We start from the raw sequence: 117,262 nt of genomic DNA, 5'->3' as shown, positions 1-117,262 counted from the left end.
TGCATTAGGGGCGCAGTTCACGCTTCAGCCCCTCGCAAACATCACAGCTTCACACCGAGCCCGCAGAGCGGCTGGAGAGCCCTGCTCCATTCATGTGCTCTGGAAAAAGGCAGGGCTGTTCCCTGGGGTGCTGCGTGCGCTGGCAGCTCTGCTCATTCCTGGAAAAAGGCTCACGAAAGCCCCATTAAAACGAGCACAGAGCCTTCGTGCCAAGAAGACCAGGACAGTTCAGAGGAGCTCAAAATGAGATGTCAGCATGAGCACCACCTGGCAGATTTTTCATACTGACTTTACAATGCCCAGAATTGATGGGGACCGTCCTGTTTGAGGCTTGCATGACTCGATGATGGGAAGAACTTTCAGCAGGTGAGATGATTCATGCCTGCCTGCTGCCAAATACCTTCAGCTGGCACCGCAGTGGCATCACAGTGGGATTGTTGGGAGGAGGGTGCCTGTGTGTGCAGGGGGTCAGAAGCATCCAGGGATGGTCTAACTCTGTTACTGCATCTCATTGCTTCTTGCAAATCAGGCTGGTGTATCATCTGTGTCATCCACTGGAGATGGGGATTTCTGGGTAGCACAGAGCAGGTTTTCCAAAATCCTTGTCCTGGTGCACAGAGCTGCATGTGGTCCCTGCAAACTGGAAAGGGATTTTTGTTAGTTTTTTTGTATCTCTTAGAGTTCTCTCATGTATGAAGCCGATTGCACTAATTTTTCAGCATGACTTATTTTTCTTCCCCTGTCTTGGTGCTGCACTGGCTGAACAGATGAATCAGATCATGCTGTTAAACCAGTCAAGAGCCAGCACTATTTCAAGGTATTATCTTATAGCCTGGACTTGAGCTGATTCTCCATCCAGCTGGCCCCTTGCCTTCCACAGAGCTGCATATGATACTAGGCAATATTTCTCTGATCAGGAGAATCAGTCTATAACTGACTTGTTTATAGCTGCCTGGTGCCCAGTTTGGGTTAGGAGGGCTGTGATCCATGTTCATACCTCAAATGAGCTGCTTTCACAGAAGGGTCCATAAAGCTCCATCATCCCAGGGGTTTCCTTGTGCTGCCTAGGTTGGGATCCTGCCATGCACAGCAAGATCCACACCAACAGCTTTGGGTTAATTGCAGGAGGCAGCAGAAATTTCTAAAAACCCTCGAGGCTCTGTTGGGTGCATCCAGCTTGGGAGCTCTGCAACAGCACAAATAGAGCAGTGTTTCTGCCCCTGGGATTTCCTGTCCCAGCTTCAATCAAAACCTTCCTGTCTTCCCAGACCCAGAAAGGTCATTTTTGGAGCTTCTCCACCAGGCTGGACAGGCTCTCCCTCTGGCTCATGCAGCTGCTACTGCAGCAGAAATATCTGTGATCCCCACTGCTGCCTGGATGAAGATGCTATGGACTGTGACAGGATCCAGAGCTGTTTGGAGCTGGTTTTACATCTATCCCTGTTGGTGTTGCAGGTCTGTGCTCTGTTCTCATGGTCACTTGTTCTGTAGGGCTGTCACACATGTTTAGCTGGTGCCCCCTGCACATGCCAAGGGGGTCTGGCTGCAGTTCTGTGCTCCCCACAGCCCCAGAGCTGCCCCAGGACTGTCAGTGACACTCAAAGTCTAAACACACTGCCTGTGTGACAACATTCCTCACAGGAATTTCACTTCAGGGTTAGTATCAACAACAAATTTGATTTGCAAAATGACCAACTTTTCCTCTTTAGAGCATCTCTTAGTTTGTCCCTAGAAGTTTCACAGTTTCTCCCCATGTCTCCTCCCTAACACAGTGTCAGCATCCACTGGCTCCCAAACCAGAGGTTTGTAACTCTCATTACCTCCCACAGATCCCCATGTTAGCAATGACCAGTGGGTAACTCTCAGTTTGCTCTCTAAACCCAAGCCTGCACCAGTGCAAGCTTGATGGAATCTACAGCCAGGTAGGAGCTGCCAGGGGCTTCTTCAGCATCTGGAACTGCTGGATTTGGAGTCACATCCAAGCAGACCCACCCTCCCCACAGCCCTTGGGTGAAGCACATGCCAGCTACTTCCATTTTAGTGCCAATTCTTCGTTGACAAAGGACACAGTTAGGATCCTGAAGCAATTTCCCAGGTATTGATTTCCTCTCAGCTTTACCTCCTCTGTCTCCATGCCATGCTTTAAAAAAATCACCCCTGTCTATTCCAGGTGCACAGCATGACAGCTTCAGGTGAGCTGAGCAGTGGATGAAATGGGGTTCAACCTTGTGGGGCTGAAACTAATGACAGCCAGAAGTAGCTCATCAAATGGCAAAAAAACATCCTGTGTTTCTCAGCTGTCAAAAGCTTTTCTGCACTTCTCCAAAATGTCACAGAGGGTGGCTTCTCCACCCTCTGCTACTTCCAGGAGAGCCCTGGGGACAGAGCTGTTCCCTGGTTTGCTTTTACTTGTGTGAGAGGTGAGGTGGTGACTAACTTGTGGCAAATGCCCTAATTGTATAATCATTTAATTGCAGCATTCATTACTGCTGTGTTCACAGTAACTTTCATTTCTAAGTTCTTTGTAAAAATCCAGTTATTTCTGTGTAAGGCAAGCAGACTGAAACGAGATGAGAAAGACAAGATTTAGCCTGTGCTACCAGCTCCTTCTAAGGAAGAAGCAAAAAAGCCAAAGCTCCAACCCAGTGGGTGTGGTGAGACTTGCCATTAAAAAATCATACAAGACTTGGTTTCTTCTTCTTGGAAGGATAAAATGTTGAAACTTGGATCTTCAGATCCTCCAGACTCAACCCTTTGAACATCAATAGGTTTCCTGAGGAGAATTTTCCCTGGAGGAATTCAAATTGGTGGGAAGCCTAATACAAACATTTATCAAAATAATCTCAAGGAAGGAGACACTCTGGATGAGAGCACTGATTGCACTCTGAGAATGAGTCTGAAGCACGGGATCAGATTAAAAACAGACAAAATAAATCAGAAATTCAAAATGTGCAAGATGTGTCGGAAAGAACTGTCTCATGGTGTTAAAAGCCTGCATGAAAAGCCTACTTAATCTTCAAACATTAACTATCCTGAGCCTGTACAACAGAGCAAATGGCAGCAGCCTGTGAGATGTGCATCTGTCAGGAGGCCTGATGGCTCTGCAGGTGGGATCCATTTATAGAGCCTGTACCTGGCTGGCTCTGTTTATTCCCTAGCAGAGCTCTGGAGCATTTCAGCATCGCCCAAGTGAACTGCCAAGAGTTTCAGCCAGCCATCAGCACGTTACACTCAGCTGCAGGCTCCAGAGTTACTGATTCCTGAATTTCTGGCTCTCAAAATACCCTCTCCTTCCACCTCCAGCCCTGGCAGACAGAGATGAGATGCCAGCAGTGAATGTCAGGAATTAAGGAGCTCATCTTTGGTCTTACCACTCTCATTTCAGTTTGGAAAGGAGCCTTGGCTAGAAGGTTACACAGCAGGTTTCAGCCAGAATCAGTGAACAGGGAGAGACAGCTTCAATCCTTTGAAAAGCCTCTGATAAAAACCAGAATAAGAGTGAGATGTTACTGTGTTTCCAGTAAGGGATGAGAAATAACAGCAGTTGTTTGTAATTTTTTTCCTGGCTAAATATGAATGTGCAACCTGAGGATGACAAGACCTTGGAGCACCAGGCTCACATGTACAGTGAGTGGAAATAAAGAGGCCTCACTGCAAAGACAAGCAGGAAATACCACAAAGAAGAAATGTAGAAAGGACTGAAAAAAGGTCAAGGATTATTTGGATTTGGAGAAAGACTTCTTGCCTGAGCATTGTCCCTACTTAGAACAGCATCCTGACAAAATTGCCATGTCCACTTGTATCAATTTTAGCTTTGAAACACACTTGCATACGGTATGCTTTGGGAAAATCTTCCCTTTTTTAATAAATAGCTTCCCTTTTTTTGTCATTTCCCAGATGCAAGGAGTGGGGCAGTGTGGTGCTGGTGGAAGGTGGGCAGCCACAGTGGGCTGATGGCACCACCTGCTTGTGGCTCCCAGACTGGGGCACTCCTGACCTGGCCTCGAGGGTTTGGTGCCTTGGGGTGAAATAAAGAGAGAAGGGGCAGGAGCTGCCTAAAACTGCACATTTCACCTGCCTAAGTGTACTTGGAGTGAGTAGTGCCCTTTCTGCTGGGGAGAGAAGAAAAAGAATAAAATTTACAGTAACAAGTGACATTTCCCCTTTGCCTGCAAACCCCATCAGCGAGGACTGGAGCCTGTGAGGTGTGTGGGCAGCAGCACCAGCACATTCACTGTACTGGTAATACTGGGAAGAATTTAATCTGTCTGTTAATCCTTTCTGATAAGATTCCTCCTGACATTTTCAAGAATTATTTCTTCCTACTCAGTGGGGTTTTTTCGTCCTGAACGTTCAGAGTTTGGGAGGTAAGAAGGTGAAAGGGCAGAATTTACTGCTTTCCTGAGCTCTGGCATTATCCCTTAGTCACTCACCAGGGGCAGGGAAGCTCCATTTAAGAGTCATTTTCTCTTAAGATTATTATTCCAGAATTTCTGTGTATATGCATCTCTGGCTTCTGCCACTCATTCAGCACTGTTCTACAGTTGTCTGTAATGTCTTCTGCACTAAAAACCATGAAAGATTTCTAATCCAATTGCTAAAAATCTTTGAGATTGTTATCATTAATATCCACTTAATTCAAATACTTAATAACAGCCTAGGAAATCCTTTTATTACAAATGTCATACTTTACTTCCTCAGTAGATAAGTAACATATAAGGTTTTCCCCAAAGTATTTAGGCTCTCTGGTAATAAAGGTCTGCAGAAAAACCAACCTGGCACTTCTGATAGTTCAGGGTTAGGAAAAGGGCAAAACAAATTAGATTCTTTAAATACCACAAATGAGCAAAACAGAGCCCAAGCCGTTTCCCTTTTTTATGTCATCTTATCGAGACATCTCCAGTTCAGAGCTGGAAACTGGACAGGATGTTAAAAATAAAATCCCTGTCAAGAGCAAAGCCAGAAGCACCTCTTAATAGTTGCTGCCAGAGTATGTCAAGGGAGCAGATGAAAACCTTGTGGATAAATAGAAACCCACCAGGACTGAAAGGCCACATAATTGGTGGTGGAATTAAAACACTCACAGGGACTTAGGGGGTGAGTACGTTAAGCCTGAGGTGTAAAGGTCTGCCATGGGCACCCAGCCAGGATGAGAAGACACAGCCTTAAGCTGCACCAGAGAAGGTTTAGGTTGCCATTAGGAGGAATTTCTCCACAGAAGGGGTGATTAGACATTGGAAAGGGCTGCCCAGGGATGTGGTGGGGACACCATCCCTGGAGGTGTTTCAGTAAAGACACTTGGTGCTCTGGTTTGGTTGACAAGGTGGTGTTGGGACACAGGCTGGACTCAGTGACCTCAGGGATCTTTTCCAAAGTTATTGATTCAGGGATTTCTGACCAGAGGTTCCCACAGCCGGGGTGGGGCACAGCACGTGAGGCCGACTGGCTCAAGGGGGGTTTTGGAGGAACACGGCACTGGAGCCCCCACTGCCCCTGGTCCCCCAGGCCCTGGACTGCCCTTAGGCTGCCCTGGGGAACGCAGGGACATGGGGGGTGGGGGGGGGGGGGGCAGGGACAGTTGGGATGGTTGCTATGGATGGTTGCCAGGGGTCGTTATTAGGAACAGTTGCCAGGGATGGTTGCTAGGGATGGTTGACAGGGATGGTTGTCAGGACAGTTGCCGGTATGGTTGCCATGGATGTTCCCAGGGATGGCTGCGGGAGCGGGCGGTGGCTTTGATGGTTACTGGGAATGGTCCCCAGGGATGGTGCGGAGCGGTGTGTGTCCAGCATGGTTCCATACATGGTGCTATGGATGTTCCCGGTGCCGGTGCGGAGCGGGCGGGGCTCGGGCCGGGATGGTTCCATAGCCGGTTCCCATGGCTGTTCCCGGGCCGGGATGGTTCCATAGCCGGTTCCCATGGCTGTTCCCGGGCCGGGATGGTTCCATAGCCGGTTCCCATGGCTGTTCCCGGTGCCGGCCCGGAGCGGGCGGGGCTCGTCCCGGCAGGAAGCGCTCGGCCGGGCGGGAAGCGGTTCCGGGGCGGCGCGGCCGGGAGCGGAGAGCGGGCGGTGAGCGGGGCCGGGCCGGGCTCTGCGGGCAAGGGGCGCTCCCGGGAGCAGCGCTGGCTCCGGCACCGCCCGGGAGAGCCGGGGGGGCTCGCTGGTCCTGCCGGGGCCGGGCGGCACCGCGGGGCTGGCCCGGGAGGGAGGGATGGAGGGATGGATGGAGGGATGGATGGAGGGATGGATGGAGGACGGCGGTGCCCCCACCCTGGGGCTGCACGGCTGCTGCTGCCACAGCCCCGCACGGCTGGCCGGTCCCTTGTCCCAGCGCTGGGCTCCTGGGCCGTGCATTCAGCGCTGCGGATGGGAATAGCCTGTAGGAATTGCCCAAGCTCCATCCCGACACCTGCTAAGCCATTTCAAAATTCCAACTTGAGCTTTTTTTTGCTTGCTCCTTGCACGGAATCTTTAATTGTACTTTATTTCCACGCTAAGGAGAAGCTAATATATATTACTTGAGGCATTCCCATGGCTTTGTTCTAAGCTAATTATTTAGTGCCAGGTGTTGAAGATGTCAGCTGGGAAACACAGTGTAGCAAGAAGAAAGGTTTGAGTCTCTCCTGGCTGATGCATGGCCCTGATCCTGGAAATAGGTCGATTATTTATTATTATTTACCTCATTCACTGGGTATCAGACCTCATGAATAAGCTGGAGGGTTCAAAGGCAGCTGCTATCAGGGTCTGACATAGGATTATTGATCTGCAAATGCAGTTTGAGAAGAACTGCTTTAAGTGTGGCCATGGTGAGGTAGTCTGAGGAGAAAAGCAGCTGACAACCTGTGGTGAAGAAGAGATATTATCCAAGGAATAAGAGGTGAAACTGAGCTCCTTGGGAGCAGGGAGGAAGGCTCCATCACCCAGGGACCTGTTGGCTTAGGTGCAAGGCAGAGGCTGTGGCCATTGTGTGAACTACTGGAGTTTTTTAAAACTTGCTCAGAGTTTGGCTCCACTGATGGCAGGAAAACCAATGGTCCAAGTGTGGGTTGCCTGAGCAAGCAAGGACAGTGCTGTAATTAGTTAGAGCACAGTGCCAGTTCTTCTCTGAGCTTATTTCATGGGATACTGCTTCAAATGGTGCTGGAGCTGCTGCCAGGCTGCAGGAGGGCTCTTGGTGCTGGTCATGTCACCTGGATTTGTTAGAGATGTACTAATGCCCTCAGGGGAGGTGAGCTAGAAAAGGGGAAAGGAGGGGAGAGTTGTAGAACATGAGGACAGAGGTTTTTTGGGTTCATTGCATCTGTTGGCTTTTCTTGTTCATCTCTGTGTTGTGTTTCAGGTGTGTGAATCGGGATTATCAGTAGGAGTTTGTCCTGAGAAAACTCCAGGTGAGAAATGAAGGAACATCCTTTCCTGCTGTGTTTGAGGACAGGGCAGGCAACAATAATGTTTTCAAAAGATATCCAAGTGAGATAAATGCAACTCAGAGGTGATTCTGTTTCTAGTGTGTTGGGAGAGGGGGTGATTTAAAAGGCAAAAGCCATTGGGATGAGCCACGTGCATGCAGGCTTTGCTCACAGCATTGGGCAGCCTTTGGGACTGGCTGAGCCTGGGTGGGTCACTGTCCTTACTTCATGTGCATATCCCACACAGCCCTTGCTGGCTGAGTTTGAATCAGAATTTGAAACATTTTCTTTCACTGAAGTACAGAGCTGGACAGGACCTCAAGAGGTCATCTATTCTTATCTCCTGGTTCAAAGGCAGAATTATATATACTCACACCCCATCCTGGGCCAGTGCTTATCTGATCTGCTCTTCTGAATCACCAGTAGCAGGGAATCCACAGTCTCTCTATTCTAGTGGCTGGCAGTCTGTGCAGTTGGAAATGTTTTCCTGTCTTAAAATTCAGAATAACATTGTGTACTTCAGCTGAAAGAAAACTAAATAATTATTTGTTGTAATTTATATACCTCTCCTTCTAGTATGCCACCAAGTGATGGTTGCCTCTTGCGCAATGGCATCGAGTTGATTCTCAGATTTATCAACTATAGCTTTGCTGGAATTATACACCACAGTTACCATCCTTCTAGGCTGGGTCACAATCTGCAGATTGTAACAATCTCCTCCCAGCCTGAGAAATGCAGAACCTTCTTCAGAGATAATTTCAGCGTACAAACTCATTGACACCCAAGCTTTAGTGGTGCAGAGAGTTGTGACTATCAGTGAGCAGTGCTGATCCAGGGAATGCACTCTGGGATCATCCAGGTCAGGAAAACCGAGTGGGGCAGTAATCACAGCTGAGTGTGATGGCATCTCACACTAATTGGATTTCCCTTTGGGGACTTCCTGAGGCATACTCTAGCAGTTCTGGCAGTAGAGTTCTCCCTCGTTGTAAAAAGCCATTACTCATTCATACAACAAATTGACAATTCCATTAGCAGAAGATAAAGGGAGGAAGGAAGGATGGCCTCATGGCTGAGAGGCTTTGGACCCAGGAGGTCAATATTTAATTCTGCCACAAACTACCTGTATGACTGTTTTAAGTTATATGGGGCTTAGTGTAACTAGCCACTAAAGCCACACTTAAATTTATCCACATAACTTGTTCTCTGCCTCTGTATGGTTTAAATAGCTGGGTTTGTACAGCATCTAAAACAAGGCTGTGACCACATAGACAATATAAGTAAAAATAAATAGTAATCATCTTGCATGTGCTCAACTTCAGGAAGAAATGTATTCTTGTTAAACTTTTCCCTTATTGTTTCATGAACATATTTTTTTTGTCTGCTCCTCACCCACAAATGGCCTAATACCAAGAGTTGAGGGCTGTTTTTGTAGGCAAGTAGACAAAAGACAAACACCCAAATTAAACACAGCTTTCCTTTTCCTTTTTGTTATTGCTCCAGTAGATCAAGAGTATCTTGGGAGTCTGTCATTTTTGGATAACACAGAGTAAATGCCAGAAAGCATGATGCAAAAAATTGCTCTGTATTCTCCCTCTTGCAGTAACCAGTCTTCTTGAGAGCAGCAGAGGAGAAGGGTGCACTGACAATGGCTGCAGAGTTGGATTTCTCCCCACCTGAAATCCCTGAGCCCACGTTCCTGGAGAATGTGCTGCGCTACGGGCTCTTCTTTGGAGCCATTTTCCAGCTCATCTGTGTGCTTGCCATAATCCTGCCCGTGTCCAAGTCCCACAAGGCAGTAAGTAGAGCTTTCTAATGTTGATATAAATGGGCAGAGTCACAGAAAACAGGATGGGAGGGAATGTTGAGTAGCTAATGGAGACACAGCTGCCCCTGGGATTGATGATAGTTTCATTGTTCATTCTCCTTCCTTCCCTCTGGCTTTCCTACCTCCAGCTTCTGTCTTGTGATTTACCACCAGATAGGAAAATCAGGAATAAATATCTGAGCCAGAGTCTCTCTTAATATCAGTGAAAAAAGTGACCTGAAGCATTGAGAAGGTGCTAAATGCATGTGCAGTTCCTGGCTGCAAAGGAAGGCTTTGTCCCTACACAAATTGTCATCCTGCTGCTGATTTCCTTCTTTAATTTCCAGGCAGGGCATCCCCTTTGCAGGATTTGCCTTTCAGGAAATTACTCTGGGCTTGAGTTTGTGTGTGATTTTTGGAAGCAAGATGCAGGTGAAATTCCTGGTATATCCTAAAGGTGAGGAAAGCAGTTTTCAGGACTGACATCCCATCCAGAGCAAGGGTGCTTTGATGCAATTGGCACAGGAGGTGAAAGGGAGAGGTTGAGGTGAGCTGTTCCTGTAGACTGAGGGATGTTCTCCACCTTGCCTGGCTTTTTTCATTAAAGAGAAAAATGTCTTTGGTGCTGGGGAAGGTATTTCACTGCTGCAAGGTGATCAGGCTGCAAGTTTGGTGCTTTGATACAGATGTTGTCTGAAGGCATATGGTATATTTTTAGTAACAACTCAGCATGGGGAGTTTTGTTTTCAGATTCCTTATTTCCATGTTTGCTCCCTCCTGTGCAGAGGAAGCATGGAAATTTTCAACCTGTTGGGGGAAGGGAATGCCTCAGGATGAGGTACAGAGTGAAGGATAAAGTTCATGAGCCAATTTTTCCACCTGTAACTGCTGGGGTGATGTGATGCTGTCCTGCCATGGGCCATGCTCCCTCCTGCTTGTCCTGCCACAGGAGCTGCAGCTCCCAGCAGGGAGATGAGCAGGCAGTTGCTGGCTGCCATGCAGTGGCATTGCAAGTCTTAGAATCATTCAGGTTGGAAAAGACCTCCAAGATCATTGATCCAACTGTTACTCTGCAGCCACCAGTGCCCGTTTGTCAGAGTCCATCATTTCCCCAGAAAAATTTGGAGAAATACCAAGTAACCCCATTCTTGAAAGTTCAAAAGAGTGAGAGCTTTGATCTGGAGTGGGAAACTGGAGAGCAGACCCCTGTTAAAATGATAAGGCTCAAGAAACTTTTACTACTTACATTTGTAGTTTGCCTTGATGTTTGCATACTCTATTTTTTATTTTCTCCATGTGTAAACTGTCCTCTTGATGTGCTGTCCATATGACTTGTTTACAAGTCCATGAACACCATAGATTACCCTTCCAGATCTTGATAATGATGCTTGAATCTGGGTAGGATATTGGGGAACTTTTCTGTCTTGGAGCCTCAAACTTTGAAGTGTACCTTAGTTTGGACATTAGAAGGCAGCAGTGTTCACGTTATGGCAGCAGCATTCTGCATCCCTGAGTAATAATCATCTCCCTGGAGCCTGCCAGCTCCCTGTGCACTGATCACAGCCTTTGGAAAGCCAGCCAAGTCTCCTTCCTTGGAAAGCCACACAGATGTGAGATGAAATAGCCCAGTAACTTGAGAGACGTTTGAAGCAAGCTCTTTGATTAAAAGGACACTCAGATGCTGCCTCCCCCTCCATTATCTGGAGTTCTGCCTTGGAAGCTTGGAACTCACACGTCTTGCTCAGCCATTTTTTGTGTGTCCTTTTCCAGTTGGCACACTCAGGCTGAGAGAACCCAAGATGCTAAAGCAATATTTATACTCAAATGCATTTAATGAAAGGAGGCAATCTGCATGTGTGTGCTTTCTCAGAGGAGACTGGCGCTGTTCCCTTGTGTTTTCACAAGATAACTAGATTTTATTTCCCATGGCTGCAATATTACCGCTCATCTTCTCTGAAGGAAACAAGCATCACATCTCAGTATTTTGTTAGTCCAGGTGGAGAAAGCTTTGCCTGCAATTCCCTCCTTGGATTTTGGGCTTGGTTTAGAGGCTCTGAGCTTTATAATCTTACTGCTGCTTTGGGGAATATTTTTTGTCTTGCACATGATAGTGATTAATGTTTGGCAGAAATGCCTGCTGACTGTTTCCATGCACCCTGGTGATTATATGTTATCTTTTCCTAATTCAAATAGTTTTCATTTAGTGTTGATTTTCTTCTTGCCTTCAAAGCTTTTCTTCTCCAAAGCCTGTTTTAGATACTTCAGCTTTTAATGGCATCTCTGGTAACAAGCTGTTTCTGTGCAGAAACTCACACTCGTCAAAAGGCACATGCAGAAGGAGCAGAGGTGCTGCTGCTCAAGTCTCATTAAATGTGGCCTCAGTTTGACATCAGTGTGTTCCAACAGAGATGCCCAGCACTTGTTTCCTCTAGCTTGTACTCAAATCCCTAAAGCAACCTGTTAGCAAATGGTAAAAAGAAGTTGCTGACTGTTTCTTGCTTGATTCTTGTAGGACTCGGACAGTTTTGAGCCTAAGAATTCAGAGACAGTGAAGAAGCCAAAGGCAACTGCTCCACAGATAAGCAAGAAACCTAAGAAGGAAACCAAAAAGAAACGATAGAGGTGTGACTGATGAGCCTCCAAAGACCAAATAACCACCTATAATTGTGCTTCCTCAGAGACAACATCAAAGGCAACTAACTCTGTTAATGGTTTTCTGGCATTGCCATCTTTTACTTTTCAGGGGCAAGGGAGAAGAAACTTAGAAGAGTGGAAGGGTTGGGGTTCTGCCATAGATTTCTTACAAGCAAAGAGAACTTCACATATCCAGGACTTCATTTGACTTGATTAATGTGTCAGTCACCATTAAAGTGACTTCTTCCAGTTCTGGTGGGTAGAGAAGGCTGTTGTCCTGGCTCCTCCATCCTGGCTGGCATTTGAAGTAAAGTCCCTGTGGAAAGTGGAGCATGGGTTTGCTGCTTTGGATACCGGTTTGTGTTGTGTTTTTTGAAGGCAGAGGGATCAAATGGATCAAGAATCCCACACTACACAGCTTTGTATTCATCTCTGTTGTCATCTAGTCTGAAATACATGGCTGCATTTTATGGCTTAATCATAATGCCTTTGTCATATTCTTTAATTCTTTAGGTAATAACTCACCAGATTCCAGACTACTGGAGATGAAAGCTTTCATGTCCCCAGCGTCGCTGCCTCTTGTTCCCCACCCATGCACTCTTCCTTTCCTTTCCCACCTTTGAAAGCAGCTGCATTTCAGGGAACTGAGGCTGTGGTGGGGATTGCAATGACTACAAGAATCAGGAAACAATTTGACTCTGAAAGGTGCAGAATTTAAAGCCTGTGCTGGTGGAGTTGTTTTTGGGAACTTGGGAAGAGCAGGCACTGTGTGCTGGAGAAGAGCTGCTGAGGTGGGAGTGTGGGGCTGGTGCTCTGGGGGTGTATCAGCCAGCACAGCCTCGCTGTGCCATGGATAAACCCTGCTGCCAGCTGGCTGATCCCTGACCATGGGCCCTCTTTCAACACAGCTGGGGATCATTGCACTTGCAAATTCCCTCCCAGCCTTCCCTGCCACAGTCTGCTCCATCTCCTCTGGCTGAGTTCCTCCTGAGGGCGAATCGTTCTCAGCCTGAGGAGATGTGGGATTTAAGATGCAAGGGGTGGCTGTGTAGCATGCCTGTATGGCAGGAGACACAGACACTGTGTTCCTCCAGGCTCTGGCTCTCCAAGCCCAGGGACAATCCAGGACTGGATTTAAATATGGCTAGACAGGACTGGAAGGAGATAGGTGGTGACGTAGCCACAGAGTCTCTGGAGCAGCTCGAGCTTCCTGCTGCCAGCTCACATCTTGGTTTGTTTGATCAGGAGTGAGTCAATGGGAGGAGAACCTGCTCTCTGAGGCGCACCCAGGGTTCAGAGCAGCTTTGAAGGAAGGGTTCTCCCTGGCAGGGCTGCAAGTCTGTGATCCTCTTTGCATACCCAGACTCCCATCCTCGAGTCACCAGTGCCTGGTGAGCCCAGGTGTGTGTTCTGTAGCAGCAGGTGAACAGCACGTTTACAGAAACCATCAGTGCTGACAACTGCCACGTCCTCTGCTCATCTTGCTTTTGGTGGGGGTGACAGATGGAGTCCAGTACCAGTGTGACCCTGACTTCCCTGCTCCAGGCTCTCTGGTGCTCTTAGCCAGAATGCTGGCACCAAGTTGCACTTAAAATCCAGCTCAGAGTTCTGCTTTAAATTCTTCTTTTTAAATTTTCTTTTTTTTTTGAGCTACATGAAGGCAATATCAGAAGGACAGAACAAAGCATAGGAGACACAAGCACTCTAAAGTTGCTCTAAGTTCTCAGTACAAAGGAGTATTACAAGAAGTTCCCACATAAATAACAAAGAACAGTATTGTGCCATCAGTTTCCATGATGGACCTATGCTCTGTCTCTGATCTGCAGGGCAAAGAAAAGCCCTGAGTAGGTACTACAGATCACTGTTTCCATTTCAATACATGAGAATGGTTTTATGTAAATTCCAGCTTTCTGCAGGTTACCTAAAGCAGGGGGTTAATGCTTTAATGAAATCACAGGACACACGTTATCCAAAATGCAGAGTCACTTCTGCAGCTCAGAACCAGTTAGCAGTGTGTGGCTGTTACCTGAAATAGCAGCTACTACATCAGTGTCCACATCCAGCTATTTGCAGGCTGGCTCACTCATTGCTCAGTAGAAATTATGGATGTTGGGGTTTGGTTTTGTTGGGGGGAAGAGGGATGAAGATAAATTCCCCAGTCTGTTCCTGAGAGCTTTATATCTGTTTGAATGCTCTTGTTTGCTGAACTTAGAGTATGTAGAGATTACCAATAACCATGTATTTTAGTTTATCTTGAAATGTGTAATAAATGCCATCAGAACCTTTGTTTAAAAGAAATCTGTGTGTAAAGTTGTGCTGCCTGTTCCCTCACATTCACTGTGAAAGCTGCCAAAACTCCCAGACTATAGGAACACAGGGACATAAATAACCTATTCATTAAAATGATCCATTAAGGGAAATCCTTTCAGATCCTTTAATCTGTGAGAAATTGGTTAGCTAATACTGTCAGGCATGTGTGCATCTGTATTTGTGTTTGACTTGGAAGTAGCAAACGATCTCCCAACCCTGCCTCACCTTCCTGGAAGGAAGGAGAAAACAAGCCAATGATTAAATCAATTTGCCCCCCATGAGAGGTTTTTGGCTCTAAGAGCCCCCAGGAAGGCAGCCCTAATAAAGGCATCATTTGTTAATAATGCAAGCAAGGGATTAGATGAGGATTCAGTAGGCTGGTAAAAGGGATTTCCAGGAGCCCAGGTTTGTAAGGCTGGAGCATGGGTCTATCTGGTTGCACTTGTAGGCCAATGTGGTAGCCAAGCTCTGGCAAGTGTCTGCTGGTTCTCTCACCAGAAAACCAAAACAGAAAAGGACTAGTGTGGCGACTCCTTTAATTCCCAAGCACTTTTCTCCAGGCTGTTTTGTAATTAACATCCCAAAGGGAGCTGAAGACCTCATTAAGTCAATTTTATTGAAGGGGAGATTTTCAAAGGTCTGTCTCCAGGTACCTGCCAGTAGGCAGCACCTCTGCAGCCACACCTTGCTCTGCCACCCAAAGCCAGGAGCTGGCAGAGGGCTGGATGTCACAGAGTTCCTGTCCCTCAGCAGGACGTGCCTCAGCTCTGAAAAAATGGAGTTGGGAGTTCTTTACCCTGTTTTTGATGACATCCAAGCAGCTCTGCCTCTCTGGCCGCGCTCCCCTCAAGAGCTGTGGCCATGGCTGTCCCCTGGAGCTGTCCCAGGCTCACAATGCATCCTTGTGCTCCCCCAGTGCCAGCAGCACAATCCCTTGAGACGGGCTGATCAGTAGCTCGTGACTGGAGTTCCAGTTCACACAGTTCAATTAAATCCCTGTTAATCTTGTTCAGACCTAATTTACTTTCATTCTCATACACATGCCTCTCTCTGCTTCAGAGAGATTCTGCTGAGGTTCCCTGCCCACAGGACTGGAGAGCCCGAGGCCCATCAGGCACTGATGTTTGCAGAGCAGCCCCTTGTCGAGTCAATAAGCTCAGATTATTTCCCAGCCTGTCATGAAGAGTGAAAATACTCCTTCAGTCCTGGGTTTGGGGAGGTTCAGGCTATCTGGCAATGCTTGAGGAGATGATAAGGAAGCTGTAGGGAGGGAGGACCTGCTCAGTGTCTGCCAGGGCACTGCTCAGCCATTCCCCTGTGTGTGAGTGTGGATGTGTGTGTGTGTTAATTTTTGGACAGCTAGGAGCTGGGGTGCTGGACTTCTCTCCTGGGAGCATCTCTTCCACACTGATACTTCTTTCAGGCAGAAGTTGTGTTGTTCACAGCCTGTGGCCTGCAGGGATTGAGATGACTATTGATTTAGCTGTTTGTTTATTAATCTCATGAGGCACCAGAGACTGACTGCAGTGAGAAAATGGGATGATGAATGGAGAGTGTTGCAGTACAGAGCACTGCTGTGTGTTTGATGATCAGCTTGATTGCTGGCCTTGGCACTGGGAAGGGACCTGACCCTCCTCTTCCTCATGCAGCCAGAGGGGTGATTTGTTTGGGAAGCATTCCCTTTCTCCCTGGCCACAGAGGTGGGCTGCAATCAGTGTTTGCATTCCTCCACCAGCTGTCAGTCACTGCAGGTCCAAGGCCCAGCTCTTCTCTGGCAGTTTTGAGCAGTGGCTTGTGGGGGTGTTTTCTGGCTTTTGGTACCCAGGCCACTGTGCAGTAGCTGCTCCAAATGTCTCTTGCTGGGACTGGTAATTGCAGGGCAATGAAATCGGCTTCCTGCCTCTCCCTTGAAATTCAACTGATTTTCCCATTTCATGATGCTTCTTCCCAATTTGTGGCTTTTCTGTCCCCATAAATCACTCCCACGACCCCTCTTGGTGCTTCCAGCCTGTAGATTCACGTCCACTGCAGTTGTTCTGTCCCTGCAGACACATCTTACCTGCCAGTGACAGTGGGCATTACCTGTTGTTATCAAGGACTGATGCAAAGGAGGAACAGGTGCAGGAGAATCGAGGATGGAAAAAGGTGTCCCTTTGTGATTTTTGGTGATGATTTTTTCAGCCAGCAGCTCTAACAGCTGGGGAAGGGATTTTCCCTGCCTTGGGAGCCCTGGGTACACCTGGAGAGCTGTGCCAAGCACATCAGCCCTCAAAGCCATGAGGAGCCAAACTCATCACACCCCACACTTCTGAGCTCGTGGTGAGTGAGTGCTGCACTGCTGCCTGTGCTGCACACCACCTGCTCAGATCCTGCTCCTCACCAGCACACACAGGATTTGTCTTGTGCAATCCCAAACCTCTTGCAGTGCCCACTTCCCTCCTCACAGCTTCCCTGGGTTCATTAACTGCCTGGAGGCCCCAGTGTGGCTTTGATGCTCCTTGTACTCTGCTTGCCATCCCTGGGAAACCACAGTCCAGGTGAGGACTCAGTGATGCAGAGCAGGGGGTTGGAGCACTGAGGCTGATGAGCTCCTCCATGGTTTCAGTCCAGATAAACCTGCTTTGGGTCACATCTGCTCTGCTTTTTAAAAAAATCTGTGGCTTGGTTAATGTTTCTCATTGTGAGAGGAGCTCAGCTCCCAAATGGGGGAGCTGTGGGTGGAAGGGTTGAAGGGCTCTCACTTCTCTCTCCAGTTCCAGAAAAGGAGCTGTGTCTTTAGCACCATGCTCTACTGGAAGTCCTATTTGCACAGCATTCCTTTTGTGTGAAGCCTGCACTCGGGACATCTCCATGTTTCTGCCAGAGGCTGTCCCAGCCTCTGAGCTGCCATCCCTGGGTCAAGTTCAGCCAGTCCCAGTGCATGGACTGGGGCCATGGAAGGCATCAGCAATGGCCTGAGACATCTCATGTCTTACCCAGGTGTTCTTGGCTTCAAGGCTTGTTCCTGCTGCCTTCCCTTTGGCTGCTGCTTCTGCAAAAGCCATCCCAAGCTTATAAATTCACCTTGCCATGAGCCAAAGTCCAGAGTACAACAGAGACCGTCAAGCTCTCGCAGGCAAAGCCGCTCCCACAGCTCCAGGAGTCAGCTCCAGACGATTCCTGCTGTTATTTGTGCTTCAGCTCTGGCTGCACAGGCAGGATCCATGCTGGAGCTGTGCTGCTGGAGTGGAGTTTGTGGGGTCACATCCCTCTGGCTCCCTGAGGAGCTTTGCCCACGGCTGGGTGAGCCCAAGGGCCGGACTGCAGCTGATGGGGAGTGTGCAGGACACACAGGGTCCTCATGGCTCTGCTTCCACAGAGCAGCTGCTGGTGATGCTGGGGTGGCTCCTTTGGTGAAGCAGGTATCCCCCAGTGTCAGGCCTGGGCAGGAGGAGCAGATTTTGAGAAAAGCTGCAAGCAGTTCTCATCCCAACCTCCCCCCTCACTGAACTCATTTTAAACTGAGCTCAGATCCAAACATCATATGGTTTAAGTTTTTCAGATTCAGACTTTGGCCTCCTTTGCCCATCCCTCGCTCGAAGGACCAAGACTGGATGATTAAGGGGAACCACCCTTGTGTCTGCTTGCTCAGGCTGCAGGCGGGCCAGCGAGCAGCTGGGAGCTGGCAGGGAGGGAACGTCCCAGCCCTGGGGCAGGGTCCCCTGCATGTGGCTACCAGAGCCCTGCACCAGCCAGCCATGCTCTGCTGCTCTGCTACCAAATCAAGCAGGGCTATAAATCTCATCTGGATGAGCTTCCCTGAGTTTTTCTGAATCGCTCTTTTCTATGGATACTAAAACTAGCCAAAAAGCAGAATTTCCATGCTGGGAGATGCCAACATCTTGTGTGTGACTTCAATGCTGAGTTGAAGCAAGAAGCAAAATGTGTCAGATTTTTGTCCAAATGAGCTACTCCAAGACACTTAATTCAGATTGTATCAAAGCATATTTTATCAGTCAGAAACCTGACAGGAAATGTTGTGCCTTTATTGACCATGCAGATAATTTCAGCCCACAGCTGTTGAACTCAGTGCCTCCTTATTAAATATTTGCATGTCACAGAGTTTCCCTGCAGCCCTTTCCCCCAGGGAATTTTGCAATGACACTTCCTGGCTGGGGCTCAGGGCCCCTTTTGCATAGCAGATTGTCACCACACTGAGGGACAGGTCCTGAGCCCTCCTGGTAATTTCTTCTCAGCTGCCCCTTTTTATCCTATAACCTGCAGGATGCTGGCAATCGCTGCTTGGCTCCTGCAGCCCTAATGCTCAGTGTGGGAGAGAATGGCCAGAATGAGCATTTCTAGCATGAAATATTGCCAAATGGCTCGTGCTGCAGGGTTATTCTGGTCAATCCCCCATAGTAAATCAGCTCCTGAGCTTGAAGCTGCAGCTCCCCTAACGTGGCTGATGGTGCTGATCATTTCCCATCTCACACTTGCTATATGCAGGGCTGTAAAGCTCAATGATTGTAAAATCTCAGGGCAAGGGCCATGGCTGCCTGTCTCTTGGTCCAGCATCTCATACACAACCATTATATTATTAATAGTAATAATTCCTGCAACTGTATTTGGAATTTTCAGTGAACAAAGTGCAGCCTCAGGAACAGAATCCAATAGACAAAACTTATTCACACGTGCCAAGGGGATGCTTAAAAATAAAGCTGGCTGGAGATGAATAGTTGTTTTGTTGTAAATCCACAGTTACTTTGGGGAGGTCAGGGCTCAGATGAAATCCTGGACCTAGCAAGCACCCTCTTACCTCACAGGAGGATTTCAGGAGCCCTGTGGAGCAGTTTGGTCTGCACACCTGGAGGGGAAGGAGCCACGTACTTACTTACTTACTCATGAGCATGACAGCATCTGCCCACAGTAACTCTCTTGTTCCTGATGAAACTTGTGTAAAGGTCAGCAAGAAAACACAGAAATACCTGAGCATGTCTTCATTTCTTTTTAAAGTATCATTTCAAGACGTCCTGTAATAACTGAGCCACTGGAAATACTCAGTGCTACTTTTGTTCAAATTGAAAGTACCTGATTTCAGTTTCTGTAACCCTCTTCCTCTCTCTGGGGTGGGTTTTATCAGTGCTATTTAAAAGTGAAGAATCATATCAAGAAAATAAGTTTCAGGTGAGAGACTGAAATACTTGGTTGGATGAAAAAAGTAGCAATTTGCATTAGACTGCTTAAAGATAAATATTTGGAGTGAGGCAGGAGGCAAAGGGAATTGGGTGGCCAGGGGCTGTCAGGCTCTGGACTTCATGTCTGAGCCAGGAGTGTCCTGAGGTGTGCTGGGTTGGTTAAATGGTCCTCAAATCACAGTCTCACCAGCACTGCATGTTTAATGTCAGCCTTGTGAGGGCACATTCCAGCATCTGAGCCCAAAAGATAAGAGTCTGGGCTTAGAGAGTGTCTGTTTGTAATTTTAGATTTGCACATTGGCATCACCTTAGAAGAAGAAGAGGTTGTGTCGTGGACTTGGTCTGGCGTGTTGAAAGGCACAGTGCTGTGGGTGTTTGCCTTCCAGCCATGGGCCGGCACCGCCAGAGATGGGAACTCCGATTGGGAGGACAGCCTGGAGAAAAGAAGTTGATTGCAAAAGAGAAAAACAAAACACAAATATTTATAAGTCATAATTGCATCTTAGATTTGGGTCTGGATCCAGTAGAGGCTGAGTCATCCTCACCAGCTCACCCCGGGCTGGAGCCAGGTCCCCACTCCCCCGGGGTGTTCTCCCCTCCGGCAGCGCTCCAGGTCTGTGGAGTGGGTGCTCCTGTGATGGGGGACAGGGCAGTGTCCCTGTGTCCTGTGTCCTGTGTCCCTGTGCAGCACAGCAGGGAGAAGGTGTGGCACTCCCCAAGCATTGGTGAGACCCCTCTTACTCCTTCATTACATCCTCATGGGTGAGCAGAGCAGCAGCCAGGACTGCCCCACATCACCGGTTTAATTCCTTTATCCCACATCGGATGAAGAACCCTTCCCTGCACATCCCCAGGCCAGCTGCACAGCAGAGAGGGTGGGCTGAGAACGAACACCCCCCAAACAAAGCAGGCTGTGGCTGGACGCTCCAGCACGGAGCAGGCAGGGCTGGCCCCTCCAGACCACACACGCCACGGGTGTCCGGGGAGCCCGGCCGGCCTCGCCCAGCCCGGGGAGGGAACCGAGAGGGAAAGCGAGTCCTGCCCGGCTGGAGGCACCTTATCAGCGTCAGCTCCTCCCAGGGAAGGGCCCCTCACAATGTGCTGGCCACGGCTGTGGATCGGCGCGTGCATGACTCCTTGTTCCTGGTGACTCATGGATTCGCTGGCCTTCGCCAGTGTCATGGGAAATATTTTTTTAATAACTCAAAAGGCGGGGGGGGGGGAGTGGGAAACAGAAAGAAAAACTCCACCATATAGTTCTTTAAAATTTGTTAACTTCCCGGATTGTTTCTGAAGTGTCAGATGTTGCTCAAAGTAAGGAGGGTTTTCGGAAAACCCCCGCGGAGTGGCCGCAGGGTTGGTGGGAGGGGTGGGCAGGGATGGCGGAGGTGGTGCTGGCTGTGGAAATACGAGGGTCACTGGAGCTGGCCAGCGGCCGATAAAAGACCTAAATGGGGGATTAAGGAGTGGACTGCTTCACCCCCTGTATTCCTGGAGGATAACGTGTCAGGGTACACTTGAATGGATCGCCAGTGGGGGAGGTGGGAGGGCTGCCAGCGCCGCTGAGCTGGTCGGGCAGCCCCGACGGGCTGGGTGCAGGCATCGGGGCAGCCGGCTGAGCGCTGAGCCCGTGTGTGCACCCCGGCACTGCTCTGTGCTGGGCATTTCCCACCTGCTGCTGCTGCTGCTGAAACGGGAGGGTGCTGAGGAGCAAGGGGAGGGACGGGTGGAACCGTTCCCGTGTGCCCACCTGGCTGAGTGGCACTCAGGGACACACACACCTGAGACACACACTCGGGGACACACACACACCCCCAGCTGCCAGCTGGGGACTGGGCGCCCCAGGAACAGCCGCAGCTCCACTCTGCCTGGTTTTGGAGGCCGACACCGGCTTCAGGGGCGGCCGGGGTCGGGGGTGTTGAGCCCTGAACGGGAGAGATGCCCCAGCGGAGCACAGATTGCGTGCCTGCGCTGGGTCCAAAGGGCTCCACAAAGCTCCCCGGGTTCCCAGGGAGGCCCAGGACGTGGTTTATCTTTGCCTGCTTTTCCATCTGAAGTTTTGCCTCCTTCTGACTTCAGGGAAGGGAGAACGCGGGTTGCAGCCCTCTGGGAAGGCGAGGTGTCCCTCCTGAGGATGGGGAGGAACAGAACCTGACAAAACAGCATTTCCCCTGCAATTCGCAGTGTGTTAGAGCTGTTGAATAAAGCGAACCGCAACCCAGCCGGCTTTCAGCCTCCCGAAAAATCACTTCTGTGGTACCAGCTCCAGCTTCCAGGTAACACACCACGCCAGCCCGCCGGGGCGAGCAGCGCTGGGCTCGGGTGGGAGAACCCCCAGCCCCTCACCCGAGGAGCGCGGCCGCCGCTCCCACGCGTGTCCCCGGTGCAAGCAGGCGGTGTCCCCGGTGCAGGCAGGCGGTGTCCCCGGTGCAGGCAGGCGGTGTCCCCGGTGCAGGCAGGCGGTTCCCCCGCCGCGGGCCGGGACGCGCCGGCAGCGCCGGCGGCGGGGGCGGCCCCTGGCCCGTGCGCGCCCCGCGGAGCCCGGCTGCCCGGAGCCTTCTCCCTGGAAAAAAAAAAAAGCCACGGAGGGAGGGGAGGGGCTGCTGCTGCCTTTTCCCCCATCCTCCGTTTCCGGTTTGCTGCCATATTACTCTCTTCTTTTTTTTTTTTTTTTTTTTTAAATTTTCCCCTCCCCGCGGTGCCCCCCCCGCCCCGCAGAAGGGGTGAGCGGGGGCGGGCGAGGCACCAGCGCGCCGGGGCCGCGGCGCTGCGCGATGCTGCTGCCGGCGGCGCAGCCCTGAGCCCGGCCCGCTGCGGGCACCGAGCGCGGCGGCGGCGGCGGGGGGCGGCGGCCGCGCCCCCGGCGCGGAGACAAAGCCGGGGCCGAGCGCTGGAGGCGAGCGGAGGGGCGGCCCCGCTGCGCGGACAGGCGGGAGGTGAGTGGCGGCGGGTGCCCCGATGGGGGGAAGGAGGGGGTCCCACGGTCTGGCTGTGGTCCGGCGGGGAGTGTCCGGAGTCCGGCCGTGGGGTCCGGCGGGGGATGCCCGCAGTGGGGATCAGCGGGGGGATGCCCGCAGTGGGATGCCCGCAGAGGAGTCCGGCGGGGGAATGCCCGCGGTGGCGCGAGCTGGTTGTGGGTCCGATCGGGGATGCTGGCAGCTCGGCAAGGACGCGATGGGTCCAGCTGGGGATGCCCAGGCTGCCGTGGGGCAGCTGTGGGTCCGGCAGCGTGGGATACCCGCAGCCTGGAGAGCTGGCTGCGGGTCCCCACAGGGATGCTGGCGGTCTGGCGCCGGGTGTCGGTGGGGCAGCTGTGGGTCCAGCGGGATGCACATGGTCTGGTGGGTCAGCCGTGGGTCCAGCTGGGGGTGTCACTGCCGGGAGGGGCAGAGCTGGGGACGCGGGGGGCCCGGCGGGGCGGCCCCGCCTGCCCGCAACTCCCCTTTGTTGTGCTCAGGGTCTGTGGGGGACCCCCGGGAGCGCAGGGCGGGGACAGCCGGGCTGTATGTAGGCCAGGACATGAAATATTCATCGCCCCCCTGCTTTGATGTCTCGTGATCCGCTTCCCGTGTCGTGTTTGTTCACCGGTGATCCTGGGGCCAGTGTCCAGCCCTGGTAGACCTGGCATGTCGTGCCCCTCGCTGTGCCCCTCGCTGTGCCCCTCGCTGTGCCCCTTGCCGTGCCCGGCTGGCTCAGCTGCTGGGTCTGCAGAGTCCCGGTTTCTCCGATTTAAGACTTCATCCAGTTGTGAAGTTCCCCATTGCAGCCTGGGCGATCCAAGCCCCATGTGTGGCTGCAAGTGGTGGCAGTGGCGTGTCCCCGCTGTCACAGCTCCCAGTGCCATAGAAGAGCGTCGTGGTTTTTGCCCTGAACCACACTGGGGTCAGGATGAGGTTTTATCTTGCTCACTGCCCAGACAGGCTGTGCTGCATCCTGGGGCCACTTGGGATGGACACAGGAGGCAGCCTGCAGGGATGAGGCCGCTGCACAGGGCTGTGTGCATGGGGACAGGTGTGCTAGGGGGCTGGCGTCTTGTGGCGTGGTCCTCTCTGGTGTCAGGCATCGTGTCAGGGAGTTGTGCAGCCTCGTGTGAGACCTGCTGGACTGAGTGGGGGTCTCCTCCATCTCCCTGTGTTTTGCTGGTCCTGCACAGTGCGCTCTTCCCTGGCCCTTCCTCACTCCAGTGGCTGCTGTGGTGTGCCAGGGCTCACCCTGAATCTGCTGCCAGGAAGTGACTGTGGTCCTGGTCTTGGTCCCAGAGATGTTGAGCAGCAGTAAATGTTGTAGGTGGCAGGGAGCAGGTTGTGCTGCCCTGTGTGTGCCATGGCCCATCCTCCTGGCTCCCCAGAAGTGATGCAATGGAAAGGATGTGATGTGACATGCAGCCAGGGGGTCCCTCAAGACAGGTTCCACTGCACTGTGGCATTGGGAGCTGGGGGCAGTGGAGGGTGCAGAACACAGGGTTCCCTGAGATGAGCTCCTGCCTGTGCAGCAGGGACAGGGACAGCACAGCACGTATCCAGCAGGACTCTATGAAACTGCATGAAGGTGGCAACAAAAGACTTGATTTTTCTTTCTCCTGCCTGGCTGGTGCTCCCAGAGGAGGAGGTGCTGGGGGTCTTTGTCACTCTCAGCCGAGGAGATACCCAGTGCCAGCATGACCAGTTCAAGAACCAAGTCATGACAAGCCTTCCCAAGACCCAGCCATTAGTGATGGGAACCCTTTTGTCCCTGCCAGGCTTGGGGACGCCCCCTCAGAACGCAGTGGCTCGACATGTGCACGGCAGGTATTGGTCAGACAGTCACAGGGCTGCCCAGGAAAGCGTGAGGAAGGGCATGTGGAGCAAGACATCAGCAATCTTGCACTTTAAAGCAGTATCTTTTCTGTCCTTTTCACTGTTGGTCTGCTCCTGACACCTTTGCCATAGGGTTTGATCCTGGCTTACCTGTGCTAAGCCATCAGCTTCAGCTGGCTCCAGATCCAGCCAGAGCAAAACCGTGGCACTCAGTGTCTGAGCCGAGGCTCGTGTGCTGGCTCCCCAGAGGAGCTGTGTCTCTGTAATCATTAGCCAGTTAATGCTTATATGTCAGGGAGGAACACCTTTGCTTAGGAGATCGAGGGTCAGTTCTCACTTCCAAGCTTTGACCTGGGAGCAGCAGGGCAGGGGCTCCTCTAAACACCTCCTGGCTTTGCCAAAACAGCCCAAGACAGGGTTATTTATGGGCTGCACAGCAGCAGGGAAGTCCAATGTTCCCTGTCTCGATCGTTAGTGGCCTTGCAGTGCTCCCTGTGTGATGGAGATGCCCTAATGATAGCTCTGCCCTTTAATGACTTTGTGCCAGAGTGATGGAAAATCGTGGAGGTTCCACGGGGAGGCAGAAAGGGCCATCCCAGCCCCTGGCTGGGGAGCAGGGGGACAAGACAGGGAGAGCGCTGTGGTGACCAACCAGTCTGGAGGCTCTGCTGCAGAGACAAGAGGGTTCTTTTCTGCCTTGGTGGCATGGAGAGGACATCAGTGATCCTGAGACAGGGATGGCCTTTAGCAGCACGGGCAGCTCCTGTGAAGTGGCATCATTTCATTGGACTAACTGAGGCAGGCAGGGGATGGACCATGGGGCTCCCACGCCTTCGAAATCCCATCTGCCTCTCCCTGTTACTGGTGTGGGATCCTGCCTGGCCTTTGAAGTCATCACAGAGCTAAACTCTTATCTAATGAGACCTGAAGGACTTGGTCCCCAGCCTCTCATTTAAACAACCAGCAAATGCCTGTAAGATCTTGAAAGAGAAGAGGTAGGAGCGAGCAAGCAGCCTGCACCTCCTCCCAGCATGTCTAAGCAGGGGGGAACCCGTGAGCATCCCTGGGACAAAGCACTGGACTCCTGGCATGGCTGTGGGAAATTAGAAAGCCTATCTGAAGTGCTATTGTTTCCTGTGCTGTCTGTTTTGCAGCTCGGTTTCCAACTTGTTTCTTTATCTCTTGGAACAATTTCCCATCTGAGCTCACTTCCGCAGCGCTCCACATCTCGCTCAAAGCCTGCCTGGAGATGTGTCCAGCGTGCACCCCATCAGAAACAGCCTTGTCAGACAGCAGCACATCCCTGCACTTCCTTCAGAAGGGAGCCCTTGAATCCCCTGCCCAGAGAGCGGCTCGGACCTCTGGGTGGAAATAACCATCCATGCATAGCTGTTCCTGGGACAGGAGCACGGGTTGTCACTGTTTCCAGTCCAAGCTCCTCTGCCTGTAGCTGTGGGTGGTGCAGTCCAGCTCCCCAGGGCTCGTGTCTTGCTGAAGTTTCCACCCATCAGCAAAAAACACACCATGTGTCACGGGGCTGTTTAAAGCCTTTGGTTCCTCATCGCTTAAATGGGCAGCAAACTGGGAGATAGTCCAGTGTATCACAGAATCGTGGGATGGTTTGGGTTGTAAGCGACCTTAAAACTCTTCTAGTTCCAGTTCCCCGTATCACCTAGTTCCAGACTTGCCCAGAGTGCGCTCAGGAGGGGCAGCCAGCCCCCAGCTCGGTCCCAGGCTGGCACAGTGACCTTGGCACTGGCTGTGTTGGGAAGCAGTGCCGCTGTGCACATGGCTCTGCACACGCATGCTTTGCAAAGAAAGCCCTGAAACAGATTTCAGGAACAAATGTGGTTTGAACCTGGGCCAGGAACCAGGACCTGCAAATCTGCGTGTTGCGCTGACTTCCCTTCAGGCTATGGATCTGCTGGCTGCTCTCACTGGGGAGCAGGGAGGGGTTTTCGAGGGCTGGGGGCTGGCTGGGCTGCTGGGGGTATCAGCCACTGGGCAGGGCAGGACTGGTCATTGATTTTAACTCAACCTTTAAAAAATTTTGCCCGAGCCCCTTTACTCTGCATGGTCTCAGTGGAGATGCAGCATCTGAAATATCCATAGGCTGGCATATGGGATTGGTGGACTTGTCTGGAGAAACGTAGAGAACAGAACTCCCTGGGCATTTCAGGCAAAAAATAAGAAATGAGGCCCATGCATGGCAAGCCTGCCCTCACCTCACAGCTGTGGGCCCCGTGCCAGGAGGGCACTGGGATGGCTTTGGGGTCTGCAGCCAAGGGGGACACATGATGCAGGGACATGTGTGACTTGGTTCTTTCCCTGCACTGCAAGACTCAGAGGCTGGCCCTGAGTTTCCCAGCCCATACATGACTTGTTGTGGTCTCACTCCTGTGTCCATGAGGTTTTGGCTGGCCCTGAGCCCCCTGAGCTGAGGATGGATGGATGGATGGATGGATGGATGGATGGATGGAAACCTGAGTGCATGCTGTGCAAATAGCTTCTACCCAGTTCATCTGCTCCCATCCTTCCTGACTGTGCTTGGCAACCTTGGCCACCAAAAACCTGGGCATTGAGGGTAAAAGCCCATTTCTCATTGCCCCCTCCACCATGGGAGAGGTTAACAAGTCCAGCCTGTCCTGAGCAATGTGTCTCCCTCCCGTGCCACGCACCAGGTTGGGAGCAGCATGAGAGGGTCAGGTCAGTGCTAAGCTGATCCCAAAAGTACGTCACCTTGGGGCACCCTTTTGCAGTAATTTGGGGTTGGAGGTGTAGCACTGTGTCAGGATTTCACTTCTCCATCTTGCTTTCCCACTGCCTTCCTCAGTTTCCCCCAGGAGCACCTGCAAAGCTGTCATTGGAGTTGGTGAGGTTTTACACACAGTGTGTGCCTCAGTTTCCCCAGCTGTACTGCCCTACCCCATGCACACACCACGGGTAAAGCCTCCCCTCAGGCAGGGCAAATAGAACCTGATCTCCACGAAGCACAACCACCCTCCTCATCCTCAGCTGCAGCTGCAGCCCGTGCCAGCAGCACTGGGGTCGGGCAGTGCTGTCCCTGGGCTTCCCATGTTCCCAGATTGAAACATGTGCTTGCTGACTTATGCAAAAAAAACCTGCACAGAAGGGCTGTGGGAGTCACTCCCTGCTCAGACAGGCCTTTCCTTCCCCTGCCCATCGGGCAAGTGCTGGTGGGGCCCTGCTGTGCTGGGAAAGGGATTGGGAATCCTTGGAACAGTGGTGGGGAGCACCCTGCTGCATCAGGCAGGGAGGGTGACGTGGGATCAGGAAGGGTGCAAAAATCACTGTGACCAGGATGAGCTCCATGCTCCAGTGCCCTGAACAGCTGAGCTTGGAAGTGTGTGGGGTGGGAAGGCTCAGGCTGCTGGGACCAGTGTGTGGCTGGGGCTGGGCAAGGTGGGCAGCTGCCTGCTCACCTGGCTGCTGCACGGGTGCAGGTGTGTGGGGGGTGTGCAGGTGTGTATCACACTCACCTGAGCCCTCTGGGTGGTTTGGGGGTGGGCACAGCTCTCGTGCTCCCATGCTGTGGTCCAGGGGGGCTGTGCTGAAGGCACTGTGAGCCACAGGTGATGGGAAGCAGAGGAGACGCCCTTCATCCCTTTGTCCCTGCATCCCTTCATCCTGTCTCTGTAGGATGAGCAGCACAAGCGAGGGCTGGAGAGATGCCATGGGCGGGTGCAAGGTCCTCGTGTCACTGGTCACTCCACCTTGCCCATAGTCCATCTCTGTTCCCCTCCATGACTGCAGTGAGCAGTGCCAGAGGTGTGCAGAGCTCTCTGCTCCAGAGCGACAGGGATAAAAGACACCAGCTCAGCATTTTTCTTTGTTTTTCATCTGCTCAGGTTGTTGATAGTGAGCACAGTTGGGGGCTGCACCTCCCAGCTGGATCCTCTCTGGCATGAGCATCCTACTCACTCCGGGAGCAGCTGGCAATCCAATGCAGCATTTTGGGCTTGGAAAAGCTTTGTGGGGCTGGCTGATCTCCGTTTGCCCCTCAAGACCCTCCCTGGTTGCTTCCTCTGTCGCATTCTGAGCGATGCTTTGTTTTGGTGGTGCAGATGGGAGTGGCTGTGGGGACCAGCATCTCTCAGGGCTCTGTTGCCAGTGATGTTCTCAGTGTTCCAAGCCCAGGGAACACTGTGATCACTGGTGTGGGACCTGCTTCCAGTGCCATCCATGCCCACGGAGGTGAAGGAAGGAGTCGAGTGTGCAGTGCTGGAGGCTGACCTTGATCATCCAGCCCTGACCTGCAGCCACGTGTAGCATGTGTACATTAGGGCTGGTGGCCCCACAGTTCCCCAGAGCATGAGCCTTGTCTTGGGCATATGTCTTAAAGTAACCCAGGAAAATAATCACCATAAATTTGCTCTGTGGGATCCTGCTTCTTTATTTGAAAACATTCAGGGGTCTGCTAAGTGGGAAGTGTTAGAAATCTGTGACAGAAGAATCTTGGCCTGTGCTTGGCTTGTCCTTCATCCCCTCCCATTGCAGTGAACCCCTGCATGTGTCCTGCCAAGTCCCTGTGGCTCCAGCTGGGAGAGGGGCAATGCCCAGCTCCACGGGTTTGTGTCAAGGGTACCCATACCCACGTACCCTTCCTGCATTTTCCCTTTTTTCCCAGAGTGTTTCAGTTCCTGTTCCATGTCAGGAAGGCCCTGGGGAGGTTTCCTGCCCCAGGGGTCCTACAGGACCCCTCAGCCGGGCTGCTGGGGCTGTGGCTCTGGTCCTGGAGGGCCAGTGGAGCCCCGGAAGCTCCTTGCCTGGCTGGACTGGATGGGCTGGTTTCTCTCAAAGTGGAAATGTTTTAGCAGTGACGCCAGCATGGCCAGGGGTGGTTGTAACTTGCTCAGATATAGAGCTTTTCTGCCTCCTGCGTTCCTTGCCCCCTTCCTCCCCCTGCCCTGGAGATTTGCTGCCTGCCTGCGCTGCTGTCTCGCCCGGTCAGAATGGGTGTGTCAGCCCTGGAGCCATGGCAGACGCAGGTGGCACCACTGTTTTGTCCGGATCTGAGACACCTGTGAGTCACATCAGCCTCCTGCTGCCACCTGCCCCTTCCCCAGGAGCTGGGCTGGGCGTGGGGTGGGCTGGGTGCTGCCACAGCCATTCCCGGAGAGCACCAGGGTTGATGTTCACTTCCAGAAAGCAGAAGGAAACCACATTTCCTGGCGCCTGAGGCTGCCTGTGCTGGGAGAGGCGCTGCAGAAATGGGGAACAGAAATCGCCCCTCCTCCTCCAAGGGCCAGCTGGTGTCACCAGGTCTCCATCACCCCCTCCAATGGGGCCAGTCCCTTGTGCTGGTTCTTTATCTGGAGGAGGATTGGAGGAGCAAGGCTGTGATGGGCCATAGGAAGCTGGAGAATTAAGTGACAGGCAGTGGGAGCTCAGAGGTGCCAGCATGCCCAGGGGCCAGTGTTAAAAGGGCACATTTTGAGGAGTGCTGAGCCACAGGGCTGTTTTGGGGAAGCATTGCCCCATGGCTCCAGGCATTCCTGGTGGCCAAGAGCTCCAGCTCCTAGTGCCATTTCAGCTCAGCATCAGAGTTTCCCTGCTCAGCATTGTCTCTTCCCAGCCCCACGGGCACTCCTGCCCTTGGAAGCATTTCCTTTCAGTTTCCTTCACCTGGACTTGGCAGGAGGAGAGCGGTGCCCTCATCACCTGCCTGGGAGAAGCCAGCTCAGGTTAATGCAGGCCAAAGGCTTTGTGTGCCTTGGAAAGCATTTGCTGGAGCTGGTTGGGAAATTCCTGGCTGGTGTCCTGATGGGAATGCTGGAAGTGCAAGCTTGAGTCAGGCTGGGAGGTACTGGGAGGCATCCCTGCTCTGACCCGGAGCAGCGCCAGCACAGCCAGGCTGCACAGCACCCAGCCAGCTTTGAGCATCTCCTGCTGGGGATCCCACCACCACTCTGGTCCCTGTTCCTGTGCTGGACCACCCTCAGGGTGAGAAAGCTTTGGTTTCCCTTCTCTAATTGTTGGGTGCCCTTACAGTGCAGAAAGGATGCACCCACACTCTGATGGATCCAAAGATGTGGTCCTGTCAGTCCTGCTGCAGAGCAGTGACAGGGATGTGACAAGGTGTGGCAATGGCCACTTTCCATTCTCACTTCTCTCAGTGGAGAAAAGCCTTAAAACTGAGTGCTCAGCTCAGCACCAGCAAGCACAACGTGCAGCACATTCTGCTCCCTCCCTTCAGCTGCTTGCATTGTCCCAGGGAGATAAGGCTTGTGGCTTTCTCCTGCCAGCCTTGTGCAGGAGGGTGCTGGGGGTGCCCAGGGTCAGGATGCCCCTGCCCTTGCCTGGCTTTGGGCTGCTGTGGGGGTAGGGAAGGGGCACAGCCTGCAGCTCTCTGTGTCCATTGAGTTGGCAGAGCCACTGCCCTTCACCTCAGCAAGGCAAAATCCTCCTGTGCAGGGTCTGGCCCTGTGATGGCTGGGAGAGCTCAAGCTCCCTACATGCTCCCAGTGTGCAAGCTTGGAGTTTCTTGGTTACATGAACATCCAGAATGTTTTGGTCTTTTAAACTCCTTGTTTTGACATGTCTTTTTGGAGGCGTTTTGCATTGCTCCTGACTGTGACTCTCCCCCATGCTTAGGGGGAGTGAATTTGGATGGTTGATCTAATTATCCTTTCCCCTTTTGTGACGAACTGGCCTCTGCTGTCTTGGGCTGTGGAGCTTTAATTAAGATGGTCTTAATTTTAACGGGAGTTGACAGGGTCAGAGAGGAGGGGTTGGGACATATCTGTGGGGAGTGTATAGCTGGGCTCCTGCACAGCAGCTGCACTGCCCTCCCCACTCCAGCCATTCTTTCATCTGGAAGAGCTCTGCCTCAGCTGGGGGGAGCCAGGGGATGGCTGGACAGCCTTGGCTCAGATACCTTCAACATGCTGTTCCTGGGTGAAGCAGAGATCCCAGACAGGCACTGGGGACACCTGCCTGTGGCTTCTCCCATCCCCAGGCTGGAGCTGAGAGGTGAAGTGAGCATCCCTGCATTGTTCCTCCTGTTTTAGGAATCGGTGCAGGTGAGAAATGAGTGTCCTTGTGGAGGAGAAGGGCAGCAGGCACAAGGCAGACATGCCCTCACACTGTGTCAGCCGAGCAGGGAGAGTTGCAGCCTCACACCCCATTTGTGGGGCTGGGGCAGCAGCTCCCCGTTTTTACAGCTCCTGGGACTCATTGCCGTGGGGCTGGTCCCAACCTAGCAGAGACGAGCCTGTGTTCCCTGTCTGGTACTGAGCAAAGCCTGATGGCACGGGACCGGGGACAGGAATTGTCACTGGGGGCAGAGGGGATGCTGGGCTGTCCCCAAAGCACTGGGGTCCGTGCTGCTGCTCGCTGGCCCCCAGCTGTGATGCTTGCCGTGGGAAAGGGCAAAACCAGGAGCATCCCCTGGGACAGAGGGGGGAGCTGTTCTGTGAGCGTATCCGGGGCTGTGTGTCCTGCTGAAATGTGCGGAGCAGAGGGCGAAGCGGGGAAGGGGACAGGGTGCCACCTTAAGATGATTAAAACACCACCTCGATGTGGTTGTGGCAGCACGAGCAAGCTGGGACTTCACCCGCAGCACTGACCCCGCTTTCTGGGGGCCACGCTGGGAGGGCAGCGCTGCTGCCACTTCGTGCCACCCACGCAGGGTGACACGGGGGATGGCAAAGTGCCCTTTGGCTGCCTCCAGCCTGGACCTCTGGTTTAAAGGCATCCCTTGCAGCAGCTCCCATTGATCCTGCAGGGATCTGCCCCGGCTGGCCCTGCTGGGAGGGGGCTGGTGGTGTGCCAAGGGGCTGGAGGGGCTGGGTGTGTTTGGGACCGCTGCTCCGTGCCTCTCCCTGTCCCCGGTGCCGGCTGCCGTGGGCTGGGTGCCGCCAGGCTGCTTTGTCTCGCCCGCCGTCCCGCACGCTTCATTTTTCAGTCTGGTGTGAGACAGTTGCCGTGATTAATAATCTCACCGGGGCTCTGCGGGCTGAGGACACGGCTCAGCTCGGCTCCCTCCATCAGAGGGTGGGTGCTGGTGCTGGCAGCCCCCCGTCCCCTGTCCCCCCGCATCCCCGTGCTGCCGGCAGCGCTGGTCAGCACCCCCGGCTCTGGAGCAGCTCCAAGGACGGTGCCTGTTTTGCCAGAGATGTTTCTCGGTGTCTGGTGTTGGGCCCCAGCCTGTCGCGGCATTTCCCAAGGTTTCTGCCTCTGCCGTGTTTTGTCTGCTCCCAATCAGTGTCTTTTGTTAGCGTCTTTGCACAGACGATAAGATCGCTTCCCCCGGCCGCTGTCAGCCTGCCCGTGCCACCATTGTATCCTTGAGCGATCCGGGAACGCAGCCGGAGCGGGGCTCGCCGCTTCCCCTCGCTCTGCCTTTTGTGAGAGCATCTCTGCACAGGGAGGTAGGGCAGGGGATGGAGCCTTTTCCTGCCACCCAGCTTGCCCGTTAATTTTTTGGGGAGTGTGGGTGTCGGAGGCGTGGGGATGCTGGGCAGTGCAGGTGGCATTTCCAGCGCGGGCGGTGGAGGAGGGCATTGCCGCTCTCTCGCGTGCCGTGATCTGATCCGAGCTGAGGTGTGCAGCCGAGTGTGCTTCATTTTTAATTGCTTTTGGAGAGGGGAGGGCGGGGTCGGCCTCTCCTTGCTGCGGCCTGTGCCCCGGGCAAGCTGCGTGGCTGAGCTCAGCCCTGGCACCCTCTCCTCTGTCTGGGGAGGATTGGGAGCCGGGAAGACCCCAAATGCAGAGCCAGCAGCACAGGGAGATAGGTGGGCATGGCACTGCTGGTGGTCTGAGCTGGCTGTGCCCGTGCCAGTGATACTGTGGTGAGGATGGCAGCCCCGCTGCCAAGCGAGCAGCAGGACAGTGCCAGGCTGTGCCAGATGTGCCAGCAGCCACCTTCAGCCACCAAACAGTCCAGTCTGTCAGTGTGAGGTTGGTAGTGCATCCATCCACCCAGGGACCTGCCCTTCCCATCAATGGGCTTGCCATATGGCTGACCCTAGGCCGAGGCATATTTGGATTTTCCTCGTGGCTTTTTTGGCTCTTTTTGGTCTAATCATTGTTGTGAGCTCACAGCATGCCCCGGTGGCAGGGACATGAGCACCACGTGTGTACACGGCACAGCTTTATTTGTATGTGCTGCAGCCTGGAGTTGGGGCTGCAGCTTCCCCCCTCCATCCTGCTGTGCAATCATTACCAGCCAGTATTTGTCAAGTACAAATTACAAACCATTCAACGTCTTAAAGAGCTGTCAGTCAGCTCCCACTCATTATCCTAATCAAATGCACTAAAAATAGTGACAAAACTTATTAGTAGGGGGAAGGGGAGGCCATGAAAACAAACCTGTGGTGAGGCACAGCCCCTGCATGCACAAACCGGGATATTCCCCTTACTTGAGGTGTGAAACCCGGGATGTTGGCCTTGGATGAGGTGTGAAACCAGCTGGGACAGGAGCCTGGTGGGATTCTGTCTGGGACTTGAAGCAGGGTCTGAATCCCCTCTGTGCAGAAGCAGGAGCCCCTCGAGGGCAGCTGAAGTCTCTGCCCAGCGCTGGGTGTGCAGGGCTGGTGGGAGAGAGAATTTCCTTTCTGTAGGAGAAGAGGAAGTAGTTCCTGCAGGAGCTGGGAAAGGGTGACAGAGCCAGGTGAGGGGCTGCCCTGGCTCTGCGGGGCCATGTCCTGCTCTGCCTTGAGCTGCTGCTGCTGAGAAGGGTCCCCCCATCACGTTCTTGCGGCAGAAAACCATCCTTTTTGAAAAATTTAGCTAAAACATGCTTTTGTGGATGAGTCAGGGTTTGAGCAGCCCAGGTTGCTCGCGTACCTTGTGCACGGTTTGTGCCGTAGCACTTGTCTCTCTGCTGGGGATGGAGCAGAAGACTCATCCCGGGGGACGAGCTCTCTGCTTGGTGCCCGACCCTGCCCACCGCCGGTCGTGGCTGTCCGGAGATGGAGCAACAGGGCTGGAAATGCTGGTGTGTCTGGAGGAACTGGCTTTGCTTTTCCCCTGAAAAATCCCGTCCTGGGCTGTGGGGGTGCCTGTGCTCCCCTTCCACCCTGGGACATCGCTCGGGGCGGCTCCAGCCGCCTCCTCTCCCATCCGCAGTGGGGTTGATGAAGTGGAGCAGACAGCCATCCCCTCTTCACACATGAGAGATCAGAGCGAGCGGGTGTGAGCTGCCGGCCCCCCCGGAGGGATGGCGAGGAGGAGGAGGAGGATGAAGGCAGCCCTGGGCACTGGACCGTGGCGTGGGGACAGAGGGTGTCGGGTGCTGACGCTCCCTCTCCTCGCTGAGCTGAGCTGAGTTCCCCGGCAGCCCCTCCCCAGCCGAGAGCTCCGGTAAGAATCACCGACGGCAGCGGGGACCGGGCTGCTTCACCTCCGGGGAGGGCTCGCCCTGCCGAGCGGCCCTGGAGCATCCCTGGGCGGGCTGGGGGCTGGCTGCAGGTGCGGGAGGCTCAGCGGACCCTCCGAGGTGTTCCCGGGCCGGGGCTCGCCGCTCATGCCCCGCTGGCCCGTGCTGTGCCGCCGGCGCTGCCCCGGAGAGGGGAGCGGGGAGTTCCTGCAGGCTGCGACGTGCCCGGGGTGCTAATCCCCGCCGCAGGAGAGCTGAGCAAAGCTGCTGGGCTCAGGAGCGCTGGCCGGGCTCCAGCCCTCTGCACAAGCCTTGGAGGGGGACGGGGGCTGTGCTGATGAAAAACAAGGCAATGAGCCCCCCATCCCAGCTGTGAAAAGCATGGCAGCAGGGCAATATCCCACAGGGCATCAGCCAGGCTGCCCTGGCTGGATGTTGGTGGTGCTGAGCATCCCTGCAGCCTGCTGAGTGTGGAAATGCTGTATTTATTAGACATAAATGTGTTAGACATATACGCAGCATAGCTCCTGGCAATGGGTATTTTTTGCAGTCTGGCTGCTGCGATGCTGTCCCACAGCTCCCAGTGATGCTGCTGGGATGTGCTGGGTGCCACCACTCTTCCTTCTGTGCCCTTTTACTCCGGGGGGCTTTTCTTTGTCGACTATGCCAGAGGCAGGAGGGGGTCTGTCCTTGGTGCCTCCCCAGGACCTGAGTGCACAGCACATTCCTGCTGTCATTAATCACTCCTTTGCCAGGCTCTTGCACAACCCTGCATTCTCCCAGGGGAATCTGCACCCTTTCTTTTCCAGCTGCCAAGGGGGTGTGAGAGCTGCAAATGTTTTCTCAGGCCCCTCTCCTGCCTGGGACAGGTGGAGAGCCACAGGGCTAAAGCCACATGGTCATGTTGGCTGAGTACCTGGGACTCAGAGTGGGGATGGTGCAAGGCTGCCAGTGCCTCTGGGCACAATTTGGGGTTGCCAGCCTGCATTTTGCACTGGCTAGATTGAAGTCAGAATGTGCAGGTATTTATGTAGATGGGAAGCAACAGGAGAGCTTGGAGTGGGGCTCTGCAGCCCCTTCCCCAGAGAGCTGCTGGCTCATGCTTCCTCCTCCTCCTTCATCTGTGGCTCTTGCAGCCAAAGTCCTGACAGCTGGATTGGGCTCTGTCAGAGCATCATGTCCCAATACCAGCACATCCAGTAAAGCCCTTGCCTGGGAGGGTCAGCACTGCAGTGTGGGGTGGGAGCTCTCCCTGCCCAAGCTGCTGCATGAGGAGGGATGAACTCACAGTCCATGGTTTTCCTGGCCAGGACATGCCTGGCAGTTGCACATCCTGTGCCCACAGGCTCTGGTGTGCAGGTGAGGACCCTCCTGTTTTAGGGAAGCGCCTGTGCTCTGCTCCTGGCTAATCTCTGAGCATATTGACTATTTTATACCTTGATTTCCTCAGCACACTGATAAATAATTTTCTGATCCAGGCTCAGAAAATGTGCTTGGGGGACACTTGTGTCTTCAGAGTGCTGCTAACCCACCACTGTGGCTGGGGTGTTTTCCTGCCTGGGGAAGTGCTGCTTCCAGGGGAAACTCTGAGCAGCTCTCCTCTTGCTCACGGTCCCGTGGGGAGTCACAAGCCACACGGTCACAGCCCTGCCATGCTCCCACTTTTCTCCCTGCACTGCCACTGGCATCCCGGGAGCCCCAGTGGGTGCCAGAGCCCCGGGCAGAGGTGAGCAAGGGGCTGGCTGGGACAGGGAGGTGGGGGCTCCTTGTCATCACTCCTCAGGTCTGGCTCTCCCCTGCAGTTCTGCTTCTACTGCAAAAAGCTTTTAAAGTGCATTTATTTACAGGACAGACTCCTTCCCCTTGGCTGCAGGATCTGCCTCTGGATTGCCTGAAGTGACCATTTGCAAGTCCAAAGCTTTTATTTGACTCTTGTTTGCTTTGAGACCCCCAAAGCCTGGCACAGATATGGGTGGACTGAGTCCTGTGGCAGATAGAGGCATGATCCCTCCTCATCACCTGCATCCACAGGAGGAAGGACAGCTCTGCTGCCCACTGGAATGGCTGCTGGAGTCACAGCCAGCACGAAAATATCAGTTTATTACATTTCCCAAACCGTGGCAGGATCTGAGCCTGCCGGCATGGGTCACACAAGGACACTGCTGGTCCTCTGTGCAGTGTGGGAGCTGGAAAACAGTAGATGGAAATTGTGTCTTTTGGGAAATAAGCCCTGATCGTCAGTCAAAGCCCTTGCTGTGGGAGGGGAGCTGAGGGGAACAGGGAGCAGCTTGTGCCTGGCACCCTAAGCTTTCCCACAGCAGGAGCCAAGGGCTTTGCCCCAGTGACACTGGGGCTGTGCAGGCTGCTGGGGCTGCCCATGGCTCTGGGGGGCTTGGCCCAGGCTTCTCTCCAGAAAAACCCTCTGTTGGATGAGGCTGAGGCCTCCCGAACATCACAGACAGCTGCATCCAGGTCTGCACCCTGTGGGCAGCAGCTGCCTCCTCTGCTGCTTCCCTGCTTGTTTTCTTATCAGAGATACTCTCCTCCCTGCTTGTCTCCACCTCCCTTTTCCCTCCTGCCATGCGTGATCTAGCCTAAATATTTCCTTCCATAGCTTCAGGACACTGCTGGGTATCCTGCCATCTTTGGAGACTGCAAATAATTCCCTGCCTTCATTTATGTCATTACCTTGAAGGTATTTATAGAGCGTGGTCTTGAGTGGAAAGGAAGGCTATATATAAACTATTTCACTATATATAAAGGCGAGATCCCTTGGTCCTTAGCCGCAAACTGCCTGAAACTGCTCCTGATTTAAGCTTTTATCCTGTTGGCTGCATCTTTTGGACTTCAAAGGTCCATCTTCAGTACTTAAATCCCCATCCTGGTAGAAACTCATGTGTAGGAGGGAGTGTGTGGGGACGGAGCTGTGTCCCATGCCTGGCCCCAGAGCTGCCACAGTCTCAGCACAGGTCCAGGGCCCATGCTCAGCATCTTTGCTGTGCACTCCCACGGCTCAGCGTGCTTCCCTCTGCTCCCAAAGCGTGTCCTGGCAGTTCCACTGCCTGCTGTGGCCACACAGGAGGTGTCTCCATGTTAATGAGGGGCACTGGTGTCCCAGGGCAAGGGCAGCATGGCCAAGCTGCCCAGCAGCTGCTGCTTGAACACACTCCAGAGGTTGTTTCATTTCCTGGTGGGCAGGCATCTGTCACTCGAGAAACAAACTCTTATTAACAATAAGAATTACAATAACAACAACAATAATAGAAGCTCTCTGTATGTCTGTGTGTCCTGCAGCCCGGGACCATGGGGAGCAGCAAGAGCAAGCCCAAAGACCCGAGCCAGCGGCGGCGCAGCCTGGAGCCCCCCGAGAACAGCCAGCATGGGGGGTACCCAGCCTCGCAGACACCCAGCAAGGCGGCTGCTCCCGACGCCCACCGCACGCCCAGCCGCTCCTTCGGCACCATGGCAGCCGAGTCCAAGCTCTTTGGAGGCTTCAACACCTCTGACACCGTCACCTCCCCGCAGCGTGCCGGGGCACTGGCTGGTCCGTGCGGGCTGGGCTCAGCAGGGTGGGGAGGCTCATGGGGGTTGTGTCCTGCTCCTCGGGTGTTTCAGGGTGTTTGAGGCACTCTGGGCTTGTTATCAGCCAGTGGGAGGATGGTGGGGAGGGGCACCCAGCACAATTTCATGGGCTGTGCCCCTCTTTGTCACAGGGGGAGTCACCACCTTCGTAGCCCTCTACGACTACGAGTCCCGGACCGAAACGGACTTGTCCTTCAAGAAAGGAGAGCGCCTGCAAATCGTCAACAACACGTGAGTGTCCCTGTCCCTGCAGCCACGCCCACGGGGTGAGCTGTCACCTGTGCCTCCTGTGGAACCCCCAGGACCAGCTGTCCCAGGGGTGGGTGCTCAGAGCTGTGCCAAAATGCACACGGACACAGTGACTTGTCCAAGGACACTGCCAGGGGTCATTCACCTGCTTCCTCATCCTCCTGGCCCTGCTGCTGGCCACTGTGGCCTCACAGCCTTGTCACCAAGCCACATCCTCTCTTTGCTGGCCATTGTGTGCCCTCCCAACACAGAGCCACCTCCCCATGGTCCCACCCATGCTCAGCTGCCTCTTGTTAGCCTGGCCACATCCCTCAGCCTCATGGGTGCTTTTCCCTGTGCTTGTACACTGTCTCTGATCTCAGCTTCTCTCCTGACTCTTCTTTCTCTCCCTCCATGCTGTCGTTTAGGAGAAAAGTGGATGTCAGGTGTGTATTGCACATTCTTACTGTTATTATAAATGACCTAAGTGATCAAAGCCTGTCTGCTCTCACTTGAGGGCAGGTTGAATGGAGCAGGACTAGGAGGAGATGGTTTCCAGATGGTTTTGTGGTTGGTTGCATTTGTCCTGTCTGAGTGACCAGAACAGAGCAGGGAGTCCCTTCCCATGCTGGGGCAATGTTCCATCTAGAACTGTGTCTGCACCTGGGTCTGAGCCCATCCCCTTTCCTTGTCCATGCTCCCCTCTGCACTCTCTTTCCAGCTGGCTCTCCACTTCCCCCTGCCCTTTGCATTTTTCTTTTGCATTTTTAAATTTTATATTTCATGAGTGGCTCTGGTGCTTGAAGTATTTCCTCAGAGGTCTGACCCCCTGCTTTGCTCCCCATGCTGGTCACCACAGCACATCCATTGCTTCCAGGGCAGCATGGCCAGCTCCTAAAAATGATCCTGAATTAACCCCATGTGTGGTCTGTCCTGGCAGGAGGCACACACAGTCCAGAGCCTGCCTGGCAGAGCCAATGTCCCCAGTGTCCCCAACTCTGGAGCTGCCAGCTCCTGCTCCCCCTCCACTCCTGCCTTCCAACATGGGCACCTAAAACGGCAAAGTCAAAGGGTGGAAAGACAAGGGGACATCCCAGGAGGGAGATTTCTCCTGCAGTGCTGGGGCACTGAGGCACAAAAATGTTTTCAATCTGATCCTTGTTCTCATTGTTCCAGTGCTGTTTATTAATGGTGATTTGTTTCATCTATGAAGTCTGGGATGTGCAGCATTTCAGTGTTGCAGGAAAAGCCTGAGTTTGGGAGTTTTGGTGCTTCTTACTTTCAGTCTCAGCATGAGTTCTGCTTTCCAGCTGTTGCGAAGTGAGCTTTGCCTGTAGAGGTCCAGATCAGGCCCATATATGAGGGGTTTTTCTTTGTGCATTTTATCAATTCTGGGCTTTCCACATTTTTTTATCCCTCTACTGCTATTTGTCAAAGGCTCAGTCAGAGGGCAGGGTTAGTCTGTGATGGGCTCTGCAGCATCCTGGGGAGCCAAAGGGCTTTCTGTGGTGACACAGTCCTTTGGTGGAGGGTGCAGGATGTAGCTGCTAACCTTCCCAGTGCCTGTGTGGGTGAGATGTCCACAGGGAGAGAGGTGGTGGAGGAAGTTGGGCAGTTTGTGCAGTGCTCAGGGGTGAATCACTCTTCTCAATGACTTCCCAGAGGTGCTCAGAGTCTGGGAACAGCTCAGGCTGCTGCACTTTGGGGACAGACAGATGTGTGATGTCCCCTTCCTCTGGGCTCCCTGGCAGAACAGGGGGCAGCAGGCTGGGCTGCTCTGACAGGGCTGGGGTTGCTCAGGGTGAGAGGAGAAGCCTCCACACTGCTCACCTTCCTGCTCTGGGTCATCCTACCAATGCACCCAGTGCAGAAAGGCTCTTGTGGTACCATTTCCAGTGGGAAGAAATCTCCTCCCAGCCAGCAGGCAGCCAGCTGGGATGTGGTGGGATATTTTGGGTAAGACTGTACAGGGAATTGTTGAAATGCTTTGTTTTGATGATGATGATTATTATTATTTTTTTTCCCCACTGAGACATTTTTGGAATAGTTTGTTTTGCTGAATTCCTAGCTTGTAGCCTTGCAGCCCAAGCTGGAATAAAGCCACAAGTCAAAAGCTGGGCATTTTTCAAGCAGATGTTTACTCTGGTCCTGTGGGAAAGGAGCCCAAGCAGCCTCCTGTCCCCTTCAGAGCCACCTCAGTAAAGGTGACTGGAGCAAGAGCCCTGGCTGAGGAGCACAAGCTGCCTGCCATGAGATGTGCTGGGGCTGGAAGAAGCTAAAATGTCATCCAGGGCTGCTGTGAGGCTGTTCCAGGGGCAGAGCCCAGCTCTGTGAGTAGGAGGGGATGCCTGGAAGGTCCCCACCATCCCCACCACACTGACACCATGTCTGGGTTATCCCAGTGCTTTGAAGCATCACTGGTTTAACTGGGAAATGCACAGGTCATAAGCAGCTGGTGAGTCTGAAGCAGGGATGGAGGATTACACACTGCAGGGTCAGGGATGGGTCTGGATGTGGTCTGGTGATCCTTGTAGTGGTGACTGAGGTTGTTGGTGTTTTTCTGTAGCATGTTTGTGGAGGTTGTCCTGCCAAGTTCTTGTATCCTTGCAGTGCTGTTCCCACGAATCTGCACTTTTCCCGTAGCCTCGTCTCCCTTGTGGTCAGGATGAATTCAGTGACTGTCTTTGATGGGCAAGAAGATGCAGGTGCTGGGAGGAAAAGCCCTGCTGTCCACAGGAAGGGGAAGCCACCTCCTGCCGTCCTCTTGTTGTTCTCTATTTGTTGTTCTTCCCAGCCCTGTCCGGAGCAGGAGGGGGCAGGAAGGAGGGCAGAGCACCCTCCAGCTCCTGAGACACGCCTGGGGCTGCTGTGCCTGGGGCAGGAGGGATGGGTGGTGGCTCAGCCGCAGGTTTTTAGGGACAAGGAGCCTCAGGGGTGGCTGTGCAGGCACAGCCCTCGGGGCTGCAGCCTTGCAGGGGCTGTGAATGGGACACTCGGGCTGGACAGATCCCTCTGCATCCAGGCTGGACACCACGGATGGGCAGGGCTCAGCCCAAACCTCAGCCCTGTCCTGCTGCTTTTCTGCAGCCTGTGTTTAACTAACTCCCTTGGGTTTTCCTGGTTCCTTTTTCAATTGCTGCCGTTATTCTGTTGCTTCTCCACGTTTCCTGTCCTTCTCCTTGCCTGCTGCTCCTGCTGGCAGGACCCCCAGTGCCTCCCAACCTCCAGCCAGATCCCCTTCCCATTCAGGTGGCTCCAGAGGTATTTTGGCTTGCTAGCTGCCCTGCCTGATTCAGCTTTAAAGCATTCCAAATGTGGATGGGTAGCTCAGTAACAGAGCTCACCGAAACAGAGGCAGGGGCTGGCAGAGAACTCCTGGCTGGGCTCTGGCTGTGGGGCTGGGGGCTCTGGGGCTGCACCTTTTCCCAGTGGGGCTCTGTGCTGCTCGTCCTCCCCCGGTGCCTGTGGGCGGGCGAGGGGCTGGCCGGGGGGCTCCTGGCTTCACACTGAGTGTGTTTTGGTTCTCTTGCAGGGAAGGTGACTGGTGGCTGGCTCATTCCCTCACTACAGGACAGACGGGCTACATCCCCAGTAACTATGTCGCGCCCTCAGACTCCATCCAGGCTGAAGAGTAATTGCCATTTTCTAGACAGTTTCTAGACAAGTGATAGCAAACTCACCCCCAGCTCCCCCTCCACCCCTGCCCCCTCCTGGGAGAAGCCTCCAAGCCCTCTGGGTTTTTCCTTTTCGGTAGTTTTCCCCTTTGAATGTGCAAACTAGCTTTTCTTTAAGGCCGTAAGTGCAGTGCTGCAGCATGCTTGCATGGTGGAGGGGTGAGTGGTGGCACAGCAGGGCTGTGGATGCTTTTGGACTGGTTTTTATGGAGAGCCTGGAGAAGAGAAGGCTCCAGAACGATCTCATTGCAGCCTTCCAGAACTTAAAGGGGTTCTAAAAAAGAGAGAGACATTTTACACAGGCAGAGAGGCCTGTGAAAGGACAAGGGGGAATGTTTTTAAACTAAAAGAGTAAATATTTAGATTAGATGTTAGGAAAAAATTCTTTACCAGGTGGATGGTGAGACACTGGCACAGGTTGCCCAGAGAAGCTGCCCTGGGAGTGTTCAAGGCCAGTTTGGATGGGGCTTTGAGCAGCCTGGTCTAGTTGAAGGTGTGGCAGGAAGGTTCCAACCCCAATGGCAGGGAAGTGATGCCCAGCCCAGGCTATCTGGGGATGTGGCACACACCGAGGTGCCCAAGCCCAGACACAGCCCCTGGTCTCCCAAACCTGCAGTGGGTGGGCCAGGGCTGAGCCCCCTGCTTGGGCAGGCACTGGAGGGGCAGTGCCAGGTGCTGAGCTGCTGCCTTTCCCCTCAGGTGGTATTTTGGGAAGATCACTCGCCGGGAGTCCGAGCGGCTGCTGCTCAACCCCGAAAACCCCCGAGGGACCTTCCTGGTGCGGGAGAGCGAGACCACGAAAGGTGAGCAGGGCTGGGGGGGTTGCTGGCCTAGAGGAGACCCTCTCTGGGGGACATGGGGGTGCCCTGAGTCCCCTCAGTCTCTCCTGCTGGTGCTGGTCTCCAGGAAGCTGATGCTGACGTGGCCACCACTTCACCAGTGACGTGTCTGTACCAAAAGCACTGTTACAGCACAGAGCCCATGAGCTGGAGGGATGTGGCCACTTCTGTTCCACCACTGCCTGCCCAGTGAGCATGGGTTCACCAACCACAGAGGTGGTTCAGCTGATGGCAGGGTGGAACCCAGGGTGGCAAGACCACCAGGCAGGATGGTTTCTTTTCCTGGGTTTTTTTTGCTGTTGGTTTATTTGTCTGGGGTTTTGTACACCCCCAACTGGATGGTTTTTTTGGTTTTCCTTTGGTCCCTGTATAATGACAAAATCTTGAACATGTGCTTCCTGGGCAGCCAGGACAAGGGAATGATGAACTTCAGTCCTTTCAAGTTTGACACTTCTGAAAGTGCAAGTTGTGATCTTTGAGGTTTGACTGCCTGAGGATTATGTTTCTTACCTGGTGTAGTTTGGCTTCAAATGCACCTTTGGGAAAAGCCCCTTTATGTTCCTTTCTGGTTTTATGCCTTGAACTTACCTCTATTTGTTTTATACTGATGGAAGCAGCTTCTTCAAGCAGCAGCATAAATCTTCCCCTCTGCTATCTGTGGCCCCAGCAACACCATGTTGTTCTCATGTGGGCAGAGCAGAGCCAAGCTCATGAGGCTGTGGTGGGATTTCTGCAGGAGGGAATTGGGCCCACCAGCCCCTTTAGCCCCTCTCTGAGACACTGAGGAGTTGTTGGTCAGCAGCTGCCCCCAGCCTGGCTCTGCCTGCTCCTCTCCCCTTGTTAGCACATCTGTAGGGTGGCTGCTGGCAGAGCTGCTGTGCAAGCAGAGGGCAGCTGGAGGCTGGTGTGGCATGGCTGTAGCTGGGGGATATGTGCCGTTCCTCCCTGGCACCTGGTGCAGCAGGAGCTGCTCCCCATCCTCTGCTTTTGGGTGAAGGCAGCACCTCCATGCCCAGTCCTGCCTCCCCCACACCCACCCACAGAGCACCCACCCATGGCACATCTCCCACAGCCCCTCTGTCTGCCCACAGGTGCCTATTGCCTCTCTGTGTCTGACTTTGACAACGCCAAGGGGCTCAACGTGAAGCACTACAAGATCCGCAAGCTGGACAGTGGCGGCTTCTACATCACCTCCCGCACCCAGTTCAACAGCCTGCAGCAGCTGGTGGCCTACTACTCCAGTGGGTAGCCATGTGGGTCCCCTCGGGGTCTGGGTGGCACCCTGGGTGCTGTCCCTGCTGGACAGGGTGGTGCAGGGTGGGTGCTGCTGGGAAGTCACCGCTGCCCTGGGGGACACCAAAAAGCTGTGTGGGACTGTGGGAAAAGCTGGGGTTTAGGGCAGAGGGGGAGGGTCTGGGGATGTGTTTACAGGAAAGATGTGGAGTAAAGACATCACATTCCTAAATACCCATGTGTCACCCTGCTGTTGTCCCTTCCTGTGCCAGAACATGCTGATGGCTTGTGCCACCGTCTCACCAACATCTGCCCCACGTCCAAGCCCCAGACCCAAGGCCTTGCCAAGGATGCCTGGGAGATCCCCCGGGAATCACTGCGGCTGGAGGTCAAGCTGGGACAGGGCTGCTTCGGAGAGGTGTGGATGGGTAAGGACATTCCCACCCTGCTGTCCCCTCTGTGTCACCACCTGCATCCTGTCCCCAGCCATCTGCAGATGCCTGAAGCCTGTGGTGGGGTGGAGGAGCAGGGGAGGGACACGGCCCCCTGCCCTGTGTGTGTGTCCTGAGCAGCTTGTCCTGTGCCACAGGGACCTGGAATGGCACCACCCGGGTGGCCATCAAGACACTGAAGCCTGGCACCATGTCCCCAGAGGCCTTCCTGCAGGAAGCCCAGGTCATGAAGAAGCTCCGACACGAGAAGCTGGTTCAGCTCTATGCTGTGGTGTCAGAGGAGCCCATTTACATTGTCACTGAGTACATGAGCAAGGGTGAGCACGGGAGGGACACCCAGGGGGCAGCTGAGGGGCTCTGCTCCTCCAGATTGCTCTGACCATTGTCTTCCTCACAGGGAGCCTCCTGGACTTCCTGAAGGGTGAGATGGGCAAGTACCTGCGGCTGCCCCAGCTCGTGGATATGGCTGCTCAGGTGGGTTTGCACATTGGGCTTCCCTCATTCCCTGTGGGGGCACTGGCTGCCTGAGCCCTCACTGGGCTGTGCTGGCTGTCACTGCTCAGGCAGTGGGGTGCTCTGCAGCCTCTCTTAGCTGGGTGCCACAGCTGGCTCTCAACCCAGAGCAGGGTTGCACTCTGGGACCATCATTTTGCCCGGTCCTGTTGCTGCCAGCTCTCCCTGGCCAGCAAACTCAAATCTGCATGGCATTTCTTGAGCAGCTGGTGTTTCCCACACCTCAGCTGGGTCCCACTGCAGGCCTGTTCCCTTAGTGGTGCCAGGCTCTCCCTGGGGACCCTCGTGTCACCGTGTCAGCCACAGTGCCCCACGTGCTGGTCCCCACAGATTGCATCTGGCATGGCCTATGTGGAGAGGATGAACTACGTCCACCGGGACCTCCGGGCAGCCAACATCCTGGTGGGGGAGAACCTGGTGTGCAAAGTGGCCGATTTTGGCTTGGCACGACTCATCGAGGACAACGAGTACACGGCTCGGCAAGGTGCGTGCCCAGGGCTGCTGGCACTGGAGCAGTGGCCACTGTCCCCACGGTGTGCTGTGCCTGGAGCCAGCACGTGGCTCTGCTTGCACAGGAGTCCTGGGGTCACCCCTCACCCTGCCTCTCCATCCAGGTGCAAAGTTCCCCATCAAGTGGACGGCCCCCGAAGCGGCTCTGTATGGCAGGTTTACCATCAAGTCAGATGTCTGGTCCTTTGGCATCCTCCTGACGGAGCTGACCACCAAGGGCAGAGTGCCATACCCAGGTGAGGGCTGGCTCTTGCTGGCAGAGGCCCTGTCCCCACTGTTGTGCCCAACACCAACTGTCCATGCCCTGTGCTTGCCCCTGAGCTGCCTCTTCTGGGTTGGATCCTGCCCCACTGGGGTGAGCAGATTTTGGCCAGGATGCAGCATCCCAGCCACCTTGTCCCGCTCTGTCCCCGAGCAAGGTGACAGGTACAAGTGCTGCTAGGCCAGGGGTCCCTCTCTCCCTGGCTCACTGGGATTGCCCCTAAGGCGTGTCCTGGCACAACACCCTTGGGAGAAGCACGGTGCAGGGCTGGCCCAGCTCTGATCAGTGCCTGTCTCCTCTGGCCGCTCGCAGGGATGGTGAACCGGGAGGTGCTGGACCAGGTGGAGCGGGGGTACCGCATGCCCTGCCCGCCCGAGTGCCCCGAGTCCCTGCACGACCTCATGTGCCAGTGCTGGCGGAAGGACCCGGAGGAGAGACCCACCTTCGAGTACCTGCAGGCTTTCCTGGAGGACTACTTCACCTCGACAGAGCCCCAGTACCAGCCTGGAGAGAACCTATAGACACAGGGCTCCTCCTGGCACCAGGGACACCGCTGTCCTCACTGTGGGGCACCGAGGGCTGGCTCCCCACCGAGGGGCTGTGTTTGTGGAGCAGCCCTGGAGCAGGACAGGGCATTAGCTCCAGATGCAGCCAGGGGAGCTGCTGGGTTCCCCCATTGCTCATTAAGACTTGTGGCCCGTGTTTAACGGAGCGGCGCTGTTCTGCTGGCGAGAGGAGCCTGTGGGCACCGACAGAGCCAGCTCAGGAGAGCAAGCAGAGCATCTCCTGCCAAGAGACTTGGGTTTTGGGAGACTTTTTCACCCCACAGCTCTGGGGTGAGCCAGGAGGAATTGGGGGACAGCATCACCCCACCTCAGACACACAGTCCCAGTCTCCTGCAACCCCTTTCTAAATCAGCACAAATTTCCCTACCCCTTCACCCTTCCCACCATCTCCCTCTCGGTTCCAGCTCTCCCAAGGGTGCTGGCAGAGATGTTTTGCCACAGGCATGTCACAATTCCAGACTGACTTGAATGGGGTGATGTGCTGGGGTGGTGGTGGAGGCGTGGGGTGACAGCATAATTCTGGTGGTCCCTCTGGCTTCACTGTGACCTTAATGGCTGGTGGGTTCTGGGACTCTAAAATGTGACAGCTCCAGGCTCTGGTGACCAACACTCCCATTGGAGCACCCAGGCACACGACTGAATCTTCCAGCTCTGTCTGTTCCACCAAGGGGCACATCTCACCTCTCTGGGGAGCAGGACTGGGGATGCCAGCAGAGCCCTCACCCTGCTGTGCTTTCTCCCACCACATGCTCCAGGTCTTCCAGCCAAACCCTTGGGAAGTACCCCCCCAGCCACTCTCCCCAGCTCTGCCACCAGCTTTCCCACCAGCAGAGTCCCCTGGGCTGGCCCTGCCACCAAATCCAGTGCCACTGTGGTGTTTGGGTACATGGCCCACGTAGCTGTTCTGGGTGTGGGAATGTTTTGGAGGAAGAACTCGAGTTTCACAGATGGTTTTGTCCACCTGGTATGTTTTAGCTGCCTTCCCTCTACCCACTGTGTCTCAGCTTCCAGGCAGCAATCCCCATGCAGCATCCCCAGCCACATTCCCCCATCTGGAAGTGCTGTGCCACATTTGCATTCTCATCTCCCCTCTGCTCTCTCCCAAAGGCCTCAGCTGTGGCTCAGCTGTGGGTGGCTATTCCTGCCCAGCTTTGTCCCACACACATCCCGTGGGGCTGATCCCTGCTGTCAGCAAGGCTCATTCCCTGCCCTCTCCCACCCAGCACCTGCTTGTACATAACCCTTGTGATCCCAGCACCGTCCCACACCTTGACTTCATTGCATGTGTCGGTTTTCCCTCTCCTGTGGCTGTACCATGGTGGTTCACAAGGCTTCACTCCTTCACCTCCTGGGTCCCAGAGACCCTTGCTCAGAGAGACCTGGGGGTCTTTGGATGCTCTCCTGGAGCACAGTGTGTTGGGGACTCGGGGGATGCTGTGGGGCAGGGATGCTGGAGGGAAGGACCCAGAGAGGAGAGCCAGTGGCTGTGTCCTCCTCTCAGTTCTCAGGCGTTCTGAGGGAGGCTTTGTGTGCCTCCCCATCACCTTTGGGATGGTGTTTGCCTCTGGCACAGCCTCCTTGCAGGCAGCAAACCCAAGCCATCCCTCACCAGCCCTTGCCATGGTGCCAGTGTCCTACAAAGGCTGGGTGGGAGCCAAGCATGGGCAGGAGGTGGCCAAAACCTCACCCCAGATCCCCTCCAGAGCAGGACCCAGGCAAGCTACTGCCACTCACTCACTCACTCACTCACTCACTCACTCACTCACTCACTCACTCACTCACTCACTCCCACAGTGCCCTGGTGTGGTTTGACCCAGCCACTTATTTATGAACCAAGTACATGGTTGTTTGGTGGCTCCTTTTTTAATGAGTAAAACATTTAAAATCAGTTTGCGTGGGCTCTTCAGCAGTATGGAGAGATCATGCTGGCTTGAAGAGCAGCAGCTGGTTTCATGGATTTTTTTAAAAATCATTTTGGGAGTTGGAGCCTTTTCTCCCCCCCTCCCCCCCCTTCCTAGCAGGTTTGCTGTGTTGGCATTTCTGCACTTGGGCAGGGACTCCCCAAAGCCCAGTGTTCTGTGTCTCCCCATGTTTGCAGCCTTTAGGGATGGGCAGCTGCTACAAACACCCTGTCCCTTGGTAGCTGTCCCAGGGGGTGGTTTGTGCCATAGCTCTGCCTGAATTATACAAATCCCTGTCCCTGGGAGAAAGTTTTTACAACTGTAACATGTGGAAGCCAGGTTTGGTCTGGAAGCTGGGGAGACAGAAGGCAAGCACACGTGGTAAGGTTTGGCCTTTGGTTTTCTGTGGCATGTGCAGGGTGTTGGGTGCAGCAGGACAGGAAGGGTTTACCTGGCCAGTGCAGCCTGTGGCTCTTTCCAGAAGGCAGCAGGTGCAAGGAGCACCCCGGGATGGCTTAGTTCCCCAAGGCTTTCAGCAAGATCTGGTGAAGGAGATGTGCTGGGGACACGTCAGGGCAGAAGGCAGTAAGGCAATCCCAGAGAAGCCCTCCTCCACAGAGCTGTGTGTCCACATGTCTGTGTGTCCATCCACGTTTCTGTGCAGTGCATGTGGTGGGACCCAGTGTCACCAGACTTGCCACCGTGGCCAGCATGGCCTGGAGGCCCTGGGAATTCAGAGCTTCCCCTCCATCATCATTCTGTCTGCCAATTGATTTTTTAAGCCAATAAACTCCAGAGGGGAGCCCCCATCTAAGGATGCTCTTTGGCTTCCTGGGGTCCATAGAACCCTACAAGTAATTCTCCTCTGCTGTTATAATTTTTTTACACAGTCTTTTGTAAGATCTCCAACTGACTATGCAGAGAACGTGTGGATCTGTGTCTCTCTCCCCAGCTCCCCTCCCTTGCCTTTTTTGGTGTCTAAGTAAAATATATAGCTTTTTTTTTTTTTTGGTTGGGTTTTTTTCTTTTATTTTTTTTTCTTTTTTGACAATAATAAAACTTTGGGAAAAAAACCTGAAAAGGTGGTGGGGGGGTGGAGACGCTTTGAAACTCTAACGTTGATGTAAATACTTTGCTATTTGATAATTAAATACAAACAGACCTCACAAAACAAAAGTGCAGCTTGTGTATGAGAGGACTTTTTAGCTCCTTAGCATCCCTGTTAGAGGATGGAGCATGCACAGTACCCACATGAAGCTCACAGTGCTTCCCACACTTTTTTTGGAAGATGCTTCTGGGATCTGGTGGGGTTTCTGTGCTGCTGGCTCATGGTTCAGCACAGCATCAGGGCCATGTCTGGCATCTCCAGCAGTCCAGAGGAAAAGCAAGGCACACAGTACTGCAGTCTGAGGGGTGTCCCATGTGCCCCCAGCCTGGGACACACTGGCAGAGCAGGACTGTGCCATTGCATGGCCCAAAGCAAGCACAGGGCAGGGCAGGGGTGGTGCTTGTGCTGCCGGAACCCAGGGCACCGTGTCCCTGAGTGAAGCCACCCGAGCTGGGCAGGGGGAAACAGTTCAGCAGAATCTGCTTTATCAGCAACTGTAAGAAACAAGCCTACTGTGTTAAGGTAATTAGTGGGTACTGATTGGGATCCCTGACATGGTGATTAAGTAATTGACTTATAGTACAGTGCTGGGTGGGTATAGAGGCTTTTCTAAATTCGGAGTGGCTGCTGCTGCTGCTCCTTCACCACTACCATCATCACCACAGGCTGGGGTGGCTTTAGTGCCCCAAGCCCCCCAGCGTGGCTGCTCCCTCTTCCTCAGATTGGTAAGTGACTCAGTCTTATCACCTCAGTTTATTGCTTTATGTTTTGTTTGTCTTTAAACAATTAAGCTATTGGGGGTTATCTGTTGTGTGCAGATCCCTCGGTGTCCGTGCACTGTGCAATGTGTGGGCTGGGGATGGGCTGGTGAGGTCAGCCCAGGAGGGAAACTGAGGCCATGGCTCCTCCAGCTCTCAGATCTGCACCTTTGGTGTTGCTGCCTGAGAATGGGATGGCCATGGGGGGTGGAATGGAGGAGGAGATGGGTGCTGAGGGAGGCCAGGGTGCTGTTGTCCAGCCTGGAGAAGTGCAGGGAGAACTGAGCTGGTTTGTGTACAGGGGATGAGGGCACTGGAGTCAGTACTTTCAAGCCCTGCTTATGGCACTGTTTGCTTCCTCCTCTCCCTGTCTTGTCCTCAGCCTCAGAGGTTGCTGAGGCATCTTAGGAGGGTATTAGGGTGGGGCTGTGGCTGTCCCTGAGCAGCTCTGGTGAGGAGGCAGGGGTGCTGTGCAGTTTGTGTCGGCAATGGGCTCTAAAATGGTGAGAATGAGTTGTTGTTTGACTTGAGCATCCCCTTCACTTACTCAAAGCTCAGTAAGAGCTCCCCCCAAGAATGTGGAGTCCTGGCTCCCACAGGATAAATGCTTTTGAGTCAGGGTCAGCCCTGAACTGCAAATCCTGAGTTGTGCTGAGGATCTGGGGTCTCTCCCACAGCCTAAATGCAGCAGAAGGTCTCCTGGAGCAGCAGCAGGGTGCTGTATGTTAAAGGGCTGGCTCACAGCAGAACCTTTCCCCCTGTGTGAGGCTCTCAGGGTTTGCTGGCAGTGCCACCAGAGCTCCTACAGTGCTTGTTACTCACTGGTAACAAGGGGTGGACAGGAGGCTGCCAGCATGTGCTCATTCAGAGGACACAGCCTGTTGTCACTGGGATCTCGTCCCTCCAGCAGCAGGTCTGGGTGGCACCTGAGCCATCTGTCCTCCTACCTGCTACCAGAGGATTTGCCTTTGCTGGAAGAGTAGCAAAACCCTCTTGCCAAGGGTTAATCTTCAGGCTCTGGAGGGGAGGGCTGAAGTCCTTACCTGACCATAGCTTACCTCCCACGGCTGGGAAACCACCTGGTGCCAGAGAAAAGCTGCAGGGCAGGGCTACCTGTGACCCTGAGCAATGCTTGTGGACTGGCTGGACCAGCCTGGGTGACAGCAGGAGGGGACAAGGCTGGTGCTATTGTCAGTGGGACTGTGTCTCTCGACTTGGCTGCCTCCCTGAGCCTGCTGGTGGGTGCTTCCAGCCCAAATGGCTCCTCCATGGGATCAACCTTTTTCCTCTGGCTGCTGCTGTTTGTAAGGCCACACTGTGGGCTTGTCTCAGGGTGAGTAGGAAGAGAATCCAGGCAGGAGGCACTAATCACCCAGCAAGAGCCCTGGATGAGGCAGATGCTGGGAGAGCAGGCTGATTCCTACCTGCACCCTGAGTACTGCTGGGGAGCTCAAGTGCCAAGTATCAGCTTCAAGAAAAAGGGCAAGCCTTGTGGTATTCCAGCTGCTCATCCTGGGGAATGCTCCCTTTCCCTAAGAAGGGCTGAGGTGGGGTATGAAAAACCCCTGGACCCTAAGGCTGTACTGAGGAGTCCATGGACTGGCTGAGCCAAGCTGCATCTCTGTTTGTAGGGATTGGAAGCTGGGCTGGCTTTTGTTTTGTTTTTGTTTTTTTCTTTATTGACCCTGCTGTGTCACTGATCTGTTATGTGACCTAGAAAAGAAAATGATCTCTCCCTCATACGGAAAGACAAAGGAACAGCTTAAGGCTCCAGCTCCCTGTATCCAGGGAGCATCAGGCAGATGGACACTCTGTAATTGAGCAAGGTGATGAGACTCAGTGCCAAAGTGTCAAGTGACACTTGTGGGCAGTGTCCAGGCTCAGTGGGGCCTGGCACAACACAGTGGTTGTTCCAAATTCCACAGCTTTGAGCCACTGGTGCCGCTGCCCACCCGTGCAGTCCCCACACAGAGACCCCATGGTGCCCCCAGGACACCCAGGGACAGAGCCACCCCACTGTTCTTCTGGCAGAGAAGGGCAAAACACCTATCCTATGAGCATTTTTCCGTGTAGCTGGCAAATGCCTGGCTGAGCACTTTGGCTGTGTCTGTCCAGGCTCAGCCCCATCTCTGGTGCATAGGCAGGAAAGCTGTGATGCTGCTTTTCACAAGCCATCAGGTTTGACCAGTTCTGCAGTCACAGGCTGGTTTTTCACCGTGTCTTTACAGAGAAGGATGAACAAGGCATTAGCATGGGATGTGAGACTTGGTTGGGTTCCTCCTTCTGCCCGAGGCTTTCTGTCTGACCATGACAAAGTTGCTTTACTTTTCTATCTTTACAATGAAGATGTTATCTCTGGGCCCTAAAGAGGGTAAGAGAGTGTGCTGGGGAGGGCTGTGTGCACATCAAAGACTGCTCCTTCTCTGCAGTAGGGGTGGGAGGCTTCTTACCCCATTGAAAGCTGTCCTGCAGCCTCCCTCTTTTTTGAAGTGCTTTTTTTCGAGCTGGGTTTCATACAAGGGAAGAGCCCGCAGCTGTACCTTGTCTTGAACCCCATGTACAGAGCCCAAGGCTTGCTCTCATCCAAAGGGTTGTCTGGCTCCATGGCTAGTATTTATTTAAATTGTGGTAAAGTGCAACTTGGCTAGTGAGGAACAGAAGTGTTCTCTTGACAGACTAAAGTGCATTCACTTAAATACATTGAAACTTTAAAGTTGCTCAGAGCACAGCTGTGCCATGGCTTGCAATGAGTGCCCTCCCCTCTCCTTTCCATTTGTTATTTATGCCTGAGTTGATGTGACAGCTACTGGGATTTCCCTCAGCTTGACAGGTGACAAAGCTGTCACATCTATTTTTGATGTGGCACATGCTTTTCTTTACTCATGTAAACAATAATAGGCCATGAACTCTTTCCAACTTGGACCTGGTGAGCAGAGCAAGGGATAAAGCCAAGCCTGTTTCAGCTCCAGCAACACCCTTCAACACTCTCAGGTGCTTCTTGGATCCCACCAGGGGCATGGCCAAGGCTGGGGAAGGGCTCCCAGCACCTCATGTGTCCCCCTGGATGGCTGGTGGCAGCTGGGCTGTCCTGAGCAGAGGGACAGGCTGGGGAGATGTGGTGCCATGGGATGGGCTTACACCACGTGGGCACCCAGCAGACACTTTTACTGTCAGTGCTGGGGATTAGCAGCTCCCAGGACACAGCTCAGGGGGTTAATTTCATAGGCAGCAAGAAAAAGGGAATCTGTCACATAAGTGCAGAGATACACACGACACAGGAGGTGCTTCTGATTGTGAGATGAGGCTGTTTAGGAATTGCCAGTCTGGCTCCCAGTCAGCCCATGGTCAGCTTAAACAGTCAAGAGTCAGTACTGGGAGCTACAGGGCAAACAGGCTCTGCCTCTTGCTGGAGACTGGGGTTGTTGTGCTGGGAACAGAACAATGCAGAAACACGTGATTCTGGGCTAAGGCATCCACAATGAGCAGCCAATGCATCATGCTGGGCAGGAGGCCACAGACCAAAGTTTATAAAGCTTTATTAAACATTTTGAACAGCTGTGCAATGAACAAACAATACTCTGGAAGTTTCACAACCTCGTAGCTCGAATTGCCTCAGGACAGCAACACAGCCACTTCTGCTGCTCTCCACCAGAAGACGGAAGGAAAGACAAACAGATGGCAAAGGGGAGGGAAACCTTCAAAGTTTAGAGGTAAGTGTTTTGTGTCAACCTCTAAGGCTTCTCACAAACCAACCTCTGGCCCAGGCTGTAGGCTTGACCCACCACCACCTTAGATTCTTGACATCCTTCTGCCAGGGAAGCTGCAGACACCAGGCATTTTTCCAGCCTTCTCTAGTCAGTAGCACCAGCACTTTGTCACCTCTGGCCCAAAACCATTATCTCTGAAAATGGATGAAGCTTTTACTGCTCCAAGCCATGCCTCCACCTCATGGATCCTCTCCTGCCCTGCCCACACCCAGCCTTTTGGGCTAGCATGAGTTTTGTAGGATGAAGTTCACAGAGGTTTCCAAAACCCTGTGTCTTGCAGCATGCTGGTTCTTTCTCCCAACAGTCAACAGCTTGGTAAACCTGGGACATGGAGGAGGGGGGAAGAGACAGTCTCTACTGCCTATCAGGCTTTATAAAAGCAGCAGCATAACTGAGGCTTTCAGGCTGGGATCTTGGAGCACAGAGTTCAGAAAGCACTTCAGCAGTGCACACGTCTCTTTGGCAGTCTGGGCAGGAGGAGATGACTCAACTGCCTCTGGCTCCTGCAGCTTTCAGCCAAGTCCATTTGTGAGCAAGGTGGGAAGGCTGGCTCCCCACGAAGAGAGACTTAGAGGATCTTGTAGCTATTCAAGCAGGATCAATGGGCCAAGAGCCCTGAGTTAGACCACCATGGCCTAATGCAGACAAGTGAGACACAACTCCAGCACTCCCAGCTGGGCAGGGACCAGCAGCTCAGGCTTCCAGCAGTTCTTAGTTGAGAGGGCTGGTGTCTGTTCCCGGTGATACGGGAAAGAAAAAAGAGAGACTTCTGCTTCTAAAAAAGCAGGTGGTGCTGCCAGAGTTCACACAGTAAACGAGTCGAATTTCACAGGCAGAGTGGGAAGAATTTGCCACTCCAGTCCACGCACAGTTACAGGAAACAGGTTGTCCTTACTCCAGTCCCATACCCAACAGCCCCCTCCTCCCCAGCCCCACCCCCTTTTTAAAAGCAAAATGAGCCCTCAGCAGATTGGAAGATTATGATTTTCTAGGTGCCCACTATGTTGGGATCATGAGCTGATTCTGGCAACTGGGATCCTGTGCAGTGATACAAGAAGCAGTTCCCCCAGCAGCTGTAGCAGATGAGGAATAGAGCTGCCAGGAAGACCAAGGCACAAATTGTGCAAGGTTTCCGTTCCAGGAGAAAACTGAGCAGGTAGAATCCCATGAACATTGAGTGACTGAACCACAATGCTGGGTTGAGGGGCTTGGGTATGAGCAGGACAGGTAGCAACCACTGAAGGCAGTACATTGTGGCTGGCTTGGGCCTCGCTGGCAGTAGCAGTCAGATGTGCTCCAGCAACTCCTCCGAGGGGCAGGCTGCTCTGTAGGGAGGGGAAAATGTCAGGCTGTCAGAGAAACACGTGGAAAAAATCAATGGACATTCTTCTAAAGCTTCATTTACTCCCAAGCATCATATGCTGATGGTTGAACTCCCAATACTAAATTCTGGTGTGTCTTGGAGCTGGTGGAAAGCTTTCTGAGCCACTCAGCTGGGGACAGAATCAGCTAATGCTGGTATACAAGTGTATCCTGTGGGCTCTGCTCCTCAGGCCTTTATCCAGGCTAACAAGTGAGACCCTTTCAGCATAGTGCAGGAACAGAAAGGGAGAGGTGGAAATGGGAAACAAGATACCAGAGCCTTCCCTACACACATTGATCCAAGACAGTCCAAAGGTTTGAGTGATGATAAAAAGAAATGCAATTGAAAGGTAATCATTATTTGGTGCTACAGAGCAGTGTTAAGGAAGCATTAGTGTAAGGAATTATTCTGCACACAAACAATAAAAGTTTTCCAGCAGGACAGCACCAGATCAGCTACACACCAAGCTACCCAGGAAAGCCCTGGCAGCGTCCAGGCTGTAAAACAAAGGGGAGGATGGTCCCTGCTTAAGGATTTATAATCCTTGCCGAACAGCTAAAGTCTGATAAGACAAAGTATGTGAATAGAACAAAGGGGGGGACAGGCTCAAAATGGCAATTTCCATAAGTGCTGTAAACACAGGATTTCCTCACTTGGATTATTATAAAACCCTCTGGAAACTGAGCTTTAAGGGCTTTCCTAGGCAGGGATGGCAGCACGATACAAGTCCAGAAAACTTGCTCCTACCTTTAGCAACCACCACAATGATACTAAGTGTGTGCTTTTGTTTTCTCCTTTGAAGCACTATGAACACCTTCAAGAATTTCAAATGGCTTTAAAAACAATGCCTCACCCCCACTAAGAGTCTGGTAGGGACAGCTCCTTGCAGCAAGCCTTGTACCTGCAATTAGTCAATGGAGCAGCATTCCCTCAGAAGGATGAAGGGCTCAGCCAGTCTGTTAGGATTACAGCTGGGGGTGGGAAGGTTAGTAGGATGAAGGAGTGAGAATGTAAACAAACAGCACATTCCACTGGCTCCTGTTGGCAGGAGAAGGGATTTCCTGGCAAAGGGAGAGAGAATGAGGGATTGCAGAGAAAAGCCAAGAGAAAACCACAGGAGGTTCTCTTCCAACAGAACACTGAGGTCAGCCTTGTCTCCCAGGTACCAATGGGCTCTGCTGTCAGCAGCAGGCAATGCTGCCATCCTGAGCAGCACCACACACTTCACTTTAATGTTAGTAGGAAAATACAAGCCAACATCTCCACCAGCACAAACATTATGTAGGCAAAGTACATTGTGCTGCTGCTCCAGCAAGGGAGTGTTCTCCAGCAGAGAGGGCAGCTGGAGTTCAATTAGTAAAACTAAACTGCAGCTCAGTAGCCAAAGAGTAAGGAAAAAGTTATTTTATGCTGCAACACAAATAAAGCCAAGTCACAGGAATAAAGCTCCCAGTGTTAGTTCTGTTTTAGGCAGTCACTCATTTGCATATTTAAAGGCAGGTCTAGTCCCACACCTTTTCCCCCATCTATAAACTGAAATTAGCTATTACTCATTTCACAACAAATCATGCTGTCTCCTTGCCTTTGTGAATTGCTCAGATATTTCTGGAGTAAACAATATCACAGAAGTACTGGAGAACTGTTTTCCAAGGAGAAGAATGGAGAGAAAAAGATCTAACAACAAATATGTGAATGGGAAGGTAATTAAACCCCACCACCCAACTTTTCAGTTCAGAATACAGCAAAGTTGTACTAAATCAATGATTTGCAGCTGTCTTAATTCTTCTGAAATGTTCCCTTCTTGAAGTTTCCTACAGTTTTTTTCTCACAAGTGCTCCAAACACTGAGCATTAAAAATCACTGCCTAAACACCATGTCATGTTTTTGCTAGATCCAGCCCCAAGTTACATCAGCTTGACTTCTGTGGCAATTTGTGTCACCTGCTCTTGAAACTTTAGTTTCAAGTGCATATTTTGCTTTGGGTTTTCTGTCTCTAAAGTAAAGAAATGGGTAAAGAACACATTTGTTAAGTAGCACAAGGCTGAAACAAAGAACTAGAATTTTTCAGAACTAATGTCACAAATCTCTCAGCTTTAATAGGGTCATGGATCACGATTGAGCCTTTAGCCCCAAATTTTACAACTGACTACAGTTAGAAATAATTATAATTTGTGTTGTAGCTGCTACAATGCTCTTAATAATAACACTCTGAACACCAAGTCGATTTTAAGCATCTAAGCTTTAGTTCAGCACTTCCTCCAACCACAAAGGCATCTCAGAACAAGTTACTCGTTTTTAAATATTAGTATTTCCTGCAAGAACCAGTTGCATGTAGCAATCAATGCAACCACTGCAGAATAAAGAACCAATTAACAGTAGTTATTTTTACTATTAAGTTTCAATGCCAATGCCCTTCAACCTACAAACCTTCTGGATTTCTGCCAAATGTAGCCATTCACACAGCTGCTCTTTGTATCTGTAGTCAGTTTGTTTGGATTCTCACCTGCCCCTTCACTACCAACCAATTAAAGGCTGAGAACCTTTTGCTATATCTCACAGCTGATCCTACACAAAGTAGTAACTACTGGAGGCTGCTACAGCTCTGTCTCCCTCAAGGACTTTCCACTGTTAAGATACGTGCTCTTTCACTACAGGTTCTCCGTACACCTGGCATTGAGTTTTCTTTACACTATATTGATCAAAGAGAAACAGCACCTCCTGCTTTTAGCTCTTCACTGAGCAGGGAACATTCTCCTTCATGCCCAGGATATGCAGATCCTTCTGGAAGCCACAACAATATTTGGTTTTGCCTGGTTTCTCAAGCAAGTTGAAGCTGGCAAATTAAAGATTCCTACCTTGTTTTCTTTGTCCCCTCCTCACAATCCAAGCCAAAGATTACTATGTTCCAGAGCAAATAATAACCTGCCACCCAATAGGACTGGTTTCACAACTGCATCCTGCTTTCTTTCCCCCAACCAGTTGCTCTTGTTCTCCCCTGCCTGACTCACCCCTAGCCTCAGCCAGCCCCGTGTCCCGCTATCCCCAAACCTGCTCCTGTGCTGCTCCTCATGTCATCTCATTTGGTAGCCACTCATGTTTACCTGACAGCTCCTTTCTACCTCCTCCTTCTGCCCCTCCACAGCTCTTGGAACTACCTGAACTCACTTCAGACCCCTCAGCAGCACAGCCAGTGATGCTCCCACTGTGGCCCAGTCTCATCTCCATGTGCTGCCAGTTCTTCTCCTGCCAGTTCCAGTAGGCAGAGGAGCAGTCAGGGGAGGTTCCCTGCACACCTTCTTAGTAGGCAGCACCAATACTTCTCCCCATGCTTATTAGCTGGCTTCCATTGCATTCCCAGCCCTTCCTGCTGTCATCTTCCCTCCCAAAAACATTCAGGTCCTACTGGTGTATGTTTGTGCGGAGGATTTTGGAATTCCAGGGCAAAGGCAACAGCAGTCCTTTCCCAAGCAAAAACAAAATTTCAATTTTGACAGGTCTACAGTGAGTAGCACAGTGCACTGCTTTGCAATGGATCTGTCACATTTTGGAATAAATCCATCTGAGGTGCCAGCAAGCTGCTCCTTCATATTCTACAACTAACAGCAATTAACACACTGAGAGGTGTTCCTACACCACAGGTTTGACACATCAGTATGTCAATACCAGGTTTGTACCTTTCTCAAGAACGTCTGAATTCTTTAACAGTCCATTTACCCTGGAAGGGGAGAATAAAGAGCCAGCTTTCCCTAAGCACTTCAAGGATAGGCTTGTTCAGACCTTACAAAGGCAGCCTTTAAGCCAGTGCAGTCCACACAGAACTCCCCCAGCAGATGCTACAGAAAGAGTCTCCCAGGCTGAGAGTTGGAAGGTCTGCAATAAAACACTGTAACCTTTTTATTGGGGTGTGCTGGTATCACCCTCCCCCTTTCCCAAAAGCTGTGATGAAAAACCACACTGGTTAGATAGAAGTCTCTCAAGTTATCCAGTGCACATAAACTGAAGAGTAAGCCTCAGGGATGTGTTTCTTACCTACAACGTTCACCTGTCTGCTTAAAATTGTTTCAATCAAAAACCCTGTCACAACTACTAACTGATGTGTGTGGGCAGTGCTTCACACTGCCAGCATGTGTTCAAAACCAACTCAAATATCACATAGCACCCAAAACAGCTGCTGAAAAATACACATCATCTAAAGCACTAGGACAAAAAGAGAAGTGAAGAACTATCAAGTGACAAGTTGGACGAGTTCAGCTAATAAAAGCAACAGCAGACCAGCTTCCCAGATGCCAACCCTCTGTCGTAAACCCAAGAACCATAACTGCTCAAACTTTAAGACCTATTTGCTGCAGGGATTAGCTTCTCTAGGGGCTTTTTTTAGCCTTGCCACTATTATTTCAATTTTTTTAAAAGCTTTATCTGCTGGTATGACTCAGCTGGAAAGACTGAGTCTATAATTTTTGGCAAAGGCTTGTCTTTTACCCTAGTCTTGGATCATGCCTTGGACACTTATTGTAGACTCAGAAATGGTGCAATGTAATCACGACAGTTTCCAAAGAGAGCAACAAATCCTTTACTAACCAAACCTTGGGGTGAGTGTTTTTATTTCTCACGCTAGACACAAGCCAAAGCAACTCACTTGGTGAAAACCAGAGGCTCTCTGTTGAGCCACTCTTTTCTCACTTTCAGGCAAAGCTGCCCTCTGAGCTTCATTCTTGATGGGGGATGGATTAGCTTTTGTCCAGAGGCAGCATCCACACCATCTGGACTGCAATGCCCTCACAGCAGCAGGGTGAATCCTCCTCCACCCATGAGCAGGAAGGCAGAGGAGAGATCTGAACTAAAACTAATTGGGTTTTTTTTTCAGAGAACTTGGAATGGGCCTAGAAATCATCAGGAATCAGAAAAGGAGAAGCTAAAGTCTCTGTGCTCTGTGGTGGGAAGAGATGCCAACAGTTACAGCTGTCATCTGAAGTATTACGACTTTCATTTGTATTGATTCATTAATTTTCAGAGGTCCTCATTCCCACCTTCTGCCTTTGTTTAAATGCCAAAGATCACAACATCCAGGCCCATTCCAAGTTCCTGGAAAAAAAGTAGTTTTAATTTTTCTCTACCTTTTGTACCTTCAGCAGGTTTCAGAGGTCCAAATACAGCCTGGTAAGGGTGAGTTTTCTGCATCTCAGATTTCTGCATCTGCATTAGGAAAGGCAGAAATGCTGTTTGGGCAGTTATGAGTAGTTATGATCTATAGCTTGGAAAGACAAAGGTTACTGCACTATGACAGTACTTGCAAGGTTCATTGCTATGTTTCAGTACCAGGGAACTATAGGGGAGTTCAGCATGTTGTGGACTACAACATGAGCTTGTTTTCCCTCTTCTCTTGCACTCGCATGTTTGGGATCTCATGAGCAACGTTCGTATGACAGGACAGGTTGTAAACTCCTTTGTTCAAAGCACGTATGGGGGCTCGGCGAGGGTGCGCAGCCGGGCACAAGAGCGCTGCAGAGCTCTGCATTCATAGACCATCACAGAACATCCCGGGATGGAAGGGACCCGCAAGGCCCATCCCAGCCCAGCTGCCTGGACAAAAGCTTGTCAAAGACTGCGCTGCCCTGGGGAGAAACGGGCCCGGCTTTCCGTTCAGAACGAGAGCTATGAGAGGTTCGCGGCCGGGAGCAGAAGGAAGGGAGGGCACACACCGTGCTGTTATTTCCATGCTGGCACCGAGCTCAGGGCCGGCCGAAGCCTTTTCCATGGCGGAGCACGCAGGGCTCCTCCGAGGCAGGGAAACCTTCCCCCTTTCCCCCCCCGACCCCCGAGGCTCGCAGGGTTCCCCCGCTCCACCATCCCGGCTGGGCCCCGGCCCGTACTCACCGCGCGGTGCCGCCGCCTCACGCCGCCATCCCGGGGCCGCCCTGAGGAGCGAGGGAGAGGCCGCCCGGGAGGCGGGGGACGCCCCGCAGGCCCCACGCGGCCGGCCGGCTGTCCCGGAGCGCTGCCGGCGCTGCTGCTCCGCCTGCGGGAGCGGGGGCGCGGGGAGCGGCCGCTCCTCAGGCGGGTCCGGCAGCCCCGCGCGGCGGGAGCTGCGCCTGCGCGGGGCCGCTGCGCCTGCGCACGGGGGCGCTCGGAGCCGGCCTGCGCTGGATTCGCGTTTCGTAAAAAGGGTTTTGTGTTTATGGGTTCTTGTGATGAGCCGCGCTTGGTCTGCTCAGCCTGCAGCAGAGGAGGATGAGGGGGAGACCTCAGCGCTGCTTGCGGCTTCCTCACGAGGGGCAGCTCCGATGTCTTCACTCTCACGAGCAGTGACAGGACCCGAGGGAATGGCCCGAAGTTGTGTCCGGGCAGGTTTAAGCTGGGTAGCAGAAAAAGGATGTTCACCCAGAGCGTGGGCACTGGAACAGGCTCCCCAGGGCAGTGGTCACAGCACTACCCTGTCTGAGTTCTAGAAGTGTTTGGACACCGCTCTCAGCACAGGGTGGGATTGTTGGGGTGACCTGTGCAGGGCCAGGAGCTGGACTCGAGGGTGCTCATGGATGCCCTCCAACTCAGAATATTCTGTGGTTATTATTGAATTGTGTTTGCACACCTTGTTCTTTGCTGCCTCACGGAGCAGGAGGCCAGCGGGGCTGGGCAGGGACCACTGCTGGGTCCCCTCGAGCACGGTGCTCTGGATCGTGTCCAGGGGCCATGGGAACACCTCCAGGGAATGACCTCAGTGGCAGCCTGTTCCAGTCACCCACACAGCAAAGTTCTTCGTGTTCAGGTGGAACTGCAGTGTTCCTGTTACCTCATCCCACTGAGCCTGGCTCCATCCTCACCCTCCCTGCAGCTGCTCACAGACATTAATAACGTCCCCTCTCAGTCATCTCCTCCAGCCTCAACAGTCCCAGCTCGCTCAGCTTTTCCTCTTAAGAGAGATGCCACCTTCTCAGCCCTCCCCTGGACTCGCTTCCATGTCTCTCCTGCGAGCAACCCAAGGGAGCCCAAGAGAAAGAAGAAAAACAAAAACAAAAAACCCAAAGACCAAGATTTGGCATTTTCACAACTATTTAAAACCCACCCACAGTTACAGGGCCACCCACATTTCCCACAGAGTTTTCCACTTGGCTGGCCTGTGCATTTGATAATTACGGTAAGACTTGCTCTGCCAATGGCCTGGCAAGCCTGTATCCAGCCTGGGATAGTTTCCCTCTGCTCTGCCATTATACTGGGCTGACCTCTTTATGGGGTGCTTAAAATTCCTGGTTTATGGCACTGCATAGGAATGGGCCTAAAGCCTTTGGCTGATGCCAGCTCTGATGGTTCATAGTAAAAATAACTACTAGATGCCAGCTGATGATTCCCATGGCATTCCATGACCACTCAGGGGACTTTCAGGATCCCACCTAACAGCAGCAGCAAGCAGGCTTCACCTGGGGAACTGGGCTGCTCCAAGCTGCTCCAGCACATGCTGCTGGTTGCAGTCTGCAGGATACTGGATCCAACTTGACAAAACTTGAGGTCTCCAAATCATTATGCAAACTGCAATTTGGACCCTCATGCCTAAGACTCCTGCCCTGCTGTGGGAGCTGTGTGCTTGCTTGGGTTTTGGTTGTAGTTACAGCTTTCTATAAAGAAATTCTATTAAGCCTGGCTGGCAGAGCTGTAGCTGGAAGCAGCATGAGCTCCCAGCCCTGTGGCACCTTTTTCAGCAGGCAGGAACAGCGAGGGATCATCCAAAACTCATACTTCAGCAGGCTCTGCAGGCTGCATGGAGCCATCCAGTGGAGTGGATCTGTAACGAGCTGCAGAGTTAAGAGCATTTCTGGCATGGAAGGAAAAGGTAATCCCAGGCCAGTGGGAACAGATTGTTCTGTGCAGGACAGCAGACCATGGGGTTTTTATGGGCTTTCTGTTCAAAGCAGAAGCTTTTAAAGGACCTCTGGCTGTGCTCTGCTTTGGTTCTGGGGAATATTTCTTTCAGTAATTTTCCTGTCCTTTGTTTAGCTGGTTGTAAGCAGTGTCTGTTCAATCACAAAAGCCACATCTGAGATGGAATGGGCGTACCCCTGAAAGCAGCACTGTCAGAGGCCAGGCAGCACCACCACTGAGCTCCCACTGCTCTGTGTGAACCACAAGGTGGTAATTTGTATTTTGAGAGAATAAGTGAGGAGCACAGTGGTGCCAGCACTCCTGCATTCCCAGCCCAGGGCTGGCTGCAGCTCAGCACTTGGGGTCTGCTGAGCCATGGCTCCCCAAAGCTCTGGGGACACTGAGGCTGCAGAAGAGAATCTTGTGCTGTGGAAGAGGAGTGAGCAAGTGGAGGACTTCAAAATCCTGCAAATGGAAGTTGTGAGCAAGAGAAGCTTTTTCCTGCTAAAGAAAATAAACCCTTGCTGTTGGTGAGGGGGCAGACATACACTGCACCAAACAATTAATTGGCAAACTGGCTCCAATGTGACCAAGTGTGACAGGACACATGTATGTGAAACATGGCAATTATGAAAGGTGAGATGTTAGAGATGAATCCCTCTCTTTGCTGCAGATCAAACCTCCTTGTTGGTCCTGCCTGCATCAAATCCCACCTGATCCAGACTTGGCAGATCACATTCTTGGAGGGTCAGTTCTGTCTGTGAGCTGAGAAAGCAAAACCAACCAGGAGCAGCACAAACATAAAAAACATTCAAGTTTACTTCCAGCACCATTCCAGTATGTATGTTACACCTCTCCCAGACAGAAGTCTTTTACATTTCCCAGTCCCATAGTAGTGCAGTTCCATAGTCAATGGGCTTAGAGCCATTTCCCATCTTAGCAATGGAAGTGATCTCTCAGCTTATTGGATCCCAAAGAGAGATCTAGGCAGCAAAACAGAACAAGCTGCTTCCAGCAAGACAAGAGGCAGCAGTGCTCTGCTATCCCCACAGAGCCCTGCAGGCAGTGCTGTCTGCCCTGGTCCCTCTCACAGTGGGGGTACCCCCCTGAATTTTCGGATGACGTTGGCCAGCCGCTTGGCCAGCCCGCCCCGGCTCGGCTCCTCCACATGGAACGTTCTGGTCAGCAGGTTGTAGAAGGAGCCATAGCACACAGCCACCACGGTGCAGGTGAGGCAGATGACATTGTAGGGCATGCTGAAGTCTGGTGTTGGCAGGTTCACCAGCAGAGGCTCTGTGTACAGGCGCACAAAATAGCTGGAGCCATCAGAGGAAGGAAACCTGGAGAGTGGAAGAAGGAGAGGCAAGGTCAGCCTGCCCAGGACCAGTGCTTTGTGCTCACCAGAGAGGATGAGAGCAGCCACAGCCTGCATGTTGTGGCACAGCCCTGCTCCCCAGCACTGGCACACTCACAGTGAGGTGAAGAGAGGGCTCTGCTCCACATCCATGTCCTTCATTGCAGTGACACTGGGCACCAGGGCACTGAGCACAGATGAACTAAAGGCACAAAGAACACACCCATGTCAGTCCTGACAGCAAAGACATCTCCAGAGACCTGGGCAGTAAGTGCTATCCAAAGCCCAGAAAGAGATGAGGAGCTGAGAAATACCATTACCCAACATAAAAGCCGTGATTGGGGTCAGGTGGATACTCTGTCCACTTCAATAAGGCCCTCTCAAACTGGATTGTGATCTTGGTGACAGAGTTGGCTGGCAGCTGGATCAGCATTTCCAAGAGGTGAGGCCGTCTCCGGTCCTGGGCTGGCTGGTAGTGGATGTAACCTAATCCCAAAGAGATTTTAGCAGTGGCACCAGGGGGATCTTATCCAATCTCACATTAGGTGGATGCTCCTACTTCCACTGTCCTGAGAGAGGTTTTCTAGATAAGAGTTTTCTTATGCAAGAAGCATGTGTTAAAGCTAAATTTAGTTGGTCTTTAAAGCTACTGACCTGTGAAAGTCAGGTATTCATAAGGAAAGGTATAAATGCAAAATAAAACCCAATCATCAGTTTTAAATTGAGCTTCCTGTGCTACAAAAACTAATTCATGTTGGTTTAAACCTTTGTTGGATAATGAAACACCATCATGTGCCTCTTATAAATAAAACAGATTTAATGGTTCTCATCTGCTGTAAGCACTGGACTTGGGGCTAGGAAAACATCCTAAAACATTTTGTTTCACAATCCAGTCTCTCAGTGATCACTGAGGCCTAACAGAGAGACTCAACCATCTTCGGAATGAGCCGCTCATGCCAAGGGAATCGGGTGGCATGTGCTGCTTGGAGGGTTTACTTACTGGGCTTGTTTTCCTTCCCTTTGGTGATGATAGTGAGGGTGTGCACGTAGAGCCGCAGGTACCAGGGCACAGTCTCCAGCAGGATCACGGGGAAGGCTCGGTAAGGGTGGGTGTTGTAGATGAGGGTGCAGATCTCCCCGGTCTGCAGCCCGTACCCCGCCACGTAACGCTGAGCATGGAGGGTGGGAATGGGCATTTCCGCTGGGGAAGAGGAAGGACAGCAGTGGGGTGATTTTCAGCCCTGGAGCCCTGGCCAGTGGTGCAGATGAAGTGAAGTTCTGCTCACTCACAGCTGTCTTGGGGCCTCTTCCACTTGAGCTGCACGTTGAGGCTGCGAGATGTGTTGAAGAGCGAGGGGCTCAGCAGGTCATACACAGCATAAGTTTTCTTGTCTCCCTGGACAACAGCTTCGTGTACTGACGTTGGAGGGGGGGACACTTCCAATAACTCCTTTTCCTGAGGAAAGCCAATGGAAAGGAGAAAGTGCCCCTTGAAGAAACTGGCAGAAGTGGTCAAAGTCCTTCCAGGTAGCCCTGAGCTTTCCCGCCCAACAGCCAGCTCTGTGCTCTTGCTAACACCACCAAGCTCATCCCCTCAGCTCTGCTCAGAGCAAGGAAATCACATCCCTTCATCAGCCCCTGAGGGGCCAGGCCATGCAGGGGATGGAGGTGAAGATATTTCAGAGCCCATGAAGTGGATGAACTGAGAGAGCAGGGCATGCTTCCTGGCCCATGAGCTTACCTTAGTTTTAGGGGAAATGTCAACGTAGACTTTGCTCTGCGATGCCAGAGGACACGTGTCAGTCAGTGTGCGAGAGAACATTTTAAAGAGGGACCAGTCTGTGGGAAGCAAGGTCAGGCAGCAGGTCAAATGCTGCAGGCTGGGAGCACTTAAGCACAGTCACCAAGCTTACCTTTCTTTCCTTGGCCACTGGAAAAGAAGTCAAAGACCACAGTGAGGGTCTGTCTGAGCTCCCAAGACATAGCCAGGCAGGAGGCATCCTGGATAAGAAAGAGACAAGCAGCTCTGATCACACCTTTGGGAGGGGGAGGACACCAGGATGGAGCTGGAACTCCACCAGGATGGAGCTGGAACTCCACCAGGATGGAGCTGTAATTCCACCAGGATTGCAAGATTTCTATTGGGGTTACCAGAGAAGCAGGATGACAGTTGTGTTAGACACAGTGAACCCACCACAGGGTAGCTGGGCAAACCAGTGTGGTACCTTGCAATGTGACAAGGTGACTTTGGATTTTCTCTTGGTGTTCAGGGAGGGAGCTGAGCCCAGCACTTACCCTGCAGATGGGGCGGATGTGCACTGCCTGTGAGTGGTAGCTGCTGTGGAACAAGCGCTCGGCCTTCAGCAGCACAGCGAGCCCAGCCTGCAGGAACAAAGGGGAAACTCAGCCCTGCCCTGTCCTCTGCTCCCACCAGAGAAAGGCCCTGAGAGAACTCCCAGTGCATGCTCCCAGATTGCTGCTGGGAGCCCAGGTCCATCAGGAGTGGCCCAATTAGGCAGCAGGACTTGTCTTTACCTTTGAGCCACATGGCAGCAGCTTCTTCCAAGGGGTGAGGTTCTCTGTGCAGACGACTTCCCGGGGCAGGACAGCATAACGCAGGAGATGGTGATCTGTACCTGGGCAGGGAGAGCGGGGTCAGCAGGCTGGTATTGCTACAGGCATGAGGACAGCAGCAGATTTGTCCCACCCCCAGTGTACCCCACATCCCACCACCCTCTCAGTATGCCTGAAATGCTGTGAGCTCTACCAGAAGTAGATCCCACTCTGTTCAGAGTGATTGGAAAGAATGGGTAAGGACATATCCTAGCAGACTTTTTTTTTTTTTTTGTGAGTGCCTTAAATCCCGTAGTTCTCCCTGTTTTGTAAAACACTTTTCATAGAGAGAGATAATGGCCTGGGAGTATCTGCCATGTACTACTTGTGGGTTTCCTCTGTTTAAATCCAAGCCTTGTTTGTAGGGAGAGGAAATCCTTCCATGAAGAGGTTAATGGATGCTGTTGTACACACCCAGACCCAGAGTCATTACAGGACCTGCACCTGGAATGCTGGCAGTGGCACAGGGCAGAACTAAAGTGAGAGATAAGAGTGATAGGGCAGAGCCAAGCTCACCATTGGCTAAACCCAGGGGTTTGAAGGATGCTGTTGGAATCACTGTGTTGGTTGAGTCAATGAAGTTGAGAGAAGCACAGAATATCCCTGAAAGGATGTTACTCAGTTCTTTCCAGGCTTTGTCAACACTGTGTGAGAACAGAATGAGAGATTACTCAGCAGCTCAAATCCTTGAAACAACAAGTGTTAAGTCAGTAACATTCAGTAAACACAGTGAGGTACCCTCACTGGATTACCAAAGCTGCATGGAGTGTGCAGACAGACTTCTGGGCTTGCACTCCCCAGCTCTCTTGGTGTTTTATTCTGATACATCAGATTTGAGGGACAGTAGGGACACACAGCAGACACACACAGGTATCACACAGCCAAGGGACATGGCAGTGGGCACAGCTGGTATGTGAGGAGAGAGGCCAAGGGAGCAGGGAGCATGCAGGAGCATGTGTGTGAATGGGGAAGGGGCTGTGAGACCCAAAGCAATGCAAAGGCTGGCCCAAGCAGCAGATGAGGAATGGGACACTTGCAGGGAGGAGAGAGCTCTGTGAGTTCCCACAGGGCTGCTGCAGCTTGAACAAGGGCAGCGTGCTAAGGGAGATGGTGACAGGTATTGGATAGGAGTCAAAGGAAGTGAATCATGGATGAGAGGTCAAGATACAGCCCCACTGTATTAGTGCAGCAAGGGGTTTGTCATCACAGAGCCCACAAGAGAATTACTCGGGCCTTTAGTGAACAAGGATTTGCCCTCAGCACCACATCCTGTCCTGTGACAAGATAGGGTATGTTATGTGGTTTGTTAGAGCTACTCCTAGGCTCTTCTTTGCAGCAGATGCTCTCTCACACACCGTGGCTGCCTCACGAGAGATGAGCTCCTGGGAGCAGTGGCCACAGAGGGGACCCAGAGGGACAGATCCATGGCTGGGATACCTACTCAGTGACCGTGGGCTGGAACCAGACCCAGAGCTCAGCGCCCGCGGGTGCCTGGAGGGGCGGCTGCCCCCAGTACCGGGTGCGCCAGAAGCCCTGGGTGAGCGCGAGGTGGAGCTCCCGCACGCCCAGCGCTGCCACGAGCCGGCCCAGCGCCTTCGGGAAGAGCCTGTAGTGAGATACTGTGGGCAGCGTTAGTCCCTGCCCGCCTCACCCCGATCCCTGCCCCTGACATCACACCAGGGCCTGCCCAAACATGAGGTCACCCCCCGACACTGCTTCTGTTTGCACCATCACACACAGCCCTCCTGCGTCACGGCCCCGAGCCCTCTCGTGTGATGTCACCGCCACGCTCCGTCCCCACAGCCTCGCCCTGCCCTGCCCCTGCTCGCCTCACCCGCCTCTGACGTCACTCGCATCCGTGACGTCATCGATCGAGGCAAACCATCCCGTAGCGTGGTCCCTCCCCGATAGCCCCGCCCTTGCGCCGCGCCCCAGCCAATAGCAGTGCGATCCGCCCCCCGGCCAGCCAATAGCGGCGCGGTCCGCCCCGGCCGGGCCCGCCCTACCTGAGCCCCGCTGCAGGTCCGCGTCCCAGCGCGTGCGGAACTGGAAGGTGGCGGCCACATCGCCGGTGGGCAGCGGGCTCAGCAGCAGCTCCTCCCGCAGCGCGTCCCGCCGCTCCTGCCCCGCGTCCGCCCGCCCGGGCCCGGGCCCTGCCGCCAGCAGCAGCAGCAGCAGCAGCAATGCCGCCGCCATCCCGCCGCCCGCCCCGCCCCGTGCCGCCCCACGCCGCTTCCGCTTCCGCCGCCCCGCCAATGGCGCCGCTTCCGGGGGTGCCATGGAGACGGTCTGTGCTCCCGGACCGTGGGGCTGTCCCGGCCTGGCACCCGGAGCTGCTGAACGGAGCGGGGGAAGCGCCAGCCTGGCTGTGCCTACGCCTGCCCCCCAGCCCAGGAGCGAGCGCCGGCGCTTTCACAGAGCCGCAGAATATTGTGCGTCCGAAAGGACCCGCAGGGATGGTCGCGGCCAGCTCTGGTGGTTTCAGACGGGGTTAAGCGGCTCCTCGAGGGCTCCCTTCCAGCACTTCGAAATTGGTGCTGCAGGGGAGCCCTGGCGCGGCCTCAACTTGCGTGGTTCCCTGCAGGGCTTGGCTGTGCCCGAGAATGCTGCGGGGACTGTGCCTGTCCCCAGGTGACTCCCACTTTGCAGCTCTGTCCGAAGCTGGCGGCTCTCCCTCGCTGCTCGTGTCCTTTCCGGAGGGCATTGTCCATCTCGGGGTGCGGAGCCATCCGGGAGCGTCCCGCTTCCAGCATCCGCCAGCCCGGGGGGAACAGAGCGGCAGCCGCAGCAGGGCAGCGCCGGCGGTGACGGCCCGAGGGAGCTCACACCCTCTCCCATTGTCCCGGTGGTGCTTTGAGTGTGGTGATGATTTACTCCAGTAGGAAATATGCACAAAAATTACAACAACGTGTGGTTGTCACTTACCAGGTACTATATCTTGTTGATTGCCCACTTACTTGCTCAGATCTGAGGTCCTCACATGCAATGACAACTTGGAGCTGACAATGTGACTCAGTATTTGGAAAGAATAAGGAGTTGCTTTATATATCTTTTTTTCCCCTCTTGCTAATTACTGGCGTCACATAAAACCAGAAAGTCAGCATGCTCAGAAGAAAAAAAAAAATAGTCGTATTTACATAATGTTGTTGGTTCGGGGTTTTTTAACACTGGGCAACTCCTTGCAACAGGATACTGGTAGGTAATAACAGTGTAGATGCATTTTGGAAGTGATCAGCCAAATTAAAGGTAAAAACATCCAGCCAGAGCTGTTAATTACCCTACACCTAAGTAGGGAACTCCCTGTGCTCCCTGAAAAGTCACGAGGCCTGGCCCTTTTTGTTGATCAATTTGCCAGCCTAAGGCAGCACATGCAGCACATTTATGCTGTGCTTGGATATGGGACACTCGCGCTGGTCCTGTGTCCCTGTTGGTTGACACAGGAAGTGTGCAGTAATGTCTCAACACCCCCTGGGAAGCAGCCAGAATGAGGAGCATTCCCTGGCTTCTGTTGTTTATCTCACAACAGAATTTCTCCATGTGAATTTCTCACAATCCTTTCCCTGTGGTGACCACACTTGTGCTGAGGCAGGGACAGGGACAGCACTTTCCTGGCCTGCAGCCACTGATGGTGGCAAGGGGCCTGTGGCCAGCTTTGTGCCCAGCTCCTCTTGGCCTGGCCTGCAGGGACCAAGCCCAGTGGGCTGTAAAGTGGCCTCATGCTGGTGGTGCTTCCTTCACTCCTGTGGAGCAGCACTGGGGGAGCAGCTGCTGCTGTTCTCTGCTCAGCCCATTTGTGTGGGAAGTCCCCACTGTGCTCATGGCTGGTGGTTCCATGTCTCAAACATCTCAGCCCTGCTCAGGCCAGCTGTGTCTGTACCTGAGTTGCTCACCATCGTGACCTGCTGTACCAAGAGCCCTTCTCTGCCTGTGCTGTCTGTTCCTGCCCTGGGCACAGGAACCATCCCTGGGCTGTGCAACAGGAGGCTCCATTTGCTCCTGCATGGCACAATGACTGGCTTTGCATTGCTCTCCATCCTGCAGTCCACTGTGAACCCTCATCCCCCATGCTGTTTTCTCCCAATGACACACACACCCACTGCTTGGTTAGATCAGTGTATTTCTCTGTGCCGTCGTTAAGTGCTCGTCTGGCCAGAACCTTTGTCAGTAGGGCAGGGGGAACTGAGATCCTAAGGGATGGCTTTCTGGGGATGGTGGGGCTGTGGGATGCTGAGCATTTTAGGGAGGGTGGGAAGTGAAGCAGGGAGTGTTAGCAGCAAAGCCTGAAGAGTTAATTTTGGGAGCTTACAATACCCCTTTCCTTCTCCTCTGGCTGCCAGGAGAGCACGTGGAGGGAGAGGAGGGGAAAACCATCTCTCCCCTCTGGCAGGGCAGCAGTCCAGGACGGGGTTAACTGAGCACCAGCAGCTTTCCTTCTGGGCTGGCAAGTCCGTACAGAGGAGGCTGGGAGCAGGGCAAAGCTGGCTGCTAGCTTCTCACCACCTGCTCTTTGGGACTGTCCTCCTGCAGGTCCTCCTCATCCGACTGCACCACGGGGGTCTCAGCCCCCTCCTCGCTGGTGTCCAGGCTGTTCAGATCCGTGGAGGCAGAGGACGTGGAGGAAATGCGAGACTTGCTCTCAGCTGCATTGGGCACTTGCAGGGTGATCTCCTCTGAGCACTGGCTGGCATCTGCCCCTGGAGAAAAGAGCAGTATGAGAATGAAAAAGGCTTTTTGCTGCCTAAGCTTCATGGATGGCCCCTCCAAGACTCACTCCTCAGTGGGCTGTGCATTCCTGACTGCTCCTCATGTGGCTACTCCAGCCATTCCCCATCTCACACCCCTGGCTTGGCTCACGGCCGTTGCTGCACATTCCTTCCCAGTTTTGGCAGTGAAGCCTCTTCCATCTTGCCTGAAACACGGCTCAGAGCCATGCTGCGTGAGGCTGTTGGCTGCAGCAGGCAGGGAGACTTTTGGTTTGACCTCACTACAGTGTGAGAGTCGGGAGGAATGTGCTGGCACCCCATGCTTTCCCTGCAGACCCTCCCTGAAGGAGGTTCTGCAGCCTTCCTGCTCAGCACAATGAGCTCTGCAGCATGATGGGGTCCTGGGCACTGGCTGCTCCAGAGAAGCATTGGGACAAGGGAATTTGACTCACGGACTCTGAAAGTGCCTGGGCTCTTCTGTCTTCTGCAGCATAATGTATTTACAGGGGTCTGTATGTCTGAGCTGTGGAGGTGGATACTGATGTGGAACAGCCCAGTATGAGGTCCCTCCGACTTCAGAGAGCCAGCACCAATGTCTGCCTTTGGGTAGGTGTGGATCTGCCCACAGGGTGGCTGGGGCTGAGCAATGAGTCAGTGTGGGCACTGGGGGCAGGAAGGGCTTCCAGCCTGGCCCACAAGGGCTTGGGACTGCACATACCTGGCAGAGATCCAGCAATGCTGCTCTCCTCTGTCCCACAGCCCAGAAACACATCCACAGTGTCCTGGTCTGACAGGTCCAGCACGTCCATCTGTTCCAGCATGTCCACGTTCACCTCCATGGAGGAAATGCTGCCTAAGGGGGCTGCAGAGAGAGAGGCCAGCAAAAAGGTGAGTGATAGTGCCAGGCAAAAGGCACCATCAGTTCTGTGCAGACAGGACCCTGAGGTGGCAGACCAGCCTTGACACAAGGAACTGAATTCCTCTTGCTGGTAAGAGGTCCTAGGAAAATCATGATTCCTTAAAACATCCCTCTGGAAGCCCCTGCTGTGTCACTGCAGTCCTTGTCCCTGCTCCAAAATGCAGCCTGCCCAAAGCCAGACTCTACAAGGTGCCAGCCTGGATACCCATGTGCCTTCAGTTAAAGTGTGTGAGTAATCCACAGCACACCCACACACAGCCAGTGTGGTCCCATCATGATTCAGGATGTGCATGTCTATTTGAACTGGGAATGTCCCAGCAATCTCTAACCCCTGTGTCATTGTCCCCTGATACACCCCCAGCCCTGTGCTGGTGCCCACAGCACGTACGTCTCCGGTGCTCTATCTGCAGGTGAGACATTGGGAAGAAGAAATCCACATCATGCTGGAAAACCTCCTCAAAGAACTTCTGCCTGTCCCGTAGCTTCAGCTGCTGCTGCTGCTGCACTTGCTCTGCATCCAGGTTCCGCTGGGCCTGCTCCATGTCAGCTGGGGAGAAAAAGGAGGGGAGTCGGACCAGGCAGGGCTGTCTGAGCCCTTCTGCCTGTCCCAGCTCACACTGCATGGTTGTGCTGGATGGTTGGTGGTTCCTTCTGCTCTGCTTTACCAGCACACATTGATTTAGTCACCATGGATAGATGTTACACACCAGAACAGCAGCGTCACCAGCACTTGCTGTGCTGGAGCCTCAGATCCCTCCCCTGGAGTGCAGGGCAGCCAGGAATGGGGAGCTCATATGCTGTGCTCACAACTGCTGAAGGAATTATCAAGGGGCAAAGGGAGCTGGTCTGAGATCAACCGAGGTTTGCACACGTTCAAGTTTCAGTTTCCCTGCTACCTAACAGAGGGCTGTCTGTGAATGCTAACGAGCAGGGGAGCTCCCAGGGTCAACAGCTGGCCTTAGTGCTCCAGGCTTTCTGGGCTGAAGGATGTATAAGGAGTAAAAGGAAGCGGTAACCCTGTCACCCCTGCCCGTGCACAGCCCTGCCTGTGCACACCCCCACCACCACCGTTGCTGTAAATGCAGCCGCGCCCACGCTCGCAGGCTCCCGCTCACATCCCTGCTCGCAGCCAGCTTGGCTTCTGCCTGCACAAACATTTTCATTCCTGTAATTCCTCGCGTAGTTCACCGTCGGTGCCTGTCCCCAGCTCATGGGAGGGAGTGATGAGAGCCCATGGGCTGTTGTTGAAGGAGCTTGTTGCTGCATCTATGGTCTTGGTAACTTCCTTTTGGGCTGGATACCCAGAATAGCAAGGACCCAAGTGGCACAGAGAGGCTGTGGCTGGTGGCCCCAGCTGTTCCCAGGCTGGTGTTTGACCTCAGCCATTCCACATTTCCTCTCTGCTGCACTTGGCCCAACCAGCACAAGGAAAATGTGATTATTGGAGCAGGCAATGTAATAACCAAGGAAACCAAACAAACATCCTGTGCTGTGCCTGAGCACAGCCCAAACCCTCTGCTCCTTCAGGCTGGGGTGGAGAGAATAGAGGGAGCAGCATCCCCACCCTGTCTGGCAGGAACAGGGGCAGGGGCAAGGGCAGCAGGGGAGGTGGCTGCCAGCAGCACGGAGCAGCACAGGAGCCATATAGGAGAAAAGTCATGAGATGTCATGGAGATCAATATCACACCTTCCTGAGAGCTCTTCCAGATGCTTCTCTGCATCCCGTTTCTAGGGCATCCTTCAGTGAAACCCCATCATCTGCAGGTGCCTGCCCCAAGGGCTGGGCTGTGCTGGCAGCACCACGTGGGGATGCACCGTGACTCAGGGCGACTCACCACGAACTCTCTGGAAGAGGCTCTGGTCCTCCTCTGGCTGCTCAGCGTCTTCCTGCAATGCCTGGGGCAGCCGTCCAGGCTGCCTGCAGGGGTCTTTCCCCTGGTATGTCTGACCAAAGCCCTGGTGCCTGCTCTGGTGCGAGGCTCAGTGCAGGGCCCAGGATGGTGATGCCAGTGAACCTTTCCTCCCGGGAAAGCAAACACCAGGTGGGTGCAGCCCGGTGCCGCTGGGGTACAGCAAAAACCCCCGGCCTCCCTGTGCTATCTGCAGATAGCAACAACACAATGGAGCCAGGGACAAGGAGGGGGTGATCAAGGCACTGATTATGGAGCTGTGTCCCTTTAGCAGCTGGCTGTCCCAGGCAGAGCTGTGCTCCCCAGCCCAGCTGTGCTGAATCCATGGCAGACTGCCGCAGTTCACCACACCGAGGAGAGCCCATCGGCCTCCAGCTGTAGGGAGGCTGGGCTCAGGGCAGAGGCTGTGCTGGCTCTGGGATTCAGGGTGACAAATCAGCCCTTCGTGGGACGTCTTGCCAAAGGGACCTCAGTGAGGAGGTAAGGACCAGTATCCAAATCCTTCTGCAATGCAAATACAAAATAAAGCAGAATGCTCTCGGGTGCTGTCCTGAGTGCCATGAATGTGGCTGCTCTGGGCTGTTAATGCTCTCCCCGGCGCGTGACCGATACTCGGAGTAAGTGTGCTTGGGGAGAGTGATGACGGCTGCTGGTGGCAGCATTCCTGTGGGCGCCACGGTTTCTCTTGAGGGAGAAATTAGCAGGACCTGTTTATGAACTTGTTTTCGAGCTCTGGTCGGGGAGTTGGGCACGAGCACTGAGATCCCATTATGTAAGGAACGCCGGCAGCGGGAGACAGCAGCTGGGGCTGTGCTTGGCCCTGCCTGACCCGTGACCGCGGTGAGAGTCGGGGATGGAGCCTTCCCCCCTCGCAGGGCTCTTCCGAGCCCAGGGGGAGCGAACAGCCCTGCCAGTGTGGCTGCCCCTCGGCAACCCTCGCCGGGGGAATAAAGGAGCGCGGCGTTCCCTGCCGCGGCCCTTCCCCATGTGACGGCCGGTCACACTCCGTGGCTGTCAGTCGAGGGGATTGTCTCATCCTGCTGGCATGTTCCCACCGCGGGACACGTTCGCACACACAATGCGGCCCCTGTGCACCGTGGGGGATCTGTCGGTACCTGCTGGTGGCCTGGCTTTTATTACTATTGTCATGGTTATTACTCCAGCCCGCTCAGCCGAGGGGCTGGAGGCTGATCAGCATTCAGAGCCAGGCTCTGCCCCGCTGGCTGAACCTCCCAGCGCGGCTGCGGCGGCTCCGAGCGCCCCGCTGCCTTCAGATCCTTCCGGCTCTCACGGCTCGTCCGCCAGCGCAGCTTGGAGAGGAACTGGGACCAAACACCGGTGCAGAGTTTGGGCGGGCAGGACAGGGCAGGATCCCCCCGCAGGAAGGGCAGGCAGGGATTTCCTTCTCACCTGCTGCCGGGCAGATGGGCACAGGGTGGGCTGGGGGTGAGGACGGTGGCCCCAGGGTCCTCTGCCCTGCCGGGACACACCGAGGAGCCAACACCCCTCGCGTTGTGTGGGCTCGTGGCCACGCTGTGGTGGGGAAAGGCGTGGGAGGTTGGCTGAGAGGCAGAGCTCTGTCAGCTCTCCCATCCACACCTTCGCCAAAGCAGGCTTGGGAGACGAGCAACCCATGGGATGCATTTTGGATGGGGCAGGGGCCAGACAGGGCTGGAGGGTGCTGGGAGTACCAGCTCGGGGTGTACTCGGACCCAGCTGCCTTTCCACTGGGAGGAAATGTGCTTTTAGTCCCTCACGGCCAACGGGATCCCGGCACACCCCCCTCTGTGCCGGTAAATAGGAGGGGTGTGTTTGGGTTGGGAGAAGGATTGTTAGTGAAGGCACAAGGCCAAGAGAAGATGGGAATGGCCTTGTCTTGAGGCCACAGCTCTGCAATATCTTGCAGAGTTTTCGAGGGATTTAAAGAAGGTCCTGAAAAGTGGGAGGTTGCTCCAAGCATGGGTCAGTTCTCTGATGAAAGGAAAGGCTGGAATAAGCTGGCTTTTGCCCTTCTCCCTGAGCCTTCCTGGAGCCCAAACCCCTAACTCTGCTTCTGCAGAGAAGTCCAGTATGTCCCACTGTCCCCAGCCTGCCAGAATGCACCTCCCCCCCACCCAGAAGGTTTGCGAGGAGATGGGTGTGGGGTGATGCAGCTCCTCAGCATCATCTGGGAGACTGTGCAGAGATGGCAAAGCCTTTCCCTGTCACCCTGCCCCAGCACAAACCCTGCGGAACAAGGATAACTCCCAAGGGCTTTCAGCTCCTTCAGCCTTGGGAGAAGCTGGTGAGGGAGCTGGAAATGTCCCAGAGAATCACACAGGGTCAGGCCATGCAGAGATGGGATGCTCAGGCTCCGGCTGCCTGAGTGTTAATGCCCTGCACGGTTCTCCATCGGCACGTCTGACCTCGTGTTGCAGCACAGCAAAAAATAGCCGTAGTCCTGATGAGAGGAAATGCACCAGGCGAGCGCGAGGGAGGCAGTGGTTTTGGCAAGGGAAAAAGCGGGGGTGGGGGGGGAATGGAGAGAGAGGACATGGCACCTCGTAACCCCTGTGTGTGCCGTGGTTTCATCGCCTGCACTCCTCCGAGCGATCTCCAAATCCCTTGCGTCTCAGCACTAAAAATATCCTTCCCTGCCGCCCGGAGCTCTTCCCCGGCAGAGGCTGTGTCATAAGACCCTGCTATTTGCGGGGCCCTGCTTCCTTTCACGCGAGGAGAAGCATGAGAACGGGGCAGCGCGGTGCCCGAGGCAGGCAGACACGACCCGGGCACGGTGCCTGGCACGCTGCTCCTCTACAAGCCCCGGTGCCCCGAGTGCCGCTCGCCCCGCTGCTCGCCACTGAGTTTGCTCTGCTCAGCATCCTCAGCCCTGCGGGTACGGGGGGGATCCGCTCCTTCCCGGAGCCACGGGGCTCTCAGGGCTTGCCGATGCCACTCCAAAACAAGCCCGTGACCCAACAGGTTCCCGAGCTCTGCCACTTCCTAAGCAGGTGTCCCTCAAATCCCCCCGCTCCCTGAGCATCCCGTCCCGGGCACGGAGCTCTCCGGGCAGCCCCTGCCCTAAAGCAGCCGGGCAGCGGGGCCGGCAGCAGGTTGGTGCAGCGAGGGGCCGGCCGGGACTGGAGGCTCCAGGGACGGCAGGTGAGGCACAGCCGCTTTGCCAGGGCATCAGGTGGGCGCTGCGGGGAGCACGGAGGGGATGTGGCACCCGCGCCCTGCCCGCCCGCCCGGTGCGGTGCCCCGCTCCCATCCCGCCGAGCCCACCCCGCGGCCGGCACTTACCGGGCAGCCGCCGGCTGCGGCTCTGCGCCCCGGGCCCCGACATGCGGCTGCTGCGATCGGACCGGAGCGGGCCGGGCCGGGCCGGGCGGGGGGACGGGGATCAGTGCGGGTCCCCCCCGCCGCCACCGCTCTCCCAAGCCGCGCTGCGGGGCGGCGCTCGGCGCGGCACGGGGCGGAACCGGCGCGCCCATCACCGCCGCACCGCGGCCGCGCCTCCCGCCGCTGCCCCGCCGGGGTCCCGCACCGCCGCTGCCGGGGTCTCGGGGTCACAGGGAGAAGCAGAAGGTCCCCGTGAAGGGTCCCTGGACTCCTTGGAGAGCAGGGTTCCCGTGCGCGGTACCCGCTCCTCTGCGGTTCCGGGACCCACGGAGTGCCCCCATGCAGGGTCCCTGGCCCCGAGGAAGGCTCCCCGCAGAGGGTCCCTCCCCACCGGAGCCACCCCAGGCAGAGATCAGAGCCCGCAGTGGTGGGCTGCGGGTGCCCTGCCCCGGCAGGAGCTGTGCCCCCCGTGGCAGGAGGTGGGCAGGGGGAATCGGGGGAGGGAGGGGCTCTGCCTGGGCGAGGAGATCAGTTACCATTCACGCTTGCTTTTTCTTTGCTATCTTCTCAAAACGCCCAGCTCACGCATTCCCGCGGGAGAGAGGACAGCATGATATATATCATATCATTGATGGGCCCTCCCCGTCTCACTCCTGGCCTTATGAGACCCTTATCCCCAGCAGACCCCACTCTGGGGTGCTTTCTCCCACGTCCAGCCCTCCACATCAGGGCTGTTCCTTGGCAGAGCCAAGGACTTGGCCGCCGCCTCCTTCCTGTGTCTCAGCAGGGTGAGTCAGTGCCTCGCCGTGCCCAGCGCCAGCTCTGCCCGAAGCCTGGTCACTGCCAAGCCGGAATGGGGGACATCCACTGTGCCCTTTGCTGTAGCTGGCAGGGAGTTTCCAGTGTCTGTGGTGTGTCCCGCCCGTCCCGTCCTCAGGGTGTTCCTCTCACTGTCTGCATAACAAAAGATAACTTTTGGGTATTGTTTGTGTCCCAGCTCTATTTTGGCTACTGTTGCTTTGCTGTCCCCCCTATGTCTCCTGGGACCTCCTGCTGCCGAAAACCGGCTTTGTACTGGGTACCCGGAGCCTGCACCCTTCAGCTTTCACGGTGGTTTTGAATTTTGTCCACGTAAATGTTTATCCCTATCCATAAGCACTCCCAGTCCTTCCTGCCTGATGTTTGCAGCGTGGGATGCCAGCACTGCAGTTTGGGGGCACCAGGCTGGTGTAGCACGGCTGGGGGCTGAGCAGCTGCATGACCGAATCTCTGCTGGGTACCTGCCGGCTCTGGCTTGTTCAGAGCTCCGTGTGGCCACCGGGCAGCATCAGCCCGGCACCGTCCCTGCTGCCCCCTGCCCTGCCGGTGGAGGGGCGAGGAGGCAGGGCCGGGGATTAGCTCAGGTCTCCGCTATGTGACACGTCTGTGTCTTTTGGCACCAGCCGCTGCTGCGAGGCGTGGAGGCTGTTTGTGCGCACACGAGTTTCCGGAGCACCCCGAGGTCCCCAGAGCTCGCTGCATCCCGAATCCCCGCTGCGGGGACGGCACATGTGGGTGCTGCCCGTGCAGGGTGACACGTTCCCAGGCCCCTCGCTGTCGTGGCCCCTTCATCCTGCCTTGCCGGGAGGGCGTTGGAAAAGCACTGATATCATCGGCACCGAGCCTGACTCATCCTGGCTCTTCAGCACAAGCCGTGCCGCTCAGCGGGGCACACATTTTATTCCAATTAAACCATTGCAGGCAAGCCAGCTCTACATAATGATTTTTTTTTTACTCGTAGCAAAGCGTGCCTGCCCCGGGCCAAAAGGTGAGAGGGGACAGAAGTGACGCTGGAGTCAGTGAAGAGTCTCCACTTCTGGTACGGAGCCCTAAGAATAAGTCTTGCCAGAAACCTACAGGGTCTGTCTCGGCTGCCGCAGCATCCCTGCCTCCTTTGTGCCTCCAGTGCAGGCTCGCAGCCCTGTCTTGTGTCAACAGCCCTCGCCCTTACCGCAAATGCCCAGGTCACGAGCCCAGGGTGGAATGTCACCTCTTCTCTCCACGACACGGAGTCCAGCTCCTGCCAAAAGACCGCAGGGGGGGCAGCATCAAAGTGCCCCTGTCACTGTGAGAAAATGTAAGGTGACTTGCTCCTCCTGCCCTTCCTGCTCAGGTTTTTCCCGTTTATTAGAGGTTTGGGAGGTGAGTCAGGGAGCTGCGGGGTGAGGATGGAGCTGGGGAGGAATCGGCAGCTAAGGGAAAGGCAAACCAGTTCCAGGCACAGGTGAATCACTTGGTGAAAATACATCGTATTCTCTGGGAGACATGCGTGGATGGGGCTGGGAGTTAGCTGCAGCTTGACTCCATCAGAAAATTGTGGAGTCAAGAGAGAAAACAAGGCAAGGCAAGGGTGCTTTTCCAGTAAATGAGACGATATTTTGCAAAGGAGCAGCCTGCAGCCGGCAAAGCTCCAGCAACCCGTGGTCCTGTGGCTCCCTTAAAAGGGGCGATTTTAGCCTGGGACAGCGGGGAGACAGAAAAGCCATAAACACCCTCAAAGGAATGTGGCTGCCGAGAAATGAGAATCTCCGCAGGCGAGGCGAGGTGGGGGTAGCCTGGATGGGGTTTGCAGCACCACTCCATGCCTGGAGCCAGCCGATTCCTTGGCCATGCCCTGTCCCGAGGGAAGGACCCCTGTCCCAGTGCCAACAGTCCCTGTGTGGTGCTGGGGGAGGCTCCTGCCCAGCCCCGGGGGTGTCATGTCCCCATGCCAGACATCCCTGCTTGCCAGCTGCTGGCACGGGAGCAGGTAGAGCTGGGAGTTTGTGTGCGGGCAGCAGGACACCAACCTCGGCCAAAGGAGGAGCAGGCAGGGCTGGTAGAGGGTGCCTGTCCCAGAGGAATTTCCTCTTCATCATATCCCACTTCTTTACAGGCTGAGCTGTTCTGCACAGACTTTGCCCTTAGTGCCATGGATCAGCCCTGTGTCCTGGGGCATTGTGCGGGTTCTTGGGAAGAGCCCTTGGGGATGGCTTGTCCCTGCAGGTAGCTGTGGGAATGTGGTGACACCTCTGGGCCAGGGTCTCTCCTGCACGTCCCAGGCTGGTGGCAAATGGAACATGCATCAGTCACAGCCTGGCTGGAATGACCATACTGCTTGCTTTTCTTCCAGGACTGATGAAGATGCAGCACGTGGCACTCTTCTGTAAATAAATGTTGTAGTTCATTGTTTCTGTTGATTTTTTGTAAAGAAATAGTGTTTGGTTTTCTCACCCCAGCTCTTTTTGCATTCGATTTGGGTACATGCAGTGTTTGCAGAGTTGTGGTTTCCAATTGCTCTGGGTTCCTGTGGCTGGAGGTGCCTGGGTGTGGTGGTGCAGCTGCCCCAGGGATGAGGGTACCCACGCACAGAGGGGTCCCACTTATGAAGGTCCTGGTACTAGTCGTGTTCATGGGCTGGGGCAGAGCAGTGTCCCCAAGAGCAAAGCTGTCACCAGCAAAGAGGGGGGTCTGACATGACCAGCCTCCACAGCAATGCTGCCAAAGAGGGCAGGAAACTTTCTGTTCCCCTTCTTGCTGGAGCCAAAGGGATTCCTGGAGTGAGAGCTGGGATCAGGCCACAGACATGAAAAACCCCAATTGATGGCACAATGACCGTGCAGCCTTGGGAACTGCTGGAGCCAGGGTCTGGGCAGAAGGTTTTAGAGTTGTAGGTGCTGATGTTTAAAGCTTTGACCCTTCAAACACTCCGGGCTTTGCTTCCCGTCCTTCATTGTGTTCTCCTGTGCTGTTCAAGAGACTCAAGCCAAGTGAAAAGATCCTCGCCCTGCCTGCAATCCTGCTGCTGGCAGCGGGCACTGTCCCACGTCCCCGACTCGTGTCACGCCTGGAGTGGGCAGCAGAGGCTGCGGTGGGCAGGGGGTGGGAGCCTTTGGGGTGAGGATGCTGGTACGGGTGAGCGCTGGTGCCTGGAGGTGGATGCAGAGTGCGGGCAGCGGTGCCGGCAGTCCCGGTGCGATGCCATGCGGGGAGGTGCGGGGCTGCGGGATCCCAGCGCTGCGGGATGACGGGCTGGGGGTGCCCCTGGACGCTCGTTAGCCTCGGCCCAGCCCCCTCCCTAATTAGCTATGGCCGAAGCCGCTCATTAGCGGCGGCTGGGGACGGGTGCCCTCCCCACGGAGGCGGGGAGGGGAGCGCTGCCGGCCCCGGTGCTGCGGGCACCGGCAGCGGGAGCGGGGCTGCAGCCCGAGCCCGGCGGAGGGATGGGGCAGCGCCGGGGCCCGGCCGTGCTGCTCCTCGCCCTGGGTGAGGGGGTTTCGGGGCGGGGGGACCGGGGGGTGTCGGGGGTGTCCGGGGGAAGGGGGCGATGCGATCAGGTGTCCCCTCCTTCCTTCCCTCCCTCTCTCTCCCCCTTGGTCCGGGTCCCCCCGCCGGTCACTGTCCCCTGCGCTGGGCTGGGGGTGCCGGTGTCCAGACCGCAGACCCCGACAACGCCGGGCACAGCCGGGGGGCGGCGGGGGCTCCGGGCTGTTCTGCGTGGAAGGGGCGCTGGCCGAGCAGGGGCACCCCGGGCGGGGGTGGGCTCTGTCCGCACAGGGGCCGGTGCTCACCTCTCCCCCCGGTGCTGGCAGGGCACCTGGCCGGGCTGCTGGCAGCCGGACCCGCCTGCGCCGACGCTTACCGGGGCCTCTCGGACTGCGTCCTCAAGCTGGGGGACAGCATGGCCACGTACGAGGAGGAGGAGGGCATCGAGCTGCAGGGGCTGCACCGAGTCTGCAGGTGAGTACGGTGCGTGGCCAGCCTGGCTGCTGGCACTGCCGCTCTCTGAAGTCTCCTGTCCCCCGAGTCCCCTGCCTGCACACACACGTGTGCTCCAGACCTCGCCCCGGTTTCAGATAGACTCAGTGAGCTTCTTTTATCCATCCATCCATCCATCTCTGACCAGTCTCCCATTGGACTTTGTGTCCCTGGTCCCTGGCAGCAGCTCCAGCCCCCAGCACTGGTCCCATCAGACCCTGCATGCCTGCAGCCAGGAGGAGCGGGGCTGGAGGGACCTGACCCGCTCTGCACCCCAGCAAATCTCCCCTGGAGCTCAGGTTTCAGGCAGTGCTCTGTCCCAGTGCCACGTGCTGCCCTAAACAAGCTTTCTCCCTCCCTGACTAGACCCTTCATCCTCCAGGCTTGGATTTGTCCCAGCTCTGGTTTGCCCGAGTTTGTAGCGATGCCCTGAGAAGATGATATTTGGGAGGATGTTAATTTTAAGAAGAGCTGGGTAATGAGGGGTGATGTTGGGCAGATTTGGGGGAAGGTCCACTTAAAAAGCAGACGAGCAGAAGCTGCAAGGTGGATGTAAAATGTTTGCAGAGGCAAGTGGAGGCAGCTTTGTGTCTCCAGAGCGAGCTGTGGGGAGTGAACAGGAGTTAGAAGGAAATACAGACAGCAATGAAGGGAAAACCCATGAGCCTGGAGGCGGTGGAAACCTGGCAGAGCAAGGTGGAGGGCTGAGTGCCCTGGGGTCACGATTTCTGAGCTGCTGGAAAGCACCCTGCAGGCTGTGACCTGCTCTGTGTTCCCCCTTCTCCAGGAGATAGCTTGGATCAGGATGAACAGCCTCTTTGGGGCCTGCCTATGGGTGGGTTGAAATGGGAACTTCTCTGTTTGGACAGAATTGACACTTTTTGGTTTCTTTGTTTTTACAAAGGAGGCTTCTTGGTATTAGAAAAAATGCCCAACAGTCAGCCCAGCCCATGCCGCTGCTGGAGGAGCGATTCCTTTGCTGAAGCTCATGTGAAATGCGTGAGCTGAGTTTTTCTTACAGCTCGGAGGCACAGACCATCACCAAACAGGTCCTGGGATCTTCCCTGGTGTGAAGCTGATGATTTCCCAGCTTCCAGGAAGCATTTCTGAATTATTTTCCTTTGATGCTCAGCCTTATCCACTGCTGCTTGGCATTTCTGGTGCCATGGTCTCCTTCCCAGGGGGATGGGTGAGGGATGGACAGGGAGCCAGGAGTGCTGTGGTGGCTGGTGGTGTCTCAGCTCGGTGTGCAGCACTGCCCCAGAGCTGGGCAAGGTGCTTGCCAGCAGCCTGCCTGCCTGAGCAGATGGGGGCTGTGAAGGGTGAAAGCAGATCCAGGCTGGAGTTGCCATTCCCCTTCACCTTCCCCAGCTTGTCTTGCCTGAAGACATGGGTCAGGTTTAACTCTTACCTGTCAGAGCTGCCAGCTGCTGCAGACTGGGAGCAAGCACTGGAGGTTGCCAGGGTTGGCACCAGCTTTTCTCATTATCTGAGGACGTTTATTCTGCCACAGTGACTCAGTTTAATGAACTCCCTCACAGCTGGCGTTCTGACGTAAGCCCCCAGTCTAAGTAAGCAGAGTGCTCAAGTTTGCCTGCCTGCACAAAGTGTCATCTCCAGCACAGTGCACTCACACAGCACAGTGCTGTCCTTTTGGGGTGCACAGAGTCCCCTCTCAGCCAGCTGGGCTGCATCCCCTTCCTGATGGGTGGCCTGGTGTGCTGGCAGACACAGGGAAGGTGTCAGAGCAATTGCTCCTGTCCTCCAGACTCCTGTCTTCCAGCTTGCAGGGAGCTGGGCATGGTGCCCAGCCCATGTGGGACCAGACACCAGAGCAGCTCCTGCTTTATTTCTGCAGCACCACGGGTTAGCTTTGTCTGTTTTGTCTTTTCCCTCTGGTACTCCTCAAAAGCCTCCTTCCACTAAACAGCTTCTACTTGTGAAAGTAATACCCAGCAGATAAATGGAGATGATTCTAATGAGAACACAGTGAATAACTCCTCCTGCCCCTGCCTGTACCTCAGGAAAAGTTGTGACAGCTTGTGGGAGCTCTTGTCCTTCTCCGTGCTTTGTGCTTCCATTTGCCCTTGACTCTGCTTGGAGAAAGCTCTGAGAAAGTGATGAATGAGATGTACTGGGCCTTTGTTTGCAGCCTGTGTGAGATACTCAGGGAAACATTTGTTGATGGAAAATAATGGATTTTATTGACTTCAAGAGAAAAGGGGGGGGAAAAGGAATAAATAATTTCAGTGTTTTGAGTATGGAGTTTTAGCCAAGATGCTCTTGCAGATGATGGAGGGGATGAATAATCTAAGCAACTTGTGCAGAACACAAGGGGTGTTGCTGCTCAGAGGGCAGGCTCAGGGCAGCAAGGCTCTGCCTGGCACCCAGCGCTGTGGGAGTGCAAAGGGACTGACAGTGTGGTGTCTCCCTGGCTGCAGGTATTGGGATGAATTCCACACCTGTGCCCTGACGGTGCTCTGGGAGTGCCAGAAGGAAGCAGCAGCTGTCTGGGAGATGCTGAGAAGGGAGTCCCGAAAAACCAAATTTCAAGGCAGCTTGTTCGACCTCTGCAGCCCCAGCATGGCCCAAAGCTTTGCCTGGAGCCACGTTCCCAACATTTCCATCCTCAGCATCCCCCTCATCGTCACCTGGCTGAACTTATAGACTGAGCTGAGTATCCCAGCAAAAGTGATGGCAGTGTGTGCTGTGACATCCTTCAGATCAGTTTTCCAAACCTTTGAGGAATACACTGTGTGGAGCTCAGAAATTCCCAGCTCCATCCTGCACCTGTGAGACATGGAAGAGCTCGGCAGCATCTCCAGGGTATTGAAATTTCTCTGTAATTTGGAATAATTCCTGTCCCCTTCTGCCTCAAAGCACAGGCACAGATGTGGCTGTTGGGATATTTGGGAACTTGTAAATACAGGGCACAGGATTTGGGGAGAAATGACAAATTCTGGGAAAATGCTGGACACTTCTGCACTCTTCTACAGCAACTGGAAAGAAACCTGTTTACTGTGCTGACACTTTCCACCAGATCAACTCTCCATGGTTTTGATTTGGGCACTCAAAACAAGATGGGTACTTTTCCCATTGCTCCATGAGGTGAAGGGGATGGTGTCTGTCCTGTCACAGGCTGGAAGGAAACCTTACTGCCCTGTACTGACCTTTTTTCAAGGATATGGTAAAACCCCTGCTGAACAATAATCACAGTTGCATGACTTCTTGCACACATCTGAATTCCTGAGTAACTTCTGTGTTATGTGTAAATCCCTTTTCTAAGGACAGAGGTGAAAAATATCTGGGGGAGAGGGGGTATCAAGCTAGGAGGACAAAAGGGATTTATAGCAACTCTCTGCTTTAAAGCTTTTCCCAAGGTACCTGTAAGCAGCTGTGGGTAGAAGTGTGTAATTCCAGAGAATTAAAGTTTGTTGTAGAGCCAACAGCATGGCAGAAGTTATTTGTCTTGGCTCTTGCTCAACAGCACAGTCTCCTTTTGTCTCCTTTATGGCTCATAGTTTTGCAGCTTCAGTACAAGCATGGAAGTAATTGGAACAGAGAGGTGTGTGCTAGTGATTTCTGTGTGTGTTGGAGAAACACAACAATACTCTTGTTAGCCCAAGGCAGTCAGTGTTTTCAGGATGCTGATGGATCTCTGTGCCCTGCCTGGCTGCACAGGGCCATGGGATGTGTACTCACAGCGTGAGCAGGGAAACCAGGGCCCTGCCAACTCCAAAGATCCCACTAGATGCATTCCAGGCAGTGGGCAAGCTTCTAGAGCAAAGGATCTTTTTCCCAACAGTGGTGTTGGGTCATGCTGCTTTCCTCTGGCATTCACGTGTTCTTCCTCTTACATTCTCTATCAGCACTCTGCCTCTGCAGCAGCAGCAGGAGATAATGAAGAAATTGGAGCAAATTCCAAGAAATAAGCCAGGGTAGAGCAGCTGGTGTTCAGACAGCCCTTCAGTGCACAAGTTGTTACTTATGTATTCAGTACTCAGCATCTGGGGCACAAAGCCTTAGGGTGAGCAGTGGAGAAAGGGTAAATCAGAGCATGGTAAAATCTGGAGTGAACCACTCAGGTGCTTCATTTTCTTCTTACTCCAAACCAACAGCACTGTTTGCTGTTTGATCCTGTTCCCCCCTCCCCTGTTACCTCTTGTGGCTGGGGAAAGCTGAAAGGGGAGAATCACAGCAACCAAGACTGGACTATTTTGGCTCCAAATCCTGTACCTGTTCTTTATTTAGAACAGCTGTTTAATACCTTTAGGAAAATAAGTAAGCACAGCCCCATAAAATCCCACAACCCTTGCCTTTTCTTTAATTTGGCAATTCTTCTCTTAAAATTGTTGATGTTGAAACAGCTTTGGGGAAAGGGAAGGTAAAATTATCAGATCTACAAGAAATCTTTTTGCAAAACCATGGATGCAAATGGTTGACTGCCACTGTCTCTGAGAAGAGCGGGTCTTGGGACATATCTTCCCTGGAAGCAAATCCCTCAACTATTGCACACAAAAAAGCCCCAAAGATTCATTAAGAAACAAAGACCATCTGCCACTGTTCTGGTATGGGGAGCAGATTTTTTTTAAAGCCAAAGGTGCTTCTAAATCTGACTGAAAGCATGTGAGAGAAAACTAGGTCTCACAGTATGGGAGTGATGAGTTTCCTCAATCAGTATTTCATTTTTAGCAGAACTTCCTCTATGACTAGGACAATTACAGTACAAGTCCTTTAAAAAAAAAGTGATACACAGATTCATTTCTCCTAGGCAGTCAGCAGCCTTTCAGAAAGATTTCTGATCCTACAGCACACTTCATGCTGATGCAGTGCAGCTCCTGGGATGTCCTGCAGCCTCAGTGTTAAAGCCCCATTTGTCAAGGAATCTTCTCATGGCTTTTCTGCAAGTTTCTCCAGATACAAAGCCGTCCCCAGATTTCACCCCCCCAGGGAAGCTGTCAAAGTGGTTGCAGCATATCTTGTGTATTCAAAAAGAAATGTGTTAAGTATTACTTAGTGCAAAGTCTTCACCTTTGTTGTTACAAGGGAACAAAGCTGGCAGCTCTGTTAATACAGACCCACAGCAACTCTGGGAGCAGCTGGAAGAACGTGGCTTTGTCTCCCTGCTCTCAAATTCACTGTAATTAATCTTTAGCTCCCACTTGCCTCAAGAACAGCCCCAAACACAGGAGCTCACACCACACTTTGGTGTGGTATTAAGCCTTGAAGTAAACCTGTAAACATTCCCTGTCCCTGCAGGACTGGGATGTTCTTTCTCAAGAATAGCATCAAGAAGCAGCAGAGGACAAAATGACCCTGAAGGAGTCTTAAAACATGACTAATAGCTTGTCACCCCGAGGCAGCACTGCCCTCTGCTCCACGCCCCAATCCCAACCACAGGCACACTCCCTGCTCCTTTCTGAGGGAGATACTGGCACCTACTGGAGACCAGTTTATATCCAGGCTGAGGTGACTGGGAGAAAGGCAAGTATCCTTGGATGTGACAAACGAGCAGATTTTGAGGAGGGATGGATTGTCTTGCTGCAGGGGCAGCCCCAGGAAGTGACCTCGGGGTGGCCCTCCAGGCTGCCCAGACAAACACTTGTGTAAACTCTTCCCTCTGAAAGGCTGCTGCTGTTTGAAACTCTGCTCACACAGGCTTTGGTCAGGAAGGGATCCTAGTGAAATCCTCCAACATAAATGTGCTAGTTACATTTGTTTAGACAGAAGCCCTCCTCTGGAGACCTGCTGAGTACGTACAGGATGACATCCTGCCCACACAGTGTCTGAGTGTGAGAGAAGGGACTGAAATACAGCTCAGCTCCCCAGTAATAAAAATCAAAAGAGCAGCTTCAGAGAGTTTATCAGTCTCACATCATCCCACCACTTTCCAACAAACTCAATTAACAAACAACTTATGCAAATTAAAACTTACAAATATTAACATACAAAGGGAAGTTACTGCAGCAAGATGCTGCACAGGAGAAAAATCTTTCTCTAGACCTGGCCTTGCCCTTGTTTGGGATTTTACAACATGGCAGGATTTGGGCTGCTTGCTTGGGCTGCTGGATCTGGAGGAACCACTCAGCTCTGGACCCTCAGCAATAAGGGGATGTCCCCGCCTGGTGAAGGTTATTTGAAGGGCCTCTAAATATTTGAGAAATAGCAGCAGTCTCTTACTTAACATCATCTCTGCCAGGCCAGATCTGTTGCTGGACTGCTGAAGCCTGATGGGAAAGCCCATCCCAGGGGGAACAGCATCATGGCTCCAGGACACTTTTTTAGGTTTCCCCAAGGCAGCTCCAGGCTCAGGCTGGACATGTGGAAATCCTGGACTGCTGACACTCCCTCTGAAGTGGGATTATACCAGCTGACTCCCCAAAACAGCACTCAACGATGCCTTCCTTTCAGAGCAGAGGTATGAAATGTTTATTGTAGGAAATTTTATGTGCCCCAGACAGTGGGCACCTCACAGCCAAGTGTTCTCTGGCTGCAAACTTCTGTTGCCATGATACAGACACTTGTGGTATTTCTTGAAGTGCTCAGCTTCCCAGGAGAGCCGTAACACTCACAGCAACATTATATTTTTATTATTACAAAAAAATTCTTCAGCAAACTGCTGTCTGTCACCTCTGTGTATCAAACATGGAAACAGCAAACAAACCCATCTAACGTTACAGGTTATTTAGTGTCTCAGCTGGTGATTCAGGTAAGTACAACTATTTTCTTTCTCTCCATCCATTCACTTCCTTGACTCTTCTCTCAAACAAAGCCCAAACAAGTCCCAGATTGGAAGCAGCAGCTCCCAGCCCCACTGCTCACCGTGCCAGCTCCAGCAAGAAGAGCTGATCATTGTCACCCTTTCAGGGCACTCCCAATATCGTTAAATTCCAAATGCTCCTCATGCACCAAGTTTTGCTACCTGGCTTTTAACAGTCTCATGAGTGAAGAGGGCACGCTCTCCATACAGTCATATTAATACTTTGTGTTAACAAAATAAACATCTGCTCCTCCCCCGTTGTCAGCCGATGCCAGAGGAGATGCTCACACTCATGCAGTCACCGAGGTCCAAAAAAAAAAAAAATCATAAAGTCTAAACAGACCTGCTGTGCTTCTTCAGGGATGATTCTGAGGCATTGGATGCATTGTGCTGGGAACAATGACAAAACGCAGCATGTTGTTGCCAGAGGCAGTCTATACGTTGGATTTGGGGGCGGAGTTGAGCGGGATCTCCCGCAGCTCTATTCTCATGCACAGGTACTCCCCGATGGCCGCCATCAGCGCCGTGCACACGATGTGCACCAGCCACCACGTCAGCGTCGAGGGGAAGCGCGAGTTGTAGATCCAGCAGCCCAGCAGGTGGAAGAAGTGAACGGTGATGGTGAAATCCAGGCACTGCTTCCCTCGCCGGATGAAGTACAGCAAGCCCAGAGCACTGAAAAGTAAAGCCAAGAGGTTAATGAACTCCACCAGGCCTATGGAAAAGGTGGTGCAGCAAGAGCTATCAGCAGTTGTCAGTGCTGATTATGTAGTAGTTTTAAAACGTCTTCAAATATTTTAAGATTAGGTTGTTTCTGACCTCTGCCCTTCAAAACCTTACTTTTGCTTTTGAATTACATGACGGCAGGAAAACGAGATTTTAAGGTAGAGAACAGGCATGAATTTATAGACTATCTCTTCTAGTAATCTCTGTGCAGTCACAAAATACATTAGCGTTTATAGACCAGTGTTTGATGAGATCTGTTCATCTTTCAGTACAATCTCCCACAATAGCAAATCTCATTCCCAGCTGGGAAACTGAGGCAGTGAAGTGAAACGACTTTTCCAGGTTCTAGAAAGCCAAGAGTCAGCAGTTCCCCACTGCCCTCAGCAGACATGCTTAAGAAGACACAGGGATTTTGGGAGATGTTTGGAGAGAGGCAGTACATTACACTGAATTCTTTTACAGCTTAATGGTACAAAAAGACAAGATGCAGGTGCTCCAGCTAGCTGCACACTTACCAGGTGAGTGCATTGAGGATGAAAGCCATCATGGAGAGCCTCCCCGGCGGGGTTGAGAAGCCTAAAATCTACATGGGACTATTAGTAGGAACCCGCGGCACAACTCGCAGCCCGAATCTCCCGTGGCACAGCCCTGCATGGATCGGGATCTACAGCAGGAGCTGGACATGTCTGTCTGGGGGCACCTACGGGAAAGGGAAAGCTCCGGTTCTGCGTTGAGGGAACCACCTAAACTGGGGGTTATTCTAGGAGTAGGGAGTTGTCTTTACCCCGGGAGGCCCTAGACAGGGTGTCTCTATCAAGGGGTGCCACCTACAGAGCGAGGTGCTCTCTGTACCACCCGTACAGGTGTCTCTACATGGGGGCTGCCACCCTCCGCGCACCGCAGTGCTGTCCCTCCCCGGGGTACCGCCTGTTCAGAGGGAGGATTTTACCTCCATACCGGGGCATCTACACAACACAACAGCTCTGAGCACTGGGGGGCTGCTGCACGGGGCAGGGGAGCTCTGCGGCCTCCCCGGGGTGCTCCCTGGGCGGGGGCTGTCCCTGACACCGGGGTGCCCACACGGAGCGGGGTCTGTCCCTAACACCGGGGTGCCCACACGGAGCGGGGTCTGTCCCTAACACCGGGGTGCCCACACGGAGCGGGGTCTGTCACCCCGGAGAGCCCCAGCAAACCCCCCCGCCGCAGGGGCCTGTGCCCACCGCGTCTTCCCGGGGCGCGCCCTCACCTCGTCGCTGAAGACCTGCTGGAGGGAGGGCCCGGTGCTGCCCAGGGTGCCGAGGAGGGCGAGCCAGAGCCCGAGCGAGCTGTAGTATCCCGCCTGCAGCAGCACCATCTGCGACACGATCAGCGCGGGGTCCCACACGTAGCTGCGGAACTGCGCCGCCATCGCCCGCCCGCCGCCCGCGACGGAAGCGCCGCCGCGCAACAGCGCCCCCTGGCGTGGGGGAGGACCCGGTGCCACCCCGAGCCCCGCCCGCTGCCCCGACCCCGCTGGATCCCGATCCCACTGGATCCCGATCCCGACCCCGCTGGATCCCGATCCCGACCTCGATCGCGATCCCTCTGGATCCCGATATTGACCCCGCTAGACCCCGACTCCGCTGGATTCCGATCCCGACCCCGCTGGGTCCCGACCTCGCTGGACCTCGACCCCGCTGGATCCCGACCCCGATCCCGATCCCTCTGGATCCCGATCCCGATCCCTCTGGATCCCGATATTGACCCCGCTAGACCCCGACTCCGCTGGATTCCGATCCCGACCCCGCTGGGTCCCGACCTCGCTGGACCTCGACCCCGCTGGATCCCGACCCCGATCCCGATCCCTCTGGATCCCGATCCCGATCCCTCTGGATCCCGATATTGACCCCGCTAGACCCCGACCCCGCTGAATTCCGATCCCGACCCCGCTGAATCCCGACCCTGCCTGCTGGATCCCCACTCCGCTGGATCCCGACCCCGTTGGATCCTGATCCTGACCTCACTGGATCCCGATTCCGACCCCGACCCGCTCGATCCTGACCCCGACCTCGATCCCGGTCCCGCTGGATCCCGATACTGACCCCGCTGGATCCTGACCCCGCTGGATTCCGATCCCGACCCCCGCCCTCTGCCCCCGCTCCCAGCTGTGACCTCCGCCCCGCCGGCCGTCTGTGCCCAGTGTCCTGTGCCAGCTCCAGCTCGGTCACATCTGCCTGCCAAGGGCGTCCCCAGCCCTGTCCCCTGCCCTGTCCCCTGCCCTGGGTCGGAGCCTTCAGGAACTTGGCTGAAAGTTGCTAAAAGGACACAGAGTCCCCCGTGCTCCCCCGCACCCCTTCTGTGACCAGCTCCTGGCTCGGTTTGGTGGCCTCAGTGAGCCGCGGTATTTGCTTGGCTTCAGGTGAAGCTTTGTGAAGAGTGAAATTCCCAGGGCTGTGTGGGACAGAGGATTTTGGAGATAAGGCTTCCCCAGCCCCTGTCCCTGCCCATCTGCACTGATGTCAGTGTGTTGAGTAACTTGGCTGAGCAGCCCTTGCTAAAAAAACAAATACCAACCATATAAGAAATTATTGTCCCCGGGTATTTCCTTTCATTTCCAGGCTCGTTCCCGTAGGCGCTGAGGCTCTTGGCAGCTGCTGCCCAGCTGTGCTCATTTTAGCTTTAGGCCATCGGGTACCAGGATGTTGTTCTGAGTCCTGGTATGCCCTGGCAGCACCTTTCCGTTACAGGGCTGGGTTGGTTTTTCTGGGAGGTTTCTGATACATGCTGATTTCTTCTACTTAGCCTCACGAAATGGCCAGGTGCCAGACATCGTCGTGCCCCTCCTGTTATCAGCTCCTGGCTGCTGGGGCTCGTTGTGAGCTGTCCTGCTTGCTTAGCTTCGGGTATAAGAATTGTCACTGATTTAATAGCAAAATCCCCAAGGCTGTGTGAGACAACGGAGCATTTTGGAGATAAGATCTTTTCTGGAAAAAGGAGAGGAGGCACCCCCTGGGCTGTTTCGGTGGAGTGGGGAGTTGCCACAAGAGCCATTTTCACCTGGAAAAGAGAAGAGAAGGAATAAAAAGGGGAGTCCAGGTTCTGTGGGAGGTGGTAGGCTCACATCAGTCGTGGGTGTGGAATATGCTGGCTATGGGAACTCAGATTATGATCTCTGACAGGCTCTCATGACGTTTTTTCCATGCCTCTTATGGGAAGTTCCCTATACAGCTTTGCTGTATGTTTTCCTTTCCTCATTCTGTGAATTTCTGTGCTGAGCCAGGTTTGACACAATTTGTTCCCTGTTCCAGGACCATCTCCTAGGAAAGATTGTGCAAGGCAGAGGCACATGTGGGCCACTATTGCTGAGTTCTCACTTAGGCCTTTGGAGAATTTATTTTTGCAGAAGCTCCAGCCTTAGCCAGTGCAGAAATGAACAGGGGAAAATCCCAGCCTTGTCGGGGCTGTCTGCTGCCAACACATTGCTGAGCATAAATTGTGACACTCAACACTTCCTCTGTTAATTCTTGGTAGAAATTGGTTTCCTTTCCTGAGATCTGCTGTGTTTGGCTCTCAGAGCCATCACTTAGATATTAATTCTCACTTACCTCTTTCTTTTATAGTTCCTCATAGGACTACTTTCCTTTGCCAGCAAAAATTTTGTCTGTTTAGACAAAGCTGACTGAAACTCCAAGCTAGTGTAGGGTAGGACTGTTAGTATTATTGCTGGGTGTCTTTCCACAGCCAAATATTGGGTTTATCAAAATAGCCAAGGCAGCAGCCAAGCCTGAGGTGTGATTTGAGGCTCCCTCCATATGGACACATATGAACACATTGTCCTGTGGCACAAAGACATTTGTTCTGTGACTCAACAGCAGCCCAGTTTGTGAACTTGTTTCCTGCCTGACTTTGTGACAACATCTTTCATGGTCATGTTTGTTTGTTCCTGCTCCTGAGTTGGCTCTCTCTCCTCTCCAGGCTACTCCAGCATAGGGGACTGTCCTTCTCCTGGAAAAGTGGGTGTTCTCCCTATGGGGTGCCTTGTCCCACACCCTGCTCTGTGGAATAAGGTTTAAAGTGGACCTGGAAAGCAAACAGTATTGGGGAATTAAACAGTTTTCTTAATTTCTCTTTTCTTCCTCTTTAGTTGAAACAAAAAGTTGGAGACAGCTGTGAAGGAAATGTGTTGCAGAGGAAAAGGATGTTGAAACACGGACTATGATTTCTAGGATGCCACAGTGGGTGTTGCTCGCCTGACTTCTGGTTAGAACATTCTTTTTAGCCAATGACTGTTCTGTGTGTGCCACCTGCGTGTTGTGAGGAGCAGCAGGTGGAAGGAGAAGTGGCAATATGCCCAGGACACAGCAGATGACTTGAGGGTGTACCCAGATCACATGAAACTATTGTGGTCACTTCTTTATCAGGACTGTAGAAAAAGAATACCCTATTTAGCCATCAATTCTTTACATTAAAAATAGTTGTCTAGCAGGGTATTGTTTTCCTCCCCAGGAATTGTGCCCTAAAACAGGAAGCTGTTTATTTAGGTGAGCTGTATTTTACCAGCTGGTGTACAAAGGGTGGTGTTGTCTGAATAATCTTTGCTGGAGTTCATTTCCCTCTTGACAGGAAGGTAGGAGTTGTGCTAAGGTCACCTTTGCTAAAGAGACAGCAAGGCTAAGAATACACATTTTCTGAGTAATTCAACATTAGGTGGCTCAAACCATGGGATGCAAGTTTTCAGTCACTCCTCTTCCTCCACACACGTGGTGTGCAGGTGTGCTTTTCCAAAGAATTCAGTGTACTGAATGGACTTTGGAAGTCAAGAATTTTAAAAACTCTACTTAAGGTTTCTTTTTGCTTGAGAATCCTGCTCCAAGCTGTTTTTAAAAATTTGCTTGTAGGAACTGTGCTGAGTATGGCTGGAGAATCTCTTTCCCTGATTAGTGCAACAGAATGTATGATTGAGTTGTCTAAAGGACCTTTTAAAGATTATTTTGACATTTCTTGATGTGCCATGTAAAAGTGCAATTCCCCTCACCCTCCAAATGTGTTGCATTTGTACACTCCGTTCCACTTCCAGCATGTTTGTGTTGTGTTGGTGACTGACAGCTGTTTATTTTGATTTTCAACATGAGTGTTAGGTAGTCTTTCACTGTTGAGCACTAGGTCAGGAACAATGGTGGCCAACCTGTGTTATTTCTCTGCCAACTGCATTTTTTATATGGAGAATGCAGCTGACACACCTTGAATGTGAGAATTCATTTCCCAGAACGAATGTGTTTCTCAACATGCGTTTTATTTTGCTTCTGCTTCCCTCCCTTGTGGTGAAGTTTCAGGAAAGGACTTTCACTGGTGCATTTTTGCTTTCTGGGCCCATTTGTCCTGTTGGTCTCTCTGAGTGCCATAAACCCACGGATTTTCTGCATTATTCCAGAGAGGAGATTGTCAGCATTTTGAAAGGGAACACTTGAAGGGCAAAATGAAGGCAGCTGTTCTATGGCCATGAGTTTACAGAACCATATTATGAATTTTATGACTGCATTTTCTCTCATTCTCTTGAGATACAGTCACAGAACATTTCCCTGTGTTTGAGGAAGGGAGGTGGATGTACACAATGCACTTAAAAAAATATCATCAGTAAAGTTACAGGGATTTGTTCTCAAGGTCGAAAAACACATTAGGGTTCAGTTTATTTTTTTCTTCTGTTTCCAGAAGCCCAAGATCAGTTTGCCTGAAGGACTGTGCATGCAGGTGTGGCATGGACAATGTGTGTGGTCCCTCCACACAGACTGATTCCTGTCCATCCCATCACAGCAGAACTTTCCTGGGAGGAGAAGCACTGTACTGTGCCATGCAAGGGGATTATTTGGTGGAAGGGGTATATGTTGAGGGGTATGTTAACCAGGAGCTCAGCATATTGTGCTTGTTTGGAGAGGAAGTGAACAGGTGAGTGAGCAATATTTGTAGCCACAACACAGAAAGCTGGTTTTGAAAGCATCTTTGTGGTGGCTGCTTTAGCTGCAGGGATGTGCAGTGAGGTCATGGCCACATGCACACAAATACAGGTGACATTTAGAGGGTTTGGGGGCATGGAGTGCTTCTGGCCACCTTGTGCTGCTGAGGCTGTCTCCTGTCTGGCAGATGTCAGGGTATGGACCACTCTTTGCACATTTGACCCAATCTGTGTGCTCTTGTTCCTCACCATCTACTGCTCCCCACCTCTGCTGAGTGTCCAGAGCTGGATATCACAGGAGCTGGGCTCCCTGGCTGCACCAGCAGCACAGATCCCTCCCTCATGCCCTTGGATGCTGAGATGAACTAAAGGGTTAGTGACACTAACTGGCTGAGCAGAGCAGGTCAGCAAACTCCCCCACAGCCTGTTCCAGGTTTGTTCCTACCGTTACCCACATCTGTGCTGTCTTCAGATCTTGAGTATTTTTTTAAGCCCTGAGCAGTGCTCCTTGTCACTTCATATTGTGCCACCAGGCTCCACGGCCAGCTCAGCACAGTGCTGTGGGAGATCCCTCCTGCCAGTGCTTGTGTGTGGGCAAACATTGAGAACATGTCTGGATCTCAGCTCACACCCTCTGTAGCTGCTTATTCCCAAAGGAACAGGCAGTTGGAAAAGCTGCTTCACTTTAGGGATCTTTCTGGTTGGAGGTGGGCCAGGGGAAAGGCTACAAGTTCTCTCGGGATAACTTTGTAGTGCTGGAGGAGGCTGAGAACCAGATCGAGTGGAAATGGCATCCAAACCTGGCAGGTGGGACCATGGCACATATGCTTTGCTATGCATTGCTTCCCTGCTAAGAAAATATTTTATCCTCTACAAACCAGAGCCCACGTGCAAATTGATGTGGCTGCAGCATGAGGATGGGGCTGTAGTGTTATGGTATTGCAGGTGCCCCTCGGGTTAAGGGGCTGAAATAGATATTATCAAGCAAATATCAGGCAAAGTTATTAATGTGAGAAGAGAAACGGAAATAGTTAAGCTGTGCCGTTGGGTTTCCCCCCTCCTCTTTGTGGTTTTTTGCGCCTGCCGCTCACACAGAAGAGCGAGGGAGCGGTTTCGTGTTCCATTCCCGAGTGACGCAGCGCCCCGCGATAACCGCGGCAGGGACAGCGGAAGGGTTCGCTCTAAATGCGAGAGTGGCACTTGTGGAATGCTGCAAAAGCGGATGCTGTGTGCCCGCTCCCCCCACTTTCTCTTTTCCTCCTTCTTACCTCCGCTTTCCCTTCCCTTTTTTCCTGTTCCCCCTCTTTCACTTCACCCCCCCTTTCGCTTTCCCTTCCCCTCCCTTTTCCCATCCTTTTCCTCCTTTCCTTTTCTCCTGACCCCATTCTCTCTGCCTTTCCCCCCTTCCCTCCCTCTTCCTCGTCACTCTCTTTTCCTTTTCCCCCTCTTTCACTTCACCCCCCCCTTTCGCTTTCCCTTCCCCTCCCTTTTCCCATCCTTTTCTTTTCCCTTGACCCCTTTCTCCTTGCCTTTTCCCCCCTCCCCTCCCTTTTCCGCCCCATCCCTCTATTTTCCCTATTCTCCTTTCGCTCCCCATAGCGCAGTGACTGTGGCAGTGCGGGGTCCCAGCCGTGCACAGCGGGTTCCAGAGCCGTGTCCCCCCGCGGTGGCTCGGCCATCAGCCCCATAGTGTCCCCGCTGAGGTCCCGCTCCTCCACCAGCCCCGGTGCCGGTTCGGGGCCGGGGCATTCCCGGCGGGGCGGGGGCAGCTCCGCTCCGCCTCCCTCGTGCTGAGCCGGCCCTATAAGGGCGGTGGCATCGGCAGGGCTCGGGCAGAGCCCGCTCCGCCCGGACCAGCCGCTCCTTGTCCCGGTGTCCCAGCCCAGCCATGCCGCTGCCCCGCGTCCCGCTGTGCGCCCTGCTGCTGCTCGGCCTCCTCCTGCGAGCCGCCGCCGAGTCGGTGAGTCCTGCCGGGACACGGGGAAAGGGGAGAAGGGGAGGGTCTGCCCCGGCAGCGAAGGGCTCCCGGTGCCGGGGGATGGGGGTGACCCCTGGGTCTCGGGCCCCGCTCGCCAGCAGCCGAGAGCCGGTGCCACCGCTGCCCCTTCGGCAGCCGGTCTGCCCCCGCTGTGTGCCCTTCTCCGGGGAGAGGGAAGGGTGGGAGATAGGGAGACGGCAGTAGGGCCATTCCCGTTCTTCCTCCGGTTCTCTTGGCTCGGACGCTGGTTCCTCCGGCCGATGCCAAGGCAGCGCGGTGCCGGCCGGGCCGTGCCCGGTGCCGCTCTGTGCCCAGTGCCGTGCCCGGTGCCGGCCGCTCTGTGCCCGGTGCCGTGCTGTCCCCGCGGCTGTGCCGCACTGTGCCCGGTGCCGGCCGGGCAGTGCCCGGTGCCGCTGTGTACCCTGTGCCGTGCCCGGTGCCGGCCGGGCCGTGCCCGGTGCCGTGCTGTCCCCGCGGCTGTGCCGCACTGTGCCCGGTGCCGTGCCCGGTGCCGTGCTGTCCCCGCGGCTGTGCCGCTCCTCACGTATCCCGTTCTGCCCCGTGCTCTGCTGTGCTCACGGTGCTGCGCTTACAGCAGTGCAGGGGACCCGGCTACCTGGTGGAAATGAGCCGCTCTCCATTGCAGCTTTAATCTCGTCGTTTAATTCTTTTCTTGTGTGTTGTGTTGGATGCATGCGATGCGTTACAGCACCTGGATAGGCTTTCCTGAATTTGGTTGTGCTGGTACTTACTGTCTTTGAGTGTCCATCAAACCTTCCTCGCGTCCGCATGGGAGTGAAAAATGTGTTAACGTGAAGGGTTTTAAAATCTCTTAAACATATAATGAGATGAAGCATTTTGAATTCGTCAGGCTGGCACACGTGAGGTCTTCGTGCTGGAGCAGAGATCTGGGGATTCTGGCTTCCCCGCTGTTTGTTTTTGTGAGTGACCATCTTGCTGATAATGCAATCAGGGCGGATTCCTCTGTTAGTGTGAAAGAGCTGCTAAGATTAAGGTAACTGCAGGAGATCAGGAGTTCCCAAAGTAGATTTAATCATCAACGTTGGTTTGTTTTGGTCTGAAGGCTGGGTGGGCAGATCAGAACTGATAAGGCTCTGCCCCTTTCTAGTAGGGGCTGGGGGGTTGCTGATTGTAGAGCAGGAATCTCCCACAGAGAGCATCTGTAGTAATTGTCAGCTACTCTCTAAAACCAAGCAGCCCAAATCCACTTTACTCTAATCTGGTGTGTTTATCCCTGCCATTAAGCACGTGAATCGGTCGTTTGGGAACTGGCCCAAACTAGCAGGGGCAAACCTTTGGGGCAGACAGCATCTGGAAGTTGCACTGACCATGTTTGGTATGAAATGCAACTTGGTGTCCCTGGGGACTGGTCTGCAAGCATCGTGTTTCTGCAAAGACAACATATTTTGCACACGTGTGGTCCGTAAATCCTTATATAGAATTTACGTGGAATATTTATCCGTGTTTTTTAAACTACCTAAGATTGAGTGTATGCTGGAGAAGTAACACTGCCCTACTATAAAGCCTAATCCAAACAAATTGTTTGGGTTACGGGCTGCTGGGGAGGAGACAAGGATGACACACGGTTTGGGAGAGTTATGCTGGCACTCCTCCCACATTATTTTTTTTTAAATAGCACTGCCAAAACGTGCAGAGCTGCACAGCATGTGGCTCTTGGTTTTTCTGTGTGGGCAGAGTGAAGACAGGTAGCTGTTTCTTAACAAGATGGGGATTGTATTTCTTGTGCTTATGTAAGAGCATGGGATGTTGAGAGTGATTCGGTGCTTGAATATTTCCCCAAGCCTGTACAAACAAAAATGCCTTGGCTCTTTTCCCCTTGAGTAGCTTTCTGGTGTAAATGGGATTTCTCGGTGTGAAGCAATCCTGGATGTGTAAGAGGGTGGGGAATATTACCGAAGTGCCCGAGTGTGACGTTGGAGCTCGGGCTGTGGGTGGGTGGGTTGTGTTACAACAGCCCCGCAGCTTTGTGTGAGAACATTGCCTTCTTCCCTGGGGCCCAGGGGGCTGGGGCTGGTGCCTGATGTCACCAGGTGGTCCCCAGCCCTCTCCGCTTGAGTGCCTTGGAAAGCAGAGCATGTGTGGGCAGGATGCTCCCCTCTGTGCTGTGCAAGGATGGGATTCCTGCAGGAGATGCGTGAGGGGGGGATGGACACCGAGTCACCAATGCATCCAAGATGTGGGATCAGCAGAGTTAACAGATGAGAGGTCTGCCTTGCTCGGGCAGAGTGGTGTTGCTGAGCTTTCCCTGTGCATTTAACATCCAGAGGTGCCCCTGGCAGCACAGGAGGGTAGCAAGGGGTATTCCCCCATGGCACAGGGTGTTCCCTCTGCTGCAGGCTTGGGCTCTGCTCAGTTTGTCTGCCTGCAAAAGGGCCAAGTGCCCAGAGCTCAGCAGGGCTGTAGCAGTGCTAGTGGGCTGCAGGCTGGTTGCAGTTGTCCTACTTTTGTGCCTTGCACTATGCAGGAAAAGTCTTCGTGCAGCACCACATCGTGTTTGTGTGTCCTCAGCAGCACAGAGGAGCACAAATCCAGCCCAGGAGCTGCTGGCAGAGCATTGCTTAGGGAGAGGCGGGGGAGGCTTCGTGCTGTTTGTGGGCTCTGTTTGCTAGTTTAAAGCAATCATGCTCAGAGGCCTCCTGATTGGCAAAGCTGGTGTCTTGTTGATGATAGCTGTGTTTGGAAAGTAGTGCAGCATTATTAATGTTAAAACCGGTTTGGCTTGTCCTGCTGCCATTGATCCCCGAGGCCTGTTCTTTCTGCTCTTTGCCCAGTTTCTCATCTGTCCCTCCCAATCAAATCAAGACATTGCTATCTGCACGTTTTACTTTATTTTACCTTTACTTGCCATGCTCACATTTAAAGCAAATCTCTGCTTTGCTTCAATCTCCCTAAAACACAGAGCAGCAAAATGACAGTGTCTGACGTGATGTCCCTTAGCCCTGAAGGGGAAGGAGCTCATGACTTCTGAAAGTCAAACCTATAACTGTTGAAATGAAATGACTATAATGTGTAGAAAAAACAACTTCTTTAGCACGCTGTACTTCCTTGAACTGTGTGCATGATGCCTGGGGTGGAGTCCAGGGCTGCATGGTCCCTCCACATGATGGATGTGGTTCCCATGGGTAGGAACAGCCACCCTGCAGCACTTGGGGCACAATCAGGGAAATAGCACTGCTGCCCAGCTCTCATCTGTCCCAAGTGCTGCCAGCTCCCATGCTGGAGAGTGCTTTCCTGTGCTTCAGAGCTTTCCCGAACATCTTACGCAAGAGGCAAGCGGGCTGAACTTGGTACTTTTCAGAGTTGTGATACCAGAGGCTCATTCACCCTGGGAAGTAAAGGCTGTTAGCCAACCCGATTGCTCTCTTTCCTGCCCCTCCTGTTGTTCTCTCCCAAGGTCTTGGCACTTTGAGATCCTGCTAAGGCCTGTGTTCAGTCCAGCAACAGGGAAAATGTTTTTCCTATGTGTCTTCCCCTCTTCCTTCCCTTCCAAACCTCTCTTAATGGCTGTACTATTGCCTTGAGCTGTTTGAATGGCATGAGGAGGCCATTTGCTCTCAAATGCCTGAACTAGAGCCTAATGTGACCTTGCTGTGATTTTCCTGTAGTGTCATACTGCCTTTTCAAAATGCTTGTGTTCCACTTCCACCTCAAACTGGAAGCTGCCAACCTGATTTTCCAATTGATGATGGAGGGGGGCCACCCTGGCTTGCTGCTCAGTGTGCAGGCTTCAGCCCAGTTCCTACACCTATTTTTCTTTCCCTTTTGACTCCTGGTGCTGGTAAATGTTGGAAATAACCCAGTTGCTTGAATCCCTTGACTCTAGGTTGTGTTTTATTTTGTGTGCAAAATTGTTTTTCCTCAAATGAATGGATTGTTGGACTTATTTTAAAGACTTTTTTTGATTAGTGGTAGTATCTGTACCTGTATGTAAGGGTGGCATGGTAGCTGTGGTTCCATGGTCTGCGATGTAAATTACTTGGATTGACCTGTAAGATTACTTGATTAAGTTATCGTGGCTCTGTGATCCCGCAGAATTCCCCAGCTATTGCTTCTGCAGACTAAATGCATCATCCATCCTTCAAAACACTTCCTAGCTCTTGAGTTCACATTTATCCTCTTGAGCCTGCGCTTAGGTCTTGCAGCTGCATTCTCCCCCTGTGCTCAGTACATCCTGTTCCTTTATGCCTTGTAACAACAGCCGGGCTGTGCTGCTTTTGCAGCCTCAGACGAGAAGCTGGTGCGGTTGGAGCACTACAAAACCGGGGGGACAAACCCTGCACACGCCTGACGTCCGGGCTGCTGTTGAGGAGCATGTGTGGCTGTTTGTTTGAGACTCGCTGGAATGCAAATGCTTGAGATTAAGGATTCAAATGATTTGCACTAGAATGAGACTCTTGTGATGAGACTAGGCTTGGTGGCCCTGAATAGACAGGGCAGCCTAGTTAGAGTTTCACTTGCAGTAAGCCTCTGCTCCGAGGGGCTGTAAAAGATCCTACACTAATGAGCAGTTAGGGTTGTGCTGCTAGGTTAGTTCAGACTGACTTTTCTGTCTTTAAGCTTGTGCCTGGGTGTTTGTCCAGTAAATGCTGCTGCTCAGAGGAGCAGCTCTGCTGTGTGTCGCCCTGACTTGCAGCAGTCACGCTGTGACTCAGGTTTCTGGCACTTGGCTTGGCATGCCAGTTCCTGAGGACACTGCTGTCACCCTCTGAGTAACGGCCCTGGCCCCTTACCCAAAGCAGTGACTCAGACACTGCAGCACAGAGGTGGATCTCTCTTTTTTTTTTCTTTTTTTCTGGGGCTAGAGAAGGGGTGACAGGCAGAACTGGCGCTGCTGCTTGGCACTCAGTCTGTGCTGCCCTTGGCACCGAGCGCTTTGCTGCTGCCTCCTGTTTAATCTGGTTGTGGCTTTGGTGGGCAGAAAAGCTGTCGGGCTCTGACATGTGACTGCTGCCAGCAGCTGAGTTGGTGTTGGTAAAGACAGATCAGAAAATGGCCCTGTTTTGAGCAGCCGTAACTTGCTCTGGCAGCTCCGTGGCTCCTTCGTTTTCGGGCAGATACTGCTGGAAACAAGAGTTGCATGGGAGGGAGCAAAGCAGCAGTTTTATCTGAAATGACTGAAAGCTTTCAAAGCAAGCTAAAGGAGCATAAAGTCTCAGAAGAGGGGGTTGAATACTTAATCCTGAATCTGGAGAAAATGTCAGCGTAGGAGGGGAAAGCACGCAAGATGTAGATGCGTCCCTCTCAATTTCTGAATGCTGCCTGACTTAAAGTGTGCTTCTTGTAGAAGTCTTTATTTTTGCTGGAAGTACGCACTCTTGTCAGTTTTATCCTTAAATCCTTTGAAGCTGCGACTCTGCTTATAAAGTGCCAAGAGGCTGTTGTTAGACAAATTATTGGGATAACTTAAAAATCAAAGCAGTTAATTAAAATCTCAGGGAGACACTCCTTGGGGCAGGAAGGAGACTGGGAGACCCATAGCACTGTTACCCAAGCAACTGGTCTTATGTCAACCAAAACCACGGCTGCTTCTTGCTTAAGCAAATTGTTCTGTCAGGGAAAGCAGAGCCTTCCATGGGAAGGATTTCTCTCTTGATGTTGCTCTGCCTTACCTGCTGAGGGAAAAGGTGTCTTCACCTGTGATTCCTCTAAAACTGCTGTCAGGCTTAATACAAAGAGATGTGGCCTTGCCCCACTTACCTTGCTGTGAGGCTAACCCTGCCTCCTGCCCTTTAGCTGCTGTTACAGCCAAACTAGAGTAATAAAAAGCAGTGCTAACTGTGCTAATGGCTGTGAAAGTGCTTGGACTTACACTGAAGTGGCCTGCACAGTGCAGTAGCCAGTAATCTCTGTGCAGAAGGAAGAGTGACTGAGAGGAGTGTAGCTGGAAGGAAGGCACCAGGTGGGATGCTGTGCTGGCTGGAGTGAGACCCGCAGGTGGAGGGGCAGATCCTGACTGGTGTGGTGGCAGAAGCTGCTTTAGTGGGCTAGTGTCATGCTTTAAAAAACAGAGACACTCCTACTCTCCTCCAAATGGAAATACAGCCCTTACTGATGTCAGGAGCTTTTACTTGGAAGATTCTGTTCCCCAGCGAGGTAAATATTTATTGCAAATCCACAGTGTGCAGTGGAGCAGAGTCTGGAGCCAGGATCTTGCAGGAGACTGTTTATGCGCGGGCTGTTCTTGGCGCTAATTCCAAATTTCCTGAGGCTGAGTATGAGGAGCTGGTCCTGCGTGTTGGTTACTCAGACTTGCTCGTCCAGCCGAGCGTGGGGGAAGGAGTGACCCAAACAATACCTGTGTTCCTCTGCTCTGGCTGTGACAGAGGGCTCAGGGAGGGCTGGCAAGCTGCTGCAGGTTGCTCCCCCTCTGCTCAGAGCCAGACTGGGGGTTCAGAGCCCTCGGAGGGAGGAAAATGCTTCTGGAAGTGACAGGTTTCCTGAAGTACAGCTGCGTTATCCCGAACAGCACGCGCTGTGTCTGCTGCTTTCTGGGCCCGAGCCAGAAGTAGGTAATGTCTTTGTGAAGAAACAAACCAAAACAACCCCACCAAACCCCATACACTGAAAACCCAGCCTGTGGTGCTGCAGCTAGCCAGGAAAATCCCTGCTGTTGAAATGTTTGTTTGCATAAATGCTCACACGGGGTATGACTGATAGCATAGCAGCAGCACTCCACTGTCTGGAGTGCTTTTGTGCTGATAACTTCCTCTGCTCCTGCTCTTTGCTGGCACCTTTGCCAGCAGAGCAAGGCTTGAAATAGCATCACTGTGCTGGCAGAGCTCAGCTGCATGGGCTAAGCCTAAATCTTTGGGCTACTACTTCTGATTAGATTAAAATGGATCGTGGGAGGGAAGCATTTGTAGGGCGCAGCATTGGGAATCTTGACTGTACAAACAGGCTGAGATTAGCTGCATGGTGAACCAGATAGGAAGGGCACTCTTTGAAGTTGGGTGTCTGCCTGGCTTAATTTTGCTAATGCTCTGGCATGAGGGAGCATAAAGATCCCAAAAATGCACGTCACACATTTCTTGCCAAGTGGAAATTCTGCTTGTGTGCGTGTTCAGGGAAGCATTGGGGTGTAGCTGTATTCTAGGAAAGGGCAGTGAGGGCAGGCCTCTTCCTGGCATGAGGGGGAGGTGTGACATGTGAAATATCCCAAGTCTGAAGTGTCAGCATAAAAAAATCATCCTTGATGGAAAAACTGTTTTGCTGGGGCATTTATATCCTTTTTTTCTTCCACAGACAAGAGTGCAGTAGACTAAGGCAACTCATTCTGAGTTGTGAGCTGGAAAAAATGTGAATTCCTTTTTAAAGCTTGAACAGAATTTTTCCAGCTTCTGAGCTGAGCTCTGGACAGTCAAGCATATGAACTACTTATGATTAGGTTTGTAAATACCATAAAAATATATAATCTCTTTATGAACTAGGTGTGTGTCATGGCCTGTGACCGGGTGTGAGATGTTTCTGTCACAATTGTTTTCCTCTTGAGTCACATGAGAACTGCTTTTTCCTCCTGTAGTTTTCCTCCAGACTTTCTTCGTTTGCTTCAGGGCAAGTGATGGACACACAGCCATCTGTAACTGCCTGCTGAGCTTTATCTCCCTGAGCTGGAGTGGGAAGTGTGGTCATCTCCTTCCCACACAGGATCTGGTGCTGGGAATTGAGTGCTTAGAGCAGCTATTTTGCCACTATTGCAGTAAACATATTCCAGCATGTGCCTGTCTGGCAAAGGACTCGATCTTTATGGCTTTGCTCTTGGCTGATAATCAGGCAAAAGCAGTTAAACAGGAGTTCATTCCTTTTTAATCTCTCTGTCCTCCTCCTGTCCTGCAGCGTGGCCAGTGCATGATGTGAGCAGGAGGGAACAGGCTGTGTGTAAGCACAGAGGTAACTGGGGTTTGACTTTGTAAGTGCAAGGAGCCTATTTGGAGCAGGCAGGGCCTGGGAGGATTCATCCCTGCTGCAGCCGTGGCAGCCAGTGCTCTCCTGAGCCCGGGATTACAGTGGGGTTGTCACGGGGATTGTGGCTCTGCTGCCACATGAGCCCCCGGGAGAGCTGCTTGTGGTGGCACAGCTTAAAGAATCACACAGGGGATGGGACTGGATGTGCTTGTGTGGCACAGCTTAAAGAATCACACTGGAACAGGGCTGGGATGGGGCTGGATGTGCTTGTGTGGCACAGCTTAAAGAATCACACAGGGAACGGGGTGGGATGTGCTTGTGGTGGCACAGCTTAAAGAATCACACTGGAACAGGGCTGGGATGGGGCTGGATGTGCCTTCTGCACGTGGGCTGTGAGTGTGAGACCTGCAGGGAGGGGCTGGGCAGGCTTCCCTGAACTCACCTCCAACAAGTGATGCTCTCAACAGTTCCCCAGCCTGCACGTTGCTTCTACTGTCTTACTAAGCAAAACCTTTTTTTTATTACACAATTAAAAAAAAAATAAATTTTTCCCTCCTCTTTGCTAAGAGGCACAGACTGAGCAGTGCTGTGGGTGCTGGAGCTGCCTGGTGTGTGTGCTCCACTCTGATTTCTCCTTTAGTCCTCAGAGTGCCATGGATTTACCTTTGTGGGTCACATTGTGGGGGTGCTGGGCAGTGGCTGTCAGAGGAGATGGGCAAGGCTGTTTGTGGCCCTGCTCTAGGTCTGCTTGGAAAGTGTTGAGCAAAGGTAGTATTTAACTATGTCTGGAAGCCTCAGGTGATCCTGTCATGCAACTAAATGTAAACATATGCCTGGATGGGAGCTGTTTAACTTTTGTCCCTTGGCATAAAGGCCAGTGCAGGCTGTGTGTGCTGAAAGTTATGTGGGACAGACTGACCAGGAATGGGTGGTAAAATGATACCTCCAGGCATGGTCACAAGGAGCTGGCACAAGTGGATTTTTGTATTATTTTACTGTGGCTGGTGTGTTAAGGGAGTTAGGTGTGACTTTGATTGAAATGTTGATATTTGCTTTGCTCTCAGGACTAAAATGACTTGTGTATTTATTTTCTTCTCCCTTACACAGAGCTGAAACATGGAGTGAGGGAAGGGAGCGAAGGGTATCTGGGGGGGGGGAAATATAGACCCATTGCTTGTCTGGAAGGAGCTGCCTCTGCTGGAAGCTCATGTCACTTCTAGTAAGGTTTTTTAATGCTTATTCAGATGGCAAGATAGAGCAGTCTTTGCCTGTTGTCTCTGCACACCTCCCTCCTGTGGAGATGAGCTCTGTTTGGCTGTTTCACACTGGTTGAGCTGCCCTGTTTCCAGTGCTGTGTGCTCTGCTTTGGGGGGCTGTGGGGGTTCGTGGGGTGAGCTCATTCCTAACCCCTGCTCTTTCACATGCTTGGTGTGAGCTTTAAAACCTTCCTGGTTTGTGGGCTCCTGCAGGAGCTGGGTGGGAGTGAACTGTTTGGAAATCCTCTCTCTTGGGCTCAGTGGTTTACAGGGCTCTGCATCCTTGCTGCTCACGTTGTTCAGGAGCCCTGCCTGGTTGTGCTGATGGTTGTGCATGGTGGTGCTGTGAGGTGACATCTGTGACAGCACAGGGTCTGGGCAGGATCTTTTGTGTGTTGCTGCTTGCTGCAGTGAAATGATCTGCACAGCTGACCCTGGGTGCAGAGCACAGAGTTAGCAGGTCTGTGCCTCTGCCCTCCTCTGCCACCTCCCAGGCTGGCCCAGCTCCATGTGCCTTTGTCTAGGAAAGGTTGACTTTCACCTTGCTCCTGTTTACTCCCAGGTTTATTTACACAGTGCTGGGGAGGGAGACCAGGAGCAAGCACTGGCTCTCCATGCTAAAATTATAAACTTGATAAAGGGCTCTGTACACTGTGAATGCCCCAGTCCCTGCAGGTCTGACTCCCTTTGCAACTTGCTGGCTGTGACCCTTCAAAAGAACTTTTGATGAACTCTGTGTTTGATCAGAGACAAGGGACAGCTGTAAAAGCCAGTTCTATGTCTGGAGAACTTTGTCCCAAAACATCATTTGGATTTTTTTTGAAAGGATTTGCAAAGGCTGTGGTGAGGACGTGGGCTGGGGCAGGTGAGCTGCCTGGGTTTGTTATTTCCCAGAACTTGGCTGGGGAAATTCACACATTGCACAGAAACTTTGCTTGCTGCCTAAATAAATAACTGATCTTGCTTTGAGAAGAGGTGAGTGGTGTTCTGGGGCTGTAAGGGAAGACCCCAGGAGCACAAAATGGAGTGGGATGGGTTAGGGATGGAGCACAGCTGGACTGCCTGGGGTCCCAGGGTGATATTCCTGTGCCTCCACTGAGCAAAGAGTGTTTGGCTTCATCCAGTAGTGCAACCTGTCTCAAAACATGAGGCCTCTGTGCCCAGCTTTTCCAGGAATGACACTCACAGTTCACGTGCCTGACGTACTGGTCATCTGGCAGGGAATAAACTCTTATTTATTTATTTTGTCACTGGCAAGCAGGAAAAGCTGCTCCCCAGCATGCTGTTTAATCTCCCTTTGTGCTTACTGGGGATAAAGCTGCTTAACATGAGGAAGAAATCCTTGAACTAGACTCCTGCAGGAAAGGTTGATTCCTGTACAGACCTCTCCTATAGAGGAGCATATTATATTAATAGTAGGACTGTACTTCAGCTGCCAGGGTGAGGTGGGGCTGTGCAGGCACCCAGTCCAGCTCTCCCAGCAAGTCCCTGGCTGGCTCCAGAGTGGGGATAGCAGGTGGTGGGAAGCAGGCTCGGAGCAGTGCTGGTGCTCTTCTCCAGCTGGCATTTGCAGAAGGTGTTAAACTGGATGTGGCCACTTGGCAAGGGCTGACCATCCTCTTGTGGCTATCTCAGATTTTTCCTCTTGGATGCAGTCTGCAAGCCCAGAGGAAGGACAGGCTCCTTCTGTGTGCCTCTTCAAGCAGCAGAGCTGCAGGGAGGACTGTGTGCTCCTGCAAAGGGATGAATTTTTTTTTTTTTTTTAAACACTACTCCAGGGTGCTCTTTATGTGGCACTTAGGAAGCCCAAAGCTCTTGCTTTTAAGTCCTGTGAAGGTGCCTGTGTGCCCTCTCACAGGTGTGTATGTAAGGAATGTGCCTGTCCCAGACCTGCCCTGTGAGCACTGCCCTCCAGTGTTAACTCTTCCCAGCCTGCCCATGCCCTGGCTCCCTTCCTAGAAGGACATGCCTTGAAACCTGGAGAGTAATTGTGGAGGTGCCCAGCAGCCCTCTGACTTTCCTGTCGGATGAACCTGTAATGTGAGGCCACTGCCCACAAGGAAAGTTTCCTGTCCTGTTTGAGAGGCTCCTGAGGCTCCCAGGAACTTCCCCATCCTTGCTCAAGAGGGTGATGAAGAATGAGTTCAGGGAACGCTCCCATATAATCTTATTTATACTTGTGAGTCAGTAATTTCCTTGTTATGTGCCCTGCTGGTAAACACTGTCTGTCCTGATTTAAATAGGATTTTTGATAGCCAGACCCGGTGTGTGCACTAATCACTGTGGCTGTGTGCCACCACTCAGCTCCATCTGATAAGGCCAGTGGGCTGTCCAGCCCCCCGAGGCTTAAACCTGGGCTTTCTTGAGCTGCCCTTGCTTGGACATTGGTGGCTGTGACTCATGGTGAAGTACAGGGTGAGCTGGCACTGGGGTGTGGCTCTGCACAGGGTTTGCCAACATCAATGTCTGCCCAGTGCAGGGCTCTTTGGATCTGCAGAAAAGTGCTCCCCAGCCCAGGAACTGGGTTGTTCTTCCTGCCCCTCGATTAAATGGCCAGAAGCTGCCCTGGGAACAACTACTGCATGCTGGCAAGCAGTTTCCACTGCAGGGCTGGCTTTGGCTGGGGTTCACATATCTTGAAATGGATTTGCCTTGGAGCAAGTGATCCGTAATGTTAGGAATGCCTGATTCCAGGCTGGGAGAGGATTTCTCTCCTCCCAGCCCCCTTCCCAGCATCTAGTGCCAGCCTTGGCACAGCAGAGAGAGCGGGTCTGGGAGGAGAACTGGCCTCAGCACTTCATGCCCTCTGGGCTGTTCATCTGATTTATCCTCTGGCAGGGTTGCTGGGGAAACCAAAAATGCCTCAATAAGCAAGGAAAAGCACATCCAGTGCTGCTGCTCGTGGTGCAAAATGAGAAACATCTTGTGCTTGCTCATGGCAAACCCAGTGTGCCAGTGGGCTGGGGAATGGGGCTGGGAGCAGGGCTGGGGCTGTGGGCAGAGGAAGCTGACACATGGCTTGTGGCTGATTATTTGCCCTAGTTAGAGATTGATAGCGGATGTAATTCATCACCTCTGGGCTGTGGGATGGGCCACACCTGGCCAGGTGAGCAGGAGGGCTGATCCCAGGTGCTCAGGGCTCGGTGGTGCTGCCATCCAGCTCTAAGTGTCCCCACCAGCCTCTGATCCTCCTCACCCCAGTGAGGCTGTAGCTTGTACATTGAGAAAACCCCTCAGATGTGCAGAGCTGTGGAATGCTCTTCTGGGTAGACAAAACCTTTGTGTAGACTTCCCCATTTGTCCTGTGAGGACAGCATGAAAGAATGTTGTCAGCTTAGCCCCCAGCTAAGGGACCCGTCCATCTGCATTGTGCCCCTTGCCTTGGGGGAAGGGGTCGAGTCTCCCTCCGTGGTGATGATTTCATCTCTGTGGAAGCATCTGGAATCTGTGGGGTGGTGTTGAGCAACCCCAAAGCTCATACCTGTGGTACCCTCACTGGCCTGGCCTGAGGGCTGTGGGATGAGGAGAAATAGTTGTGGCAAGTTGCATAACTTTGAGGGCAGGAGATTTGGGCTTGTGGCTCCTTGAAGGTCCAAGTGCAAATGAGCTCTGGTGTGCAAATTGCCATTGTGGCCAAACAGCTGATATCTGGAAGGCTCTCCAGCTTTTGTGCTGTAGCTGCACTCCTTGGGCCTTTGGATCCTGGAGATATTTTGTGTTTGTTTGTTTACATGTTTTTTAAGAAGGTGATGCAGGGGAAGCTCTTCCTTCAGGCAAGTCATTATTGATAGCAAGCGCTCTTGAACTCAGCCTGTATTGCACTGCAATTCAGCTGAACTGCCAGAGCAGCTTTTAACCCCTGGGTGATAAAATAGGCTTGTTCTCAGTATAAAGAGTGAGGCACTGCTTTGGTGCTATGCAAAAAACTGACCTACACGTGCCAGGCTTTTTCCCTGGGAACAGCAAGTCCTTCCCAAGTCTCCCTTATAAACTGAAGGTATTATTTTTCCAAATGCTTTGCCACAAACTCCTGACCAAGATCCTGTCATGGTATTTTCACCCAGTGTGTTCAGGTGAACCTCTTCTATCTGTAGCCCTCAGGAAATTCCCCTCCCAGACTGGCTCTCACTTCTGTTCTGAGAAATTCTAGGGAAATTCAGCTGATAAAGATAAGGCTTTTGGTGGAGAGGAAGTCAACATTTAATGTTTTTCTGGTGGAAGGCATCTCATATTTAATATGTCTCCACTCTCGTTTACAGGTGAGAGAAACTGAAACCATGGATGCTGGATGGCTTGGCTACCCTGCCTCTGGAGAGCTGCCAGATGATGAAGACATTGATGAATTCAGGCCTCACTTAACCACTGATGGGTTAGATATAGATGAGACATCTGGGTCAGGAGGTAAGTGGGGAAGTGAGACCTCCCTCAGCTGTTGCTGTGGAATTTCTTTCAGCACCAGCCCTTGAGTGATGGGCTAAATCACAGCCAGGGCTCCAGAGGAACCACAGTGTCAGGTGGAGATGAAAACTGTGACTTGTAGTCACTCAGATGAGAACAGTGAAAGTCATGCTGCTGTGATGTTGAATCACTCAGGGAGGACAGATGGAGTCCAGCCAAGCTTGTCGTGCTGCAAATGAAAAGGCCTTGTGCTGGCTGGATCTTTTTCCTGTTGAACTCCAAAGAACTGCTGAGAAACCTTTAAAAAAAACCATTCTATTGTTGAGGCAGTGTTAAAAGGCTTAAAGTTAATGTCTCAGCTGAGGCCAAACAAGGTAAAGGACTCACTGGTGTTCAAGTGAACTCTCTGTGACATGCAAAGCTCCCTGCCCAAACCAGTTTCTGGAGCTTTGTGTCCCTTTATGTGAATATTTGTTCTCTAAAAGTGCAAGAACAAGTGCTGAGATTGGTGCCTGACATGTTTGGGCAGATCTGGAGGGTTGGTGAAGGATCCTTTAGGGATGGGCAGTGGGAGCAGTGTCCTCCATTGGCATTACCTTGTAAACTATGGCACACCTGCTCTGCAGGGGTCAATGGCCCCAGCTGAAGATCCCTCCCAGTGGAGAGGTGTTGGTTTCAAGATTACATCCCATGGTCTTGTGCAATCCAAGTCATTAAATAGTAAATAGTACTAATAGATAAGAGGGAATTGTACAGGACAAGAGTCCTAGTTTACGTGCAGTTGCTGGCATTGCAGGAAGTGTCTGAATTCTGTAGAAACAGCATGTAATGAGACAAACTTGAGAGCTTTTTTTTTTTTCCCCCCTTCTGCAGACTACCCAGACTCTGAAGATGGCTTGTATCTGACCACCATGGATACCCCTGTGGTAGGTATTGCCCCACTGTGATTTTAAGCAGCATGTAGCTCCTCTGGTCTGTGAAACTTCCTGAACATCCCCCCCACCCACAGCACATGCCATCAAGACAAATCCACCTGCATGAGCAGGCACAGTGTACTTGTAATGCACTGAGCAAACTTTCTGTGCCCTGCACACCCTCCTGCTTTCAGCTGTGGGTAGGCTGGGTGCTGCTTGCTGATGGGTGTGGTTTGTCTGTGTTCTGTAGATATCTGACAACTATATCCCTGGAGATACTGGGAGAAAGATAGAAGGTGAGAAGGAAAACACAATGGTGGACAATGAAATCATTCCAGACAAAGCTGTACCTGTTGAAGAGAACCTGTCCAACAAGATCTCCATGGCAAGCACAGCCAACAGCAGCATCTTTGAAAGAACAGAAGTCCTTACAGGTAATGCTCCACCTTGTCCTGGTAAATCATTAATACTGAAAATGAAATGGCTTCTGTTGTTCCTGTTCCTCTGGGGAGCAGCTCCCTGCTGACAGGGGAATGAGTTGTTTTACCTCTGTAGCCACCTGTAGCAGGGTGGCTTCTGCCTCCCAATCCTTAAGCAACAGCACAGCAGAGCCTGCTGCTGTCTGTGCTGGGATAAACAGCTTTTTTTGAGCCTGCCAGCTGACTGTTGGTTTAACTCATGTGGCAGCTGCTCTGCACCCAGATACTGCCTCACCAAGAGGCATCTCTGGCCATAAAACACTGGCATCATAGACTTTCATATCAAATACAGGCATTTTCCTTCCACCCTCTGCCCAAGTTCTGCCTCTTCTGAGCTTTGCCAGGAGCCAAGCAACCCCTCTAAGGGATTCCAACATGTGGTCAGCTGTAGGGATCTGAGTACCAATGTCTAGAGCAAAACCAAGCAACTGCTTTGCCCTCAGCATGTGGGGACAGGTCTGTCCCCAGCATATTGCTGCTTCAAGAGCTTGGCCTGATGGTCCAAGTATAAACCCAAGCCCTTGGTGCTGATCTGCAGCCATCCTCCCAGTCAGAGAAGAGACTGGAAGAGTGGATTGCAAAACTATCCAGGAAAGAAGCTGATTTAGTGCCAGGAATAGGTGTCACAGCAAGGGGTAAACTTCAATGAAGTCTTGTGGCCACCCTTTGTGTGAGGAGAGAGGAAACCTTAGTGGGTTTTTGCAGGTTTGTGGGTTTTGGTTGTTGGGGTTTTCTGATTTTCTTTTTATTTTTTTTAATTTTTTTGAGGAAGTGGTGATGGTAATTGGCTGTTGATGAATTGAAATAGAATCCCCAGGGTGTGCTCACACAGGTAGTTAACAAACATTCAGATTGAGCTGTACCATTTTCTTGTGGGTTGTGGTGCCTCTTTTTTGGGTGGGGTTTTTCTTTATTTTTTGCCTCTATACAAGGAGAACACTTCTCAACACTTTTTTTGGACTAAACTGGAAGATTAGCTCAAACTGGTTAATGTGGAACATGTGATTATTCTGTGGTCAGACTAGAAGTAATCCTGGCCTTCCTTTCCCAGTAACATCTGCTGTTGCTGGAAGTGCCAGCACATCCAGTGACAGGGACACTGGAGGCAGCTCTGGGGGCTGCTGCTCTTGAAGCAGATTTTTGATGTCACTGGTGGTTTGGAGTTGTCCCAGACTTATTGCAGTCTCTTTTCCTCCCCAGCTCTGATCGCAGGAGGAGCAGTGGGTCTCCTGTTTGCCATCTTCCTGATCCTGCTCTTGGTCTATCGCATGAAGAAAAAGGACGAGGGCAGTTACGACCTGGGCAAGAAACCCATCTACAAGAAGGCCCCCACAAATGAGTTCTATGCCTAAAGCTCAGCAGCACCTTGTGCCCATCAAGGGACAAACAGACTGTATGGAAACACTGTGCCCTCAGATGAGATGTGCTGAACAAATGCTTTTTTATTTTTTGGATTGAATTTCAAAGTGACTTTGAGAAAAAACAAACTTCCTTCGTGACCCTTCCCATCCCGCTCAGCTAACAAGGGCCCAATGAAATACAAAGAGTCTGAAAAAAAACCCTCAGTGTATTTTTTTTTTCCTAAGTTAGTGTATAAAAAGAATAAAGATGCCAAATTTTCTGCTTGGTTTTATAGAGGGTATATAAACACAAACCAGACTGTATGGAAGCAAACACCATGTGTTTGCATCCAGCATGCTGTGCTGGGATTGGCTGCTTCTATAGAATATGGCTTTTTTTTAAAAATATGAATCTTGCTACTAGATGTCTTGCAGCAGGCTGTTGATGTGAAGCATTTTTGTGGAGAATTATTTATGAATCTCTTACACTACAGATAATGTTGCCTTATCAGGGAGTAAAGGCCCACAAGGGCTCAATATCCCTGAATGCCATAAAGGGCCTATGGGAATGTCTTCCCCAGGAGACTTCTGTCTCTTCCTGTTGGCCCCAGGCAAGGGTCATTAGTCCTCAAAATCAGGACAGCCAGTTGTGTTTGGCTATGGCAACACCCTTTCCTTGCCTTGAGTCTCTTACCTTTTTTAAAGGATTGCTTGTAGGATTTTTTTATAACAAAATTTTAAAGAAAATAGCCTAATGTTTATATAAAGTTTGTAGAAATTGTTTTGAAATAATAAAAAGAATAATCTACTTTTTTAATTTCCTCAGATTTATTTTTTCAATCCCTTTGTGTTTCCTTTGGCCGGGCATTTCTCTGGAGATGCTGTTTTATATGATTCATATTCTGAACTGAAGCAGAGTTAGTTACAGAGTGTTACAGGTTCTTTCTAGTTCTATAGCAGCTACTATAGAGGGTAAATATATTTATGGTTTTCTCATAATTTTTCTAGGATTTTTTAAAAATAGAATTATTTATAGTTTCTGAAATGGCTGCTTTCTCATTTGGTAACTTTTATCCTTTTTATGTAAAACACTAATATAATGAGTCTCTGTGAAAACTATTTAAGCTTTATTCTGTGAATTTCAATTACAAATTCAAGGCCATAACTTCTGTATGCAAAGTTGGATGCGTAAATATGATTGAAGTAGGGAAAAGACAAGAGTAATTCTAGGCTGTAATATATTACAATCAGTCCTATAGAGCTATATATTATATATTTTACTGAGATATATACAGATGAGAATGAAAAGGCTGGAGTTAATTCTTCAGCAGCCTTATGGTGTGGTGTGTAAGAGGCTTTTGATCTTGTTTGTGCTGCTGTTTGTCCAGTGTCTTGTGTAGAGCACCAGGGGCTCTGTGGCTGTGTCCTGGCTCCTGGAAGCTGCTGTGGCCAGGATGTGCCAGGTTTGAGCCACAGTCAGAGCACAGATCCCCACCTGGAGCTGCACTGGAAGTATGGAGGTGATGACTTTCTGTCCCCTGTGGAGCTGTGCTGAGCCCTGCCCCTTAGGGGTGGCATCTACCAGGCAGCACCAAGCTTTCATAGGGGCACTGTGGATCTTTTAACATCTCCTGTGCATGGCTCCTACCTCCACTGAGAGTGGGACCAGCCCCCAGAGCAAAGGGGGATGTGTGTCTGTCTCCATGTCACGAAGCTGTTAACAGAACCATGAGCAAGTTGGGTCCTCCTGCATCTCTGAGTCTGATGTGAGATAAAAATCTTGAGTGTGGGTCCCCAAACCGAGCACCTGAGCAGGCAGCACTAAACCAGGCAGTTGTGAAGGCTGGTTGGAAATCTTCATGGTTCCTGAAGCTTCCTTCCTGAGGCTTTGCTGTAAGATTGAGGCCAAATCCAGAGAGCTGATAGAAAAAAATTGTCACCCCTTCTTGGGGTGAGGCAGGAACATGTGTTGAGACATCAGTGGCAGAGGTCTTCCTCTGGGTGACTCACTTGGTCCCAGTACAAGTGTGTTCAGGGAAACTGTGGGCTCTGGGAGGCTCTCAAAGCTGCACAGAGTTCACTGGAGGCTGGAAAAGAGAGGGAGGACTAGACTGCCTGTGGGCAGCTCTGCCAGGCAGGCAGGAGCTGTGGCTGCTTCTCGGGATATTTCGATTCTCTTGTGTAATTGCTCTTGGGGATTTTCCACTGTTACTGGTTTTTATTTTTTTTTTTCTCAAATAAATGGTACTTTCTAAAACTGGCTTTTTGGACTGTTTCTGATCTGAAATTACTTTTGGGAGCTGGATAACCTGGAGCTAGTGTTTGTGTAACTGCTTGGTTTGCTGAAGGGGGAGGCACACTGGGACCTGGGGCCGTGTCCTGCAGCTCAAAGGAGCTTTGTCAGCAGCTCCTGAGCTGCCTCCAGCCCCTGACCCAGGCATGGCTCCCATGGGAGCAGCAGCCCTGGGTCTCTGGGGCTGCTCTGCTCCTCCTGACACGTAAAGCAGAGACAACCCAGTGCCCTGGGGTGAGTGTCCTGCCTGGTGATCAGTTTTGTGATGGCACTTGGAGAGCGCTGTCCCCTTGTCTCAGGAGGGGCAGAGGGAGGTAGGAAGAGGCCTGGGCCTGTCCCCTCAAATTAAAGCTGTGTACTGGGTATTTTGCTTAACCAAGTTTCAAGCCAGCCCTGTTTAAGCAATGTAGGCCTCCCAGAGGGTGCAGAGCTGCTCAGCTGCTCTGGGAGCAAGTCCACACGTGACTTCATGTTGTTTGGGACTAAAACAGCTGCACTTTTAGGCAAGCTCTGGAGGAAGCTGCTCTTTGTCCAAGCCCCTCTGCTCTGTCAGCTTGGTGCTCTCAATGGCCAG

The 117,262-nt window shown here is 53.0% G+C and overlaps 8 protein-coding genes across 15 annotated transcripts; 4 read left to right on the top strand and 4 right to left on the bottom strand.

The window, feature by feature from the left end:
• The first annotated feature begins 7,341 nt into the window (after positions 1-7,341).
• Positions 7,342-14,144, top strand: MANBAL (mannosidase beta like). Its single transcript, XM_033074956.1, has 3 exons — positions 7,342-7,390; positions 9,009-9,203; positions 11,725-14,144. The coding sequence occupies exons 2-3, from the start codon at positions 9,054-9,056 to the stop codon at positions 11,830-11,832; spliced, it is 258 nt and encodes an 85-aa protein (XP_032930847.1). The 5' UTR covers positions 7,342-7,390; positions 9,009-9,053; the 3' UTR covers positions 11,833-14,144.
• A 7,396-nt stretch (positions 14,145-21,540) lies between these two features.
• Positions 21,541-49,397, top strand: SRC (SRC proto-oncogene, non-receptor tyrosine kinase). Of its 3 annotated transcripts, none has more exons than XM_033075064.1 (13): positions 21,541-21,606; positions 37,763-38,012; positions 38,182-38,281; positions 38,707-38,724; positions 41,811-41,909; positions 42,652-42,755; positions 43,883-44,032; positions 44,297-44,452; positions 44,614-44,793; positions 44,874-44,950; positions 45,320-45,473; positions 45,604-45,735; positions 46,074-49,397. In XM_033075064.1, exons 2-13 carry the CDS (start codon positions 37,772-37,774, stop codon positions 46,280-46,282), a joined length of 1,620 nt encoding a protein of 539 aa, XP_032930955.1. In that variant the 5' UTR covers positions 21,541-21,606; positions 37,763-37,771; the 3' UTR covers positions 46,283-49,397. The 3 variants fall into 3 exon arrangements, with proteins under 3 accessions (XP_032930955.1, XP_032930953.1, XP_032930956.1); XM_033075062.1 differs by lacking the exon at positions 21,541-21,606 and adding an exon at positions 22,186-22,266; XM_033075065.1 differs by lacking the exons at positions 21,541-21,606; positions 38,707-38,724 and adding an exon at positions 22,186-22,266.
• A 4,216-nt stretch (positions 49,398-53,613) lies between these two features.
• LOC117004502 (BLCAP apoptosis inducing factor) lies at positions 53,614-61,187 on the bottom strand. The gene is made up of 2 exons (XM_033075283.1): positions 61,099-61,187; positions 53,614-55,186 (listed from the first exon to the last, which is right to left on the bottom strand). The coding sequence occupies exon 2, from the start codon at positions 55,111-55,113 to the stop codon at positions 54,850-54,852; it is 264 nt and encodes an 87-aa protein (XP_032931174.1). The 5' UTR covers positions 55,114-55,186; positions 61,099-61,187; the 3' UTR covers positions 53,614-54,849.
• A 2,689-nt stretch (positions 61,188-63,876) lies between these two features.
• PIGT (phosphatidylinositol glycan anchor biosynthesis class T) lies at positions 63,877-69,238 on the bottom strand. The gene is made up of 12 exons (XM_033075256.2): positions 69,049-69,238; positions 68,484-68,661; positions 67,559-67,686; positions 66,965-67,065; positions 66,725-66,811; positions 66,343-66,430; positions 66,171-66,268; positions 65,720-65,885; positions 65,430-65,630; positions 64,750-64,915; positions 64,548-64,631; positions 63,877-64,415 (listed from the first exon to the last, which is right to left on the bottom strand). Exons 1-12 carry the CDS (start codon positions 69,236-69,238, stop codon positions 64,163-64,165), a joined length of 1,740 nt encoding a protein of 579 aa, XP_032931147.1. The 3' UTR covers positions 63,877-64,162.
• Positions 69,239-71,142: 1,904 nt separating this feature from the next.
• Positions 71,143-78,623, bottom strand: DBNDD2 (dysbindin domain containing 2). Of its 3 annotated transcripts, none has more exons than XM_033074837.2 (4): positions 78,432-78,623; positions 73,053-73,211; positions 72,464-72,607; positions 71,143-71,736 (listed from the first exon to the last, which is right to left on the bottom strand). In XM_033074837.2, the coding sequence occupies exons 2-4, from the start codon at positions 73,204-73,206 to the stop codon at positions 71,528-71,530; spliced, it is 507 nt and encodes a 168-aa protein (XP_032930728.1). In that variant the 5' UTR covers positions 73,207-73,211; positions 78,432-78,623; the 3' UTR covers positions 71,143-71,527. The 3 variants fall into 3 exon arrangements, with proteins under 3 accessions (XP_032930728.1, XP_032930727.1, XP_042635734.1); XM_033074836.1 differs by lacking the exon at positions 78,432-78,623 and adding an exon at positions 77,857-78,096; XM_042779800.1 differs by lacking the exon at positions 78,432-78,623 and adding an exon at positions 74,500-74,576.
• On the top strand, positions 74,631-86,157 carry LOC117004223 (neuritin-like). 3 transcript variants are annotated; one of them, XM_042779799.1, is made up of 5 exons: positions 74,631-75,054; positions 79,676-79,753; positions 79,873-81,828; positions 82,506-82,653; positions 85,113-86,157. In XM_042779799.1, the coding sequence occupies exons 3-5, from the start codon at positions 81,594-81,596 to the stop codon at positions 85,336-85,338; spliced, it is 609 nt and encodes a 202-aa protein (XP_042635733.1). In that variant the 5' UTR covers positions 74,631-75,054; positions 79,676-79,753; positions 79,873-81,593; the 3' UTR covers positions 85,339-86,157. The 3 variants fall into 3 exon arrangements, with proteins under 3 accessions (XP_042635733.1, XP_032930725.1, XP_032930726.1); XM_033074834.2 differs by having other exon boundaries at positions 79,676-80,011; positions 80,810-81,828; XM_033074835.1 differs by lacking the exons at positions 74,631-75,054; positions 79,676-79,753; positions 79,873-81,828 and adding an exon at positions 82,105-82,179.
• A 2,919-nt stretch (positions 86,158-89,076) lies between these two features.
• Positions 89,077-91,592, bottom strand: SYS1 (SYS1 golgi trafficking protein). Of its 2 annotated transcripts, XM_033074840.1 has the most exons (3): positions 91,404-91,592; positions 90,673-90,740; positions 89,077-90,106 (listed from the first exon to the last, which is right to left on the bottom strand). In XM_033074840.1, exons 1-3 carry the CDS (start codon positions 91,563-91,565, stop codon positions 89,866-89,868), a joined length of 471 nt encoding a protein of 156 aa, XP_032930731.1. In that variant the 5' UTR covers positions 91,566-91,592; the 3' UTR covers positions 89,077-89,865. The 2 variants fall into 2 exon arrangements, with proteins under 2 accessions (XP_032930731.1, XP_032930730.1); XM_033074839.1 differs by lacking the exon at positions 90,673-90,740 and having other exon boundaries at positions 91,404-91,590.
• A 6,309-nt stretch (positions 91,593-97,901) lies between these two features.
• Positions 97,902-116,656, top strand: SDC4 (syndecan 4). The gene is made up of 5 exons (XM_033075285.1): positions 97,902-98,046; positions 111,524-111,665; positions 112,536-112,588; positions 112,827-113,010; positions 114,256-116,656. Exons 1-5 carry the CDS (start codon positions 97,975-97,977, stop codon positions 114,405-114,407), a joined length of 603 nt encoding a protein of 200 aa, XP_032931176.1. The 5' UTR covers positions 97,902-97,974; the 3' UTR covers positions 114,408-116,656.
• The last annotated feature ends 606 nt before the right edge of the window (positions 116,657-117,262 follow it).

The sequence above is a fragment of the Catharus ustulatus genome, chromosome 17 (genome assembly GCF_009819885.2).
Source record: "Catharus ustulatus isolate bCatUst1 chromosome 17, bCatUst1.pri.v2, whole genome shotgun sequence".
NCBI classification, from domain to species: domain Eukaryota; kingdom Metazoa; phylum Chordata; class Aves; order Passeriformes; family Turdidae; genus Catharus; species Catharus ustulatus.
The sequence above is the reverse complement of the archived record's forward strand: the minus strand, read 5'-3'. Positions and strand labels throughout refer to the sequence as shown.

Excerpts from the sequence above, each read along its gene's own strand:
- MANBAL (XM_033074956.1), top strand. The coding sequence starts at position 9,054 with ATGGCTGCAGAGTTGGATTTCTCCCCACCTGAAATCCCTGAGCCCACG. Across the intron at positions 9,204-11,724 it reads TGTCCAAGTCCCACAAGGCA|GACTCGGACAGTTTTGAGCC; the intron begins GTAAGTAGAGCT and ends TGATTCTTGTAG.
- SRC (XM_033075064.1), top strand. The coding sequence starts at position 37,772 with ATGGGGAGCAGCAAGAGCAAGCCCAAAGACCCGAGCCAGCGGCGGCGC. Across the intron at positions 44,033-44,296 it reads GCTGGTGGCCTACTACTCCA|AACATGCTGATGGCTTGTGC; the intron begins GTGGGTAGCCAT and ends TTCCTGTGCCAG. Across the intron at positions 45,736-46,073 it reads GGGCAGAGTGCCATACCCAG|GGATGGTGAACCGGGAGGTG; the intron begins GTGAGGGCTGGC and ends GGCCGCTCGCAG.
- LOC117004502 (XM_033075283.1), bottom strand. The coding sequence starts at position 55,113 with ATGTACTGCCTTCAGTGGTTGCTACCTGTCCTGCTCATACCCAAGCCC.
- PIGT (XM_033075256.2), bottom strand. The coding sequence starts at position 69,238 with ATGGCGGCGGCATTGCTGCTGCTGCTGCTGCTGCTGGCGGCAGGGCCC. Across the intron at positions 66,812-66,964 it reads TGCTGCCATGTGGCTCAAAG|GCTGGGCTCGCTGTGCTGCT; the intron begins GTAAAGACAAGT and ends TTGTTCCTGCAG. Across the intron at positions 65,631-65,719 it reads GAAGAGGCCCCAAGACAGCT|CGGAAATGCCCATTCCCACC; the intron begins GTGAGTGAGCAG and ends CCTCTTCCCCAG.
- DBNDD2 (XM_033074836.1), bottom strand. The coding sequence starts at position 77,899 with ATGTCGGGGCCCGGGGCGCAGAGCCGCAGCCGGCGGCTGCCCG. Across the intron at positions 73,212-77,856 it reads CCGCAGCCGGCGGCTGCCCG|CTGACATGGAGCAGGCCCAG; the intron begins GTAAGTGCCGGC and ends TTTTCTCCCCAG. Across the intron at positions 72,608-73,052 it reads GCAGATAGAGCACCGGAGAC|CCCCCTTAGGCAGCATTTCC; the intron begins GTACGTGCTGTG and ends CTCTCTCTGCAG.
- LOC117004223 (XM_042779799.1), top strand. The coding sequence starts at position 81,594 with ATGTTTAAAGCTTTGACCCTTCAAACACTCCGGGCTTTGCTTCCCGTC. Across the intron at positions 81,829-82,505 it reads GGGTGAGGATGCTGGTACGG|GGCACCTGGCCGGGCTGCTG; the intron begins GTGAGCGCTGGT and ends CGGTGCTGGCAG. Across the intron at positions 82,654-85,112 it reads GGGCTGCACCGAGTCTGCAG|GTATTGGGATGAATTCCACA; the intron begins GTGAGTACGGTG and ends CCCTGGCTGCAG.
- SYS1 (XM_033074839.1), bottom strand. The coding sequence starts at position 91,565 with ATGGCGGCGCAGTTCCGCAGCTACGTGTGGGACCCCGCGCTGATCGTG. Across the intron at positions 90,107-91,403 it reads AGCAGGTCTTCAGCGACGAG|TGCTCTGGGCTTGCTGTACT; the intron begins GTGAGGGCGCGC and ends TTTACTTTTCAG.
- SDC4 (XM_033075285.1), top strand. The coding sequence starts at position 97,975 with ATGCCGCTGCCCCGCGTCCCGCTGTGCGCCCTGCTGCTGCTCGGCCTC. Across the intron at positions 112,589-112,826 it reads CCACCATGGATACCCCTGTG|ATATCTGACAACTATATCCC; the intron begins GTAGGTATTGCC and ends TGTGTTCTGTAG. Across the intron at positions 113,011-114,255 it reads AAGAACAGAAGTCCTTACAG|CTCTGATCGCAGGAGGAGCA; the intron begins GTAATGCTCCAC and ends TTTCCTCCCCAG.